Below are 144,179 nucleotides of genomic sequence, written 5' to 3'. Positions count from 1 at the left end.
TTTTTTTTTTTTTTTTTGGATTTTCGAGACAGGGTTTCTCTGTGGTTTTGGAGCCTGTCCTGAAACTCCCTTTGTAGACCAGACTGGTCTCGAATTCACAGAGATCCGCCTGCCTCTGCCTCCCGAGTGCTGGGATTAAAGGCGTGCGCCACCACCGCCCGGCTAAAGATTTTTTTTTTTTGAGGGGGTCAGGTTTTTTTCAAGACAGGGTTTCTCTGTAGCTTTGAAACCTGTCTTGGAACTGTTATTATTTTTTATGCGGGGGTGTTGTTCGGGAGGGGGAGACACGAGACGCGCGGGGTTGGGGAAGGAGAGACGAGACACGCGGGGTCCCACGTGGGTAAACTTTAATGGGGGAGGGTAACATACAAGGAGCGGGAGTGAAGAGACGGAAGGGAAAAAGGGAGGGGAGAGAGAGAGAGAGAGGAGAGAGGGGCGGGAGGGTTGGAACGCCCATTTTTAAAGGGCTCTGGGCATTTTGGGAGGAAGTGTCCTGCGCGTGCGTGGTTTTCCATTGTACCACTGGGGTTTGTAGTCCACTTGGAGACTGTATTTTCTGCGCATACATGGCCTTGTCTCCAAAAGAACAACATTCCACCCTTTTGGTTTTATTAAAAAAAAAAAATTGAGGGGGGGGGTTGAGGGTCTTAACGGGTAGGGAATAGGGGCGTAGCCCGGTCTCTCATGACTGCTTCCTGCTGACTTTGGGCGTCGAGGGGTTGTCCTAATGATGTATCGTTGTTTTGTCCACTGGCATCAAGTGGCTGATTGAAGAAATCGCATCTGTCTGGAGATTGTATCTGTCTGGCTCTTGAGTAGCTGGGTCACCGTTAGGATGCTGGAAAGCAAAAGTCGCATTAGTAGAGAGAAAAAAGTTAGAGGGGAGATTTGGGATGGAGGGGGTTGGGGTGGAGGGGGGGGCTTTTAGGAGGCCAGGGGTTAAGAATAAGAATAAAAAAGGTAAATGATACTTATTCCGTTAATTGAATGATACTTATTCCGTTTTGCTTGTGTCTGCTTTGTCCAGGTGGGTCCGGCTGGTGTCTTGGAGCTTAAAGAAAATGTCTCAAAAGAAATAGATTTTAATCATATATTCCTTAACATTTTAGGGGTCACTGCTGCAGTCAGTGACAAACCTGTTATGTCAGGAACTTGGTTAAGCATTTGCTTATCACCTGAACCTCTTGGCTCTGTGTTTGATGATGATTTCTGTAGAGACAACTGGATGGTTATTTAGGAATTTAGAAAAGGGAGGGTGTATTAGCACAGGAGGAAAAAATGAAAAATGAGACCATTGTTTTCCTTAGGCTGGAGTAGAGGGGGTTGGAACTTGAGGGAACATGGTCCCGTCTGAGTTACCATGTAAGTAGGATTGTTTTGAGCTGTGGGGATGAACGGTTTCAGGTGTGACAGGTGAATCCAGTGAGGAATTCCCTCGAGCTTGGCAGCTGTGGGAGTTAGAAGAATTACCCTGAGGGGACCCTGCCATTTAGGGGAAAGGGGTGAGGGACGTTGACCTGGAGGTGAGAATAAAACCTTATCTCCTATTTTAACCGGCGGTGGACATGTGTTAGCACATGGTTGAGGTAGTGAGTGATCCGTGAAGTCCCACAGCAGTGAACGTAGGTGGAAAAGGAGGGGAGTGAGCAGGTGATCAGGAAGGGGAGAGGTTCCCGATGGGAGGCCAGGGGTTAAAACTGGCCGCCCATACATGAGTTCAAAGGGTGAAATGAAAAGAGGGCCCTTTGGGAGAGCCCGAAGCCTGAGAAGGGCCAGAGGCAGAAGCCTTACCCAGTCGAGGTGAAGTTCTTGTGACATCTTAACGAGGGCATCCTTTAAAGAGCGGTTAGTCCGTTCTACCTTACCTGAAGACTGGGGGTGGTATGGTATATGAAAATTCCAGGGGATTCCAAGTGCCCTAGACAGATTCTGAGAAATCTGGGAAGTAAACTCAGGGCCGTTATCTGACTGAAGAGAAGTTGGGAGCCCGAACCGCGGAACAATTTCTCGGAGGAGGATATCAGAAACTGTCTGGGCTCTCTTGTTAGAGGTGGGGAAAGCTTCAACACACCCAGACATTGTATCCACCAACACCAGGAGATATTTAATTTTTTTAACTGTGGGCATATGAGTAAAATCCAGCTGCCAGTCAGTTCCCGGAAGGGAGCCCCTGGCTTGGTGAGTAGGGAAAGGAAAGCTACGATATTTGGTCCTGGGATCTGACTTTTGGCAGATCTCACAGGAGGCAGTGGTAGCCTTTAGGAACCTGATATCCTCAGGGAGTGAGTGAGGCGGCGGGCGGGAGTGGAGCCCAGAGGGGCTTTGGAAGATCGCGGCCGAGGGACGGGGCGGGAGGGGGATGGGGAAGAATCCGAAGACGTTTCCGACTGTCTGCATGTCCTGCGGTGGGGGCGGGTGGAAGCCTCCACCCGCCCCCCCCGCGACCTGCGGTGGGGGTGGGGAGAATTTTCCAGCCGCTCCCGGGATCGCTCCCGGGATTGGCGGGGGCGGGTGGAAGCCACATCGGAGGAACTGGGCGAAATCCCTGTAGATCCAGAACGGGAGCTTGTTGGGGAACTAGACAGAGAACGGTTAGGTGACCTGGAGGAGGATTTTCTGTGCCTAAAAGAAACTTTGGAGGAAAGGGGAATGGAAGAACCATCGTTAGATCTGGCAGAACGGGAAGGAGTAGCCCCGCGAGGCCGGGGAGGTGGAGGTTCGTCCGCGGGGTCCATAGCAGGAGCAGGAGGTTCCGGGTGGGGCGGCATTGCTAAGAACATGTGAGCAGGTGAGCACTGAGAGACAGTAGAAGGATCCGTTTTTAAAGCCATGTAAAAGAATGCCATAATATACATCATTTCTTTCCATTTAGCAGAACGGTGGCAAAAGTTAGCTAGTTCCCGTAGAATATCGGGGTCAAAAGACCCGTACGATGGCCATTTAAAGTTCCCCTGTAGGCCGTAGGAAGGCCACACCTTAGAGCAAAGACGGATGAGTGTAGATAATTTAACAGAAGGAATTAAGGCGTGGGGCTGTAGAGCTTCCAACAGCTGTCCCAGAGGAGAAGAAGGGGGAATTGGTTTTGAAGACTTAGCGCCCATGGCTAGAACCGTGAAAATATCCGCAGAAGGCACCCGAAGATGCTCCGAACACAGTTGCTCTGGACACAGGCGTTAGAGTACCCAGGGGACCGTGCTATAGGCTAGCTGACCCAGTCCTAGTTTTCGACGGGAGACGGGGGTCTCGGCTAGGAGGGGACAGTTACGCCCGAAGGCTGCCCGTTGCAGCCGAAGCCGTAAATGGCACGAACACCCAGGCCCTGTGAAAAGGCGTCCGATTTCACAGGGGGGGTGGTAGGACCTTGGCTGAGTCGAATTCAGCCAAGGTCAGGCCGCACCGGCGGCGGGCCGCACCGTAGCGGCGGATACGATGAAAAGAAGGAAGAAAAGGAATGAAACAGAGGACAGAGAACCAAAAGCATCGAACTCTTGGGCGCGGATAAAAACAGGTCTAGCCTAGGGCGGAAGGTCGGGGGAAGAGGGGGGGTTAGCAACCACACCCAGGACACGCCAGAGGAAGCCGGGAGCTCGGCCGGCCTCCTCCAGGTGAGAGGGGATGGTTAGCCAGCCCAGGTAAACTCACGAATTAGCCGCTGACGGTTGGAGAGGGAGGGCCGTGTCGAGATGGCTGGAACACGTGGAGTGGTCGCAGGTCGTCCGGTTCTGACCTTGTCCCGGGGGAGGCCCCAAGCTCCAGGAGGCGCCAAAACCCAGAGCCGAGGCCTCAGGTGAGGGCCCCGGGGCGAGAAGGTCCCCGAGCAGACGGCACCAAAATGTTATTATTTTTTATGCGGGGGTGTTGTTCGGGAGGGGGAGACACAAGACGCGCGGGGTTGGGGAAGGAGAGACGAGACACGCGGGGTCCCACGTGGGTAAACTTTAATGGGGGAGGGTAACATACAAGGAGCGGGAGTGAAGAGACGGAAGGGAAAAAGGGAGGGGAGAGAGAGAGAGAGAGGAGAGAGGGGCGGGCGGGTTGGAACGCCCATTTTTAAAGGGCTCTGGGCATTTTGGGAGGAAGTGTCCTGCGCGTGCGTGGTTTTCCATTGTACCACTGGGGTTTGTAGTCCACTTGGAGACTGTATTTTCTGCGCATACGTGGCCTTGTCTCCAAAAGAACAACAGGAACTAGCTCTTGTAGACCAGGCTGGCTTCAAACTCACAACAAAGATTCCTCCTGCCTCTGCCTCCCAAATGCTGGGATTAAAGGTGTGCACCACCACTGCCTGACCCCTAAAAGATTTTTTAGGGACTTTTTTTCTCAAAAAATATAAATCCGAGGAAATTAAAACTCTTTCCCAAGCAAAGGCAAGCAGAGCAGTTAGACAAAAGAAGAGAAGATAGTCATCTGAACGGACAAGAAAGAAAGTGGTCTCTGCTTGGACACGACATGATCTCATCTGTGGATGCCTTGCAGATCCTAAAACACAGCAGAAGAAATGATCAAAGACCAAATTCTGTGAACCTTCAGAATACAAAGGAGACACAAATAAATGGAAAGGCATGCTATGATTTTTAGCTAGAAGTCTTTCTAAAGATAAAATGTCTGTACTACCTTATAAAAGTCAATTGTATTTCTTTGTATTAAAACATACTTCCCCAAAGGGAAATTAAGGAATCCTGTTTTCATCAATGCCAAAAGAGAGCAAACTACCTAGAGAAGAATTTAACTAAGAAAGCAAGAGACCTGTATGCTCAAAACCGTAGAACATCAATGAGATGTTCTGAGAGCTACGTACACAAACCAGACATCCCATGCCTTTGGATCAAATACTATTAAAGAGTCCACATTACCCAAAGCAATTTATAGAGTCAATGTTGTCTTCAAAAAATCCCTGTGGCACATTCGTACAAAATTAGAAAAAAAAAATCCCTAGTTCCTATAGGATTGCATGGTGAAAATAATCTCGAGAAAGAGAAAGCTAGAAGCTTTACAAATTTCCAGTATTGAAGACAGCCTGCTACTGACACAATGATAGACTTACAGACCCAGGGAACAGAACACAGACCCTAGAAATGAGCGATAACTGCAAAGTTCAGCTAGACAAGGAGCCAAGAACACAGCTGAGAAAGAATGGTCCCCACAACAAGCAGTGCTGGGAAAATCGGGCATCCGCATGCTCAAACCAGAACGAGACACCACTTTCCCCTTTAAAAGCATCTCTTAAAGCGGACTGCAGCCTTTTCAACATGACATCGGTACTAGGAAACCCTGTGTCAGCAGGTGTCCTGGCTTGGGCAAGTGCAGGCAACAGGAGCTTCTGCGCAGCACAGGAAATGACCAATAAGATGGAAACGCTGCCTTAGGATGGGAGGGAGCATTCTCAAGTCGCGAGTCGGATAGACTAATACCCACAACACACGAGGGAGTCCTCCTGCCCACTAATGAAAATCCCCAAGAATCTAATAAAAAATCGAGTCGAGTTGGACTGGAGAGAAGGCTCAAGGGTCAACATAACAGCACAGTGACTCTCAAAGAGGACCTGGGTTTGGTTCCCAGCATCCACACAGTAGCTCCCGGCTATCTCTAACTGGAGCTCCAGGGGATTTCATACACTCTTCTGGCCTCTGTGAACATGGTGTGCATATTGTGGCGTGTGCACACATGCGCTCTCTCTCTCTCTCTCTCACTCACACACAAACACACACACACACGCACATACACACACATCAAACACTTATAAATAAAAGTAATTTTTAAAAAGTGAGCAGAGAATTAAAAAAAAATAAAGTCTCACCTTATATAGCCCTGGTTGCCTTGATAGTCACTGTGTTCCAGGATGGCTTCAAGCTCTCTAATGCTGGGATTAAAGCTATGTTCCACCATACCCAGCCTGAGCAGAGGTTCTTAACAGACATTTCCTAAACAAACAAACATACAAATGGATTAAAACTAGTATATGAAAAGAATTTCACTAATAGGGTAAATGCAAATGAAAGCAACAACGAGCCCTCACCTTGCACCTTTCAGGATGGATAAAATCTTAAAAATGACCATGACGGCTAGTGAGGCTGTGGAGACCTTGGTGGGACAGAAAGCCACATGACTGCATTGGAAAGCAAGGGAGAGGAGTCCCAAAAAAACACCAATAGAAATGGCATATGCAGCAGCCCCATTTCTAGGTATTGATGGAAAGAAATGCAATAGGAACTTCAGAAGGGCATTAGTTCTCTTGTGTTCTTTGCAGCACTATTTACAGCACCTACGATACAGAGAACATATAAATAGTCACCGGTCCCTGAACAGATGAGGAGCATGTGACAGGTTTCTGTGCGTGTGTGTGTGTGTGCGTGTGTGTGGATAGCATTCAGCCTTAAAAGGAAAGAATTTCAAAGGCTGGAGAGATTGCTCAGTGCCACAGAAGCACGGTTACTATCTCAGAGCATATGTTTTATTTAAAAAAAGACAAAAACAAAACAGGAGCAGTGGTGTACACCTGTAATCCTACTGCCACGGAGGAAAACAAGAGGAACCCTGAGCCTTATTGGTCAGGCAGTCTAGACAAACCAGTGAGCTTCAGGTTCAGTGAGAGACCTCATCAATAAGATAAAGAGTGCTTGAGGAAGACACACCACCTCTGGATACACACACACACACACACACACACACACACATACAATCTACGATACGAACAGGGATGGAACTTTACAGAATCAAAGCTAAATGAAATGGGCATAGGTACTGAAACACAAGCCAGCATAAGTGAGTATTTTCCAGAAGAAATCAAATCTACTGAAGCAGATGGCAGGACGGCTAGAACGATGGTGCCAAGTCCTCGGGGAAGAGCGGGGCCATCGCTCTTCAACCGGCATAAAGTTTCAGTTTTGCAAGGTAACTAACTGCTGGAAAGCAGCTGCACACCCTTGGGCCTGGAGTTAACAGCCCTGTGGTGCACATTTCAAAAGCGGTTCATACTGAGCAGGGCATGGTGTGCTCGAAAGACTGAGACAGGAGAATCACAGGGTTGAGGGCAGCCTAGGCCCTAGAGTAAGACTCTGTCGCAAACAAAGCAAGGCAAACAACAATAACAAAACCCTTAAGAATATAGATTTAATGTTGTTTCTATTGAAATAAAAAGATAAAAATATAGTTAAAATGAGGTGCTTTTCTGATCCCTGGAAGTTGAAGAACCCATTGCCTGTAGATGTTTGTGAAAAGAACTTCGAAATGAAATTCTTCAGGCAGAGGACAAGTGATAACAAATGTAAATTTGAATCTATAAAAAGAGTGACGACTGAAGATAGAATCTATGTGGGTAAGTGTAAAAGATGGCTTCTTTCGTCTTGGAGATTGTGTAGACTATTGACTGAAGCAAGAATTTCAATGAGGCAGGAGATCTCTAAATGTGCGACACAAGACTGTAAACACTAACAAGCAGCGAGGAGAAGCCGGTGGAGCATGCTGGGTATTTTTCATGTCATAGAAGTAATATGCCAAGTAAGGATGAAAATGAAGCAGAATTCTAAAAACCATCCAGTAGCGAAAGATGTAAAAGTTTCCAAAAGGAAAAAAGAACAGACAGGTCAGAACCACAAACTGGTGGCAAGATGGTGACATTGAGCTGAGAGGAGGTGAAACAGATGGGACATCTCAGCTCCCCAGTTAACCCAGGGGCTCTGAGAGCTCATGAAAAAGCAAAACCTGATGCATCCACATCCGGGAAATCCACTTTTACGTTTAAGACAGATAATTAAAAGTGTGAAGGCAGATAGGCCATACTTTACAAATGCTCTGACTACAGGGACACTGGAATGACTGTAACAATGATAGACAATGGGTGTTTGAGGGCCAGAAATGTTATCAAAGATACAGAGAGACATGTCACAGTGATCAACAGTGAGCTCATGAGGGAGACAAAGCAATCCTAATGGATATGGTCCTAAAAATAGAAGGTCAAATATGGGAGCCAGTGTCTTAGAGAACAGAAAGCGAGATGGGCAAATGCACAATTACAGTGGAAGATTCCGGCCTTCCTTTCTCACTCATGGGTGAAACAATTAGAAAATACTGTTAGCCTGCAGAAGACGACCAACAACTATGACCTAGTTGATATTTATAGAGCATCCCATACAGCAAGAATATAACAAATATTTTCTTCAAATCCACTCAAAGCCTTCACCAAAATGGACTATAAGCTGGGCCATAAGATTAACTGACAATAAATTTGAAGTGACTTGAGTTAAATAGAATATGTTCCTTGGTCACAACAGAAAAAAATAGCATAGATAGATTGAGAAAAATCTCCAAATAGTTGAAAATTAACCAATTTCTCAAATACCTATGGCCAAAAAGAGACTGAAAAGAATTAGAAAATACTTTGAAATAAGTGAAAGGGAACATGCAAATGTTAATTAACATTTATGAAATAACTTAAATTAGTACCTAGAAAAGCATTATTTCATTGATCATAATTTATTAAATTTTAAATTAATAATCTCATTTTCTATCTTACAAAAATACAAAAGAGAGCTGTGGTGGGTTAAATAGGTAGGGCCCCCAGAAACTCATGTGTTTGAAGGCTTGACCCTACAGGGAGTGATACTAAGAGGTGTAGCCTTGTTGAAGTAGGTGTGGCCTTGTTGAAGTAGGTGTGGCCTTGTTGAAGTAGGTGTGGCCTTGTTGAAGTAGCTGTGGAAGTGTGGACGAAGTGTGTCACTGTGGGGATTAGTGCTGAGGTCTCCTATGCTCAAGATAAGCCCAATGTGGCACACAGTTGCTTCTACTACCTACAGATCAAGATGTAGAACTCTAGGTTCCTTCTCCAGCTCCATGTCTGCCTGCATGCCACCATGAAGATAATGGACTAAACCTCTGTGGTCATGGTGTCTCTTCGTAGTGATAGAAATCCTAAGGCAAGAGCAAATTAAACTTAAACAGAAAGAAAGGAAAAGAATAAGATAAAAGCCTAAATCAAAGACACTGAAAACAGACAAGAGAAGACCCAGCAGAAGCAAGATCAGCTTTTCTACTGAGATCAAACTGAGGAGCCTCCATCCACATAGCCTGGCAGAAGATGAGACACAAATTGCCAATGTCAGGGATAAAAGGGGGCATAACTACAGATCCTATAGTCACTTAAAGGATAGCTCTGGAATATTATATAAAAAATTATGACAATGTATTTGGCAGCTTAAAGGAAACAAAAAGTTCCCTGAAAAACATAAATTAACAAAGTCCATTGTGATGGGTAGTTTTGGCTGTCAACCTGACACATCCGGGAAGAGGAAACCTCCATCGAGGAACTATCTCCACTAGATTGGCCTGTGGGCACATCTGTGGCCATTTTTCTGATTGCTAATTGCCACTGTGGGCGGCACCACCTTTGGGTAGGTGAGCTTGGGCGAAAGTAGTCGATCAAAGAGAGCAAAAACACAGTAAGCAGAGTTCCTCCATGGTCTCCTCCTTGGCATCTCTTCACTAGGACAGTAACCTGTAAGATAAGATACCACCGCCCCCCACCCGAAGTTGCTTTTCACCATGGCACCAGAAAGCAAACCAGGATGCCCATTCAAGAATCTATCATCTACATTTATAATTTCAAAGCTTTTCTACAAACTTCAAGTTGTGTAAAACATTTAAAGTAGCAACAGTAACAACACTATTCAAGCCCTTTATAAACCGAAGAGCAGGTGTGCTCCTGTCTGTCTTAGCTAGGCTTTCCAGTGCTGTGATAAACACCATGGCCAAAAGCACCTTGGGGACGGCCGCGTTTGTTTCAGCTCACGACTCTGAGTCACAGTTGTCACTGAGAGAATCAGGATAGGACTGAAGCAGGGGCCACCGCTTATTGACTTGGTCAACCCACTTTCTTATGTCACCCATGATTACCTACCCAGGGTCATGGCACCACACACAGCAGACTAATCACTTCCACATCAATCATTAATCAAGAAAATGACCCCACAGACTTGCCTATAGGCAATCTGATAGAGGTATTTCTCAACTGAGGAGGTTCCTCTTCCCAGATAACTCTAGCTTGTATGAACTTGACAAAAACCCAAAGTTATTACTAGTTATTCAGCGCTCTTACTAACATAGATGCAAACATTTTTGACAAATCACTAGTAAGTTTAATACAATAACTTAGAAAAGAGTTAGTATCAGGGATGGGGGATGGCTCAAAGGGGAAAGTCAACCAAGCATGAAGTCTTGAATTCTGATCCCATCAGCCATGTAAGATCTGTGTGGGCTGGGTACCTGTAACTCTGTGGGGGTTGATGGAAACAGGCAGATACCTCAAATTCATTGGACAGTCTAGTAGGATCCCTGAGCTACAGGCTTGTTGAAAGACTGTGCCAAAAGATTATGCAGAGAGTGAGATAGGAAGCTAGTCAAAGTCAATCTCGGGCTCCCTCATCCATCACACAAATAACCCTGAGTAGCAATAGGCTCACTTTTGTGGGGGCCAAGGTTTGCTGATTTTCTTTAAAAATTGATTTTTCTTTCTTTCTTCTTCCCTTCTTTCTTTTATATTAACATGTAAAGATATAATCTCTTCCCATTCCCCTTTCTTCCTCAAGATCCTCCCTTGCCCTTCTTCAATCCCTCTCAAAATCCTGACCTCTTTTTCTTTAATTGTTAACACACACACACACACACACACACCACCACCACCACCACCAACACCCATAAATGTGCAAATACACCCTGCTCAGTCTGCTCACAGTTGCTACCATGTACATGATTCCAGGGCTGACCATTTGGTATTGGCTAACCAGCCCCATCCCCGGGAAAGATGGCTTCTCCTGTTCTTGGCATTCACTGGCGCCTGTAGTTCTTTGTTCTTTGTCTGGAGTGGGGCCCTTGAGATTTCCCCATCTGTGTTAGCCTTTCTATTGGTGTTGGACTTGCTCAAGTCTTGTTTAGGCAGCCATATTGTTGAGGTATCAGGTGTGAAGCTCCTCTGTTATTTCTAGGAGACACAGTCTCAGGATAGATTTCCTGGTCCTCTCGTTCTTAACATCCTTCCCACCCTCTTTTCCACCATGTTCCCTAGCTTAAGTGCAGGGCTTGTATTGTGGATGTATTCACTGGGTCTGGGCACCCCATGATTGGTTGTGTATCAGTTCATTCCACAGTGTGGATGAATTCAGAGGCAGGCCAACCACACGGTGGGTGGAAATTCTTGCAGGAAAGTTTAGGCAAGGCAAAGCCCCATGACAGGAAGCAAATTTCCTGTATACGGTTGCCAAGACCCATTGGACTACGGACTTGAGATTTATGGATTTCATTGTATGCAAATTATACCTCAGTAAGTTACCTTTAAAATAACAAATGCTTTTATTTGTTTGATTTCTTTACAGCTTTTGTTCATAGAAATCAACACGGCAAATCATTTCCTCACCTCAAGTTTTGGAAATACAGTGTTCAGAACTAGGTACAGGGGCCTGCTATAGGACTGAGGAGCCTGAAACTGGAGGATGGCAAGTTTGAGGTTAACCTGGTCTATTTAGTGAGGCTCTTAAGACAAAAAAAAAAAAAAAAAAAAAGAAAGTGTGTGTGGGGGGGAGGTGGGACTTGGGTGGGTGTGGGGTGGGAGGGCAGTGTTCCAAGCAATCATATAATTTGGCTGAGATCACACAGTTGGGGAAAGAATTCAGTCTTTTACCCCTATCCATTCTTCCTCCACTGCAACTTGCTATTTAGTGTTCTTAACTGAGCCACGAAACACAGCATAGTTGGGTCTTTTATAAATAAGCAAACAGAATATTGTGCTCCATGGCCAAACCAGACCTCCTTGTTCCTGCATCCGCAGTACGCAAACAAAAACAAGAAGATAAAAATATCCCCATGGCGGTCTCTCTGTAGGCGTAGGCTCGAGGCATAAATGGCCGTCACTGCCCCACCATTTCCCCACTCTTTGTTAAATTGGAAAAGAAAGCCGCTCAGTAGCAGAGAGCAATTCACAGCTAACCAGCAGAGCTGCTGATGGCTTCTGGGCAGTGCTTGGACTTGTTAGGCTCACACAGACATGAGGCTGCTTTGGACCTGTGCCCACCCCTACTGCAGCGTCCATGCCCTCAGACAGGGCTACCTTGGTCTCACAGATGTTCCTGGGAGCCCAGGACAGAAGTGATTGACTTCCCTGCACAGAATCATCAGGCTATTAACGAAGGGCCACAACTGATATGGAAGGAACCGAGCTTCTGCAAGGTCTGGCTGCATGAAGTTGAATACTCAGGGCTCCGCCGCCAGAGGGGAACTAGAAATCGTATTTCCATTAATACATTCCCCTTTCAGGCCACTCAATATTTTTGTTACTGTTCTGGGTTTTGCCACGAGGCATGTGAGAAACACGTGCGAATCAATTTCTGGATGATGTTACTCCAGATGGCTTTAAAATATCACTTGATGTGGGCAGGTTCCTGCTTTGCTTGCTTTTCTGGGGAAAAATTTCAGAACAGATCCCTTCTTGAGTCTTCTGACCTCTAGATGGCGCTCTTTTCATTCCATTCCAGGTTTCAGTCCCCACACGCCAGAGGATGGTACAGATGGTATCACAATCTCCTGAGAAGGCTCTCACCAAAAGAACAGTCGTCCTAGCCCTCTCTCTCCTCCTTCTCCCTGCCTTCCCTCCCTTCCCTTCCCTTCCCCTTCCCTCTTTCCCTCTCTCCTTTTCCCCCTCCCCTCTTAATGTCCCATCAGAATTATCGAGCACCATTGCATGCCATTGCGTGCCAGGCCTTGAAACTGTAAGGACAACGATGATGGAATCCTGCTTCCAGTTTCATCCAACAGCAGAATTCATTGTGTGTTGAGATGAGCATGAGACAGTTTTAAAAACTCTATGATGAAGTGACATGTGACCTTGGACTATTGAGCTGGGTCTACGTGGAGAAGTAGCGTGTACACTTTCCTAGATGGCAGTGGAGACCCGCGTTCGCAACAGGGAGAAGTTGTGGCAGAGCTGAGCAATGGAAGCGTTCTGACCTCCGAGAGGATTGCATGAGAACGGTAAGTTAGAGCCTCCTCCACTGTCATGGCCTTCTCTTCTGTCTCAAGTTTTCCTTTCTTTCTCAGGATAGCAAACATCACCACGATCCACTCAGTCCGTTATCCAAGCCACTCACCATTGTAAGTCTCTTTCGTCTACAAGTCTGACCCAAATTGGTTCATTAGGTCTGGTTTGTGTTTAAAACATAACCTGACGTCATCCCCTTCTCTCGATCCCCTCTTATGTCATCCCAGGCAAAACCCCATGATTTCTCTGCACTTTGTTCTAAGTGTGCCCCCTCCCGCCGCACAACCCCATTCCTTGTTTACTGTAGGAAAGGCTGGCCGCTCTTAGTTCCCAGTTCCCATTTGTCCTCCGTAGCCACTCTGTATCTGCACCTCCACAGCTTTCAGTTATTCTCCCGCAATAGCTCATTTGCCTTCTAGAACATACCATTGTGACATTCCCCTATTGGCTTTTTCATTAGCTAGAACTTTTGTTCAAAAGCAAGTTCCATGAAAGGACAGGCATCTCATCACGGTACCTTCAGAAATTAAAAGAGACCCTGGCTTAAAACACATATCTTGGGTATGGGAACATGTTTCATGTAGGGGTTGTGAAGGTTCGGACTAAACAGTAGTGTGGGGTTGGGGACCAGAGTGTCTGTGTGTCACAGAAGACCCAGTCAGTAGATGCTGTGCCCAGGAAGTCAGAAGTGAGGAGAAGGAGTGAAAGATAAGCCTTAATGGTGTCACTTCAGGTAGAGGAGCAGAAGCAGCAAGGTTGGATCGGGCCAACAATGACTCCATCTGTAGAACACAGTAGGGTTCCAAAAACATCTTACAGAATTTGATTACAGGTATTTCCACCTGGCAGTCCATGGTTCTGTGATTTTAGCAGGATTTAAACTTATCATTTTGGGGAGCTGTTTCATTTTGTGTATTATTATTTCTTTTGTTTTTTTAAGATTATAATTACATTATTTTCCCCTTCCCTTTCTCCCTGCAAACCATCTCGCAGAACTTCTCTTGCTCTCTTTCAAGTTCATGCGTCTTTTTCATTATTTGACATACATATTACATACATATATTTGCATGCATACATTTATTACATACATAGGAATACACGTGTATTCTTGAATACAGAACTAGGGTTTTCTTAGCCTGTATAATGTTACTTGTATGTACATGTCTTCAGGCTCACCACTTGATATTTGATAATCAGTTGGTGTGTTTTCTGGGGAAGAATATTTCTCCCAATTTTAGCATTCCTTAGATTCTCTGAGCTTTTCCCCATCCATGTTAGCATGTCTGTTGGCGTCACCCTTGTTAAGTGCAAGTTTAGGCAGCCATGTTGGTGACAGTTTATGGGTGTGGCTTCTAACATTTCTGGGAGACACAATCTCACAGCAAACTTCCTGAGAACAATCGTTCTCCTTCTCCTCCAGAATGTTCCCTGAGCCTTAGGTGCAGGGATTGTGTGTAGATGGGTCATTTAGGGCTGGGTTCCACAGTTCTGTGTTTTGATCGGCTGTGGTTTTCTGTAGTGCTCTCTGTTGCAAAGGGGAATTTCTTTGATGAGGGGTGAAAGGCCTAGAGAAGGATGTGTAGTATCTGATTAGTTGGAAAGGTTATCTGTAGGTCAGGAGAGGGCAAAAGCTGGTTGTGGAGCAGTCTGGGGCAGCCAGACTAGGCTCAGACATTGGATGTGGGACCCAGCTAGATCTGGGGAAGAGCTAGGAAGGATTTGTTGGGAGAAGGGGTTGAGTAGACTCCTAAATATATTATTTTTGAGTTTAATTCATCTCTCCATTTCTGTTTTGAACTATTTGTGTCAAATATTTCCTTACAATATAATAAAAGAAAATTCAGGAACATTGTAATATATTTTAACTTACCAGGTTTCTGTATAAAATATATATTTTCACTTTTCTAACATTAAGTCCTTTTGTCTTCAGAATATTTAGAAATTTCCCCCCAATCACTTGGACTTTTTTGTTTGTTTGTTTGTTTGTTTTTATCTTTAACATGCTGAGAGCCCAGGTAGTGAGATTTACTAAATCAAGGTAGAATGCAGTTGAGGCAGGAGGCCTTCAAAGATCACATAATTCATTCAGCTGAGTGGGGGGAAGCCCCTGTTAATTATAGCTTACCCAGTGCCCGATCTCAAGAGCATTCAAGGCAGACTTGGCCAGTCAATTCCCCCAAATGGCACTGCATCTGAACCTCAGATGTCTGCGTTCTGGTAGTGGGTTTCATTTGTCCTCACTCCGACTCTGACTGCAGACCCCTGTTCCACCGCAGTTGCTGCTTGTCCCAGGCAGTGGCTAGCCTCACTTTCCACTGTTCTGTTAGCCTCCTCCCACACTCAGCTGACCCGGAAACGCAGCCCAGTGTCGCTGTCTGCAAGTCCTCTCTCTTTTTCTCCTCTGCACCTACGACAGGGCTTCAACCCGAACAAGTGCTTTGTGTCATTGCACCAGCCGGCGCTAGGAGTCTGGAGAGCCACCATGGGAAGGGAGAGCAGGTAGAGAGTCCAAAATTTTGTCAGAGTTCTTCAACTCATCTCAAAGTCTGCCTGGGTTCACCTTGTTCCCCTGTGGGGACCACTTGAGACTCTTCATTTAAAGAGTAATAAAAGTCACACAGTTTTAGGACTATGGTGCATACCTCCTGTCTTCCATCATTGTGTGGGTAACACAGACCTGTCAGTCTACCTGGTATTTGAAACCCAGGAAGAACCACGTATCTGAAGGGTCTGTGCTCTCCATGTCACAAATGGTGATCATTTCGTACACTCCAGAGAGCCCGTTCTAAGCAACCCCCCCCCCCCGGCAATTCTCAAAGAGGCCAGAACTTTTATTCAGGAGCCACACAAAGCTCTGGTCGCCCAAGGCACAAGAGGCAGAGTTTATTTTCTGTTCCTAGCCTTCCAGAGACCACCGAATGGTGCAGTTCTGGGACTGGAGGAGACCCGACGGTCATGGAGCACAGCCCCCCATATGCTTGTGGTCGTATTGGGCAGCTTCTCAGGGGTTGCAGTCAGTCAATTTAAATGGCTTTCAACTGGAGAGGTTAGCCTGCCTGTCTAGAGATAAGTTCAAAATCCCAGCTGACATTCAATGCCCTACATAACGTGACTCCAACTTGTATGTATAGACTTGTATGTATGTCTCTCAGAGGCAGATGCATATTCTGTGTTCCTCCCAAACATGCTCTGTGCTTGCTTTCCCATTTACAAAGCTCTATTCAACTCACGCGGCTTTCCTTCAGTCTCCATTTCCTTTCCTCTGGTAACTATGCCAACCAAAATTCTATCCATCCTTGAGCACCAGTTTAAAGGATACTTTCCCACCAGGGTTCCTGGACTGTTCTAGCCTGAAGGATTGTCCCCTTCCTCTAGACTCTGGTAGTTTTCTTGATACCTAGAATATCAACCATTACCCACTAATGTGGTCATTTATGTCGCCTGTCTACCTCCTGCTTTAATTAGACTGGAAGTTATGTGAGGAAACGGCCTTCGTTTTCATCCCTGTATCCCCACAGCATCTGAGCTGGAGTTTTTCACCTAATAGGAGCCCAATCAGCATCTGCTGCTGTCTTATTAGGGCTCCTTCTGCTGCGATGAAACACCATGACCAAAAGCATCTTGTGGAGGAAGGGGTTTGTCTGGCTTACGCTTCCACATCACTGCGCATCACCAAAGGAAGTCAGGACAGGAACTCAAACAGGGCAGGAACCTGGAAGCGGGGACTGAAGTAGAGGCCAGTGAGGAACTGGTTACTGGCTTGCTCCCCTGGGGTTGCTCAGCCCGCTTTCTTATACTACCCAAGACCACCAGCCTAGGGGTGGAACTGCCCAAAGTGAGTTGGGCCCTCCCACTCCAACCATCTATCAAGAAAATGCCTCCAGAGTCTTGACCACGGGTCCATTTGGTAGGGACAATTTTCCCTTGAGGTTCCCTTCTCTCAACTGACTCTAGCGTTTGTCCAGTTGACAAAGCTAGCCGGCACAGTTGTAAAATGATCAAGGATCAAGAAACGAACTGCCGAGGAACCATGAAATGGGTAGCTGAGGGATTCTGTGGCCTGAAAGACTTAGCTGCTCTGGTTCAGATGGAAAGAAAAGGGGCTGCTTAGCTCTGCTCTTGGAAGCAGCCAGCTGCAGCCCCAGAGAAATGTCTTCCTATTAGGAAAATAAGAAACCAACAAACCAAGTTGGCAGTGGAAGTGGTGATGTCATCTTCTCATTCCTTCACAGATACAGATCTGCCACCCAAGTAAAACTCAGTGGCTCAGACACCAAATGACCACATCTTTACCTCCCTTCTTCCACTGACGCCTTTGGGAATAGACATGTGTGTGTTTATGGGTGCATATACGCATGTGCGCGGGCATACACACACATACAGCCACATGCTCACACATGTGCATACACATGCACACACACTCATGTACAAGGGATCAGAAAGAAAATTGTATGTATCCACTGCAGCATCCAGGGTTCTCTTTTACCACGGTTCTTTATGATAGAGAAAGGGGACGAGTGATGTCCGAGCAATAAATACATGTTTCTAATGTTTAGCTCTGTTTTGGTTAAAAGCCAAGATTGTAGCTAAGAATTGATTTCAGTTGGATTTATACCATTCCTGGCATCAAAGAGATTTCCTTTTAATGATGCTGAAAAGGATTGGGCAAACCTGGCACATGGCCCCAGAGATTCTGGCAGGGAATTGGAAGTGTCCACGGAAATGGCAGACGGCTGGAAAGGACATGACCTGAGCAGGGCTGGCTGAGGCTTGGGCCAGAGTGGAGTGGTCAGGAAGAGAAGGAAGAATTTACCTCACAACAGATCTCCTTATCAGGGGTGGAGCTTGTCATTCCGAGTTTCCACATCTTCCAGGGATCATTCATTTTCTGCAACCATAAGGAGCTGTAGCTTGGTGTGGTTTGGGTAGGTGTTAGTCTTTCTTTTGTCTTGCAGATTTATTGAGAGATGTTTGCTATATCTTAAAATCTACCTATTGCAAGTGAGCAACTTGATGACTTCTAACACATTTGTAGAGTTGGACAATCGTGGTCACTATCCACTTTTGTAACACTCTCCTCCTAAAATCTCATTAAATGTGCTCTCTCGAGGTGAACTGACATTCCTCCCCCCTTTCCTCCCCTCCCAGCTCATCAGCAATCTGCTATTCATCACTGTAAAGTGCCTGTTCTGGACATCGAGCACACACGGAATCACGTACACTGTAGAGCCTTTGACTTTGGCTTCTTAAGCAAACCGTTTGAAGTCAGTCCGCATCACACCACAGCCTAGTGATGCATTCTTTCTACAGTGCCCAGTCACATTGCACTGAATGTCTGGATCCATTCTGTGGGTTTATCCTTTCTCCAGACGTTTGCACTATTTCCAGTCTGAGACCATTATACATAACGCTGCTGCAAACATTCACTCACAAGGTATTCTCATTCCTTCAGGACAATTTTCTCCCAGTGAAATTTCTGGACCTCCTGTAGAGTTACATTTAATTTAAAGGAAAAACAAAACAGCAACAATAACACAAATCTGAGTGAAGTGCTTTGTAAAGTTCAAACCACATTCAGTTCTGCCAAGACCATGCCAGCACCCCGCTTTCTCCATGTCTGCATGCAAGGTGATCTTATCGGTTTGTGGTCGTCATTGTACGTAAGTGTCTGTGTAGCTCCTGCGGTGAGCACTGGTATAATGCGACTTGAGCCGGTGTCTCCTGATGACTAATGCCGACTGGTGGCTGAGCTCCTCCTCCTGTGTCTGCGCATTACCCTTCTATCTTCTTTGACAGAGTGTTTGCTCGAGTCTTTCACCCAGTCTTAATCGGGCTATCTGTCACATCAAGTCGTAAAGCCTCTATTTAGAATCTCGATATAAATCACCTACCTCATGTACATTTTGTAAATATTTTATCTCAATCTATGACCTTTTTGTTTAATTTGGGTTGTTTTTGAAGCACAGAAGCTTTTACATTTAATGAAGTGCAATACATCAGGATGTGTAAGATTTTCATGGCTCTTATTTACGGACCTACAGAGATTTCGCTAAGATTCCACCCAGATTTTCCCCCTAGGCATGCCACTGCTGTAGCTCCTTTGTTCAGACGACAGCCCATTCGGAGGTAACTTTTACTGTGGAAGGCGAGAGAAAGATGCAAGTTTGTGGACATCCCTGTCTTGGCCCCTGTTGTTAGAGACTATGCTTTCTACAGTGAACTGTCAATTGTTCATGAATGTAACGTTTATATCTGGATTCTCAGTTCTGTTCTAAGAATGTGCACCCCTATATATCATGGTGTCTAGGGAATTAAAGCTTTGCAGTAGCTTATGAAGCTGGGGAGTACACGTCCTTCAACGTTGTCTCTTACAAAATTCTCTTACTTGTTCCAGATTGGTTTGTAGCTCCATAAACATTTAAAGGCCAACTCGTCACCTTCTACCACAAAGGGTGATGGGATATATGTTGCTTGCACAAGCTTAGGGAGAACTGAGTGTTTGTTCCTATTGTTGTTTTTTTGTGACAGGGTCTCTCTTGTAGCTCAGGCTGGCCCCCAATTTGATGTCTTCTGGGAGGGTGGTCTTGAACTCCTGATGCTTCTGCCTCTACCACTGAAGTGCTGAGATCATGTAGTCAAATTTGGCCTGCCAGGTCACAAGTAATGACACAGAGACTTGCTATTAATTATGAAAGCTTGGCCTTAGCTTGGGCTTCTTCCTAATTAGTTCTTATAGCTTAATTAACTCATGGTTGTTAATATATATTTTGCTGCGTGGCTCATGACCTCATCTGCTTACTGCCCGTTCTGCTTCCTCCACGTCTATCTGGCCATTCCACCTTTCTTCTTCCCAGAGTTCTCTCTCTGCCCAGAAGTCCCACCTATTCTTCCTGCCTAGCTATTGGCTGTTCAGCTCTTTATTACACCAGTCACAGCAATACACCTTCACACAGGGTACAAATATCCCACAACAAGACCACGAGCAGGCAGCCACACACTTCACTGAAAGACGATGTCTTAATCATGTGATGTCATCTTGTCTATGAACTTTGCATCTTAATTTATGAAGCTCTGACTTTGCCTTTAATTTTCCTTTCCCTTCTCTAGTTTCTTATGGTGGATACACAGACTGCTGGCTTAGGTGTTTCTTCTTCCCCAAATCACCCATGCAGTGTGGTAAATCTCCCCACCATTGATTTCTTTCACTGCATCCTTCCAATTTTGATGAAGCTGCATTTAATTTTGATTTAATTAAAATATTTGCATTTTCTTCTCTCTGTGTGTTTCTTCTTCATCTGTTTGAAATGTTTCCAGCTTTCAAATTATTGATCTCTAATTTGATGCCATTGTGGTAAGAACAAACTTTGGTATGATTTTTCATTCTTATAAATTTGCTATGGTATGTTTAATGGCCTAGAATGTATTCTGTTGTGGCGAGGGTTCCATAGGAGCTCGAAAATAATGGACATTTCACTGTTACTGGATGAAATAGTCTATAAATGTCAATTAGACTCAGTTGATTAATGGTGCTATTCAGCTCGCTATATCCTTATTGATTTTCTGCTTGCTGGATCTCAATCACTGAAGGATGGGTGCTGACATCTGCAGCCACAACAGGGAGTGTGTTTATTTCTCCTTTTAGTTCTATCAGTCTGGGCCCCACCTATTTTGACACTCTGATGTCAAGTGCACACAGCAGGGACTGAACAATCCCTTCATTTTATCACCATCATCCACTGCCCTGTTAATCTTTCATATCCCGTGGCTCACTTGGTCTGAAATCAGTATAATTACTGCACTTTTCTTTTGTTTAGTGTTATTTGGTATCTCTTTAGTCTTAAAGCTGTGCCTTTAAAGTCAGTTTTTTATAGATGTAGTCAGGTTCTCTCTCTGTCTCTCTCTGTCTGTCTCTCTCTCTGTCTCTCTCTCTCTGTGTCTCTCTCTGTCTCTCTCTGTCTCTCTGTCTCTCTCTCTCTCTCTCCTCTCCCCATTGTGATAATCTCTTGTTATTTATATATCCAGACCATTTACATTTAAAATCAGATCAATCCCAACCTCAACCTCAAGAACAGGTGTTCCTAATTTGTTCATCTGTCCGATGTCTCTTTCCTAGTCCCCTACCTTTCTGCCTTCTCTGGTTCAAACTGATGGTTTTGTGTGATCCTGTTTTTTGTCCTGTGTTAGCATATCAAGTGTTCTTTACAAAATATTTAGGGTGTGACTCTGATGGCTGGGAGACTCCACTGTCCTCACGAGTGCCTGGACAAAGGAACTGGTGCTGGCCTCGTCCACCACTGTATGCAGTCTTGTGGTAATTCTGCCCTCACATAGCCCTTACACCAAGTGTGCTGCTGTGGTCACTAGGATGTACCCTACAACCATCTCGTGCCCATGCCAAATGTGCCCACTCACCCCAAGAACTCTTAAAGTATAAGCCTGAAGAACCTGTGAATAGTCCCACTCATGAATAGAACCCCAATAAAAATGAAAGTGATGCTGGGGAGATGGCTAAGGGGTTAAGAGCACTGGCTGCTCTGCCAGAGGACCCAAGCTTGGTTCTCAGCACCCACATAGCAGCTCACAACCACCAGTAACTCCAGTTCTGTAGATCCAGTGCCCCCTTCTGGTCCCCACAGGCACTACATGCACAAGCTACACAGGCACACATGCAGACAAAGCACCCATACACATAAAATGGAAAGCAAGAAAAGATGTATTCTTACATGGTACTCGAGTTTGCTTTCTATTTCTATGACAAAGACCATGATCAAAAGTAACTTGGAGAGGAAAGGGTTTATTTTAGCTTGCATGCCTCAAATACAGTTCATCACTATGGAAGTCAGGCAGGGAGTAAAGCAGACGCCATGGAGAACATATAGGCCATGGAGAACATATAAGTTGTGGAGAACATGGCTTACTGGTTTGGTCCCTATGGCGTGCTCAGTCTGCATGCTTACACAATCCACTTGACCAGAAGTGGCACTGCTCACCAGAGTTTAAGCCCCCTCATATCAATTATTAATAGAGAAGATGCCCCATAGGCCCATCTGCAGGCCATTTTTATGTAAGTCTGTTCTCAATTGATATTCTTTCTTCCAATATAACTCCAAACTTGTATCAGTTTGACAAACAAACAAACAAAATACTAACCAGGACAGCTAGGAAATGGAAACAATCTAAATGTCCTTCAGCCGCTGAATGGATGTGAATATGTAACCTGGAGTAATCTCTGAAAGAAGGAAGTTAAAGAAGGACCATTGGGGTGGGGGCGGGGGACTCTAAGCAAGGGCTCACAGGACACAGGTGCTCTGGAGGAAATGGGCAAATGTATATATTTAAGTCTTCTGGCAAATCACCTCTTCAGTCTTTGGTCACCTGGAAAAATCTTTACTTTGTCTTCATTATGAAGGGTCATTTGGCTGGATATAAAATCTTTGTTGATCGGTATTTTTTTTTTTAACTAGTTTGAAAACAATCACCATGTTTCCACACCCTGGTTTTGGAACTGATCCATTTGTGTGGTTCCCATCTTTTTATTGAGTTCTTACTAACTGCTATATACTCTCCCTATAGTTTTAAGTAGAGTTTCTGTTAGCTCCCGGGCGCATTTACAATAGATGCTTTCCAGACGTTACCTTCTACCCCAGCGTCTAGTGACATCCAGAGATGATCCCTGTTGGGTGTGTTTTCCTCCTGAACACAGTGTATCTTCTCTCTTTGCATGACTTGCACTCCGAAACTCTGTATCGCACACTAAAGCAACCGTGGAGTTACACTTTCTCTTGAATGGCAATGGTGTTCTCTTTGGCTGAAGCCTGAGTCTTCCGCCTCAGCAATATGCCTTCGTGGCTGTGTCTATTTTGTGGAGCACTTTTCTCTGAGATAAACCCTCCATCTTGCAGTAAAGTTCATGAAGACACCGGGTGTTCTAAGTGGAGCTAAAACCTTTCATCTTATAAGGAAGCTTGTTAAACTCAAGAAGCAAACAATTTAATTCGAAGGCTTCAGCAAGTTCCTGAAACTGACTAGATTCACTAGGTTTCCTTCCCCTCCAAGCTTATAGAAGCAGAAAGGAGTGCTGAAAGCCACATTCAGATAAACTGAACTTCCAAGAGGAAGCAAAAATCAGTGGGAGGAATTCCTGCCAATAGAGCTACCTCGAAAGGCTGCTCTCCAACCTGCTGACCTTCCTGCTGGCTGGGCACGATGCGCCAGGTTTCTTGTTTCATGAGCAGCCAGCATGTTAAGGTGGGTTTTTGACGATGTGGTATCTCTGAGACATTTGAAGAGGCCCAGGCCCCCACAGATTCAACCCTCAGGCCACCTGGATCCGGTTTAGAGTCAGGGAAGGAAACACACCCTGAAAACAGGACCAGAGCCAGGGAAAGAGACACTTTGTCCCCAAACCTAGAGCCGGAGAAATGACGGCCCTCTGACCCTGAAACTAGGACCCAAAGAAAGCATTAAGTTCCTAGATTTGGGGCATACCAAAGATACTGGCCTCAAGGTTAGGTAAAAAGGTAGAAAGAACCAGAAAAAGAAACACAGATTGGCCTCAGAACCGGAGCCATTTCTGCCTCTAAATTGAAACCAGCCAATCCCTGAGCAGGGAAAAGAGGCCAATTAGAGTCTCAGGCAGTTAATTACTGTACCCTCAGCCAATCCCAAATCTGGAAGTCTGGAATTACCCCTCACACCACTAGGGGGCAGCCAATCACAAGCCCAGAGGCTGGGAATTTCCCGAGCTATGGGTCTGCTATGGGTCTCTCCTGCGCTCTTCCTGGGGCTGCTGCTGTCACTGATGCCTGAAGGGAGGGACCCTGAGTTAACTGCGAATAAAGACTGTTTTTGCATTGGAGTCAGTCTCGTGGTGGTGATTCAGGTTCCAGAATTCGGACATAACAATTTCTCATCTTCTAAGTCACCCCTCACGCATTCTTATACAAGTAACCCCAACAAAACATTGATTGGTTCATGAAGATGGTCCTCGCTTTGGCCTGTTGTAGGCTGTGTGTCTGGCTGGGAAGATCCTTGGTCACATTCCCTGGGGGAAATAGTGTCACACAACAGTCTGACGCTTGATTTGTGTGTGTGTGTGTGTTAATTTTAATTCTGAAAATCTAACGTCACCTCTTGCCTGCCTAGAAGCTTTTCAAGCAAGACTCCCAGTCCCTGCTGATGGATCTGTAACTGACTTACAGAAACCATCTAGATTGAAGACCCCTAAGGCTGCCCTTGTTCTGGTTTCCTCTGGCATTTCTAAGCTCTTGCACATGGGTGGCCATCCCCTGGCTAGGGTGCTTAGGCTGTTCCTGTCTGATAATAGATGCACACAACCTTTGGCTAGCCCATGACACCCTAGGGTTTTATCAGTCTCCCCAGGGAATACCCTGCTAAATGCCTACCTGTTACCTGGCCAGGGATTGCTGTGCAATTTCTGACTAGGGGAGCCATTACTCTCTGTACCCTTGCTTCTGAGATTGTCTCTTAAGCTAGCTTTACTCTGGATCAAGTGAGGTGTCTACTGGTGGCCCAAGGCTTTGCTTACCTGCCTTGTCCTGACGGAACTGTCAGAGCACAGAACTGGAGAGAGGAGTGGGAAGGGCTGTGATTACCACAGATTCACACCGCTTTCCCTCTAAGTACAGAAGCTCTCATGAGCAAACACATCTCAGCTTTTTGCCTGCCGAAAGTCAATTTCCAGAACGGCATGATTGCCTTTGGCAGTTCTGAACAAGCATTGTCGTTGCCTTTGAGAAAGCAGTGTATTAACCTCTCGACTCTCTGATACCAGAAGCTGCTTTCTGAGCTCAGTCTGCTGACCTAGAGAAGGGTGTGGGGGAGAGGAGGGGCACAGGACTGAGCATTTTCTAGTCTGGACTCTATTGCCTACAGCTCTCTCTGCAGTTCACTCTCCCCAGGACAGGAACTTTCTGCATTTCCTTCCATCTTGAAAATGTTAATGTCTAGTACAGCTCAGAGTCAACTAATAACTCTACACAGTGGATCCCCAAATTAACCTGGGACTGGAGAAATGACTCAGTGAACTTGCAGCTCTTTCAGAGAACCAGAATTTTCTTGGCATTCACATGACAGGCTCACAGCTGTCTGTAATTCCAGAAGAAAGTACTCCCTTCTAGTCTTTCTAGGCGACCACACACACACACACACACACACACACACACACACATCAGATATAATAAATATTTATAAAATTTATCGCTTCTACATTTTCCATGGTCCTGGGATCATTTCTACCCAAATTTTGAGCCCAAGGAAGATAATGTGGGCAGGTTTCTCCTAACATGAGGCAGTGCAGCCTATGGTTCTGGTAGAAGGAAGAGAGAACTTGCTTGTTGTTCCTTTCTTTCATTCTTTTGTTCCCCTCCCTGACCTCGCATTTTCCCTCCTCCAATGACTGTGAAGCAGACATTAGACAAGTTGTTTTTTATGTGGCGTGTCTCATTTGCTTTTCACCACAATCTTTTTTTTTTTTTTTTTCGAGACAGGGTTTCTCTGTGGCTTTGGAGCCTGTCCTGGAACTAGCTCTGTAGACCAGGCTGGTCTCGAACTCACAGAGATCTGCCTGCCTCTGCCTCCCAAGTGCTGGGATTAAAGGCGTGCGCCACAATCTTAACAGATAGTTGTAACCTGCCTTAGTGAACTTTTATGAATGAGGAAGTCGAAGAAACTTCCTGGATTAGTTAAAGCTAAATACTTATTAAATCTCTGCCTATCAGGCTAGAGAAAGAACTCCGTGGGCAGAGGTGCTTGCCCAGTAAACCCGATAACCTGAGTTTAATGCCTAGAACCCAAGCGAAAGGTAGAAGGGAAGAAGCAAGCTCACCAAACTGCTCTCTGACTTCTGCACACATGCTGTGACACATGTACACACACACATACACACACTTTAAAAAAAGATTTTAAACACCCACCATCTCTCAACCCCCTTCCATGCCACACCAACCCAGTGGACAGCTTGAAGAATGTGTAGTGGGTGTAATCATATCTTAGTCAGGACTGGGATGAGCGAAGCTCCCCTGGTGGTGAGATCCTAGGAATGTCTTCTCTCTTCCTGCAGCAGACAAGAGCAGAGCTGCATCTATCACTAGGCTTTGGGTAGATGTGGCAAGGAGGTCCCTTTAGACAGAGAAAACCGAGTTAGCGAGGCATTGGCACTGCTACTGGAAAACGATGCTGGGCTCTGTACAGCCTGGTTGGGACAGAGCAGTGAGAAGCTCACATGGGAAGGTTCGTGGGGGCTGTGAAGACAAACCTAAAGATTTTGAGTCCCATCCTGCAAGCACAGAAGCTATATCCACGGAAAGATGTTTGTTGTTATTCTGGCGAGAGGCTGAGCTTTGAGTCTCCTCATTTGGTAGCTATACTTAGGCTGGAGAGTTGGCTAGAGGAGATATCTAAAGTAGAAGGCCAAGGTCATAGTCGAAGTGAGGAGATGAAAGTCTGAGCTGTGGTTGTGCGGAGGAAAGGCAGCTGTGAGCCATGAAAATGAACGCATTGCGGAGGAAGTTCACCGGGCTCAGAAGGACTCATTTCTGCAGGCTGTAAAATTCTGTCCTGATGCTGATGTTTTCCATTTACTTAACTATTTTGCAGTGTCTCAATTGTTTGTCCTAGAAATAATATCAAGCAGATGTTGTTTTGATTATTTTTGTATTCTAATGGATCAAAAGATAGCCATAGATTTTCTAAATAGATCAATTATTTTGTATTTTATCTTTTTTTAACTCCAAGTTGTTAGTCAGGATAATTTTTGATGCCTAAAATTTATTATCGGCTGAGTGTACCAGTTTAGAAAAGTCAGTTCTTGTTTTCTTTTGTCAAAACCAAAAGCATGCTCTTAAAGCCGCTGATGTTCCCTGACTTAATAGTAGAGAAATTAAACAATTTGGGGCTGTTCCATAATGCCATTTCCAGCAGGTTTTCTTCATCTTCATGTCTTTGGGGAATTGGTTGGTCCCACCAGACTCTACGCCTGAAGACATTCTGTGACATATATCACCCTTTGCTTGCTGTTATTCTTGTTTCCCTATTTCTTGCATGAAAAGTCAGAGAATTAGGGCTGGATTTAAGAGTCTTGTACATTTTCTGGGATTCGTTTGTTTATTTAGTGTGTGACTGTGTGTGTGTGTGTGTGACTGCGTGAGTTTATGTGCATCACATGCATGCAGGTGCCCCTAGTGATCAGAAAAGAATTCTGGTTCCCCTGGAGCTGGAGGTACAGGCAGCTGTGAGCTACCTGGTGTGGACATCAAACCTGGGTCATCCGGAAGACTAAGCACTCTTAATTGCTGACCCATTTCCTCAGCCCTGGATTTGGGGTTTTATATAAATATATGTGCATGCACAAGAAAGCAAAATTAGTGGACACTGTATACACTTGCCTTCCTCAAACATTCTGTGAATAGTGCGCTGCTGGAGATGGGACCTAGCTCTCACTATAGCTCTGTCTCCACTGTCCTTTGCTCCTGTGGCACTGCATTGTGAATCTTAGGGCTATGCCTTGTTTATTAGCAGATACGGTTTCTTTAGAGGACACTATGATTTTACACACACACACACACACACACCTTTCCATCCTTCAGAAATACAGGATTCATAATGCTGTGGTAGAGAAAGAAGAATCCATGTCCAGACAGTTTCCACACAGATAGCACTGCTTGGGGGTGGAGATGGGAGAAAATTGTACTAATCAGACTCCTCATAACTGTGACAGTTACCTGTCACAGGGGAGGGGAGGTTTGTTTTGGTTATAGTTTCTGAGGTTTTAGTTCACAGACGGCCTCTGTGAATTCTAGGCTCATGAGGAGTGAGGTCATGGCGGCAGGAGCATGTGGGCATTACCTTGATGGCAGAGAGGAAGTGGAGACAGAACGACAGAAAGGAGCCAGGGATAAGCTACCCCCAGCGACCTACTTCCTACCCCTGGGCTTGTATCTCTTAAACTTTACAAAACCCAGCAAGATATCACCAGGTGGGGGAGCAAACCCCAAACATGTGAACCTTCATGGGACACACCATATCAAAACCATAACAAAAGCCATGTGTCCTGGCATGGCCACCCACAGGCTGGGGTTTATTGGTCAAGTGTCTCGGGGCTATCACCTTTTTGGTGTTGTACAGGATTGGCTCTGTGACTCCTGTTAGATTTTGTAAACTGTTGTGGTTCAAATAAAATGGCTCCCAAGGGGAGTGTCACTCTTAGGTGTGGCATTGTTGGAGTAGGTTTGACCTTGTTGGAGGAAGTGTGTTAATGTGGGAGTGGGCTTTGAGGTCTCCTGTGCTCAAGTTACTCCCAGTGTCACAGACCACTTCCTGTTGCCTTCTAATCAAGATGTAGCCAGCACCATGTGTGCCTGCATACCGCCATGCTCCCTGTCATGATGATAATGGACTGAACCTTTGAAATTGTAAGTGAGCCTCCCCAGTGAAATGTTTTCCTCGTAAGAGTTGTTGTGGTCATGGCGTCTCTTCACAGCAATAGAAACCCCTCACTAAGATATAATTCCCCGGCTCCATCTGAGTGACAGGATGCTCTGGCTGCTGGCTGCAAAGTAGAAAACCACTGACCATGTCTTGCTTGTCTGGCCTTTGGAGGAGTCCAGATTTGAGATGCCCATAAAGGCAGGCCATGCCCGAGAAAGATCTTCAAGGAGGTCTCCATTCTCATCTTATTTCTTCAGAACAGCCATGAGCATCTAGCCTGATTTCCTCTCGTAATTCCGTACTAAATGGTTTCTTCCCAACCAATCCCCCCATGTCTATGGTGGAGAAAAAATAAATAGATGTGAATACAGGTTTGTCTCCTGGAGTCTGTTCATTCTGGTAGAGCTGGCCAGCCCATAGCTTTCAGCAGCTGTTAGACATGCCCTTTACGGTTAGGCTCTGGAAGCGGGGCTGTGCCTCTGCATGGAGCCAGGAGAGTCAATATTGAAAGATCTGCTTGTTTTCTTTGGCCTCCATCTGGTGGGAAAAACAATTTTAGCCACTTGTGATAAGGGGAAGGGACCTCAGAGGAATTTTTGTTCTGGTTCAGCCCAGCTTTCTGCTCTTCCCTTGGAAGGACCAAGAAATAGGAACCAAGCCAGAGTTGCCAGAAAGAAAGTTGCTAGGAAGCTGAAAGGAGGCTTAGACAGAGATTAGCACATGTCCATAGAGGGGTCCCTATGCCTTTCAAGCCCACACACACCATCGATATTTCTCCTCCCGTAGAGTAGCCCCATTGTGGTTTGGACATGGTTCAGTTGTGTCTCTGAAGGCTCATGTGCTAGAAGGTTGATCCTGTGTAATGATGTTGAGAGACTGTGAAACCTTTACGAGCCAGCCTAGTGAAAGGGTGTTAGGTCACCCACTGGGAGAACCTCTGCTGGAGAAGTGAGACGCAGAGCACAGCTTGTTTCCTAGACAGATGCTTTATCGTCATGCCTTCTAGCATATTGCTTTGTATTCGGGGGGGGGGGGGGAGGCGGGGCTCACAGAGCTAAGCAGGTTCTTGGACCTCTAACCCTGTGATCCAATAAGCCTCTTTTCTGGACAATACACCCAGCCTTAGGTATTTTGGTATAACAACAACAAAAACAGCAGAACACAACCAGACCAAGACACACCTTCCCAAGCTCCAGAGGGGAAACAGCAAAGGTCTAAATGTCACTTATGCCGATGATCCACACAGAGCCCCTTCCTATTGCCTGGTTCCCTGTATCCCAGAGAAGACAGGAGTCGCTGTTCAGAACTTCCATCTACCTGGTTCTCTCTGCTGCTCCATCATCATTTCCACCCAGTTCCTGAGACTCTAGGGCTCCCCACCTCACCTGTGCTCTCTGGTCCTTTTTGCCTCTTCGTGAACTTGGGTCACGGACTTTTGCTCCCTCTCCACCCCTTCTTGCTGCACCAGATCCCTAACCTCGGCCTGTGAACATCTGAGATCCTCTCCATGGTTTTCGTCTTCCTGCACCGCATGGAACAAAAGTGAAGACACCACCACAAACAACAAAGCTTCTATTCTTAGCTGACCTTCAGACTTCCAGGACTTGCCATGTGCATTTACCCGTTCTGCACTCACTTAACTGTCGTGTCTCAAATGCCTGCTAGATGTCATGCATGGAGGCCAGCAGGATGCAAATCCATTCCCCAAACACCCATGTGTCCTTTGGATGAATAGCCCACTGATTTTGTCTGCCATTTGCTTTTCAGCATGGATGACTTTCTATGTCCTTTTCCTGATGTTGGCCCGGGTTGGGTAGGCAGAGACAACAAAAGGCCAACAGGAATTTGGAGGAGTCAGGAAGTCTGGGTAAGAGACACATAGAAAAAATAGAACTTCAAGAGTACAGATTTTCTGGGTATTCCTATTGTTGCCAAGACCTGGTAGTGGGCTACAAGGCTGTTGGGATTGTAGCTGATGTTTAGGGTTATAGTCTCCCTCTGTACCACAACTCAGGCTGTCCTCCTAACACAGAGGGAGTATAGGTGGCTGACTAGCAGCTGGGGAGGTTATGTAGCTGGATAGCATTGCCTGGGTAAGTCTTACATGGCTAAGTCCCTCTCCTTATTCCACACCCCCTGTCTCTCAATGGTCTCTGCCACACCACACCGCCCTGGTCAGCCCTGTGGCAGACTTCTGTGATGCCAAGTGGTACTAAGGAGAAGGCCACATCCAGACCTAGCTGTCTACTTTGCAAGGCCCAGTGTGGAATAAGAGTCAGGGTCTGTTCAAAAACAATTAAGATCATCCAAGAATGTGATGACAGAGAATTAAACCTAGCATCAAGTTCTTCTAATTACATATGCGTCTACATATGTGTCCATAGGTCACGTTCCAACAAAGCTGACCTTGCTTAGGCCTTATATCCCACCTAGGAGATGCCCAGTAAATAAAAAGGTGGAAGTTGATCATGAAGGCCATATCATCGTGGAGAATGAGGATTCAGGAATCTTTGCCTTGCTCAAGGCTGGACACACAGCCTTGTGTCTCAGTTTCCTATCCATACACAGAAGAGCCATTTTCCCTCTGTCTCTTCTTAGCTGTGGTAAGAGTCTGCTGTGCAGCAGCTGACCTTAGCTGACTCTCAGTGCATCCTCAGGTTGGTTCCGGGCAGTTCTAGGAAGGAATGGTGTCTGCAAACTATAGGCACCACCGTGAAGGCACAGTTAGTGTTTTGTCCTGTAGTGTCCATGAGCTGGGATGGACCAGCATCCCCAAGTGGCAGCCATTTTTCTGTCATTGAACAGAATGTCATTAGACAGATGAAGTGTCATTAGCCACAGGATTATGGGGACAGGAAGTAGAATGATGTTAGAGACAGGAGCATATGGGATTGGGACAAAGCAATTCCCTATTGTATGTAAAGAATGTAATCTGCTTTTAGGTGGCCACACACCTCAGGTCTCCTCCCTTAAAGGCTAATGCGATGGGACCTGTTTAGGAGACCATCCATAGGAAGTGGGTTTGCCATAAGATAATGTATTTCTCCTTCCCAGAATTCCCATCCCCCAGAGAAGTCCCTACCAGCTAAGCAGGCTTGAAGTTCATTTGGCTGGGTCAGCCTACCTTTCAAGGATCAATTATTTCTTTTTCTTCTCTTCTGTGTTTTTCCTCTGGCAGAGCCTGAGGCTGCTTTTAACTCAGTTAATGCTTTGGGTCTTTTTGCTCTTCTTCTAAAGCTTCCCCTGCCCTGCCATGGACTTTCTGCTATGGAGCTGACCACTATGGCAGCTACCTTCTCTATTTCCTTCCTCTAGGAAGCTGTGACGTTTACAGCTTGCCTGCCCTGGAGTTTTCTACTGCCCTGTGATAAACCGTCCTCAGGTTTCTGTTTATGTCACTTATAAGTTTTCTTAGCGATGAGACTTAGACCTAAGAAGGGACTCCAAATCCCCCAGCGTTGCACGGTGACTCTGCTGGGAACCCCCAGGAGTCTTTTTTTGACTGTTAGTTTTTTTTTGTTTTTGTTTTTTTTTTTTTTAATTGGTAGGGAAAGTGAACATGATCCTGGAGCCCTAGATGGCAGCGACTAGTCCCAGCCAGTCCTAGCCTGATATTCCGCCTGGGCAGTGAGGCCTGACAGTGATTAAAGTCATTGGTAAGAAAGGAGAACTGGTCATTTTCTTACACACCAGCTACCGTTCTAAACCCTCTTAAAAGGCACATTTGTGAGGATCCTAACCCCCCCCCCCGTATTTGCTTTGCTTTTATTTTTAGGATTTAGCATGTGAAGACTATATATCATCTCCGCCTCTCACGCTCCCTCCTCCAACTTCTTCTCTCATGTCCCCCAACTCCCTCTCAACTCTGACCCCTCCTCTCTGATTATTATTGTACACATGCACATGTCCATACACATGATGTACATATAAATACAGCCTGCTGAGTCATTTAGCATTGTTTACATGTTCATGTGCTTAGGGCTGACCACTTGGTGTTGGATAATCTATCAGGGAGCTTGACCTTAAAGAAGACTCAAGACTCATTTTCCTATTAATTGCCTGTAGCTCTGTACCTAGAAATAGGACCTTGTGAGATTTTTTTTTTTTACATCCATGTTAGGATGTCAACTGATGTCACTGTGCAGTCTTGTTTGGGTGACCATGCTGTTAAGGGTACAGTTCCCTGTCATGTACAGAAGATGCTATCTTGCAACACACACCCTGGTTCTCTGCTTCTCCCAATCCCCCCTTCCCTTCTGTGATGTTCCCTGAGCCTTAGGTATAAGGTTAGAGTGTCCACGATGCAGAAACAATTAGCCATCCACTGACAAGAGGCTCAACAACTTGCCAAGGCTGTAGCTGCCAAGATGGAGCTCACATCTGTGGACTTCAGACTGTGCTCTTGACTGCTGGTGTCCTAACCAATGAATATCTGGAGAAACTGTGAGAGGCGAATGACTGCCATCCTGTGGGATGGCTGTAGGCGTGGAAAGAAGCCCAAGTCTGCAAAGTCAGAGGTGATAATCACAGGATGACCATGCCCAAGACATTAGGTGCCTCTAACTTGATGTCTCTGGCCTCAGTTTTCTTCTCTATCGAATGGGAATGAGATGGCTTTGTGTTAGATGAGTTCTGCAGTCTCTTCTTGCCTTGGGTTCTGGTGAAGGAAGGGCCTCTGTTTTAGATGTAGCTGATAAAGAAGGGTGAGCTATCCATTTGGCACAACCTAGAGGCCCAGGTTTTCTACCTACCTAGCCAGCCCTCAAGCTCACATGTCATATTGTCCCATCCCAACACTGGGGGCCAACACACACAGGCGTACTCTAGAACCTGGAAGGGAAAGCCAGAGCACAGAGAAGGGAACTCCAGGGAAGGCAAAGGAAGGGGTGAGAGGACGCTGGTCGCTTCTGGAACTCCTGAAACAGGAGACGGTGAGCTAGTCGCTGCCTGGCAGCAAGAAGAAAGGATAGATTGTGGCAATTTGAGCTAATAGTGTGGGTTTCTGTCTGTTTCTGATCTGGGATTAGAGTGTGCTTATATGTATGTAGGACAGGGGTACTAATATAAACTTACCAGAGGAGAACGCCCAGAAAGGACTAGGCCTTCTGCTGAGAGGTAGCGTCTGGGGAAGGGTCCTCAGGCTGACATTTCAGGGACCCTGGATGAGTAGGGTTCCAACGGGAAGAGAAGGAAGAGGAGGCAAATTCTGAGCAAAGACAGAGGCCTCTGGTGTTTACAACAGGTTGTGTGCCTCCTGCTGAACTGAGTTTCCCCAGGTTGGAGCTGGAAGATGAATATGGCTTGGGAAAGTGCAGGGGACCTTATGGACCAGGTTGAGGGGGGCATCCTTTAGCCTGGAAGCCTTCGAAGAGTTACAGGTTACTTTGTTAAAAAGCACGTGTTGCATGGGCTTTAATAATGCATATATTCTAGCCCACTGCCCAATACATAAGAAAGGTCAGACAAGCATCAAGAGCAAAATCCTTTTTCTGTTTCTATGTGCAGACTGAGCAGCTGGAGCTGGTTTTTCAGCGGTGAATTCGCTCTCTCCCGTGGGTCCACAAAGCCCAGAGTGAAGCCTGTCTTTTATAGTGCCATGAGGGGCTCTGGAGACAGAACCGCCTAGCTCCTTGAGCAAGGGCCCAGGAAGGACCAGTGGAGGGAGGGCACAGGAAGCACCGGGCTCCACACTGTCAGCGGTGGCCCCGCCTTCGCCACCTAGGCTTCAGGCAGCGGCAGCTGCATGTTGCTTTTCTGGGCTGGGACCCCACAACACAGTGTAGATAGTGGAACTCCCGGAGGCGGGTGCTGCTGGAGCTGGACCGGACGCACAGCAGGGTGGAGGGCGGGGACAGTGGAACAGGTCGGGCTGGCCGGGCGAATTCCTGACAACTGTGAACCCAGAAGACAGGGGACAGCTCGGACAGCTGCACTGGACTTCCCGCCAGGTAACCTTAGAAAGGTCTTGGGAGGCCTCGCCCCAGCCCCTCTGTTGGGTCCGGAGGCCGAACTTCCTGCAAAACAGCGAAGCACATGGAAATCATGGGAGAGGCTGGCCTGGGCGGCATGGACCCAGGGACAGGCAACTCAGCCTTGACTTCCCCAGGACTGGTCCCGCTCCTTTAGGCCCTCTGCCCTGCACCCTAAAGGGGGACTATAGGAGCCCGGAGCACCAGGGTTTAGAAAAAAAGTCACCTCCCCCACCCTGCTTCCCCGCCCCGCGACCCTCTAGTCACACCCAGCCTCTGTTTTATAGAGGAAACTGAGGGTTATAGTGGTAAAGTGACTAGAAACTCGCACTGCTGGCTGACTGGGAAGGGGAGGGAGGTGCAGGGAGCCCTCGTGGGCTGGAACGGTGGTTGAGTCTGCTACCCTACGTGGAAGAAAATAAAACTCAGAGACAGTTTAAAAGAAAGAAAGAAAGGGAGAGAGAGAGGAGAGAGAGAGAGAGAGAGAGAGAGAGAGAGAGAGAGAGAGAGAGAGAGAGAGAGAGAGAGAGAGAGAGAGAGAGATTCCAGAACAGAAAGCCAGGTCAGCGAATGGGTGGCTCTTGTGACTTGGCTTCCTCCTGATTCCCACTTGTGACTCCTTAGTGGACCTGTGGCTGCCTCTGGCCCAGGTGTGTCAGGTGTGTATGTGTTTTTTTTTTTTTTTTTTTTTTTGTGTGTGTGTGTGTGTGTGCATGTGCACACAGGTGTACCACACCATGGTGTACCAGAATATAGTGACTTCTACCCTTGATTGTGGGTGAGTCTCTGAACCGGTATATCTAGCCACTAACCACAGAGTGCCTGGGGGAATCTGCCTTGTTTGTCTCTGTGGAGGAAATCAGGAATCTCCGCAGCATTAGCCTTTGACCTTAGCAGGCAGAAAGTGTCAATGCGTGAATGACCACAGAGGTGACAGGTAAGGAGGGAGAACCTGATTGGCACATAAGGTGATGAGTCCCTTAACTCTGGAAGAAGCCAGTACATATAAAATAGACTCTTTTCAATGGCGCGGACACAGGGGTGCACAGCTAGGACAGTTTGTCCCATGTGAAGTCAAAGTTTAGTTTGAGGGGCCAGGTTCATGGCCTCTTTTCAGGTGGAATGAACATGCATGTCTTTGTGGGTAACAGTCATCCATGAAAGCTACCCTACAGACTTTTGTTTGGGGATGCTGAAAAGGCAGTGTGACCTCCGAGACCCCTTGGCCTCTCAGTACTATAATACCGTGAATGCACAGGGAGGAGGGGGCTGCTCCTTCTGGAAGGTGTGGGACTGGCACGACCAGCTGGATGCGGTCCTTAGTCCAGATGTTGAGGAGGAGCCTGAGTCTGGATGCTTCAGCGAGAGGGCCACAAGTCTTGGAGGTTATGCTGGGGAACCAGGAGAAGTAACGGCAAGTGCATTACATTGAGGAGCATTGGCTGCGGCAGAGGGCAGAAGGACTTGAATGCTGGACCAGGGAATCTGAGCTTTGCCGTCAGTCCTGGGAGTACTGCAATAGCCTCTGTTGGGGCTAGGCTCAGAAACATGGCATCTGTGACCGTTCTAAATGGGAGCCACTGCTGCTTGAGGCCGCAAGAGGCCTGGGAAAGTGACTATGTAGACCCAGCTGGGCTGGTGGGAATGCAAAGGAAAAGGGTGCCACCAGAGATGGCGTGCAGAGAGGGGAGTGGGCGAGTGACAGTTGTGGGTGGGATTCCCAACAACAACCCACCTGAGATTGTCATTGCCTCCATTGCAGGAGAAGATTCTAGAGTCGGAAAGGTTAAGCAGTTTGTCCAAGGTCACGTGGCAAATCCGTGGAGCCAGGGATCTGAGACCAGAAGAGGATCCACTCCAGTAACCAGGTAAGTCAGTGACCACTTGTGGTGACCCAGGCACTTAAGACCAGGAGGGACGAGCTTGGAGATGGCTCCATGGATGAAAACACTTGCTGTTCAGCCTGGGGACGTGAATTCCATCTTTGGGACTCCATGACAGAAGGAGCAAACTGACTCCTGAAATTTGTCCTCTGTCCACACATATGCTTAAATGCTAAAAAAGAAGAAGAAGAAAAGGAGTAGGCAGGAAGGAGAACTGTAAAGACAGAATTGAGCCCAGGGCTTGGGTACGGGGGAGTCCAGTGCGGGATCAGGTGGATCAGTATTGAGAGACTTGTCATTTGTTAGCTCAGCCTGTAGGCCAGCCCTGCCTCGGAACAAGAACTTGGTGGGCCCTTGTGACAGTTGCTTGGGTTGCTGTTGGGAGGGAGCTTACAGGCTGCTGGGGCCCTGGCCTGGTGGCTGGGAGAAGCATGGCAGGAGGTGAGGGTGTCAGGAGAGTCCCCAGGGACTCAGCATTAGTCACTGAGTTCCCAGTACCCCTTGCTTTCTTTTCTCCCACATAGAAAGATCACAGTGCACAGGGGATCCCTTGAGGCAGAATGGCTTCTGTTTATTGTAGTTTCCCAGAGCCTGGTTCCCTCCAGCGTCTCCCTATAAAAGGGCTAAACAGACAGTTGCAGAATAGTATGAATTGTGTGTGGAGCAGAGCAGCCACAGGGCCTCTTACGGAGTCACAGCATCGGGGTGTCGGAGGGACAGATGGGGAAACGGAAAGTTTAGAAAATCAAAGTCTGTGGTCAGCGACTGACAGAAATAGTCTAGACCCTGTGAATCCAGCTCTCAGGTTTTGCCTTCTCCTCCTCCACATGGAGATGATGGTGCTAGAGAGAGGCCTGCAGGCATGCAGCATGCAGCCCTAGAGCAGTGTGTAAACAGCTCCCAGCACCAAGTGGACCATTTCCAGTGAGGGTTCTCTTTTCTTCAGCTCATAAACATCATACGCACACACAAACACACATAACACACACATACCACACATCCATACACCACACAAGCACACATAACACACACACCCCATATACATATACCACACAACCACGTACCACACACTCACACACACCACCACACACATTCATATACCACACAAACACATATCAAACACACCACACACACACACCACAACACACACATCCATATACCCCACAAACACATATCACACACACTACACACATACCACACCACACACATACATATACCACACAAACATGTATCACACATAACACACACTATATACATACATAGACTACACAAAAACACATAACACACACACAAACACACACACCCCAGTATTTCATCTCTCGAGTGTTTAAATCATTTCTTTGACTTCTCAAGTCTTGCTTCTTCTAAGAATAATTTGGCAGTTTATTGAGAGAGCTCGAACCTGGCCTGTCCGAGTGTGCACAGTCAGGAAGCCCCTAGTAAAGACAAAATACGTGTGTGGACTTACAGAGCCCCACAGCACAGACAGGGGAACCCCAAAATGAGTGACTGTGGGAACAGAGGCAGGAAAGACCAAGCGGGGAGGAAAGAAGCAAGAGTTCGCAGAGCTCATGATGTGCACAACTGCTAGCCTGTGCGGAGCTATCTTCCGGGGTATACATATTAGAAACCTGGCGTCCCTATCGCTCAGGAAGCAGACAGATAGATAGGCCGACATAATGAGTACAAGGGCAGGGAGATTTTATGAAGTATTGTCCAAACTAGGACACTTTGTGGGTGACGGGGAGAACACTGAGAATGTGACGACTCCTGCCACTCTAATGGTCCCCATGGCAACCAAGCCTGGCATGTGGCAGGCGTGTCCCAGTGACTTTCTGGCCATTCTCTTGGCAGGAGCTTCAACACACCCCATTGAGTAAAACCTCTTTTCCATTTTGCAGGAAAGTTAGCTGAGGAGGAGGGAGGGCACACTCTGTCTGTGCACGCGATCTTTCCTTATCTGCTCTCTCTGATTGGCAATGGTGGAGAAAGGATTCAAACCCAGGCAAATGGGCTGTTTTAGAGCCTGTGCCATAAGCAACTTTTGTCCTCACTGGGACTCCAGAGTCACCTTCTAGACTTTGTCTACCCTGCTCGGCTGCTCTAAAGGGCTCCTTTTGTGCCCACCTGTTTAGTGAGGTGTCCTGGCAGACTAGAGTATCAAGGGCTGAGGCAGATATACTAGACCTCTTAAATGTTAATGCGGGGAATGGATCCTGAATGCCCTTTCCTGCCCGCAAAGTCGCATGTGGGTGCCTCTTCCCGTGTGGAGAGTGTAAGATTTCTCTTGTGGCAGGTTCTTCTATCGAGAACGTGTTCCCTAGGTAGTTTATTTTGGCACCCTGCTCTGACTTCCTCAGAAGGCTGGCGGGACACTTTCTTCCCTTGCTATTTGTTGACACATCCTGGACAGGTGACCGAGGGAGGAGTCTACAGTGGCCATGAACTCAGGGTGGGTGGAGCCAGACTCCAGGTTACTCTGCCACACCCACACATTTCTAGAAGGTCCTGAGAAGTAACAACAAGCCCCAATTTCCAAGGTCTCTCTTGCCACACATCTGGGCCAATGATCACTCCAAAATGTGGTCCACCTGGGAGAGATGAAGAAGGAGGCCAGGACTGAGGGTTGTGAGGGTGGGGAGGGCATATCAGCTGCTTTTCTGTAGGTAGCAGTGTAACAGCAGACTGTGTAAATAAGTCTGAAAACATAGGTTTATCCTGGCTTGTCATTCTGGAGGTCCAAGACCAAGGTTCTGCAGCGGAACTGGTTCTGTGTTGGTTACTTGAGACTTCTCGCTGTTGTGACAAACAAAACACCAACAAATGCAATTTGAGGATGGCAGGGTTTGTTTTGGCTTCCATTTTGGGGGTGCAGGACGAGTCTTCTCTTCCTAGTTAAAACTCTTGGGAAACACCCAAAGGTATATTTCATAGCTGGTTCCAAATCCAGTCTGGTTGATGATGACCGTTTGGCCATCACAGTGGGACAGGACATCGCACATCTCTTTAGAGAAATAGAAGAGACAGAGAGATCCGAAGTGCATGTCTCTCCCTCTTCCGATAAAGCCACTAGGATTCAACCCTGTGGGATCTACACTAATGACCTTATCTAGGCATTTTCTGATGGTCCTACTTCTAACACTAGACTTGACTCAATAGCCCACCTTCTTGCTAGGTATGGTGGCACATGCCTGTCATCTTAAATACTCAGAGACTGATTCAGGGGGATCTCGAATTTGAGGTCAGCCTGGACCACATAGGAAGCTCAAGACAAACCTAAGTCACACCATGAGACCTGTCTCAAAATGAACAGACAAAACAAATAAGCAAACAACACACACACACACACACACACACACAGCTGGGACTATAGCTTACTGTGGAGTCTTTGCCTAGCATACAAAAAGGAGGCCCTGGGTTCATCCCTCCATCAACCCAGTGTGTGTGTGTGTGTGTGTGTGTGTGTGTGTGTTTGATTCCATCTTCTTTTTATCTCTCAGCGGGGATTAAATTTCAACACTTGACATCTTGGACATTTAACATCTAACAGTTCACTGTGTGTCTAAACCACAGCCTTACCCATCAATGAGACTGGGTGGACTCAGCATCCTGATTCTTGCTCTTAGTGCTCTCCTGGATCTATGATTCCTATGACCTTCCAGAGTTAGCCAGAGAAGGGACATGGGTAAGGCTTGGCACGGGAGCTGCAGGTGTACCAGGACCCACTTGGATCCAGGGGAAAACCCTTCCTCCAAGAAGCTGCATTTGTGACTCTGACCAGGCCTTCATTACCCTTTTAACTAACTCTCAGGAGCAGTTAGGAAAACAGGAGATGAGCTACAATGGCTCAATTACCAGTGCAGGCAAGAGGAAAATCTCCTATTACCTGCAAGATTGGTTTATCTTCACTTTATTTATCTTAGAGATTGCTTGGTGTGGAGCCCTGGGTCAATCTGGATCCAGCCAGTGTTCTGGTCTCTGGATGAAGCTGTGTCACAATGTCTTTCTCTAAGGAGGCTTCTCGGAGGTGGGGAGCTTTGTAGGTGCAGTGTGGGGAGGGAACCATTTTGCCTCATAGCTGGACATCGGATGCAGAGAGATGCTCCACACTTGGCTCGGAGCTGGATGGAAATTATCTGGTCCTTAGCAAGCCTGTGAGTTAGGGACTATGGTTATTGCCTCCCCACCTTACAAAAGCAGGCGCTGGGGCACAGAGAGGTGATATAGCTTTCCCAAGGTTGTACAGCTAGTAAGGAACTGAGCTGGCATTGGAACTCAATGAGGCCATTTCCTCAGTCACTGCTTTGTCCACCTCCTCTGAAGGGTTAACTTAGGACCAATTCTGAGTCTAACCAGCCATGTGTCCTCAGCACTGGCCCACTAGAACCTCCTTCCTCCTCAGTGAAATGAGGAAGGTTTCCTACTTGTCTGTCTCAAATGCTCACTCCAAGGATAGTAGCAAGTTTCCTACTTGCCTGTCTCAAATGCTCACACCAAGGATTGTAGTGGCATGGTGGCCAAGGCTCCCTGTGATGGCTTTGTCTCAAGGTTTTCTGTTGAGTTCCATTGTCTAGTGCATTCCGTCCCTTGCTGGGTCTGCTTGGTATCAGCATCGGTTGCAGGTTCTCCAGAAGGCAGGGACAAAGGTGGCTACCTCTCTAGCATTTGTGCCCACTGACTCCTCCTTGGATCCAATGGATGAGCGCGAAGGGGACACAGCTCAGGCTGTGTTTATATGCAAGTGTGTGGAGCCTGTCCCTGAAGCTTTCAGGGGAGTGGAGGTGTGCACACTGTACCTAGAAGGACAAGCAGCCTCCAGCAGAGGGGAAGTGCAGGGTGGTCAAAGCAGAACCTTGCGCAGTGCGAAACTTCATGAGAAGGGCCGGGTCAACAGGCCGGGGTTTCGGTAGGTAATTAGAGTGCCCTGGAGGGGACCATGCCCTGGACTTGCTTTGGTTGTTTTCCAGCAGAGCACCCCATTGAGCTGGGGAACATTAATTTAATGGCCTGACATTAGCGAAGGAGAATGGGAGATGCTCTGGAGCCCTGGAGACAGGGTGGCTTCTAGAGCACCAAAAGCCATGGCTGGCAGCATTCCCACCAGGGACAGCCTCTGACCCTGACCAGACCACATCAGGTTTTACCCTTCTGGGGACACAAAAGCATCAGGGAGATTTGCAGGGATGGTTAAACGTGCAGGGCTTGCTTCCTGTGATGATGCGTTAAAGTTGGTCATGGTCTGGGCAGGACTGGCCCATCAGAGGCTATCTTCCCACGGGGAGGTTTCATGGTGGCAGAGACCACAGCTATGGTTCCTGGATGAGCACAGGGCAGGAAGCCGTGAGGGGACCAGGTTCTCAGGAGTTTAATTCTGTGGGTGGGGCCATCTTGAATGGATAGCCTACCTAGAAGGGTCCACTGGTCCCTACAAGGAGCCCTGCATCTTTCTGTGGTGTTATGGCCTGGGGTGACTTTCTAGGAGAAGGCTTGATAATCTTCCTCAGTAAAGATAATCCAAGTACCAGGAGAGGGTGCAGGAGGGTCTTGAGTTTAAGGCCTGCCTGGCCTACCTATCAAGGTGTCGAGGGGAGGGGATGAGAAGGGAGAGGAGAGGGAGGGAAGACAAAGAAAAGAGGTGGCAGAGAGATCTCATGTCTGTCAGATGGCGACCGTGGTCCACAAGGCCTCCGGTGTGGTGTGTCTCCTAACTGACACCACCTTCGCCACAGATCCATAGAGAAGAGCTCACTTTACCTCTGTCTTTCAGTTATTGTTTTCATCTCTTTGGCTTACTGGGGGCTGGGATTTGGGTTTGGTTTTAGTATCTCAATGTTTTAAAATTATATATATATATACATATGTATATATATATAATATTGTTGACCATTGTAACTAAGCAGCGCCACATTCCAAACTCTTAGGGTGTGTTTAGCACTGGCTGTTGGGTGTCCCCCTCTGACATGAGTCTTACTTCCCTCTCAGCAAGATGGCCTCAGGGCCAAGACTCACTCTGGCTTCTCTAATCCCCCCCTCATTGGTCTAGACAGGGATGTTATTATATAAAACCAGCAAAACTGCCTTCCTGGGTACATTAGCATCTACCCCAAATATTCCACCATATGATGGATTGGGCTATATTTCATGTGAAGCATGTTCCACTAAGATTCGTAACTGGAGCCTGGAGCCAAAAGGATTTGCTTAAAAATAGCTTAATTATATGCCATAGACAAGCTCCTAATGGAATTTACCAAACTACTAAATTAAGCTTCTCCACTAATCACAAGTATATTATACAAGTGTGAGCTTAGCTCTGCGTCTTTTCTGGTATGCAGAGGCTGGGCACTGTCCCTCTTCCTGTTCTCACATGTGGCTGGTTGGCTTTTCTGTCATCTCTTTCTCTCTTGCTATAGCTGGAGTCAGCATTTGCTCAGGTAAAAGCTATTTATTCCCAGAGTGTGTCGTGGCCATCTCTATCGACTTCCTGTTTCTCCAGAGGGTTCTCTCTCTAGCATCTCCATCTTCTGGGATGTGTCCTTCAACTGACTTCCTGCTGCTTTCCGTGACCTCTCCATAGACCACACCACCCCTGTTGTGTCACCTAGTGCTCAGATTCTAGGGGCTCAACTTTGCTTGGGGTAAGCCCTAGGGTTCAAACTTTGTAGATGCAGCTTAAGTCTAGGAGGAAGAGCCAGATCTCCAGCAGACCTTCATAGTTCTATACCCAGGACGAGGTCATGTGCCATGTTAGCTGTGTCTCAGCCATCCCCACTTCTCCAGTGAGCACAGCAAACCTCAGGGAAGTTCAACGACAGGATCTGGATTCCTGTGTTCAATCCTAGTGGGACTGCCTACGCTGCAGGCACCTCGCCTGTGCCCTGATCCCCCTGCACCAGCCTGACTCCCTACAGGAGAAGGGAAGCCTACAAGGTCATTCTTTGGACAACAGGCTCTCTGCTGACTTCCTTCTGCTCTTCTCTGGTCACAGAGTCATGTTACAGGGCCTAAGCCCGCTGTTTATACTTTAGTCCTGGCTTAGGTCTATAAATGAGGCCAGTTAACTTTTTCTGCCCCAGCCTCTTGTGTAGGGACGCTCACTTTATGTAGTCACCCGCTGGGGCTCTGTCTGGAGCCTGTGAAACCTCTGGGGCTGGCCCGTTCCAGAGAGGCCCTGGAAAGGACATAGTGATGTCTACAGCTGACCCATCTGTCCTTGCTGAGGAAGCACACTGCCCAGTACATGGCTGACGATGCTTGGCCTATAAACTTCCGGTAGACTTTAGAAGTCCTCGACTGGGCACTTGAGGGAGAGCTCTTATTTTCTGACACAAACTGAGCTTTAAACCATGTTTCCTGCCCTCCTGTCTGGTCCTAATCTCATCCCATAAAGCAGTGTGACAGAAGTCTCCATGCTGTTGCTCCAGCACTTGGGCCCACAGAAGACTGGAGGGCAGGTGAGCAGCTAAGTCCTAGAGCCAGCAGAGGAGCTGGGCCCACCACTAGCATAAGGTGCTGGCAAGAAGAACCTACTCTAACTTGGCTTTATCCCTCACTCTCTGTGGGTCTCAGGCACCTCAGTTCTAAAACAATGGTCCTTCATGTCTCTGAGGTTGGCCTTGACAATGGAGATAGGCAGTGACAGTGTGAAAGACTTTAAAGATAAAACCTTATAATTAGTTAGTTAGTTAAGGGCATTGCTTTCCATTGGGTAGTATAGCCCAGATTGGTCTAAAATTTGAAATCCTCCTGCCTCAGGACTCCCAGTCTCCAGGTGCTAGGATTGCAGGATTGTGCTACTATGGGTCTTGCCACCCTTTAAAATAAGGTTCTTTATCTTATTCTGCAGTCTTGTAGTTCCCAGCCACTGTGTTGGGTCACAGTAATGATCTGTGTGTTAAGACAGGCCAGTCAGCGCTGGCTCAGTACTGAATGACTTTTGTCACAACAGTGACCTGCAGAGTCCAGCAAGGGCAGCGAGGCTGTCAAGTCAGGACCTCTCAGAAGGAAGAGGTCCAGGATCTCTGGCACCTAGGCTCCCTGGAACCCTGGGCTGTTTCCATCCACACCAGCTGAGACCCTGGTGAAAGAGAGTGAATTCTGTGGAGTTGAGAAACGAGGCTCTAACAATGAGCTTGGTGTGGTCCCGACAGCTAGAGTCTACCCTCCTTTTGCAAATATTTGCCGAGGGGTGTGGAGGGTGAAGGCCACAATGCAGGATATAAAAGAGGGGTTCCAGGCAGTACCTATGGATGGTCGGACACCTGTGCACCTAACCGGATGTAGATTCCAGTCAGTCCTGTTCCCTTGGTTTTCACCATATGCAAAGCCCTGCTCTATGAAGGGGAATCTGAGGCTAGAGCAGCACACGGTGACTTAGTTACTGCTCTGTGGCTGTGATACAATACTTGACAGAAAACAGCTTTAGGAAGGAAGGGTGCATTGTGGATGTGTAGATTTTTCTTATACAGTTCAAGGTATAGTCCATCCAGGCAAGGAAATCAAGCAACTGGTCACGCTGCATCCTCAGACAGGGAGCAGAAAGCAATGTTCCAGTTTGCTTTCTCTACTTCATGCCGGACTCAACATACCTACCAGGTAGGGTCTTCCTACCTTAACTAATGCATTCAAGATAATTAATTCCTCCCTTCAGGCATTGCCTAGAAGGCCATAAAGTAGGTGATTTTAGACTCTCCCAGGTTGGTAACACTAATTGTCACACACAGATAGCAAGCGGGGATCAGAATTCAAGTCTAGGCCCAACAGTGGCAGAGCCCACTCCCAACCGCAGGGTACATGATCCAAGTGATGTTCTCTATGGTGCCATCTGCTGCTCACGCTGCCATTGCTGGGCTCTGCTTTTCAAATTTTATAGCAAAAACACAGGTTTTAAATACTATGTCTGATACAGCCAACGATGCATTTAGCATTTCAAATGAAATTATGGCAGTGGAAACATGTAGTCTCCGACTTGTAAAATGCTCTACAAATAAGATCAAATTATTGTATCTAATGTATGCAAAGGAGACAATCAGAGATGCTGAAAGGTTTGCCCAAGGGCATAGGAACATCAGATGGTGCTGGCCAGAGTGCCAACCCTAGTCTTGGAACTGCAGGGTAAACAAGGGAACCAAGAAGCCTGTGTTGGGGTTGTGGTAGTTGAGTCTTCTAGCTGGAGGCAGGGCTCTAGGGCAGGTGGGTGGAGAGGAGAGGCTGGGCTGCTCTGTGAGTGGGGCAGGAAGGATTTTATAACCCTGTAAAACCCAGGCAATGAGTTATTTTAAAACTCGGAATTAAACTGGAATTCAGAGTACACTCTTCCCGTGTACACATAATACCATCACAAAACTTCTTAAGTAAAGGAAACAGAAGTATGTTTGTTTAGAAAGATCCAAGGATTGAACCTGGACCTGTGGAAGGTGTCAGCATGGGCTCCGCCACAGATGTGTGTAATATGAAGGGCTGTAAGACAGACATAGTTGGTCTTTGCAGAGAATCGCAGATCGCTTGTTTGTTCATTCATTTTCAAAGGGATTCGCTGTCCAGATCAGAAGCCGTGCAGGGACTGTTTCATGTACATCTGCTTTATTTATTCTTCACCAAGTCCTTGTGTGCTTGACCCCATTGTAGGAGTTTTTAAGATGAAGAAATATGCACTCTGAGACAGTAAGCAACTTGGCTCCAGTTCCTCGGACAGCAAAAGATGCAGCGAGATATGGATCTATCTTAAAACCGATCTGCTATTTCCTCGAGACATGCAGAAGAAAGCCTTTTCATTTTCTCTGTTCTTAATCTCAGATCTTCTATTTAGGTCTTCTCTCTTCCTCTTTGAAATACATGTCAGAAACTTTCCTCCAATGAAAGCCATGCTTGCCAGTTTTTGTTCTTGTTCCTGATTAATGCCCTTGCTTCTCTTCTGAGAGGAGGGGTTTCGCCCTCCTCCTCTGGAATGTTTGTTGCTGATGAGAAGCCAGCTACTCCGAGGTGAGCCACTGTAAAGTCCCCAAACCTCGGTGCTGCTTTTAAAACATCCCCTTGGGAGTGCAGAGGTGGCTCAGCGGGTGTAGAGCAAGGACTGAGGTCAACCCTCTGTAGCAGTACAGGCTAGTAATCTCCGGGCTAGAGGATGGGGTCAGGGACAACCAAAAGGATCTGGAGGCCTCTGCAGCCAGCCAATCAGGGAGCACCAAGGTCATTGAGAGAGATCTTGTCTCCTGCATTCTACTACTTATTTAGCTTTCTTTACTCTGAGGCAGTTTAGTACCCCCTGCCTAGAGAATGGTGCTTCCCACAATGCACCGGGTCTTCCTACATCAATTAACCTTCAAAACACAGAGATGCCCAAGCAGGCCATGTGATTCAGGCAATCCTCCTCCAGGCTCTCTTCCCATGTGACTCTAGGTTGACATTTAAAAACTACACATGACAAGGACTGGAAGGATAGCTCAGCAGTTAAGAGGAAATGCTATTCTTTCAAAGGACCTGAGCTAGGTTCCCCATAATAGCGTAGGTAGCTCAAAAACACCTGTAACTCCAGTTCCAGGAGGGTGCGGTGCTTTCGGTCTCTGTTGGCACTCGTATTCATATGCACATAGCTACATACATGCAAATAATTAACAACAACAACAATAAAAACATGGTCACAAACAGGAAGTGGGGCTGTGCTATAAAACACTCAGGGCCCACCCACAGTGATCTACTTCCACTGGCCTGGTCCTACTTCCTAAAGTTTTCATAACCCTCTTGAAAGTGTCACCCTCTGGGGACCAAGTGTTCCAACATGTGAGTCTATGGGAGGGGTAGTTCCCATTCAAACTGTAACAGACAAGTGTGATTTGGGGGGAGAGAGGTCATTCAAAATGCTCTCTGTCGGTTGTTTTGAAATGTTAAGGTAATTGCTATCAGTTCAGCTACAGTCACCATCCTGTGTTATGGAGCATTAGAAATAATAATATGGAAAGCTATGCAAGATGGCTGGAGATATGAAGAAGAGACTCATGTGTTGCTCAGCTTTCTGTGACTGTAACAATAACTTCTGGACAACCATAAAATAATCCTGTAGAGACACAGCTCATTGTGACTCATGACTTTGGAGGTTTTGGTTCCTGGTTTCTTGGTTCTTTTGCTTTTGGGTATGTGACGAGGTTGTACATATTATCGAAGTTCGCTGCTCACATTCCGAAGGATGAAGAATGACAGGAATGGTTTGAAGAAAGAGAGTGTTGGCAGTGGTTTTGTGTGCTGGACAGCTTTGAAGACATAGGAAAACCGCTGGACTATCAGTGAGAAGGTCCTGGTGACAGTTCATGAAGGGGTGTAAGCAGAAGCCAGAATTATGTGTCGGTGTATCCTCTAAATGAGAACATCTTCCATCGTGGGCTTTTTGTCTGTTGTTGGGGGTGTAACTAACAAACAGGATGCAAGTGAGTCCGTACAGGTAGCACAGAAGACAGAAGACAAGCAACAATGACAAAATAATTACAGGAGAGTGATCTCTTGGCAGGCCAAGCGTACACCCAGCATGGCTGCTCTGGTCGCCATGTTGTGTATCGAGTCCCCTTCCTAAGTGTATAAGCTTGCTCATTTCCCAAGTGCTGCACCCTTTGACAAGCATTTCCCTGTCTGTGCACGTACCCCAGGCATTGGCAACCACTCCTCTAGTTTCCTTTATGAGTTCAGCATTTTATGTTTTACCCAAAAGGCAGACCATGCAATGCTGGCTTTCTCTGTCTGACTGTCTATAAGCATACCAGTGTATGTGTGTGTGTAAATGTACATGTGCGAGTGTGTACATGAGTGTACAAGTACATAAATGTGCATGAGTGTACAGTGCATACATGTACATGTGTGTACATGTGCATATGTGTGCATGTGTGTTCATGTAAAGGCCAGAGGCCAACATTGAATGTCTTCCTCAGATGTTCTTCAGTTTAGTTTTTGAGACAAGGTCTTAATGCACCCGGAGCTCACAAGTTCAGCAGGCCCCAGAGGGGTGTGTGTGTACGCACACATGTATGTATATGTGTGTTTGCATCTCACAATTACTTTATTACCCTGTCAGTGGACATGGAGGTTGTTTCCTGTTTTGGTTGTTGATTAAAGTGCTGAAAATGCAAAAATGCATTTAAATCATTGGATTTTTTTAAAAAATTGGCTAAATAGTTTTATTCTCTATTTTGGAATAATCTTTTTGCTATCTTCAAATCTTCATTTTTGAGTCCTTAGAGTCCAAAAAAAGTAATATATTAGAGGAGGTAGAAAACAACCCATAAATAACGGAATTTGAACTTGTTGTAGCATGTGGCACTGTATAGCAAACAAAACAAATGGATCCAGTAAATGGGAAAGGACTGAGGACTGAGCAGCAAGGAAACAGAGATAAGTGATATTGAAGTCTGGGGATGTGTAATCAGGCTCGAATGTCTTTGACTCTGGAATATGATCTTAGAAGCCTCTGCATATATATCACAGGATAATCTCAGCAGTAGGTTACGCCCCCACCCCACCCCAAATCCTCAGCTAAATGAATTGAATGATGATAGTTACCACACAGACAGCAAGAAGACTAAGGAAGGTTAACAGAAGTGTCTGATCAGTGAGTCAGTGATACCATCGGGTTTGTGGTTCCTTCCGCTTTACCCTCTTGCTTCTGCCTCTTGGTCACAATGTGGCTGCAGAAGCCCTGCTTAATCTATGAGGTCACACAACATCCTTCAGAGGAAGGATGCCTGGAACTACCCCGAAAGCCTTCTGCTGTCTCATGCAGGGAGAAGAATAGGTCAGGAGCTCACCCTACCTTGTTGACAACCAAGGGCCTTTTTTTTTTTTTTCATGAACTGAGGTTCTGGGGCAGGTGATGAGGTTGCCACAGTGTCCTGAGTGTGTGAGAAGAGAGGACGGGATGGCTGATGGCTGGAATTGCTTAGGAAAGCAGAGCTGTCTCATTCAAAGCCTGCACCAGGATGAAGCTTCAGCTACTCCAAGGCCTGCTCTGCCCTGATGGTCAACAGTGAATTCCTCAAAGTCAAAGCAAGGATCTCTTCTCTCCACTCTACCCACAGGCTGCACACCGACCTCAGCTGCCTTTCGGGAGGCTGACACCGAGCCACCAGCTGCTTCTCAAGGCTGGACAGTGGGGAAGTGCCCCTTTTCCTCCGTGAGCTCAGCCTGGACCTCTGCTGGATGCTCAACTCTGCCACACCTTCCCCAGGACAGCATCTCTGAAGGACCTGGGATTCAGAAGGCGCTCCGAAAGAGTCCAGGCAAGTGTGCACGTGGGTATGAGACTGTTCCTGGGAAATGTGGGGCCTCCTGCGTGGCAGGTGTGTTAGAAGCTGAGAGATGAATATGTGTTCTGAATGATGATAAGGAGATCTCTGCACTCTCTCTCTCTTTCTCTCTCTCTCTCTGTGTGTGTGTGTGTATGTGCGTGATTGTTTGTTGCACTCTGCCACTAAGACCCCCTGTCAACTCTAAAGTGTGCTTCTCTAAAGTGTATCTTCTCCAGTCTTCTTGAGAGTCCTCTAAAGCGACAAATGGGCCATCATCCCCTCCAAGCCCTACCTCTTCCACCAGAAAGAGCGGGTAGGAAGCTAACGGGGAGACTTGGACCAAGGACAGCAGATAATGGCCATAGGCAGGGGGTTCCCATGACAACACAGAAATTGGCAGACAACCTGACATCTTAAAGTGTGTCCAGCAGACCTGGCAAATGTTCCTCTGCAGACACAGGTTTGGGGAGCAGCGAAAATAAGAGGCAGTAGGAGGTTGAACCCCGGAGGGAACAGCAGAGTGACAGGCAGCTGAGAGTGACTTTTGGGGCATCCATTGGCAGGGCAAGAATATATAAGACTCATTTGCCCCTCATGATGTGGTTGTATTTTTTTTTTTTTTTTTTTTTTGGTTTTTCGAGACAGGGTTTCTCTGTGGCTTTGGAGCCTGTCCTGGAACTAGCTCTGTAGACCAGGCTGGTCTCGAACTCACAGAGATCCACCTGCCTCTGCCTCCCAAGTGCTGGGATTAAAGGCGTGCACCACCACCGCCCGGCTATGATGTGGTTGTATTTTATGCCTTCCTAGAATCTTCCATCGGAGTGTCGATTCCTTCAGAGAAGTCATGAACTATTTTATTTCTCTTCTCTACAGTGGCAATCTTCAATTACAGTTTCTTGACGCATTCCTATAAAACAGGCAGGTCAGTCAAGATTCTTCCCAGTGTTGTCATCCATCTCTGCTGAGAACACACTCAGAAGTGACAGTATCAGACCGGAGGTCACTCTGAGGTTGACTTTCCTAGGGCTGTTGTAACAAAACCCAAGCTGGGTGATTTCTGACACAAACATCCTGTCCCTCAGAGCTGGTGGCTGGAAGTGGGAAATCCACTTCCTTATTGATGTATGGAGACTCCTCCCTGCCGCCCCCTAATTATTGGCCATCTGCAGCCATATTGCTCCTTTTTGTCTCTATTCCATACAACATTCTAGAATCCTTGTGCATCCTTACTGGGACGGCTCATTAGTGTACAGTCACATTTGCTTTGGGGCCCCTCCTACTCCAGCATGGCCTCATCTTAATTAATTGCACCCCACAACCGACTGTCTAAATGACATTGTACTCTGAGATACTGAGGTGCTCACTAGAGCTTTTTCTTTTTGAGGTCAAAATTTATTCCAATGACATTAATTTGTTCACTGTGACAAAAAGGACATACGGAGAGGCAAGGGGTCGGTGTCAACCGTGTCCCTTTGTGCTGAGGGAGAAGAAAGGGCCAGAAGGAACATGCGGCCTCTGCTCCTGGTGAGGTGTAGACATGTGTGTAACAGGTGGGGTTTAGAGGAGCATCCCACAATATCATGCTCGAGAGGAGAAACTGTACCTTCCGGTCCCTTCCCGTGTCATAGGACAAGTAGGTCAGGTACCATGACAGAAAAGAACAAGGCAGCCTTAAACGTTGGGGGACACTTGGAAACGCCACCTGCCCAGCGCTGGAGACCTCAGAAGTCCTTGCTGCCCGTCTTGAGGAGCTGAGTCATGGCAGAACTGAAGGAAATATCTCCCCTAGGCAGCTATGGAGAGGTCCATTACCCCTGTGGGGGGAGGGCTACTGGGCTCAATCAGTGCCTTGCTGGATTGAGCCCACTGCTGCTCCCAAACCTGCAGCTCAGTCTCTCTGCTGCCAACTTCTGCTCCCACCATCTGGGAAGTCCTCAGGGTGAAGGGCATGGGCCTGAGGCTACAAGGTCATCTGAAACCTGACTGTGTTCTTCTCATGTTGATTGTTTATTTGTAGGTGCAATGGCTGAAAAATCAAGTCACTACAGAAGGTGTTTAGTGAGATATTGTCACTGCTTCATTTACACATCTTGTCCTGTCCTTAGTAGTTTTAGTAGTGTCTTATGCATCCTTCCAGATTTGTTTTTTAAAAATGTAGTGTGTGTGTGTGTGAGAGAGAGAGAGAAAGAGAGACAGAGAGAGAGAGAGAGAGAGAGAGAGAGAGAGAGAGAGAGAGAGACAGTGTAGAAGTGGAACCCAGTTCTCTCCTTCAACTATAGGAGTCCTGGGGTTCAAACACAGTTCATCAGGCTTGGCAGCAGGCACCTTTGTCCCAGGCTAATGTCAAATTTATCATCCTCCTGCCTCAGCCTGTCTAATGCTGGGCTGCTGACAGGTATCACTGCTCTATCCGTTCCCTCATTGTGTAGTTACAGCGGACTGTCCACACTTCTAAACCTCACCTTTTCCTTAACTCATCCTGCTTTCTCCCCGTGGGGCTTTCTCAGTTTCTCTGATTTGCTGAGACAATGTTCCACACAGGCTGGGCTGATGTTGAGCTCACTCTCTATGTAGCCAAGAATGACATTACGTGCTGGGAATACAGATGTGTAGCTCCACAGCCCAGTCTGCTGGCAACCAAACCCAGGGCTTTGTGCAACTGCAGCAAGTCCCCTGCCAGATGAGCCACATCCCCAGCTGGGAGCTTCCTCGTTGTGTAGTACCCACTGTATAGCCGACAGGGTATTTTAAGTCATTTAGTGTTATAGGTAATACTGGCCTGAGTTTACTGCCTTGTATTGTGTCTGACTTTGTATAACATTTAAGACTTCTGAGTTACTTTCGAAGTCGTCAAAAGACCCAGAATCTGGCTAGCTTCTCTGTAAATGGGACTCTACCTTATTTGACTATCTGGGTTGTGTCTTCCTTTGTCTTAAACCTTGAACTTGGTGTGCATTGTGAAGTCCATGTCCTTGTCTCAAAGACGGGAAAGAACTGGGTTGTTTGGTTGTCCTACCATTGTCTGGGTAGTGACTTAGTAACCAGCAGTAAAAGTGGGTAGAATTATATGTGGATTACTTTTCTCTTTGCTGCAATCAAACACCCAGTGAGAAGTAGCATGTAAGCAGGAAGGTTTCTTAGGCTCCCTCTAGGGAAGGCATGATAGGAGGGTTGGCTTTAGGCGTAGCTGGTGGGAGCCTGTGGCATGACTTGCTCCCATCCCAGCACACCAGGGAGCAGAAAGCTTAGAGCCCCTTTATCAGTTGTAATCCTTAGCTCTGCCTCCCTTCACCTTTTGGTGAAGCCCCACATCTAAAAAATTCCAGAACCTTCCAAAGCAGCATCACCAGCTGGGGACAAAGCATTCAAACTCACTAGCCCATGGTTGCCAACTGGACCTCGTGGGTATGTGTGGGGGGTGATATGAGATAAAGACACGGCCCCAGGGAAGAAGTTTCACCACTATCCATAGCTCCTTTGGACCCCAAACATGAATATTGGGCAACCTCTGCATGCCCGGCCCCTGATGGGTTTGAGAGATAAAACGAAAGAGTTACATCCTGATATGTTTCTCTTAGGATGGGGCAGCAGAGGGCTACAGTGCTACCAGGTGTAGCATAGGGAGGATGCAGGTGTGTCAGCTGGTTCATGAAAGAAACAAACAGAAAGGATTCACCCTGGAGTCAGGAGGCGGCCAGTTCCCGACTGTCTTGAAACGTTATCATTTTTTTTTTTTAAACAATGCTTGATGCAGGAAGGAAGTGGGGGCCCGGAAGTGGAGGCTGTGAGCTAAGGTGTTGAGCCATCCTGCCCACAGCTCCAATGACTGGCCATGACAAGGTAACAACGGCCAGATGGGCTGAGCCTGCTTTCAGTTTTTCTCATTCACGATCGATTCCTTCTCCAGCCCGTTAGCCGGGTGGCCTTCTCGTTGGACACTCACCTCTTCCCAATGAAGGTAATGAAGCCCAGACAGTCACTGGACAGAGGAGAGGAGGGTCAGGACCAGGAAGGCATGATTGATGGGTCACAGCATTCTGCCACATCCCCAGAGATGGGATCTTCAGACTTGCAGGCCTGGGCGGCTTGCTGCTTTCATGGCTTTGTACTGATGCTCCCCCCTCCCCCACCCCCTCCTCCTCCCCCATGTGCCTCCCATGGCCCCCAGTTTGCAGACAGCAGCATCTAGTATCTGTGGTTATCTTTGGGTTTTGTTTTGTGTGTATTCTTTCTCCGAGTGTGGCAGTAACCAACCACAGCAACCTGCAGGCAGAACTGGTGGGGAGGGAGCCTGCCGTTTCTCAGACAATGCTCGGTCCGCAGCAGCAGCTGGTGCCGGCAGGGACATGGTAGAAAATGAAGGCGCTGAAACAGCCTCTGAGTGGTCACTGAGGTCTCTGCCTTGTGCTACAGATGAAGGAGAAATTAGGAAGTACTTGTTCCAGGTTGAAAAGGACAAAAGACTCCTGGTAGGGTTCAGACAACAGGCATATCTAGTGCGTGTCTTTGTGTTGATCTCCGCGTGGTGACTCGAGATGTCCTGTACCCTTCCTGTCCTTAAGGAGCTAGTGATGGGCAGGGGATCAAATTGGACAGCTTATCCAACCTTTCTAGCTTTGCTCCTCAGAGAAATTAACTGGAGTCCTAATGAGGTCGGCGCTGCCCCCTAGAGGACAGAGTCATAAATTGTCAGAGAAATTATGCCAGAAGCCCAGGAAAACTAGTTGGGGAAGAAAAGTATAAATAACATAAGGATAAATCTTGAGGTGGTGGGATCCTTTCCCCTTGTTGATCTGTCTAGCTTAGAGCATTTCCAAACACTCTTTGAACTGAAAGGCCCCAGTGTAGCGTGCCGTTTCTGTGAGAGCTGGAAGCCACCCACTGTTTATAGCATCAGAGTGGAGGTCAGAGGTCAGGCTCCAGCAGTGCCACAGCTTGTCCACATGTCCCTCTGTATGGCAACAAAAGAGACAAATGGGGAGAAAGCTCGGTGGGCAAAGCGCTTGAGAGCCCGAGTTCAATCCCCAGTATTCATATAAAAGACTGGTGTGTTAGCAGCTGCTTGTAATCCTAATCCTGGGGAGACAAAGACTGGCAGATCCTGGGGGAGGGGAGCTCACTGGGCAGCCAGCCTAGCCTAATCAGTGAGTCCCAGGTCCTCTGAGAGATCTCTGTTCTTCAATATTTACCTCAAGGGGCTGGAGAGACAGCTTGGTTGGGAGAATTGCCTGTCCTGCTTGAGGTCCTGGATTCCATCCCTAACAATGCATGAAATCCCACATTGAGGCTGCTTGTTCGTTTCCCGGCCACCCAGACCAGAAATAATCACACAGAAAGTATATTAATATAATATAACAATACTGTTTGACCTATACCTTAAGCGTATTTCTAGCTAGCTCTTACATCTTAAATTAACCCATTTCTATTATTTTGTATTTTACCATGAGGCTTGTGGTTTACCGGTACTGGTGCATGGGCATCTTTCTCCTCCAGCGGCTACATGGTATCTCTCTGATCTCACCTTCTTTCCTCTTCTATCTGCTTGGAATTCCCGCCTTACTCAATTCTGTCCTGCTGTAGGCCAAAGCAGCTTTATTCATTAATCAATGGTATTCACAGCATACAGAGGGGAATCCCACATCAAATCTCAGCACTTGGAAGGCAGAGGAGGGGGGAGGCTCAGAAGTTGAAGGTTATCCTTGGCTACATGGTATCTTCAAGGACAGCCTGAAATTCATAAGATACTGTCTCAAAAAAAATTATTCTGAGACCCTAATAAACACCTCCTAGCGCTCTCTCTCTCTCTCTCTCTCTCTCTCTCTCTCTCTCTCTCTCTCTCTCTCCGTTTTTTGTTTGTTTGTTTGTTGTTTGTTTTTTGTTTGGGTTTTTCTCTTGGTTTTTCAAGACAGGGTTTCTCTGAAGCTTTTGGAGCCTATCCTGGAACTAGCTCTTGTAGATCTGCCTGCCTCTGCCTCCCGAGTCCTGGGACTAAAGGTGTTTGCCACCACTTCCTGGCATTTTTTTCTCAATATGTTAACTATTGAATTATGTCTCAATCATGTGGATTGGGGATGTGTTTGCCATGACCTGTGCCACATCACAGCACAGTGCCCCTGCACTTGGATATGAGGCTGAGCCCGTGTGCATGGATAACCCATTCCTTCACTTTCTCTGCGTTTACATCTGTGGTTGGTTTCCGTCATCTGTGCTTCCACTGAAGGCATTTTCTTCTTCCTCTCCTCACACACAGGCTGGAAAGGGATTTGTCATTCCTTAGCCTTACACTGATAAAAACAGTTCCTGTTGCCTCCTACGTGGATCTGTTACTTACCTGCATTTTTTTTTTTAAAGATTTATTTATTTATTGTGTACACAGTGTTCAGCCTCCTTGTATGCCTGCAGGCCAGAAGAGGGCACAAGATCTCATTACAGATGGTTGTGAGCCACCAAGTGGTTGCTGGGAATTGAACTCAGGACCTCTGGAAGATCAGCCAGTGCTCTTAACCTCTGAGCCATCTCTCCAGCCCCACTTACCTGCATTTTTATGGGAAGTGGATCCCATTGTTCTTCCATTCAATCCAAATGTGCCCATGTCAGGCTGTGTATGCATTGACTGTCTGGTCACATGTCTCAGGGTAGTCATTATGATCATCTTCATATTGACATACATGCCATTAAAAATTGTGAATTTGGGGGCTGGAGACATGGCTCAGCAGTTAAGTACACTGGCTGTTCTTCCAGAGAACCTGGGTTCAATCCCAATATCCACACGGGGTCTTACAACCATGTGTGAATCCAGTCTCGGGGGATCTGACACCCTCTTCTGGCCCTATGGGCCTGTTGTGCACAGACAGACATTTGTGCAGGCAAAACACCTATACACATAAAAATAAGCAAAACTTTAAAAGAATTTTAAAAGTTGTGGGGATTTTCCCCCTTTAAGACTTCAATTAATGTTAAATGATGCAGATAACAGAACTACTTTATCTAGAAATTTTATTCCAGGAGGTAAAATGTGACTGTCTCTAAATATTTGCCATGGAGATGGAGCACTTGGGATACCATAGCATTAAAGAATCTCGAAGGTTGGGAACATTCCGTGCTGTGTTTATGGGACAGTGGCTCATTGCCTGAGGTTGCACGTCTGACTTTCTGTTGCTCAGTCAGATCATTAAACAGCGCATGTAGTCAGCTCACACTGGTATGCCCCACTGTCCCGCTATGGTGGTTTCATGAATGCGGGCAAAACATTTATATGCTACCCCTGAAGGTCTGTTGATACTTGCAGCATCATTGTGGAGGGGTGGTCTGCTATTGAAGTAAATCCTGTACCCCTTCCTGCAGAATTCTCCAACGGGATCATAGCGTCCTGTCCTCAGGCTACCAGCTTGGACTGAGAACAGTGGACATGGGAGTGCCCCTGTTTAATGATCAGCCAGTTATCTCATGTGTGGAGGCATCTCCAGGATGCAGGAGTGCAGCTCCATGCCCTGCTTCCTGCCGACTTACACAATGAACCTTTCATTAACTATGCCCAAGAAGCAGAGTTTTCCCTGACTCCAAGGCTGGCTCAGCAGGAGAGAAGCTGAGAGACTTGCAGACTGCTGTATAGGAATTCACAAACTGCATTAGTGGGTCTTGTATGTGTACTCCCAGACCTGATTTGGAAGTGTGAGTTCAGAAAGGGCCAGTAGTGTGGGAGCAGAGAGATGTGACCTGAAGATGACATTGTCTTCTAAATGTACCTGGAAAGAAACACCTAGGGACAGCAATGTCTTGACTAGGGGCAAGGGGCAGGGCTTAGTTAAAGAACAGGGGGTGGGGAAAGGAGAGCAAAGATTCATTATTCTTAGTCTCTAGTTGTGAGCTTTGTTGACATTTGATGGACCATTGTCCTAGAAATGAACAAAGGGCATAGGAATACCTTTGTTTCACTTTGTAAGAATAATGTTTTCACAAAAGGAGAGCTCTTCCACGGATGGATGAGGTCATCTAGTACTGCCAGGCAGATCGCTTCTGCTTCCCTTTTTTCCTTACTGTCTGATTCTCCTTCAGTTTCCATGCCCTGTGCGCACATACGTGCTGTTGCTAGCCCTTCCTGGGGTATTTCCCCTGTGCCTCTAGGGCAGAGGTACAGCTGAGCAATAGCGATGCCTCCTCCTGCTTGGCAAAACCAGGGTCTTCCTTGAGTGGCTAGAAGGGTGGATAAAGGCATACTAACAGATACCCTGAGCCATGGAAAGAGAAATGACCCCACCAAGGACAGGACATGGCAAGCACCAGACACTGACTGCTCCCTTAGGCTCACTCTACTGTAGTAGGAAGCTGCTTGTTCATTTCTTGGCTGCCTAGACTCCCAAAATAACGACACAGAAGCTACATATTTAAATCACTGATTAGCCAACTACTTAAGCATATTGCTAGCTAGCTCTTACATCTAGAATTAACCCATCTCTATTAATCTGTGTATCACCATGTGGCTGTGGCTTACAAGCAAGAGTCCAGCTTGTCTGTTCCTGGCGGTGGCTACATGTCATCTCCTGGCTCTGCCTTCTTTCTCCCAGCATTCAGTTTAGTTTTCCCTACCTAGCTCTGTTCTGCCCTGCTATAGGCTCAAGACAGCTTCTTTATTCGTTAACCAATAAAAGCAACACATATAGAGAAGGACTTCCCACATCACCCTACTGTGAGCAGTACAGACAGATCCTTGCCTCAATGGGCTCAGAGTCTTGCAGCAGTATTGGTGCTACCTGGTTACACCAGGGATCACTTAATTAGCATGAGCATAGAAATACTGAGAAGGGCGCATGGTTTGTTCCCCTTGTACACGAAGATGCAACCAAAGGCCTGGAGGATTTCAAGTCATAGATAGGTGAAATTCAAGGCTCAGAGCAAGGAGGAAAATTAGCAAAGGTGGCCTGCTCTGGTTTATGAGTGATATGGAAACAGAAGCCACTTCTGCCCTATGTCACCCCATCCCACTCCTGCTTTCATCAGAGCTGGGGATGGGTTGACATGTGTAAGGGCCAGCTGTATCAGCATCTTCGTGAACTTGTTTAGACCAAGGGGCTTTTAATGAGGAATATAATGGGTAGGAGAATAGGTAAATACTGGTGAGTATATTTCATATAGGCTCCTGCCTATATTCCTATAATATAATATTATATAATATAATATACAGGCAGGAGATAATATAATATAATATATTATATTATATTATATTATATTATATTATATAGGCAGGGGCTATTCTAAGTAAAAGGTTAGTCCCCATGGGTACTGTGTGCCTCTGTGTTGGCATCAGAGATAGTAAGCACATATGATGCGGTTGCTAAGAAACAGGTCAGCTCTCAGACACAGCAGTGCACTACACCCCCCAGCCCCTTTTCTTACTTCCATTCTCGGAGCGTCTGTGCTAGTCTGCATTAGGGCTTCTTAAATGGTTATCCTCGCGAGCCTTTTTCACCTGAGAAATTTTTATGTGATCTGGGCTTATAGATATATATAAGAATACAAATCAAATATTTACTACTAGTAAACCATAACAAAATTTATTTTAAAACAATTATTTGAGACACATAATCTTTCTGTTTGTTAAAGAGGAGAGAGACATTGCATACCAATGAGGCAGCTGTGTGTATTTATTTTTACATAAAAATTAAATATTGACTGAATATTTTACGCTGCACCTTTAATCAATATTTTGATTTTACAGTCATCAATACTAAGACTACTGCCTCCATAAATACACAGTATGAAATGCCATAAATAGGTTTAGGATGATTTCAGAAATCACTGGAAATTCTGCCCTAAATCCAGGCCAAAATTTATTTGACAATTTTTAAAACAAATTCAAGTCAGTAATTCAAACACCAATTAAAAATTGATTGCTTTCTAGTTATTATGTTATTATTATTTGTGTATGCACGCGTGCGTACATGCCCGCCTGCACATATCACAGCACCTGTATGGAGGTCAGAGGACAAGTTTCAGGAATCCTTTCTTCTACTGTGTGGTCTAGAGCACTGAGCTAAGGTAGTCGGGCTTGGTGGCAGGCACCTTGAGCTGCCGAGACATTTCACCAGCCCTAAACACCAATTTTTAAAACCAAGCATCTACTACGATACAATTTAAAGCTATGATAATTTAACATATGAAGGGATGTGAAGGAAAAGCCTTCATTTTCCTTGGCTCCCATTGTGTCTCTATGATAAGACAAAGCATGCATGTGCAGTGAAAGCATGTCATTTGTACATGCCATAGTCTCACATCTGAGCTGAGGTTTTGGGATGCATCTTTAGGGCTGCCTGGTGTGATGGCGTGTGTAATAAAGTGCACATGTTCTGTGTTCAGAACCAGGGCTGCTCTAAAGTCTTGCCCCGTAGCATGGACAAGCACTGACACATACTCTTTGGGGCCATTGTGTGTTTGATTTTGAATTAATTGTTGGTCTTTGCACATTCAGAAACCTCTTTACTGTTATCAAATTTCTCATGACCCCCACACTCAGTTACCCAATCCCATGCAGCCCACAGTTGACAAGGTAAAGTCTAGTGCCTAGATGGGGGCCCTATGCTGGTCTGGTCTTTGCTTTCCACTCCTTAACTCCAGTTTCCAGACTGTCTCCAGTCTGATATTTGCTCTTTAATGGCTGTGTGACGCTGGGCATGGTACCTAGCCGTTCAGATCGTAGTGTGAGAATGAGGATGGGCAGCATCCAGCAGAATCTGGTTACGATCCCTCAAGGCAGCTGAGGGGTCTAGCTCAGTGCCGGCCTCATGCATGTTCCCATATGAACTTCCACGCTGAGATCCATTCCACAAGTAAAGGAATAGCCCTGTTAGAATTCAAAGAGTTCAGGAGCTTGCTGAGGTCTGTATATGCTCCTCACCATGCTGGGAACTGTGGCTCTAAAAATGAATGAGCCTCGAATGTAAACAACCAAGTATAACACAGTGGAAGCAATGACGCTAACAAGAAGCACGGAGACCACAAGAAGAAATGGCTGGGCCACTTGGCGCAGGCCTGAGTCTGACTCTCTGGACCCTTTCGCTCTGCCCTGACTGGTGCTAACTGTTCACTTCTGTTTTCCTGATTGCATCCTTTGCTTCTCCCCTCCTCCTGCCTATCCTCACTGCTCCTGACCTGGTCTTCCCTTCCTAATCTTCTAGACGCCCAGCAGGTACCACCCCTACTCCCCAGCTGAACCCATTACCCTCCTCTTTGTCCTTTATTATCTTTCCTAATTTCTTTTGAAAAACATCTTATTGTAATAAATGTGTATATAAAACAGTATAAAAGAAAGTACCCCCCATAAGCCCAATAAGCAGATAACTACCGTTCGTGTTGATTTTCTTCGGTTCTTTTTCTTCAGTCTCTCTCTCCCTCCCTCCCCTCTCTTGCTAGTTTCAGTTTCTCGTGTACTTTTATTTTAATTGGACTGTAAGTTATTGAGAACAGAAAGGGGCCATGTGTCAGAGACTTCATACCGCCATTATCTAGCACAACGTCTTGAACCAGGAGTCCCTTCATAGTGACCAATGGGAAGCCTCCAGGTGAGATTGCTTGGATTTGGAGCCTCCTTAATTCCTGCTGGGAGGACAGCCTCTGAATCTGAAACCCAGGAAGGCTTGGTCAGCCAACCCTTCTGCAGAGTGGCTAAGGAGAGGGACCAAATCCTGAGCCGGATCAAGCAACTGCCTGGGCCCTGCCTGGCCTGGGGTGAAGATGGTTCTACACCCTGCTTCTGATTCTCCTAACTTCAGTCGCAACCCCTGTCTTGCTTCTGGTCTTGCTTCAGGGTGACACAGCTGATCTTGGCCACTTTAATCCCCTATAATATAAAGCACGTCTGAGTCCTGCCCGGAGGGACACAGTGAGGTTTTGACACTCTCAAACTCTTGCTTAGACAACAACTCAAGAGGCTCTGGGGCTAGGCTCGGAAGAGAAATGATGGCTGTTTTCCTAAACATTCTGTGTGAGGAGGCTAGACGAGGGCCAGCAGGGGAACTCACACTTAGGGGCACAGGGGAAAGGGGAGCAGAGTGCAGAAGGATAAAGAGCAGGAGATGCTCCCAGCACCAGCACCTTCAGGACACAGGTGGAGATGGGGGGCAGGTGGGGATGTGCGGGGGGTCTTCTGTCTTTAGAAACAGAACTTACGAAGTTCCTTGGTAAGGCTGGCATGGTGTGGGAAGAGGACACATGTGATAAGCCAGTTTGCTCTCTGAGTTTTTTATTTGGGCATGACAGGTGTTTGTAATTCATGTTTTTTTTTTCTTTTTTGTTTGTTTGTTTTTTCTTGAAAAGGAGTGTGACCTTATGTAGGTCATTTCTAGAATTCATTATCTCTTAGGAAAGTTTATTGTGAGATCCAGAAAAAAATAGTGAGGTTTTGACTTTCGATAAAACGTGTAGAAAATCAATTCAAGGTAAAGAGTACCTGTAAATGAACAAAGTACTGATTTGACTTGGGGCAGTGAAGGGAAAAGAGGGGAGAAGAGGCAGAATCAGGGAGGGGAGGAAGAGTAGAGGACAGTGTATCAGCCGACACACACTGTTGACAAGAAGTGAACAGTGGAATCTGGCGACTCCCTGGACACCAGTGAGGACAGGAGGAGCTGGAGGCCAAGTGACTTGCCCGAGGTCAGGACTGGATTCAGCAGCCACGTGGCAGCTAACACCTGCCAATCATTACAGTTCCTGGGGATTTGGTGGCCTTTTCTAGCTCCATGCCCCGGTACCACCTACATGTGGTGCATAGATCTTCATGCAGGCCAAACATCCACACATATAAAATAAAAACAAATCTCAAAAATATTGAAAACAATAATAACACAGTGAGCACCCAGTGAACACCAAGCATGTACCAGGCCCCTTGCTGAGGACTCCATATGGGGTGTGGCTCACTGTCTTCACCATGGCTTTACTATAGTGTTACTGTTTTTATACATGTTCAGAGACTAAAGCAATCTAACGATAACTGTTGTAGGCCACACACACGCTGAGTGCTGTCCTAGCACTTAAACCCAAGGCTGTTTAAATCCACAGCCCTGTGTTTTCTGAACAAAGAAAACATAGCGATTCCCATCAGGGGTCACATGGGAGCTGAGCACAGGCTCTCAAGCCTCCATGTAAGCCTCACCCATTTGAAGGTCACTCTGCCAAGCCGGAAGGGTTTGAAGACAAAGGTGTCACCTAAAAGGGTCCAGCTGAGACATTTGCATGCCCAGGCCCAGCCTTCCACCAGCTGTCAGCCAGGAGCTGTAGCTGCAGGCATGTTTTTATTACAAATGAGATAGTGCAATCTTTGAATGTTTGTGTATTGCAGATAAGATCGTAACTCATAAATGATGGGCATAGATGGAAGACATCTTTGTGGACCCTAAAACGCCATATAAGGTTTTCTCGTTATCAGTGTTGACATTATTCAACTGATGGTGTGTACAGGGAAGTCACCATACTCTGAATTACAGGGACACTCCCTGGAAAGTCTAATGGCAACTGAGGACATACTGTGAGCCAAATTATGTGTCCCTACTGGACCAGAGCACCAGTGCTTGTGGAGGTACTGCAGGAAAAGCTCAGTGTGCAGGGACCCGCCTAGCCAGGTGTTTTCAGCACTGGCCACCCTGTCCAGTGCGGACACCAGGCCTCATGTTCAGCCTTGAGTTCCCTAGCTGTTCAGAGCACAGTAGGGAGATACTTAGCAACTTGACAGCAAGCCCAGGACAGGTCAGAGGCCAGAAATCTAGCCACCAACATCTGGAAAAGAAAGGGCTCACTCCTGAGGTGAGCTCCACAACCATGTTCATACCCTTTCTAAATAGAATCACTCCAAGGAATATCCAAATCTGGGACTGGAGAGATTGCTCAGCGGGTAAAGTGCTTGCTGTGTGAATATGGGGTTCTGAGTTCTCATCCCCAGTGGTACATACTTATAGCCCCAGTACTGGGGTGCAGAGACAGGAAGATCCCTGGGGTTTGTGAGCCAGCCAGTCTACCCAAATTTGTGAGCTCCAGGCTCAGTGAAAAGCCTTGTGTTGCAAAAACAAAAAGTCTGAGAAGCATTTAAGGAAGATGCCTGATATCATCCTCTGACCCTCTTGCACATACATGTACATCCACGTGCCACACCCCCACCCACACAAGACAGACCGCAAACAGGACAGAACACCTAAATCCATCCCTTTCCAAGGTGGGCTTTGAGCCCTGCCTCCTCCTCCAAAGATGGTCCTGACATTTCAGCCACTAGCTGCCATTCCCCCGCACCCTTGGTGTCCTGTAGAACTGCTGAGTCATCCCTTCCTCCACTGAAGCTCCTCCACTGTGTTTTTGTTAGCTGTCATCACTGGTTGTGCCCTCCCCTCCCCCAATTCCTAACCTTCGATGACCTCTCTAGGAGATAACCATGTACAGACTTGGGGCATCTCTCATCGGCTGGGTGATAGCCCTCGTTGTTCCAAAGAGGGGGAACGGGGGCCATTTCATTATTGGAGATGCACACCCTGTTTTTAATTAACTTTTCATTTTGCTGTGCCCGCCATCTCTTCATCTAGAACATGCATCTTTTGAGAATCAGGCTGGTCTCTGGCAATCTCAGTCTCCACTTCTGAACATCTGTCTAACTTCTCTTGGCGGTAATCAGGGACAGCGCCTGGCTGGATCCCGAGTGAAGGGCTACTGTTCCAACCCAGTTCTGTCCCCTCTGATGCTGGCTGCTTGCATACTGCCCTGTCCTTTTCTTTTACTTCAGCGACTCTAAGCCACTGCAGTGACTGGGAATCGACAGATTTTGGGGAAAATTAATTCAATAAATGAAAGTGTGATCAAATCTGAGGCAGGAGTACAGAGGAGGGGGCAAGGCCCTGGGGTAGCCTGTTGGCTGCTTCTGCATAGCTGTGCCCAGCATACCTGGCTGGCATAGACAGTGCAGGGGAGGGAGGCCTTATTTTGGTTTTGTTGAAATGGGAGCGGCGGGGCTGCTTCGTTTTACGTGGAGTTCATTAGCACGTTGGGCGCCACTCTGTTGAAATGGGAGCGGCGGGGCTGCTTCCCACCGCCACCCGGTTAGCTTTACCCGAAATAATTACACGGAAACCGTATTCTTTTAAACACTGCCTGGCCCATTAGTTATAACCTCTTATTGGCTAGCTCTTACATATTGATCTAACCCATTTCTAATATTCTGTGTAGCACCACAAGCTGGCTTACCAGGAAAGATCTTAACCTGCGTCTGTCTGGAATGGGAGAATCATGGCGACTGCCTGACTCGGCTTCTTTCTCCCAGCATTCTGTTCTGTTTACTCCACCCACCTAAGGGCTGGCCTATAAATGGGCCAAGGCAGTTTCTTTATTAAATGAAAGTAACTCCTCCATCATGGTTTACTCTTTCAGAGGATTTGGTCCACAGCTGCTTGGCCTCATACTCTGCAGAGCTCATCATGGCAACAGAAGCATGTAGTGATAAGGACCTCATGGTGGACAACAAACAGGGGGCGGGGCAGAGGAGGTCAGGGTCAAGATATCACCAAGGACACACCCAAGTGAGTGACTTGCCCTCTGTAGACCCCACCTCCTAAAGTTTTCAGAATTTCAAAATAGAGCCACCAAATGAGGACCTGGGCTTTAACACCCGAGTATATGAGGGGCATTCCATAGTCAAACCATAACAGGTACTCAGTAGCTTCCAGAAGACTTCAGCTCCAAATAGAAGCAAGGTCAGCTACAGACAGCCTGTAGAATAATAGAACATGCACTGGCCTGGTGTGGGAGGTCCTTCTGTCTCTGTGTTGCTTTTATTGGTTAATGAATAAAGAAACTGTCTTGTCCTGTGATAGGGCAAAAGAACAGAGCTAGGCCGGGAAAACTAAAGTGAATGCTGGGAGAAAGGAAGCAGGGTCAGAGAGAGAAGCCATGGAGCCGCCAGAGACAGACACTGGGAACTTTAGCCGGTAAGCTACAGTCATGTGGCAATACACAGATTAATAGGAATGAGTTAAATTAATATGTAAGAATTAGCCATAAGAAGCTAGAGCTAATGGGTCAAGCGGTGGTTTAATTAATACAGTTTCTGTGTGATTATTTTGGGTCTAAGTTAGCCAGGAGGCCAGAAAAAAATAAGTGGCCTTTTTGCAACACTGGCCTAGAAGAGAGGGACTCGAGAATCCCTTTCATACACTAAGACTGTTTCTTATGTAGCCTTGAGAAAGTCTTGTAAGTCTCGAAGAACATACCTTTGTGAAATTGCTTTGTAAGCCTGGGAATGGCATCACAGTCTGGCCTCTGCCTACTTGGTTGAAGTGTGCTTCTTATTCACTTATGTTTGAGAGGCCAGTCTTTTTATTTACAAAGTTGTTTTTCTCCCCTTATTGTAAATATAGTAATAGATTGTAATACAAAAAGATAAAATATAGAACAGTGGTTTACAGCCTTCCTAGTACAGTTCCTCATGTTGTGGTGACCCCCTCAACTATAAAATTATTTTCGTTGCTATTTTATAACTGTAATTTTGCTACTGTTATGAATTGTAATGCAAATATCTGATATGCAGAATATCTGATACATGACTCCCAAAGGGGTCGCAACCCCCAGGTTCTGAATCGCTGATATAGAAGAAAATCAGAACAATTCCATTAAGATTTTCAGCTAGACAGAACACTGTTGTTGTGAAATGTCTCCACAGGCTCATGGTTGAAGGCTTGGCCCCCAGCTGTTGGCGTTGTTTTAGAAAGAGTTGAAAACTAGGAGTTGATGCTCCCTAGTGGTATAGGTCACTGGGGCCTGTACTGGGGTTGTGTTTGCTCTGCAGGGTTCTCTGTCTCCTCCCTCAGCCCACCTTGTTCTCCCTCCTCCCTGTCATCAATACTGCCTCACCAGAGCCCAGAAACAACAGATCTGGCTAACCACAGATTGAAAGTTTGGAAACCAAACAAATCTTTTCTCCCACAGGAACAAAATATCCAAGCAACACGACTGTTAACATCTCATGTCTGGCCCTTGCCATGGTTTTCCAAAGAAGCGTGAAGCTGGGTGCCTGCAGCTGGGACCAGGGCAGGGCAGCATTGTTCTTCTCTCCTCCCATTCCCCTGGCTGTTGCTAGTGGGCAACCAGTGTAAGGGGAAGCCTCCCCACTGAGGTTGCTGCTAGAATCCTGATAGCAAGGCCCATGAGTTATGCACTCCGTGAGCACCAGTAGGTGTCTTAGAGGAGGGAACGTGTCTCTCCCCTCCCCCATCGCTTTTCACTTTTTGAATGTGCTTATTTGGTGTGTATATTTATTGCTTGTCATTCCCCATGGTGTGCGCTAACGTCACCTGCTGCTGACTCCTGGCACATAGGAGAGTGACTGCTCGTAGTAAATGATCCCAGAGTGAATGGATGAGGACAGTGGCCTCATACAGAACTGGAAGCACCCGATGAGTATTGGCCTCACTTGGACTGAGTATCCGAGCTCCGGAAAGGCCAGATTCTCCAGTACTACCTGGATCTAGCTACAGCTTGAGCTTCGGCCTCTCAGTCCATACTGCTCAGCACAATGGCCAGCATATTCTGCAATGCTCTTTCCTGGCTCAGTCTGAACACTCAAACTCACTGCAGACAGAGGGCCCATGACTTCCCTGTTCCAAAGCCTGTTCTCTTTGGCACTGTTTTAATCTATTTTCTGTTATTTACTGTAACAAAATACCCTTGGCTGGGCACTCTGTGAAGAAAAGATGCAGACGTCCCATTACCTGCAGCTGGATTATATCACAGTGATAGCATCGTGGAGGGATCGCCCATGAGAGTAAGGGACCCCACAGCAAGGAGGAAGCAAGAAGCAGTTCAGGGGTCAGGCTCTGGCCTCTGCAGTGATTGCTTTTGTGAGCGCTAACACCAGTCAAGGGTCTTGCTCCCAGTCAGCTCCCATTAGTAGGTTAAGGTCTTCCTACCTCAATATTGGCACACTTCGGACCAAGTTTCCAAAGTATGAACACCCTTGGGGATCAATCGCAACCAAACCACAGGAAATCCTTTTTAGCAGGTCGCCATTATGAACTTTCTTGTAAACCCCAGTGCGTCCCTAGGTCAGTCAGGGTCAGGAGTCTGGCCACTGTCTGCATCTCTGTCTTCAAGGTGAGCTTTGGTGCTGGGGGGAGCATCAGCAGACTGAAGGCAGTAATTTCAGGAAGGCTTACTGGAGCTGGGTCCAGCATGCCATCAACCCACCAGGCCAGGTTAGGGCTGCTAAGCAGGCTTCTCAGTGCAGCTCCCTCACCTTCCCCCTTCTTCTCCTCAGCTTGGAAGAGGGGCACTAGGCCCATTTCCTGTGGGATTTTGTATCCTGCTAGGAGGACCATTTTCTATCACCCTTTCCCTAGTTGTTAAAAAGCCCCTCCCACTGTATCGCTAATGACAAACAAGGTGTGTGTCAGTTCTTCTGCAGGGTTTAAGGGGGGGATTCAAGTACCCAGCAGCAAAAGCCTCCTGCCCGTGTCACCAGCTGCCAGTCACCAGTCACCAGAGCTGAGAGCTCCAGGTGAGCAAGGGACAAAAGGCCCACAGGCTTCATCTGTCCTTAAGACTCTCAGCTCCAGGCCATGTGCATGCCAGTGCCATTGCTGTTCAGTAGTCACGCAGGGGAGCAGTTCTAAGAGGCCCACGGATGCTACACTCTGTGGATGCCCAAGCCCATGACAGAACACGCGGTAATACTTCTGTGTTACCTCCACGCTGTCTCCCAAATGCTTCAACGCATGCCTAGAAGACTGATAATGCAGGTGAAAGCGGCACACATGGTCGTTAGGCTGTATTGTTTGAAGAATAATAACAAAGCCACCTCTCCATGCTCAGGACAGACGCCATTATTTAATATTGTTTCTCACTGGCCGGTTGAATCTGCGGAGGGGCAGCCTGGTGATCTGGAGGGCTGATTCAATTCCTCACGATTCAGTAGTGAACACATCAGGCTGGGTTGATGCTGGGATGAACTAAGACCTTTGAAGCTACTGAGATGGAGAGAGATACTTTGCATATAGGAGGATGAACTGTTTTCATGTGGGAAGATATGAAGGACCAGGGACAGAATGCAATGGCCTGAATTACAACCGTGTCTTCCAAAATTCCTGAGATAACCTGACTCCCTATGTAGATCACAATAAAAAAAAGGGAACCATTGAGAGACATCAAGCTCAGAAGGGCAACCCTCAGAGAAAACTCCCTAGCCCCCTCTACTGTGTGAGTGCATTGTAAGAAGTCAGCATCTGCCACTGGAGGAGGGATACTGTAGTGCCATGCCTGCTCGAGTCGGGCAAGGGGCTGGAGACTGAACACACACACACACACACACACACACACACACACACACACACACAGAGCCAAGAATGCTCCAAGAATGCCCTTTTAATTGTGTTCCAGGGCTGCTTATGTAGGGTCTCCTTCCACGCCCTAACTAACTCTCAGCTGCAAGCCTACCAGAAACCACTCCCCTGCCATCAGGAACACCTGAGGATCTCGTGCTCAGAGCAGCTGCAAAACAAGTTACTTGCTCAGAGCCGCTGCAAGCATAGGAAAACAAGTTGTTTACTCCCGCAGGCAGGGGGTCACAGGGTCTGGGGGTCCACAGTTCCCAACAGGATACCACCAGAACGCAGCCATGGTGGTACCTAACCTTGGATTCCCCAATTTAAGGAACAAATAGGGAATGAGTTTGTAAGTCCCTTGACCACTATATCCATGACATTCTTATTATAGTTGGGGATCAAGACAAAGGGGAAGAAGAGAGAGAGAGAGAGAGAGAGAGAGAGAGAGAGAGAGAGAGAGAGAGAGAGAGAGAGAGAGAGAGAGAGAGAGAGAGAGAGTTTGAAGACACCAGGGCACAAGCAATCTGAGAGAACAGGAAATAAAGTAGGGGGATGAGAGTGTGGGACAGAGAATGGGAGGTGATACGAAGAGATATTAATGGTCTGGTATGTTTAAACTTTAGCCTGAAAGCGGTCTTTGTGTTAGATACATCTCCCAGACAAAGATGTCATAATTCATATAAGGCAGAGTTGTGGTTTAATAAAGATATTTTAATATGGGCTTAGGCACGTGGGTTACGACCAAAAGAGGTGCTTAGAAGACATTAAGACTGGATTGATTCATTATAAAAGAAAGAGGCTTCTTCACCCCACAATTCTGGATTTCCAAGGAGACTTTACCAACATCAGCTTCTGGAGAGGGCCTCATGGTAGATAGCACCATATGGCAGGGACACATGGGTGCGAGGGGGTGGGCACAGACTGAAGAGGGAGCTGGAGACCATGCACGGTGCAGCTCACTCTTTCCCAGTGGCTACTCTGAGGAAATGGACCCATTCCTACTAGAGCCAACTCACTCCAAGGGATGAGCACCAACCTCTTCACCAGGCCTGCCCCTACAAATTCCATCACTTTTCAGTAGAATTTCAGCATGTGAACCTTTGGGGAAGAAACCACATCCAAACCGTATGGATGCTCTTGGGTTCAGTTTTACATCTGGGCATAAAATTAGCAATTGCAAGGCTGAAGGGATGCTAATCTGTTAAAAGCATTTGCTGTCCTTTCTGAAGACCAGAGCTCAGTTCCCAGCACCCACATCTGGCAGCTCATGACTCCCTGTAATTCCACCTGCAGAGTTTCAGGTACCTTTTTCTGGCCTAAGTAGTAGGCACCTGCTCTCTCTCTCTCTCTCTCTCTCTCTCTCTCTCTCTCTCTCTCTCTCTCACACACACACACACACACACACACACACACAAATAAAATAAAGTTTTAAAAAAGTAGTAATTACCTACTCTGCTATGCTGATTATATACCAAGTATTGTAATGGTCAATACACATAATTCTTTGCAGCAGCTCTGTTTCATAGCCCCATTTTACAGAGAGAGAGAAACTGAGATGTTAAAGAGGACCTAAGTTTGAATCCATAGTCTGCCACTAAAATGACTACTTAAGCTCCCAGAAGCAGGATTTTGAGACGCCGCTCTGAACCTGGTTCTGACAGGGCAAACCAAATTAAATGGAAGCTCCTCTGACGGTGTTATTTGCCCGTTTTGATGATCTCCATGACAACCGGCTTTTCTTAAGCATTTGTTAATACCTTCTGATTCAAAAGTTGGATAAATGAGGTGGTTAATCATTGTGTCGTAGATGGTGGAACCGGCCCTGTGCAAGTTGCCCTATGACTGCCAGATGTGAGTCATGGCACATACCCACTGTCTCCTACCTCACCCATAAATAAATAGATAAATGTAACAAAAAATAGGCAAATGACCCGAACCAGAGTTAAATTTCATGGTGAATTATTGAGGAACAATAATAATTGTTCATTTTGGGATAGCACCTTGAGAGGTTTCATCATACACACACATGGTTCTCCTCTGTCCCCTTATTTGTGACTCATTCCCTTGCCATACTGTAAACTCACCAAGGAAACAGCAACTCTTAAATTCCTCTAGCCATCTTCCATGGCACCTCCTGCCTACTTTGATGATGTCTGCATTGGGAGAGAAGCATAAAGACTTCCTCAAGAAATAGTTGGGGCATCACGATACAAAAGAAAACCTTTGAGAACTCAGACCAGGGATTTGAAAGCATAGGAGAATCTAGAACTAGGAGAATCTAGGAGCATACGTTCTGTAGAAAATATGCAAAATGCACCTAAGTGCTGAGGCAGGAGAGTGGCCCTGGCATGGGGTTGCAGAAGCCTAGCCCATAGGAATTTTTACATGTGGGTGCTTTACACAGGGTATATACATGCCCAGGAGAGAGAGGGGGCAGTAAGAGGGAGGGGCAGTAAGAGGGAGGGGCAGTAAGAGGGAGGGGGCAGGCTGCAAAGGGGAAGAAGCCAAAGCATGAACTGGGGCAAAGATCCAGGCTCTGGTCCTGCCAAGTGCTTGGGAGTACAGCCCACAACTCAACCTTTGCCCTCTCTGAGACAAGGGTACTGACCCTTCACCCTCACACACAGCTCGGTCACTGGTTGAAAGCTATTAAGAAGCGTTGAGGAAACTTATGGGCATTTTTGGCCTCACCTCTGTGGACCAGTAGCCTGAGTCGGCTCTATAAGAAGCACAGGTGCAGGCAATGAGAAGCGAGAGCATCTGGGAGCCCGGCAATGGTGTACAAATGTTTCAGTGTCTGAGTGCCATCAATCACGACACATACATTCCCATTGCCAGGGTCAGCTCCACCACACTGATGTAAATCGCTGCAAAACCATGACCGTATGCAGGGTGCTCATCTAAGAAGCAGAGACCGTGTGCCTTTTCTTGTTTACATCTCAGCATGTTTGCAAAATCAAAAGACAGGGCATGTAGAATCCTGTTGACAAGATGTTGTGCAAAGCCAGGAGCTGAGAGCGCCTTTCCCTCACCGACCTGGAGTCTGTATTAGCACTCTCTGAGCTCCTGTCTCCCAGGCATCAGAACTGACAGCCTTTGAACAGATCTTGTTCACATTAGGAAGAAAGCGGCCACTCTTCTCATGTTGATACATTTTGCAGCAGTTTTTCTCGTATATACCAGCCGCCTTGAAACACATCTAATTAAGCAGCAGTTAGTTACTGGGACTGTGCTTGGCTTTGATGTGCTCATCAGCGTTGGGGAGGAAGTGTCGGGAAGCTAATCATAATAGGACTTCGCTCTTATAAAATGCCTTTTATCTTCAAAGTGGTTTACAACCACTAATTATTAGAGGAATTAGCATGAATAGCAACCATCTTGGTGAGACCTGAAGCCATTAGCCAGGGCTTTTAATGTATCTTCTAATAGATCGTGGCAGTGTGGCGGGGGGTGTTTAATAACAGCTGTCCGAACCTGGAAAGACTTATTTCATAGAGGTAATGCAGCTGTTCCCTGTCTCCCTGGAGGCCAGAACATGGAAATTGGACCTAATTTGAGGAGAAAGGATGCTCACTGGAGGATTGCATAAGCTACAGCAGGTTGCCAGAGGGAAGATAGATAGTCTTTATCTATGGTGTCTGCACACACCTGACCCTTTTGGAGGCTTGTCCCCTTCCTGGTGGTCTGGTGTGGGTGAGGTTACTTCACTATGTTCCATCCAGCTGACAGTCCATGTTAGATTAGTGAACCTGTTTTTTTTTTTTTTCTTCATGTGCTTGCTCACTTTCCCCCTTCCTCTCACTCCTGAAAGAGAGGGGAAGAAAGAAATGAAAGCTCATGAAGATATATGTGACTGGATGAGAAACTGAAACATGGGAATCATTCCTCCCAGAGTCTTGGGCGTATGAACACGTGCTCCCAGGTGGTGGCGTTGTTTGTGAGGTTTAGGAAGCGCAGCCTTGCAGGAGGAGATTAAGAAGCCTTCTCTCTCTCTCTCTCTCTCTCTCTCTCTCTCTCTCTCTCTCTCTCTCCCTGCCTTGTGCTTGTGGTTCAAGATCTGAGCTCTCAGCATCTCAGCTACCACCCCTGCCTCTTGCTACCTTGTCTTCCCACCATGGTGGGTTCCTATCCCTCTGAAACCATAAGTAAAACTAAACTCCCTGTTCTGTAAGTTGCCTTGGCCATGGCATTTTATCCCAGCAACAGAAAAAAGTTACTAATTGAATATATATATATATATATATATATATATATATATATATATATATAATTTCTTTGGTTTGGCTTGCTAAAATATACCAAGGTGAGGAAGCTAGCTGGATTTCCAAAACCACAATAGTTGTAATAGTGGTAATGATAATACCCCAAACAATAGTGGTAATGATAAAAGGTAGTTTGCCCAAGGACAGCTGAGGAAGATGCTGTTTTCTTATGGGAAAGAGATCAGCTTGTCAAATCCCCCAAACAAATGCTACCCGGCATGTAGCAAATCTCTTCTCTCTTGATGATAATGTTTATTCCCAGCTCTGCTTGCCCTGTCTCCTGCATTTTACAGATGGGAAAAGGAATTGTGAAGATGTCACCTAACTCTTTTAGTGTTACACAGCTAGGCAGTGACGGAGGCAGGATTTGAACCTGGGGCAACTTGGTTTTTCCCATTCTGCTGTGCCACCTCCCAGAAGCTCAAGTGTGATGCTCCTTTCACCCTTTGTTCTCTCCCCAGCAAAAGAGCAGGGTGGCCGTATGCTCAGTCTGTTGTTTGGCAAGAACTGTCTACTTTCAGCCCCGCCGACTCTGAGCGAGTCATTGTGAACTTGGGGTCCCACTACACAGGGGTTCTCTTCCCACTGAAACCTGGATAGTTGAAGAGATTTGAATGGCTCCCAGGGACACTTTGGGACTTTGATCTCCTAACTGCCTGCTGCAGAAGGGATTCAAGGGGAATCTGTGTGACTTAGTGGCCGCCTTCAAGTTGGCAGCAGGTAAAGTGGGGGAGAAGTAGCAGCTGAAGTCCAGATTAAGGGCGAAATTCCCTTGAAACCCTCAGGAGGGATCTAGGTTTGATCTACAAACTTTCTGATTGCACACTCAAGCTGCCGGAATTACTCTGGATAACTGGGAAGTCGCCCTAGGAATATTTGAAGACTGGATAATTTGCATCTGCATGTAAAGTGTTTTATGGAATTATCCCAGAGGAAAAGAGTGGTTTAGAAACTCAGCCACAGGCAGAAACAAAGTGTGTTCAGTTGAGAGATACACCTCAGTGATAGGGTATGCTTAGCATGGCATGGTCCTGGGTTTGGTCAGGAGAAAAGAGGGAGGGAGGGAGGGAGGGAGGGAGGGAGGGAGGGAGGGAGGGAGGGAGGGAGGAGGGTGGAACTTAGCCTGCCTTTTTTGTGACTGTAATGTCTTTTGAGCTAGTTAAAAATAAAAGTAAAAAATGAAAATATATTACTATTGTGTACGCACGTGTGTGTACAAGTGCCAGTATATGAGTGTAAAGGTCAGAGGGCAGGTTTATGGAATCATTTCTCCCCTTCTACCTTTACCTGGGTCCTGGGGATTGAACTGGGCTCACCAGACTTGCATGGAAAGTACATTTACCCACTGGGCCATCTCACCAGCCTCTCTAACAGCAAATCTTGAAGACAGGAACCCTGTCTATCCCCAAGGCTAAGGCTTCCTTGGGCATTCTCAGGTGGGAGATAGCTGAGCCCAGGACAGGGATTCCACTTTACTTGGAGATGGAAGCAGTTTTATCCCTCACTGCCCTTGGAAAACCCACACAAGCTGTGCAAAGATTTCAAGGCAATCCAGGGGACTCAAGGGTAAGGAAAGAAGCCTGGATGTCAATATATAAGTGGCTTTCCCCAGGAGCTCTGCCCTTCTTCTATGTGTTTAGGGTAGCAATCTCAACCTTGGGATTGAATATTAAATATCTTGCATGTCAGAGACTCATTACAATTCATAACAGTAGCAAAATTGCAGTTAGGAAGTAGCAATGAAATAATTTCATGACTAGGGTCACCCCAACATGAGGAACGTATAATGACACAGAATTAGCTAGATTGAGAGCCACTGGTGTAGGGTTTGCTTAGCTCCCTGCGCAGTCTGTAAGTTTCCACAGGGAAATTGCTTAATTTTACCCATTTTTCTCCTTGACAGAATTGAATATCCAAGGAAAATCAGGGTTTGGGGTTAAATACAATATACTGGTGGCTAGTGGTCCAGAGAACCAGCTACTCTACCCAAGGACCCAGGTTCCATTCCCCAGCACCCACATGCCAGCTCACAACCATCTGTAACTTCAGGTCTAGGGGAATCTAATGCCCTCTTCTGGCCTCTATGAGCACTGCACACATATGATGTACAGGACACAATGCAGACAAAACAGCCTTAAACATAAAATTATATATTCATATACATATGCAATAGACTAGGCTATAATGTTTAGGTTTGGGTAGACAGAAAGTGGTCGTGGCCCAAACACAACAATAATTGCTTATCTTCCTCCTTCTCCTCAATACACTCATTGGGTTATTGACATACAGTAAGCTGCATGACTTTGAAGTCTATAGCCTGATAAATTTTGACATAGATTTGTGTGTGCATACATACATACGTACATACATACATGTATATGGTGTGTGTGTGTGCATGAATGCAGTCAGTCTTCCCTTTGTGGAGGCTCTACATCCAGCTAACCATGGGTGTGCACTGAGCAGGTGTAAGCTGTTTTCTCTAGTCTATATAGCATAAGAACTGTGTGCACAGTGCTTACACTTTCTCTAGATGGCATGTGGTAGGAGGCAGGTGCAGTGATGCATATCTGTGACCCCAGCGCATGGGAGACGGAGGCAGGAGGATCACAAATATGGGGTCAGCTTGGGTTATACCGTGAGGGCCTGTTTCTAAATAAACAAATAAAATATACAGCAGGCTATGCATAAGTTATGTGTAAATACAATCCATTTTGTGTAAGGAGCTTGGACACTTGCAGATTTTTGAGCAGAGTGAGGAATCTGAAGCAGTTCCTCAGGGATACTGAGAGGCCGGTATGGATTAATGAATAAATTAGTAGATCTGTGAGCCTACCGTGGCTTCACATGCCACACTCGGGAAATGACGACAGGGATCATATCCATCCGTATCCCAGATCACCTCGTACTCATCCCTCCTCACTCTGTATCGCCTGTCATGGTTGTTTCCATTTTCCATAAATGTCATCAAATGCAATAGTAAACTTGGACAACTGTAAACGAACTTATGTAAACAGGACCACGTGGCACATATCAGTCCTTGGCTTCTTGCGTTTGTGTGATCAGTTTGAAATGTATCCATTTTGTTACTCACTCCCTGTTTGTGCAAGGTAGCTACTGTTGTGTTCACATACACACTACAGTTTGTGTTTCCATTCATCTCCTTCTGTGTTGTGTGACTATTTAAATTTGGAGCATAGAGGGCGCCCTATAGCCCGTCTCCTCTCAGTCTTCATGTATTCCTTCCCTTCTCTCGTTTGACAGACTGGATGATCTATCAGCCATCCCTGCAAACCACACTGGTCCTGAGCCCGGTAATTAAGAGCTGGTTGCTAAGAGATGCCAGCACACGCCAGTGACCAGCTCTGGACACAGTTTCTCTCCCTTCCTGCTCTTCTTCTGTCTTGTTCCACCCTAGTCACACCCTTCTTTTCCCCATCTCTGCTGCTCAGGTTCTGAAAATCCACAAGGAAATCCACAGGTCTGATGGCCACCCCCAAGGGGAGGGCAGACTCCAGCTCCCAGATGTCAGGCCATGGGTGGCAGGAACGTGGAGCCTGCCTGGAGCAGATGGACCACCCAGAGAGGTTGGAGGTGGAGGAGCAGATGCCAGTCCAGAGTGTCATGCGGAGGAAGGCACAGGAATTCTTCCAGACATGTGACGCCGAGGGCAAGGGCTTCATCGCCAGGACGGACATGCAGGTGAGAGGGGTTTCCACCTCGAGCTTCACATGAGATCCCTGCCAGAGTTCTTTCCAGAAAAGGTCTTAGCTCTGGAGCCGCTGCCAGTGTGTACTGTGTGGGGAAACCTGGTCTCTGTTCAGTCAACAGCCCTTACCTGCTGTTGGGTTGTTTTCCTTCCCTGACTCCACCCCGAGGCTATTGGACCTGGTGTTAGTCACATGATGGATTTACTATACCACAGGAGTCCCAGGATGTGGCTCAGCTGGTAGAGTGCTTGTCTAGCTGCCGTTGATGAAGCCCAAGTTTAATCTCCAGCACCACATAAACTTACGTAGATGGGGTGTGGTGGCACACTCCTGTACACCCAGCTACTTAGGAGATGGAGGTAAGACTGTTGGTTCAAAACCAGTGGGTGACTCTGTGAAATCCTTTCTCAAAAATAAAATTAAAAAAATATGGAATGTAGTTAAATATTAGAGCACTTACCTAGTACCTCAAAGGTCGTGGGTTCAAGGCCCAGTACTGAAAATAAAAAGGTCATTTTTGAAACGACCTTTAAGTTTTATATAATTCCTTTTGTGTCACTAGGACTTCCTTTTTTTTCCCCTCTAGCCACTTAAAAGTGTAAACGCCATTCTTACTTCACTGACCATACAAAACTAAGCCATTGCAGGTTTAGCGTAAGGAGTATAGTGCATGGGATGCTCCTTCCTTGTTCCCTGTCCCCTTGTCCCTTCAACAGCTCCTGAGAATGAAATGGCCCACTGCAAGCCTGTATGGTACAAACCAACCTACTATAGTAAAGCCAAGCACATCACAGTCTGTCATGGGGCAGAGGCTGATACAGCCTCAGCTCTCCCGATGGTGCTCAGAATAGCTGAGCTATGCATGCCACAGGCAGGAAACAGCTCTGCTCAGACTGCTGGGGCCACCCAAAGGAAGAGGGTGCATGCACTTCTGGCCTTAAAGATGGCTCTCCTCCAGCTTCCTCTCCAATGTGTCACTTGAACAGAGGTAAAACGGTGTAGCCACGTGCTTGAGGAAGGTGGCTGAGCCTGAGTCTGAAGACCCCTCCCTAGTTCACACTATCTGCAAATTCGGTATGGCACCTGTGAGTTCACATGCCCACAGACAGGTTCAAAGGGTAAAAGGCCACTTGAGGGTCCTGCTAACCTTGGATGTCCTTCCTGATCCTTTCCAGCTAAAGTATAATGGAAGCTATCAATTTTCTGCCAGGTCCAGGAACCAGAAGCTCACTAGGTAGGGAGGAAATCGAATCCCAAAGAAAGTGTTGGGATCCAGCTGTGATGGAAGTTGGGGAAGTTTCAGCCTACCTCCAGGGGGAATGTCTTTCATTTCCGAAGGAGCCAATAAGCTTCCTACTTGCAAATCTAACACTCTCCTACCCTGAATTCTTCCCTGAGGTTCCTCCACAGCTGGTTTATGAACTGCTGATGTCTGCTGTGCTGTTGAGTTTCTAGAGCCCTTGCATTCACTTTCCCTCTCCTTCCTTTCTTGAAAAACCCCATTCATATTTAATTCAGTTCTTCGAAATGGCTTTCCCGTTAGCCTCTCTTCCCACTTGGTAATGTGTACCAAACGCCACCGTTAATGCACAGACCAGCCAAATGATGCTTTATGGCTCAGCAGCTAAAAGACTGTGAGCCAAGCACCCCCTCCAGGTGTGTCATGGGCTGTCACATCTGCTGACTCCAACTGTCCACGTGTGCGTCCGCTTTCCCTCCTCCAAAGCCCTGTGTATGCCGGCTAAGGCTGTCAGTCACTTGCACAGGAGGCATTTGTGCAGCTGGTCCTTGGGTTCCTGAGGAGAAGGAGGGCCAGCTGAGAGGTAACGAAGTCCCTTGGGAGTCCTCACTTGGAGATGGGTCATTAGGTACAGGAGGACTCTTGCTTTGGCTTGGGGCCATTTCACACCAGACAGACAGACGCCAGAGGGAAGTGTCAACAGCTCAGTTGCCTCATTCCCTGGGCTGTCAGTGGGTGCAGGCTCTGAACCTCCAAGGCCCTCCCCATTGACCTACCTCCACCAGCTGGATCCACAGCCTCCTGGAATACCATCGGCGGAGGGAGGGACTAAGCATTCAATTCCACGAACTTGTGGGGGACATTTCACATTCAAATCAGAGTGGGACACTGTGTGTGTGTTGGGGGGGGTTCACTTGAAGTTAGGAGGGGGCTTATCCAGCATTCTCAGAGCCAAAGAACCAAATAAGTCCACAACTACTTAGAAGAGTAGCGCTGAGGTCCTGGGGCAGGAAGACCCATACAATGTGGGAGGTAGCATGACTCAGGAAAGGGGGTACCTGTTAGGAATTTTCCTAATGCGAGCTCTCTGCTGACGCAAAAATCCCAATCAAGCCAAATCACAACAAGCCAAGTTAAAAAATATCCAGGTTTAAAGAGATTCTTGTGCTCTCAGGTGGCTTGGAGGGGAAACCCAGAAGCTACTAACTCAACCACAGGGGTGGGGGGCAGCCACAAGAAAACTTTCCTGGGAAGCAGTTTAAACACACTGAAGGAGTGGTTAATGAGGGAGTGGTCAAGATTTTGGCAGGCTCGCCTTGGCGGGCACAGGGATGGGGCCTCCAAAGATGGAGGCCAGAGACCGGGTCTTACAGTACCCAGAGGAAAAGACCAGGATGCACACAGTGGCTTCATGGGCCTCTGTCTCCCCCCTCCCTGTCCTTTCCATTTATTTATTTGTTTGTTTGTTTATTTATTGATGTATGTATTTATTTATTTATTTAGTTATGTGCTGAGGGTCAAACTTAGGGCCTTGTGCAGGCCTACATCCTCAGCCAGTTTCTTACTTTTGATTTTGAAACACAGTCTCACCAAGTTATCCAGGCTGTCCTTGAACTTGGCATCCTCCTGTCTCAATCTCCAGAGTAGCTAGGATTACAATCCTGTGCCTCTAGCCCTCCCCCCCCCCCCGGCTTGGATCGAGTGGTTTCCAGATGCTGGGTGTTGTGTCTCTGGCTGCCAATCTGTGGTCTCACTTTCCTTCAGAACACCACATCCTCTAGGAATCTACCTGGAGCTATCTATCCAGTCCTGTACAGCATTGGTCCTCGGCAGTGCTCGGAGTGCCGGCTTTGAAGGCAGACCTGGATTTGATTTCTTGGCTGTATGACCCTAGGGCTAGCAATTCGCCTTTAAACTTCATCTTTAAAATGGGAATAATGATATCTACCCCAAAGGCGTATCATGAGAATTAAATGCAAATAGATGCATAGATTTCTTTATAAATCATATAGAAAATTGTCTGATGTGTTGGTTGGCACCCAACAGAGGGTCTCTTCATTAATATGGAAGGGAGGACAATGTTTGAGACTTTTGCAGGCTTGAGCCATGCTCAGGGCCCCCATGGCCATCAGCATGCTGACTAGTGTGGTCTGAATTGCTTTCAGAGGCTACATCAGGAGCTACCCCTAAGTCTGGAAGAGCTGGAGCACGTGTTTGATGCCCTGGATGCTGACGGCAATGGCTTTCTAACCCCAGAGGAGTTCACCACTGGATTCAGTAAGTTCTGCTGGCTGATGGGCACCCAGGGCTGGCAGTTTCCCTGTAGCTGTGTGACATATATTTCTGCTTCCTCCACCTCTTTTAGACTCTGCCTCTGGAGCTTTCCAGCTCTTTCTTTGGGGTGCAGAGCCAGAGGTTGAGGGGAGTAGATTATGGGGTTCTTTGTACATGCACACCTTGGCTGTTCATACCATGGCAACCTCTGTGCCCATCGACAGTCATTGCCAGGGTCCCCATATGGGAGCTCAGGCAGGTATGGCATCAGCAGGAAGCTGTGCCAGAATTTCTCCCACATCTTTCCTGCCTTGATAGGCAAAATAAGCAGCAAAAGTGTGCGACAACAGGATAGCTCAGCCTAAGTCCAGCTGAGAGGTGGTGGCTCTCAGAAGTTTCTAGGTTTGAATAGCACAGTCATTCTCAAGGTCACCAGTAGGAAAGAGAACTAAGGTCTGGGAGCATGATAAAGAATTCAGATCCTGCCTCCAGATGAGATGAACCAGTAGGCCAGTTTCTCCATTTCTCTGCCTCCTGCAAAGGGCCATGTAATTTCCCTAAACACATCAGGTGCTTTGAAAGGATGGGACACACTGCTGTCATGCCAGCCATCGTGACTATAAAGAGAGCTGCCTGTATGTGTGCGGAGGTGCTGATGGTGGGGATGGCAAGGCAGGCCTCTGGGGAGTGATGGGGAACAAACTTACTGCTTAACGCAGCAAAGGAAAAGACATGCTTTTCTTCCTCTTTGGTGGTAGTACTTGGGATTGAACCCGGGACCTAGGCAAATGTTCTACCACTGAGCTACATCCTTCAGAGACACATGCTCTCCATCTGACTTTTAGAGATCCATGGAGGAGCCAGCCTACTTCCCAGGCACTGTCTCCAGGCTCTGGCATCTTTGTCAGAATGCAAATGGAAGATCAGAGGGAACAATCTCTAGATGCGGTGCCCCATGGATCTTTGCTATTGAGGGACCCCCTTCTGCTCTTCAGGGCAATCCTTGTATGGTTCCCGAAAAAAAGAGGAAGCCAAGTCCTCCCTGAGTTGAGGATATCAGATTCAAGTCTTGCTCTCTACTCTTCTAGGTCACTTCTTCTTCAGTCAAAATACCCAAAGTGAGGAGGAAGCTGACAAGCAGATGGAGAAGGTGTATCAATCTAGAGGTGAGGATGTGGAAGGCATGGACCATGATGAGGAAGCACAGTTTCAGATGCTGATGGATAGACTTGGAGCCCAGAAGGTTTTGGAAGAGTAAGTCTAGGCTGGGCCCTGTCCATTCCTGCTTACCTCTTTCCCACGTTCTCCACTGTCCTCACTTCCTGCTGTCTACTGCCATCATTGCAGGCCTTGGGTCTGCTCCCCTTGCAAAGGGTGCCCTGCATCAGAGATGGCGCGGGTGTGTGTTCATGGAGGGTGGGGATGCTTTAATGATTGGAGCGTCATGCCCTCAGGAAGAGAAGGGCCCAGGGGGGAAAGCAATCCAGCAAGGTCAGTGGAGAAGTGTCCTGCTCATAATAGACCAGTCTAGTGTCACAGGTGAGAAAGGCTGGCAAAGGTGTGTGCCAGGCAGGAAGGATCCAGGAAGAGGCCCAGGATAGAGTGTGACCGGTGGAGGAGGATGGGTAGGAAGTGAAACTGGCCAGCAGCAGCAGAGCAGGAAGGCAGGGTGTGAATAACCCAGGATGATGCTCAGGATACAGAAGGTGGGGACGTAGGCTGTGAATAACCCAGGATGATGCTCAGGATACAGAAGGTGGGGACGTAGGCTGTGAATAACCCAGGATGATGCTCAGGATACAGAAGGTGGGGACATAGGCAGGCATTTGGGGAGCTCATCAATCAGACTCCCAACTCAGCTTAACGTCGGACAAGAGGCCAGAGCCCAGCTACCACTGCCAGGGACTCCATAAAATACTCCTGCTGCAAGAAGAGGAGAGAGATGGTACTGCCAAGAGCAGGCCACCATCCCGAAGGGCAGGGACTGTCAGCCGCCTTCCTGAAGGACTTTCCAGACAGTGCTCACTAGATGTCACAATGAGGACCATGTCAGATGCCTGTGTTGAACTAAGATAAATGATACATCTGAAAGACTGTTTCTAGATTGGCCTCTAATGGCCAACAGAGAAGACAGTGGCAGTCCCCATCCCCACTGCCATAGGCTCATCCGGTAGCCCAAGGGGGCCTGTTCAGGATGGCATAACCACATCACACAGCAGCTTGGCTTCAGAGCTGTCCGTTGCTCACTAGAGAGCTTGTGAGTTGTTCTAGAAGTAGAGGGGTGAACTGGTGAGCCTCCTTGGACCAGCCTAACCTGCACTGCCTGGTTGTCCCACAAGAGGTAGCGCCCAGAAGTGGGCATCCGGACACACAGCTGTTCTTGAAGGTCTGGTGGAATGATTTTGCCCATTGGTGAGCTATGACTTTTTATCCCAAGTTGAGAGTTTTAGCCTCTGTTCTTTTCTTTCTTGTTTCTGTGGCCTGATGGTAATAGCATAAGGGAAGGAAGATTCATTTCCTGACAACTTCAGGGGGGGTCAGTTCAACATGGCAGGGAAGGCACAGATGGAGGACTGATGGGTAGAAAGGTAAATGGGTGACTGAATGGTCTCAATGAATGGACAGACGTTTGAATGTGCTAAAAGTAAGAAAGGGCCGGGCGGTGGTGGCGCACGCCTTTAATCCCAGCACTTGGGAGGCAGAGGCAGGTGGATCTCTGTGAGTTCGAGACCAGCCTGGTCTACAAGAGCTAGTTCCAGGACAGGTTCCAAAACCACAGAGAAACCCTGTCTCGAAAAAAAAAACAAAACAAAACAAAAAAAAACAAAAACAAACAAACAAACAAAAAAAAAGAAGTAAGAAAGGATGGAAATGAAGGACAAAGTGGAGGAAGAAGAGAAGGAAGGGGGTGACAGGTGATGACCATTCCCTAACCGGAAGTGGATTCAGTCAGCAGTAATTGTTTCTGTTGGATACAGAGGGTCATATCTGTGCCTTGAGAACACGACTGTCATGGCCCGACCCAGCATCACTTCCGAGCAAGGCTTCTGAATACAGTGTTTACAGTGGTCTGAAGGATTTTCTCCTTTATCTTGGGAGTGCCTGGCCCTGTTCTCTGATCATATTGGCTTTAGGATTTAATGGGGGATGAGTCAGATTTGTGCTGCGTGTACTACAATCACAGCTGTAGGTACTAGGTGCAGAGAGGGAGAGTGAGGCCCACACCTGCAGCTCTCCACATCTGTCGCCATGGCCTGCCTCTCTGCTGCTCTTCTAGGTGAGTACTCACTGCACATGCCTGATTGCGGGTGATTCTCGTGACCCGTGACTCCACACCTCTTCCCTGCACACCGCATAGTCTGACTTCCCACTTGTCTGTCTGTGTCTCCGCCTCCTTCAGACTGGCTCTTCCCCATCCTTTCCCCTGCCAGTCACTCCCAGTGCCACCAGACCCCACTGGGGTGTTGTGTATTCGCCTCCTTCCCTAACAGGGACAATTACACTCTACCACCCTTAAGACAGCATGTCTGCCTCTCAGCAGTGAGGACATCCTTCCCGGGGTGACAGCCCTTCTCCAGCTCCCTGTGCTGACTCTACCCAACTGCTTCCAGTCTCCCCTCACTCTTGCGATGCTGGCTAGCACATTGCCATGCATGCTCAATGTGGTCAGTCCATCATGACCCTCACAGGGGAAGGAAGTGGTGCAGTGAGAGAGCAGCACAGGAGGAGTCAGGCTGCTGGGCATGAGCCTGGATCTATCATTGCACCGGGGGATGGTCCTAGCATGCCACTCCTGTCTCCCAGGTCATAGTGAGGCTGGAGGGAGGCGGTGTGCAGCCAACACTGTGCCATTAACTTTCGCTGTTGCTGTTTTTAAGGCGATGTGGCTGTGTTTCCAGATGTTCACTCCCCTATCGGGGGCCCCCATATTTCCCAGAGATCCTCACTTACCCACTCCCTGTTGTGGTGTCTCCTTCCCTCACAGTGAAAGTGATGTCAGGCAACTGTGGCTGCAGCTGAAGAAGGATGAACCTCACCTGCTGGCCAACTTCGAAGACCTCCTCACCACGATCTTTGCTCAGCTCCAGGAAGCCCACGAGCAGAAGACTGAACTGGAGTATACCCTCAGAAAGTAGGTGCCCATCTTGGCCTGGGTGGGGTGTGCCCTTCTTCCTTTTCCATGGGCTCGTTATAAAGTGTGTATCTGTCACTGTCCTCCCAAGGAGGGCCAGAGTGCTACAGCCAGCACTGTCTATCTGCTTTCCAGTCCCAGCTCACCCGTAGTAAGCACCTTCCGTTTGCTAGAAGCCTTTCTAAATATTTTACGTGCATTATCCCATTTGATAGGGACTATCCACTGTTATTGTTTTTGCTGAAGCATGCATAGGCAGCCCACATGTGGCAATTCTGTTGAACTTGTCCATATTGTTTTATGGTCTGAGTCTGATGAGGATGACTGACCAGGTCTTCCTTTCCTGTAAGACAGACATGGTAGCAGTCTCCATCTACAGAGCTGGATGTGCCAATGGGATCACACTTGTATTTGAACACTGAATGTCAAAGGAATAATAACTGTTGTTCGCTGTATCTTGGTCAGTTTGGGAATTTGTCTGGCTGAAAGAGAGAGTTTGAGCTTTGACATAATCCTAGGTGAAGCATATTCCCAATGTGCCATCGCTAGGCCATACATTGACGTGATGTCCGCGAGCTGTGTGCGTATACCTGAGAGGAAGGGGCTGGCAGCCAGGACATCTGAAGCAATTCTTGCAGGGCTTGGCAACTAGCTGGCTCTTGTCCTCTTTGAACCTCTGTTTGCACATCTGGAAAGCCAGGGGCACGGATTAGTTTCCTTCCTGACCCCAGCAGCACTGATGGCTTGGTTGAGTGGAGCCATAGAGAAGACGGGAGGCCTCTCTCAGAAAGGGAGGTGGTCATTTTGTTCTCTAAGGAGAGCAATTGCTTCCTGAATTGAGGGCAGGTGGCCTGCCTGGCCCCTGCTCTCACAGAGAGGCCTTCTCTGCTGCTCCCACTCCTGAGCTGCCAAGGTTATGAATCACAAGGTACTTTACAAACCATGGGGCCCACTGCCAAGATGTGACCAAAATTTTTAATAGAATAAATGAGACTTTTATAAGTCTCTAATAGAAAATCTCATTGTCTCATGAAACACAAGCAGGAGCTATCTTACGAAACTTAGCCTTCAGTCGTACATACAAAATAAAGACTGAAGACAAACTGCATTTCTTCTTTCTGGCTGGTCACAACCACAAAAGGTCTGAAAAACTCTCAATCCATTCACACATGTTGCCAACAAAATAGCCCATGCACGGAGAGGCCGTGCTGCAGAGCCTCTTAGAGTGGCCGCAGGAAGTACTCAGGCCCTAATTTAGTAATTGCTTTTAACATTCTTGAGATGAAAGTCAAGGGCACTCTTGGCCATGTGTTCAAATCCGTCTCATACCCTTCATAGCCATCCTCTGTCTAATAATCCTGCTGGATGAGGCTGATCATGGCCAGTTCCCAGGTTTGGGGTTGAGGGTGATGGCAGGAGGGGCTCTGTGCTGTCTGCCGGTTTCACCCTGGGGGACTCTCTGGCTGCAGAACCAGAGAGTCTCAGGTAGTAGGGAGTAGAAGACCCATGCAGGACAGAGGAAGAGCTGGAGTTCTTGCCCAGGTCTGGACACTTACAAGCTGTGTGACTAGGAGTTACTTGCTTTACCTCTCCGTGCATGGGCTATTTTGTTGGCAACATGTGTGAATGGATTGAGAGTTTTTCAGACCTTTTGTGGTTGTGACCAGCCAGAAAGAAGAAATGCAGTTTGTCTTCAGTCTTTATTTTGTATGTACGACTGAAGGCTAAGTTTCGTAAGATAGCTCCTGCTTGTGTTTCATGAGACAATGAGATTTTCTATTAGAGACTTATAAAAGTCTCATTTATTCTATTAAAAATTTTGGTCACATCTTGGCAGTGGGCCCCATGGTTTGTAAAGTACCTTGTGATTCATAACCTTGGCAGCTCAGAAAAGAAACAAGAAACCGGAAATAGGGTGTGGACTTAAATGGTCTCTGAAAGGGACACTAGGTGAGGCTTTCAATCTCTGAGCCTGTTAGGGGAGGATGTGTCCAGGCTTTGGAGAACGAAGTAGGCTCAGAGAAGAGAAGGGCTTCCTGAGGCAAGATGGAACCAGAGCCTCCTGGGAACCCTGTGTCCTGCTGAGCTGCCAGAGTCCAGCTCTGCCCAACTCCAACTCGGGACAGGTGTGACATTTCAATTCCATCTGAAATGATCGCCTGTCACAGAGGCTGGAAGTGACAGAAGCAAGTCATGGCTGCTGTGCCCCCTCCCCCGTCCCAATGCCAGACCGACTGACACTTATGTTACCAGTGGGCAGCATTTAATTATCACATCTTCTATGTCAGGCTCTGAGTTAGTCACCATCCCTGAGGAGCAAATGGTCACTCTGAGCAGGCAGATTTGGGAAAAGTCTGCCCAGTGTTGACCAGGAAACCCCGACTGGAACTTGGGGCAGCATGAGCAGAGGTGCAGAAGGTTCCTGCTTCTCTTCGCAGGGCTCACAGCTTGCTTCTTCCTCCTATGGGGCCCGGAGAAAATGGGACTGACTCCTGGGGCAGTCTGGGTCTGGCCTCCCTCTGCTTGATTGGGGCATGCGTTCCCTGTTCTCAGCTCTGTCCTCAGCTCCGCAGGTTGGACTGGAAACCTTGGGGTGCAGATTTGCTACAGTGAATGGAAAGTGTCTTTTCCTCCTCACATCCAGTTTGTAGGAGGAAGAGGATGCTGCCCCTAAAAGAGGGGAGGCTCATGAAAGCATTGATATCAGAGACCAACCACAGAGTGTGCCAGGGTGTTGTCAGAAAGAATCAGGGCCTGCCTACCCTTGTTGCCATGGATATGGTTGAAATAGGAGGAGACCTCTCTGGAAGCAAACATCTCCTATCCTGTTTGCGTGTCCATTGGGAAGGAACACCAGCCCCAGGAGACTGGGTGAAATGCAAGAGCCTGGGTGAGAGCCCACAGCCTCTGTCCAGTGTTCAGTAAGAACTGCTCCCTCCAGGCCTTGCTTTCCCCTGAGGATGTGAGTGTGCCATGATACCTCAGCTGCCATCTTTCGCATTCCCAGAAACTGGGGAAACTGCATTCTAGCATAAGGGGTGCACTAGTTACCTGGCAAGAAGCAGGTGGTGTGGGAGGGAAGGCTGATCTGGACTCATGGCTGGAGGACACAGTCGGTCATTGGGAAGGAATGGCTGAGAATGGCTTTGTAAGTGTCCAGTGGCTTATTCTCATCTCAGGAGACCAGGAAACACACAGACACACAGAGGCGGGGGCACTCACGTGTGGGGGGCAGGGAGGAAGAGAAAGAGGCAACTCCGTAGCAAGTAAGGCTGCACCCCTAAGGCTTACCTCCTAGCCATCTACTTCTACCAAGGTCTCGCTTCCTAAAGGGCCTACAATGCTACCAAGGGACCAAGGTTTCATGAGCCAGTGGGGACATTTCACACCCACATCATAGCAAGAGCTATAGGTTGTTAAACGTGTGGAAGAATTTCTGGCTGCCAGAATTAGGAAGTTCTTGGCCATGGAAAGAGTTCTCAGCACTCCCCCTTTTCTGGAAACCAAAAGAAGCTAGCAGCCTCTAAAGGGGATGAACAGTGAAGCTGTGTGGAGCTTCATGGACCCTAAGCCCTCTGTCCTTGACCACAGTTCCTCATCTACCCAGGCTCACCTTGTCCATCTAAAGCCCTGGTGGCCCCCTCAAACTTCAGGAAGGGACTTACGCAGTGGGACAGGCACCCCACCGGAGCAGCCAGCACCCATCCTGGCATCACTGTTTTCCCTGGTGCGGAGCTCCAGAAGCAGGAGAGCTTTAGCAGGGGAGGGAAGCCATCATGCTCCCGGCCTTGACTGCTAGTAGAATGACAATGTGTTTTGTACATGGCAGGTGGCCCTTCCATGCCACCGGCGCTCACTGCCTTCTGGAAGGCCTTGGTGGTGGCTCCCACATGTTCATGTGTGTTGGAATCAGCAGAGGACATGCCACAGAGCCCTACACCCCTCTCCCAGGGGGACTAAACACGTAGGTCTCAGCAGTGGGCCTGGGAATAGGCATGGCCATGCATCCAGGTGGCCATGGAACAGGTAGGATGCAGACCACACACTGAGAAAAGTTACTCCAGTTCGTTCTTCCAGAAGGCGTCCACAAACCAAAATCCACCAACAAAACAAAATGCAAAAAAACCAAAAACAAAAAACAAAAAAAGCAAAAAAACCCAAAAGACACAGACATCAGAAAAAGATCGGTCTGAATCCATGCGGCTCCAGGTAGCCTCGCCATTTCATGCCCCTCAGAGACTGCTAGTTGCTTTTTGTTTCCATGCCACAAGTGCTGTGATCTAAGTTTGGCCATGTGCATTGGTTGAGGTAGAGGATGCTTGGTGATGCCTGGCTTAATCAAATGCGGGAGTTTTACAGGTATAACGCGATCTGAGGGCGCCACATATTGTTGACGCTGCCCGGGGAGCAAGTTGAAAGGTGAGGACCGATTGTGCTCTGTGCATATCACAGTCACAATTTGCAGACCTGACCCATGAAAAGTGGTTTGCTTCTGGAGGTGAAGCCATGCTGTGACGGTGGTTTACACAGGTGGCAGCATCAATTAGGAAGAGGCCATCTATGTTGAAATCCATTGTCAATCTCATCCTTTTGCAGTTCCCTCTATACTTTCACCTTTCCTTCCACCCATCTGTACTCTAATGCACAGAGACCAACCTCAAAGAACAGTGAAAACCTTAGCCAGGTTTTTTTGTTTGTTTGCTGTTCAGAGCCTGCAGTTACCTAACAAAACGGTAGGGGGCAGTGGTGAGTCTTCAGATTCACAGCTGGCTGCAGCAGGTCCTGCTTTTTTTCCCTCCTCAGGAGTTCTCCAGAAGAAGGTTCCCACCCTGTGGTGGTTGGTGCATTGCGCGGGGTGGGGGGGGGTGGAGGGGGTGGGAGGGTGGAGGGGGGTAGGGAGTGTATGGGGAAGTTCTTCAAGGCTCTCCCACCTTCTGTCCGTCGAGTGCCCGGCAATATAATTGATCCCCACCCCTCCCCGTTTCCTTCACTTTCCCTGGCTCAGATTCCAGGGGGATCTGGGGATGTTGACAATCCTAGTTGCAAATGTACATTGTCAGTTTCACGCAGGAGTCTGTTTGGCGGAAGCATCACTAGGTGGTGGGCTGTGGGGGAATCGTGTCCCTTCCGTGCCCTCCCCCAAGTCAAAGCCTGTGTCTTTTCACTCTGACCCTTACCTGTGCACCTACCTGCTCATTCCCCTGATCTGAGTAATTTTCTTCACATACAAAGGAAAACAGTTTGGGTTGGAAATACATGAGCTTCCTTAAGAAAATGTTTTAAATTATTTTTAATTTTAGAGAGAAAGTGCAGCTGTGTGCCACAGTGTGTGTGTGTGTGTGTGTGTGTGTGTGTACGTGCATGTGCGTCTGCATGTGCATGTGTTTAAGTCAGAAGACAACTTCTAGGAACTGTTTTTCTGTTGCCACTGTGGGTTCACAGGATTGAACCCAGTCACCAGGCTTGTGAGTTAATGTTTTACCTGCTGAGCCATCTTGCTGGCTGTCTGCACTCCTCATATATTGTCCCATCTGCAATGGTGAGGGGTTCACTGTCTGAGATTGCCTGGAGTTTAAGTTCATGATGATGCGTGACCAAAATATAGAGCATCACCATATCTTCTCTCCAAGGTCACGGCCATGCCTTACCTTAGAAAAGGAGGAGTGCTTTAGTCTCTGGATGGTGTTAGCACATCCTTGCCTAGAAGAAACTCAACTGGCAGACTAAAAGGCTTCAAAGACCTCTCCTAATCCCCAGCACCTTGAAGAAAAGGCTGAGGAGAGAGGGAGCAGGAACACAGGATTTGGACCTGGTTTTGCAACATCTGTGGCAGGGAGCTAGGCCTGCACACTGCTAGCTGGAGCCCCACACTGCTAATTGGTGCCCCATACTGCTAACTGGAGCCCCACACTGCTGGATGGAGCCCCACACTGCTGGCTGGAGCCCCACACTGCTAGCTGGAGCCCCACGCTGCTACCTGGAGCCCCACTCTGCTGCCTGGAGCTCCCACACTGCTAGCTGGAGCCCACACTGCTGGCTGGAGCCCCGCACTGCTGGCTGGAGCCCCACACTGCTAACTGGAGCCCTACACTGTTGGCTGGAGCCCCCACACTGCTGGCTGGAGCCCCCACACTGCTGGCTGGAGCCCCCACACTGCTGGCTGGAGCCCCGCACTGCTAACTGGAGCCCCGCACTGCTGGCTGGAGCCCCACACTGCTAACTGGAGCCCCGCACTGCTGGCTGGAGCCCCACACTGCTAACTGGAGCCCCACAGCACTGAGTGCTAATGCTTTCCTTCCGGTAGCACCTTCATCTTGGAGGTGCAAAGCACTTTGTGAAGGTTAATTAACTCTCCCAGTCCCAGGAGGCTGGCACGGTGAGTTATTGCTAACCACACCTCACCTTTGAGTTTTTACGAATGCTCTTAGAAAGGCTTGTCAGCCCTAAGCCTAGAACTTACCCGAAAGTCTGGGTTCTCCACTTCTTCTATTCCACGTGTCCCACCTTTAACACGCATTTGCCTACTATCACACAGAGGCAAATATACACACAAATACACATGCATACACACAGAGATACAGACACACATGCACAAAGAAACACATGGACATAACCCACACTCTCTCACACATACAGATACACACACATGCACACAGATACACACAGACATACACACAGACATGCTCATTCACACACACAGATATACACACTCATCCACAGAGAAACACACATGCACATACCCACACTCTCTCTCACACACACAGATATTGACAGACATATACACATACACACTCATATTCACACACACACACACATGGCCGCCACCAGCAGCAGCAGCAGCAGCAGCAGCAGCAACGCTAATCCTACAGGAGGGAATATTTGTCGAGTCAGACATCTCAGGTGATGCTCCTCTGACTTAAAACTGGGGTTCCAGCCTGTCTTCCATGGGACTTACTCTTTCAGAGTCACCACCGCCCTTGTAGCAGTGACTACCCTTACCTGTCTGTCTTTCCTAGGCTCAGCCAGGAAATTCTACCACCTTCCCTGCCAGCAGAACAGGCAGCCCCCTCCACGTCTCCTAGTCAGGACCCTATGGTCACAGAGTGACTGCCGGCCAGAGCCCATGAAGAGACTGTGGGATTTCTTTGATGGTACATGGTCACTTCTTTCTGGTCCATCCTTTCTTGTACCACAGTGACTTTGGACTTGGTGTTCTAAGAGTCTAAACCCCTCGGATGCAGAGGAGAGCTGAAGTCTAAACCATTCTACCCATAGCAGTACGTTAAGAAGGGCTTCGTCAGCGCTGTAACGTTGGAGGTTATGTGAACTCCGAATATTGACTCTTTAGCCGAGCCTCCAAGCCTCCATAGCTCTCACCCACCTCTCAGCTGCCTACCCCTCCCATGTGCGTCCTTTTCCAGCCCACATGTGCTGATGTGCGGTTTTCTCCCATTCCTACTTACCCCTGGTTGATGCCTAAAGCATCTATGGAGGAGTGAATCTCAAAATGGGGGTCCCAGGGACTTCCTTTAACTAGAATTTTATTAGCCACATTCTGTCTACAACCTGTTCTAGGTATTTTCGCTGGCAATGTCTTCAACCTCAGCATAACCTCATTAGCTGTCACACCTTCATCCTGACTTTTCAGATGTAGAAACTCGGGGATTACTGATCTGATGCGACTTGGCTGAGGTCAGAAAACTTGTAAATGTCAGAACCAGGCCTCCTAAGTGTTGGTCTAATGAGCAGCCAAGTGAGCAGAGCTGTCTCAGCAATTGGGTTCTCGCCTGAGCTATCTCGGCACCTTCCACAGCACTACCCAGCCATCGCAGGGGGATTTAAGATGGAAGATACATGTTAGTGCTCATGGCTGCTGCTGACACTGGATGGCTGCCTTGCCACACATTACTTCCTCTGCCTCATTGAGAACTAACTACTTCCCCCCCCCCGCTGCCTCCCCCTCTCCCCTCGCCCAACCCCCGGCTTTCCCGTCCTCTCCTTCTCTGTCTCATCCTCCTCCTGTAGCTTAAGTGACCAGCAGCAGATATCAGAGAACTGGATAACTAGACATCATTGGGGGTTAGGTGGAGAAGGGAGTGTCTTAGGAATGGCTAGGAGAAGGGCTCTTGGCTAGTTATGACTACATATTACGGGTAGCTCAGAGGTCTTTAAATAAAAGAAGGTAAGAAGGTCTACTTTATAGCAATATAAAACTCTACCCAGAAAGAGGAGTCAGCACCTAAGAGGCCAAAGTAGGATTGCCACGAATGTGAGGCCAGCCTGGGCTACAGAGCAAGACGCTGCCTCAAAACAAACAAACAAACAGCAACACACACACACACACCTGTATGCACAAGTGCACCACCTCCCAAAATTCTAAATATATAAACCTTTATTCACCAAGTAACACAGCAGTAATGTATACAGGAAGAAACATTCAGAAAAAAAAACAAAGAAAATTAAATTGAAAAAGAAATAGGCTTTTCAAAGCTGACAGACACCTCAGATTTGACACATTAGTCGGGCAAAGGCGCACTAAAGGCAAGCAGTAAAAGGCAGGAAGCGTTCAAACCGTCCAACAGCAAGAGAAGAAGTGAGTGTAGAGTCACGTCCCTTAAAAAGTGAGTATGTGTTCTTCTCACGGAAGTTATAAAAAATTAATAATGTTTTTGGCTACAGACAAAAGGTTAATAGATTCCAGACCATAAACACTTTCCCAATATATTCTAGATTCTTTTGCTATAACACCGTAAGACAAGAAATAAAAAGTTGACATATCTTAAAAAGCTTTCTTCTAGGGTTAGGGTATAGCAAGGTAGTAAGGAGTTTTGGGCAAGATTAGGCAGGATATGCTAAGACCTGGCCTTAATCCCCATGGCCACATGGAGAGAGCTAACAGGGAGGAGGTGAAAGTAATTAATGCATTACATACATACATGACATCATCAAAGAAACAAATTTAATTATTAAAAACAACCCTAAGATAAGCTAAGTCATTAAAACAAGTATCATGGATAATTTAGCTTCCTTTCTGAACAGAAGCTAAAAGTGTAATGTCAATAAGACATAGAAGGTCACTGAGTACACTGGATGGCCAAGTGGGATCCATTAACATAATGCCAGTAAACACAGCAGCTAACAGAATGACACTTGTGGTATTCTCCAGTGTCCCAAACACAGAGGCAGAGGCTGGAGAGCCAGGATTTGACAGCACTGTCTTTAAGGGGAAAACATCACATCGAGTGTGGAAGTTTTAACTGACAAAATCCATTAATTGTAATGGGGCTGCCAAGCAAATCTAACGCAGATTTTCTGCTACATGAATAGATACGTGTTTTTTAGAACAAGAGAGGCAGTGGTCAGCTCCACTCTGCACACATCACACTCACGCACTGGGCATTTGTTTCGGGGCTCCAGTGGTAGAAGGGTATCCAGTCTGTTGAAAGAAACCCGAGCGTGGAAGGCTTACCAAAGAGATTCTGTGTGATGCAAGGTGGGAGGGAGAGAAAGGTGTGGCCTGAACCAAGGCACCCCCTTGAACTTGAAGCTGTTCTCAAGTTCATGGGGGGCTTTTATGTAGAAAGGCATGGTCATGGGAACCCAGATTTCCATGACCCAGAATATTCCAAAGAGGACAGAACTGCTCAGAGAGATGGCCAGTCTCCAGTCATAGGAAGTATTCTGACATACTCAGTGTAAATAGCAAAATGGGTTATCATTTAATGGTTTATTATTTTTATTTATTTATTTATGTGTGTGTGTGTGTGTGTGTAACATGAGGGCTGGGTTTGTTGGGGTTTCTGTCCTGCTCAATTCCCACAGATGGCAAGTCCCAAAGAAAATCACACAGAGAGTCTACATTAGATATAAACGGATTGGCCCATTAGCTCAGGCTTTGTATTAACTCTTATAAATTATATTAACCCATTATTCTTATCTATGTTAGCCACATGACTCAGTACCTTTTTCAGAAGGGCAGGTCACATCCTGCTTTTTCCATTGTCTGGGCAGGACTGGGAGGAATGGACTTCCTCCTACCTAGAATTCACCTGTTCTCATTGCCCTGCCTCTACTTCCTGTCTGGTTGACCAGCCTATACTTCCTGCCTGGCCAATCAGCGTTTATTTAAAACATGATTGACAGAATACAGACAATTCTCCCACACCATGTGTGCCCACACAACATCACATTCACATAGGTACTCTAGAAGGTAGGAACTGGATCCCCTGGAACTGGAGTTACAGGCTTTTGTGAACCATATGATACTGGTGGCTGCTCTTAACTGCTAGGCCATCTCTGTAACTTCATGGAAAAGATTTTAATACCAGTAAGAAGTGGTTGGATGAGACAAAGCTCCCGACCCTAGAATTCCTCAATTAGAGTCTAGTATTCCTTCACTGTGGTCTGTTAGCATCTGAGTTTGATATCCAAAGTGTAAGGTGGGTTGTTATAGGTTTTCAGTATTAATCTCTTGACCCCAAGAGGTTTTTATATTATTGTATTATTGTTAATATAAAGGTGTGGGTATTCACAACTTAGCAGAGGCTGTCTGAGCCCCCAGTGAGACCTACATAGGTCGGGACTACTTACAATCCCATGTGGAATGGTCAAATGAAAGTACAGGCATCCTAGGAGTTCCAACAAGCTGTCCATCAGTGAGGGTGGGAAAGATGGGTGGTTCCTCTCAGAGAACACTTCAGAGTCTGTTTGTGTGTTCTGCAGTGAGAGTGGAAATCCCAGCAACAAAGGCGCAGACACCACGGGTCATCTCTTTGATTGCAGAACACGGTAGGCCTAGCTGGGCTGCTGCTCCACGCATGTGCAGATCTTTTGCAGGGTGTCTCTGGCTATCACAGCGCTGTGGAGCTCCCACAGATATGCACACTCCAGCTCTGCAGCTCCCTCTACACCCAGCCAGAGCCTCTGATGGACTTTACTGATGGGAGCTTTTAGCCACTAAACCTTTTCTTCACCTCCCAATGCCTCTGAGCTCTTCCAAACCTAGCCCTTTCATCCATGAACATAAGCACTCCCTCCTCTGCTTGTCCCATGGTTCCTAATCCTAATTACAAATATAAGTAATTCCATATGTTTATTAGACCATTGTGGTCCTGGATGCTTTTCACATTCACTTTCTCCTTGGTCCATCCTGACAATGCAAGAAAGAATGTTTAGGACAGGAGCTTCTTGAACACCAGAGCACTTGTTCAAGGTCACACTGAGGAGACAAGCCTGTTCTGGAATAAGGGTCCTCTGACCCTTGAACAGGCTTAATAATAGCCTGTTAAAAATAGCATCCTCATGTTCCCATCCCCTAGGGCTTGGTGTCTTCTGACCCAGGAAGATCATACTGTTATTTAGGCCTGCAGAAGTCTCCAGGAGACTGAAGTCCACAGGGTAGTCCAGATGGGTTCAGCATCACTGGTCCCCCTTGAGGTCCCAGGGCTTCTTGGCAGTAGAGCAAGAAGGGCTAGCATCGGGTACTAGTTAGAGACTGTCTGCTTTCACTTCATTTATCTTATAATGGTTGTAAAATAAGTTAATTCACGACAAGCAAACTGTCATGTGAGCATAAAAAAATCAAGAATATTAATTTAATCAAGCAAAGCTTAGAGCAAAATTAATATAATGCATTTAATGGTATCATAGAATTAATGCCCGGCATGGCTGTTAGGCATAGATGGTAAACAGCTTATAAGGACGACTCTAATTAGAATTGCTTTAGCAGAGCCAAACCAATTTTGAAGTTGCTCTCGCCCCACTTTGTTGGTCCTCTGGTATTTATATAGTTGCATTTTGCTGCCTGAAGTTTTTCTTGATGCTATTTGCCATCTAGTGCCTGGACTGTTTCAAGAGGGTAAAGATAGTTCAGGCAGGGCTGGAGAATAAAAAAATGTGTTTCTTTTGAACTGTGTCTATTCCTGACCTTGAGGTGTCCCTGTTTCACTATACGGTACTTTCCCACCGTGGTTTTCTTTCTGTTGTGACGGGTTAGCTGTGAGAACAAGTAACAAGCTCTTATACCTGTCATTTCTGAGAAGAAATGCTTTACTCTGCCCAGAGGAAACGTGACATTCCCGGATGCTGAGCAGATTCATAGACAGCCCTGGACTGTGAAACCTGGAGGGACTGGCGTCTTCTGCCAAACGTGCCCTGACACCACTGTGCAGTCGCTTCAAGTTTCTGGCTCTCAGGGGAGAGCTGTGAACTGGAATTCAGAGTCTGAGGGGATGACCCTGCCGTGGCTCTCATTCCAGTTCTCTGGTCTTTATCCAATGTGTGGTTTCTGAGGAGCAGGAATGACCCTGCTCAAAATGGCTCGTCCTCTCTGCTTAGTATGTCCATGTGGTGAAGCCCTCTCCCCCGGAAGAGGAAAGGGCAGCGACTGGACCATGGCAAAGCCTGGGGCAGTAGAGAAAGGCTGGCACTAGATCAGAGTCCCAAGTGGAAGTGGGATGTGAGGGTAAACTGATGGAGGAGGGCTCAAGGGAATAATTGTGGTCCCAACCTTTAAATTTTCCTTAGATGTCTCCTCAGTATTTTCTTAGAACTGGCAATGAGGGCTGTTTCCTCCATTAATAATACGCCCACCCATGAAGGTCAAAGTGGGCTTGCCGTCCTAGAGTTTAGAGTGGCAAGTGATGATTTATGTGTGTGCATTATATATTCAAAATGGTTCTTGAACACCAAACTGGAGTTCCTTTTACAAGAGGGGGAAAGCATGGGAGGTGGGAGCCAGAGAGAGAGAGTCTCACCGTATGGCCAGAGAAAAACTATGAAAATATGGTTACCATGGGCTGAAGGGTAGCTCTGTTGGTGAAGTGTTTGCCTTGAGAACATCAGGACCTACATTCCATCCCCAGAAACTGCATTTAAAAATAAAAAAGCCGGGCAGAGGGACATGTTCTTATCCCACTACCCATGTCCCGGGGGCTCTTAGAACGGGGAGAGGATGCTCAGAGGCAGAGCAGGAAAAGGTCACCTCATTGTCATCACCAGGCATTAATCAGAGCCATCTGTCTCCTACTGTGTATCTGTGGCCCCGTGCCTGTGATGGCAAGAGGCCACTGTCAAGGTGAAATCTTTGTGAGCGGCATGGACTTAAGCTCACAATTGCATGAGGGTCCTCTGTTGGTACAGTACCAGGGCTGATGTAGAGAAGCAGAGAATGCATCCACCGAGCAGTAAGGGAATCCCTCCAGGGTGTGATTTCAGACTGTCTAGCTGCAGAGGCATCAGGGGGAGTAGGGATGGGGAGTGCAGGAGGCCAGGCTCAGTTCTGGAGTAAAGCAGATTCCAGAAAGGGATCTGGGACAGCTTCCCTGTGGAGCGCATGGGTGGTCCTGCAGTGGTCTGGAAGACAGGAGAGGGCTCATGATGTCTTCTAGCATCTGCAGTTGGTGTGGCTGGTCTCTGTGCACTCAGCCTTGTCTGGTTAGTTAGCCTTAAAGGAACGATCCTGAAGCCTGGTCTGGCCTGACAGAGGCGGTCCTTCAGCCATCCGCAGCTCCAGGAACTCATTTCTAGGAACCATGACTGTAGGGTAGGTGGATCTTGGGAAGGACCCAGTCAGCTTCTCTTCTGTCACCTCTAGGAAAATTGCAGCTTATGATGAAGAAATCCAGCATCTCTATGAGGAGATGGAGCAGCAGATCAAAAGCGAACGGGAGCAGTTCCTTCTAAAAGTGAGTGTTGCCCTCTTGGCTCTGGTACTTGGGCATGGCTGCTTGGCCTGTAGACTCTGAACACCTTTCCCCACTAAGATCCCAGCACACTACCATGACCATCTTCTTCTGCCTTGATGTTCAAGCCACTTATCACCTTCAAGCAAAATATATAGTGAACTTGTTTATCTTCATCTCACAGTGTCTATTTCCTCCTACTAAGGTGTGAGTTTATTTGCTTGCTAACCTAGCCTCAGTTTCTAGAGCATTCCTGGACTGTAGGAGTTGCCCCATATTTGCTCAACCAATACATGAGCGAGCAGGTGACACATGGAGGTGTGGGTGGATGAACTGACAGAAAAGGAGAGAATGGAGGGAGGAACCGGGATGAGGATGGATGGATGGATGGATGGATGGATGGATGGATGGATGCGTGGGTGGGTGGATGGATGGATGGATGGACGGACGGACGGACGGACGGGCGGGCGGGCGGATGGGTGGATGGATGGATGGATGGATAGGTGTGTGGGTGGGTGGGTGGATGGATGGATGGACGGACGGACGGATGGGTGAATGGATGGACAGACAGATGAAGGAAGATAAGTGGATGGATTGTCGGTGCATGGATTGGAAAGAAAGAGAAGAAAGGGAGAGCAAGAAGGAAACAGGAAAGGAAGAGGAAGGAAGAAGTAAATGTGCAATGGATGGATTGCAGACCATACTTTTGCAGCCAAAGCAAACTGGACATTGGGTGTCACTCAGTTGAGCCCTGCACCTATATAGCAGGGTCATCAAAACACACCTGCTCATTTTGTTCTCTAAGCAACAGCCCCAAAGAAAACAGTCATTAGAGACCAGGTTGCCCACCATTTCTCTTTAGATAACTAGAAAATACAGTCACCAAGAAGAAACAGGCTACCATCCTCAGCACCGGGAGAGATAATGTAGAGATTGCACCCCCTGTTCCTACTGGACCCTGATCCTGGTACATCCCTGTTCCCAGTGTACCCTGGTTCTGTTACAGCCATGCTCCTGCCGTACCCCTGCTCCTAGGGCACCCTGGTTCCTAGGGCACTCCCTTTTCCTGACGTACCCCGTTCCTAATGTACCCCTGTTCTCCATGTGCTCCTATTCCCAGAGCATCCTACGCCTAGTGCACCCATGTTCCCAATGTACCCCTGTTCTGGTGCACCCCCGTTTCTGGTGAACTCCTGTTCCTAATGCACCCCTGTTACTAGACCGTTTTAGCCCTTGCTGTCATATTTGGAGGTGAGGACAGACAAAGTGAGGGCCCTCTCCTCTACTATGTCCAAGCTAAGCAAGATCAGTTTTGGTGTGTCCTATTTGAAAAAAAATGACAAAAATCCAGGAAACTCTATTCTCCGTCCTCCGTGAGTTCTCAGCGAAAGGCTGCTGGTTTTGGACGGCAGCCTCTGCTGCCTCTCAGCGCTAAGCCCAGGCTATTGTCTCGGGCTCTTCACTTGATCCAGATTTCAATTTTCCGCTGCTTTGGATTATCCACACTGCTGCTCCACTTGTAATCACAGATGCCATTCACACGGCAGGGAAATCAGAATGCCTTCCAGAAATATCTGGCCGGAGCCCATGGAGGCTTGCCAGTATTTCCAGACCACCCCTATTGTCCTTGGGTGCTTTAAACCCTTCGGACCATTCCAGTGTTCCGGGAAACTGGATGGGTATGTGGTCAACAGAATCCACACACGTTCATCAGCAGACCTAAAATAGCTTCCCACAGCAGCAAGTTCCCCATCTCTGCAATAGAACAGCCACCCTCTCCATCCCTGTGACAGGCTGCACAGAGGAGACAAGCGCTGAGGACATTTTGCCACCTTTGCCTGGGTCATAGCTGTAGCTAAGGTACACTTCCAGTGACAAAGGATGGACTCAGACAGGCATGGGGCCTGGGAGTGAGAAGAGGTTGCAGGAAAGAAATGAAGAAGTAGCATCATTTTAGATGATCTGGCTCTGGTCCTATGTCCCCTTCCAGCCTCTCCTTTCTCAGTTCTAAATATCCAGTCCAGAGAGCTCAGTGCTTGCATGTGAGCTTTTGCTGTGAACACGCAAACTTCAAGGGTGGCTTTGGCAGTGCCATTAAGCCATTAGGTACAGACCTTCACTGGTCCTGGAGTTAGGAGTAGGATACTGCCGTCTGTGACGTCATATATAAGGCCAGAGCCTCTGACCAGAGTTTGGATGCTGGTCATAGCCATATCAGTATATTTGACCATTAAAAACTACCCACTCATTTGCATCCTCCAGCTCCAGACTGGGAGATGCCTCTCAAAGGTGTCCCAGTAGGGTCAATGGCACACTCCCTGGGCCCTGTGGGAATGGGCGCATCAGCTTGGGATTTAGAAGCTGCTTTCTGTTCCAGCTGATTTCGTGAGTTGCTTGCTCTGTGAAAAGTAGCTGAGTGAACTAAGTTGATCCCTCACAGCTGATTTTCTTCAAACAAAGGTGAGGGCAGAAACTGAGTGGGCACCATGCACACTGTTACACGTGGTTCAGATGAGGATGGGCATAGGTCTTCCTGTATCTTCTCTGCTCATTGATCTGTTTGGATGTGAGCAGAGGAGCTAGCAGCATCACCAGAAGAGGCCCGAGCCCTTGAACAAAGGTGGCCAAAGGCTCGTGAGCTAGGAAGAACGTTTCCTGCCAGACATGGTAGCCAGGACCCCTGTAGTCACCCAACGTAGCACCTCATAGCTGGCTCCTCTGCCATGGGCTATCCTGGTGCCTTCAGTAGCTCCTGATGTGTTTTGTTTTTTCAGTTTATTCGACAGCTTGTCCCTACCTTGCCATAGACGGGGTGTGTCAGGAAGCAAAGGGCTGCTGGCATCTCTTCTGTTGAAATCCAGAAAAATGAAGCAAGTTAGATGAACAGTGCAGGGACTCAACCCCAAGTTTCCCAACTCAGAGCCTCAAAGCCTTCCGCCTGATCTGGCTCTGCCGGGAATGGCCTGCCTCTGAAACCCCATATTATCCATGACACTACGGCCAGACAGCATCACATCTGTACCCTCTGAACTTACTCTGTTTGTGTGGAGAAGCCCAGTCTAGGGCGGGATGGTAAGAGGATGTGGAATTCAGGATAGAGACATCATGAGGAATATGGCCCAGGAACCTTGAGTCTTGGTGGATGAGCAGTGAGCACTCAGATCCTCCAGGAGACAGGAGTAATGTGCTGTGCCCAGAGCTAGTATGGTTTAAGGAACCAATGACAATGTCCATTGTGAATTAGCATCTCCAAGTTGGAGGCCGCCTTAGACATTTATGGATGGGAGGTTGGCCAAGTAGTCAAACTCAGGCTCCTCCTCTCCTGTCCTGCTCCACCAATGGCTGTCCTCAGGTCATTGTTTAGGTGCAAAAGCTTGGTAAGGTACTGCTACCGGATGTGGCCACACTCACATTTTCCGGCCTATCTCTAAGCACTAACTTGGTCTCATGGGCCATCAGTGGTGGGGTAAGTGGGCCTCGGGTTTCAGGAGAAGGGCCTCAGACTGAAAAGATGGCCCAGATAATGAGGGTGTTCACGTGCATGCGTCCAAGGCTGTAAGCCAGATGTGCCGGTGTAGGACCCCCTGTCTTCTTTGTTGACTCGGCAGGACACAGAGAGGTTCCAAGCCCGCAGTCGGGAGCTGGAAAAGAAGCTGAGCGCCAAGGAGCAGGAGCTGGAGCGTCTCACCCAGAAGCAGAGCAGGGTAGGTTACTGCGCAGACTCCGTGGCCCCTAAGCGCGTCTAACTCACCTCCGCTTCTGCCCCACCCCCTCTTGTAGGTTTTTTAACTTGCCCCAAGAAGACTTGTGCATCTGTATGTGTCTTCCTTTAAAGTCTCCATACAGTGGATGTATCGACATATGTATGCAATCACACCACTGGGGAGACTGAGGCAGAAGGATTGTTGAGTTCCAGGACAGCCTTGTGGACAGCGTTCAAAGTACAGCCTGGGCTTTGTAGTGAGACCCTCTCTCAAAATGCTAAAAGTACTTTAAGCATTTTAAAATTTAAATTTAAAACAAAGTCACAGATGATCCCAGATAACGCCAGTTGTGTGTTTAACCTAGAAAAGTCCCCACGAGTCCCCCAACCCCCGTGGATCTGAGGACAGTTTCACATAAATATACCCAAAGGTAATTAAGGATGCTCAACCTTGAAGCTGGATTAGGTCTCCTGCAGAAGAAAGGAGGGATCCAAGGGAGTACAGAGTCACTTGTGAGACACTGATACTTAGGGGAAGTGCAGGCTTAGTTGTCCTCTTCGGCAAAGTTGTGTACAACCCCAGCTGGTAAAGTCTCTTCAAAAACTGCCCATGTGCCTGGACAGGGTCCATCCTCTGGAACACAGCCAGATGGAAACATCGGTCACTCCCTTCTCAATGCCTGAGCAGAGAAACAGACTGTGTGGCACACTCTGCAAGATGGCAGCTATGCCTGGAACTGAGGACACCAGGCTCATGGTACCAGGCTGCCAGGCCAAGTATCTTGCTCAGCAGCCTCCTCAGGAAAGCAAGAACTTGTGGAGGGAACAGAGGCCATGGTAGCACTGATTTCTAGTCTCAGTTTGCCTGGTCCTTGGAGAAACCCAGGCCTGACTAGACCCGGATACATGGTTTTCCTAGGAACAGAGACTATTTTTAGCAACAGGCAAACATAAGCTTGAAGATCCCCCTACTGAGGCTGGGGCTGCTGCCCTTGCTGATCGCTAAGCTTTAGGTCTAAGCCTCTTTCCTCTTTGTAGCAAGAGGCTGCAAACCCTGGGACCTGCCTGCTGCCTTTCCATCTCCGTCCACAGTCGTACCTTGTCTCGCTCCTCCTTTGCCTCCTCTCCGTTATGCATTAAATTCATAGCAATTACATTTATCCCTCAAATGAATGATTGCCACTCCATTTAATTACTGCATGCCTGCTGATAACACAGGAGTCTCATGAGAGGCTTACGACATTCCTTGTTGCTGCTCTTCTCCCCTCACCGGCTACATTCAGGAAACTAAATTTATTACGATCTATTTGCCTTGGTGTGTTGCTTCGTCTGGAGAGGGTTGGAAGCCCCACAAAACCTTTTCAGCAGCAGAGAAGAGCTGAAGTTATCAAAATGGACATTTTTAAGTTGCTTTAGGCATGCAAGGAAAGGCATGGGGTCTGTTTGACCTGGTTTGGTTGCTTCTTCAGAATCCCCAAGGTCCGTGGCACTCAAGCAAGTCTGTCTCTTAGATGAAGGAAACTGGGGTCCTGAAGTGGAGAGGAGAAAGGATATGGGCAAATTTCCTACTACCTGTGTTCACCACAGGGAAGGTGGGTTTATAATGAATAGTCACTTAATGTTCTCAGTTCCCATCAGGGACCAAGGCAAAGATACTGGCTTAGAGGGCAAAAGGGATTTAGATGAGGTCTCCTGCCCATGGTGCCTTCAGGAAGGAAGACACAGGTCATCTGTGAAATTTTCACTGCTAGCCATCCTATAGAACGAGGCCGCCCCAGGCCTATCCAGTAGTCGAGACCGGAAGGACAGAATGTGTTGTGAAGTTTGCTCCTGCCTGCAGAGTTGTCTCCTTGGGAGTGATGGGGAAGAAGAGTGCTAACTTGGGTTTGAGGGCAGTATGGAGCTGAGCCATCCCTGGCCTTGGTCATCCTTCCTCTCTGTCCCCTCTTTGTAGCTGGAAGGCCAGTGCACAGCTCTCCACAATGACAAACATGAAACCAAGGCTGAGAACACCAAGCTGAGACTCACTAACCAGGAGCTGGCCCGTGAGTTGGAGCGCACCTCGCGAGAACTCCAGGAGGCACAACAGCAGCTGGAGAGCCTGCAGAGAGAGGCCTGTGAGCTGCAGCAGGAGAAAGAGATGTGAGGCCAGCCCCCCTCCCCCCACCCCGCACTGCCAGCTGCTCTGTTCTGGGCTGGGGACCAGTATCTTTCTTTCCAAAAACCTGTTCCCTGGCCTGTGTGTGAAGTGGAGATTTAGGATCCTTATTCCCGGAGGTTCCATCCTCTCCCTCCTCTTCTCTCCTTCCTTTCTTCAACAGAGTCTCACTATGGTGTACAGATTGGCTTTGACCTTATCATTCTCCTGCCTCAGCTTCTTGAGTGTGTTCCTAGGTATGTCAAGGTGACAAACAGGGTTTGTCTTCAAGGCCCTGGTCTCCAGAAATGTGTTATCAGATAGAAAGACCAGCTACCCAAACATAAGGAGGCAGCCTGAGCAAAGACTGAAAGAGCAGAGGGCCCTTGATGCCCATGGAAGGCTAGAGACCAGGAGTGTAGATGGAGCTGCGGGTCTCTTCCTGCCACCCAGCTCCTGGCTGCCTGGCTAGCTTATGCCCTGAAATAACAACACACAAATTGTATTCATTTAAACACTGCTTGGCCCATTAGCTCTAGTCTCTTACTGGCTAACTCTCATATCTTGCTTTAACCCATATCTAATAATCTGTGTAGCACCACGAGGTGGTGTCTTACCAGGAAGATTCTAGTGTACATCCATCTTGGGCTGGAGCTTCATCGCGTCTGCCCTGGAGAGGAGAGGCATGGCGTCTAGCTCACTTCCCCTTCTTCTCAGCATTCTGTTCTGTCTACTCCACCTACCTAATTTTCTGACCTATCAGACCAAGCACTTTTCTTTATTGATTAACCAATGAAACAACAGATTGACAAATGACCTTCCCACATCACAGGAGCCTCAGGTGAATGGGAGTGGGGAGGCTCGTGAGGTCAGCTGACAATGTGAGCAGTATGTGAATCATGACTGGAACTCTGACTGAATCCCTAGCCACTTTTTTTTCTTGCAGTATTTCTCTGGGAAGACTGGGAACCCCATAGCTCTCAAAGTTTGGCTTCCTGTTCACTGTCTTTAGCACCCCACCATTGTGAAGCTAGACAGAGGCAGAGCCATGGCCGAGAGCAAATAGAGGGGCTCTTCATCTACAGCTGGAGAGGCTGATGCCAAAGCATCCCTTCACCTTTGAGGACATCAGACTTTTGAGAGCAAAGGACTCAGAGACCAGGCGAAGGGACTCTCTTATCTATTTGGCCACTTGTTTATCTACATACTCATTGATAGCTTCCCCTGACAAGTGACCATGGCAAATTATTCCATGCCAGGTATGGAATTTTGCCTTCGACGTGTCTCACCAAAGTCAGGAATTGGACCTCCTCTCTTTCAATCACACCGTGTCCTTACAGGGCTGGTGGACTGTCATTCTGATTGAAGGGACAAGCAAGGTGAAGCCCCAGATGTTAACTGTGACACATACCCCAGAGGATAATAAGCCTTCTGGACACACCCATTCCCAGCTCAGAGCAGGATCCACCTCACTCACTCCTCACATCTTCACCCATCGACACATCCATTCTGCCAGGGGTCACTGTGTGCTTGAAAGGCATCAAAGGTTCTGATTTCAGGGCATGGGATGATAGGCTGACCAGCATCAAGGCTCTGCACATCCTAAGTGCCTTTGTTCAGAATGAAAGCCTTCACTTTATCTGAGTGCCGGCAAGATTCTGGGACGTGAAGTGCATCCAAAATGCCCCCACGGTTTTGCTTCCGTGTAGAATCAGAGCCATTTGTGATGGACTGTCTGAATGAGAGGGACAAAATGTGTGTGGCCTGGGAATGTCATCCTAGTATCTCAAATTGTAAGATAAAAAAACGACTCCCAAGAAGCTGTCTTAGAACAAAACCCAGTCTCCCATGTCAGGGCTTTGGATTGCTAGTCAGGGGCACCATGCACTCCATCAAACAGGCCGAGTCAGTTCTTCCTGTCAGGAGCCAGGAGTACAGTATGGATACGGTGGACCCAGGAGAGCCTTCCCGCCAGAGAAGCCCGGGAGAGTGCAAGAGCTTGGACTGATTTTCTGAAGAACAGAGACTCAGACCAACACTAGCGACAGCACCATAAAGCTCCCAGTCAGAAAGATCACAGGCTCAGAGAAGCCACGCAGTCAGCTAAGATTAAGACAGGGTCTAAACTTCCTTCTCCCAGTGTTCCTGGGTGTGTTGTGGTGCCGTATTGCTTCAGAACTGCTGGGAGGGGAGAAGGAGGAGACAGGGAGTAAGTAGACTCAGCCATTTATCAGCAAGCATTGCAAATGGACAAAATTAATTTTCCCATGCTCTGAAAACATTGAAGGTAGGAAAACTAGATTTGGGGATGAGATAGAGAAAAAAAAAACCCTCAAGCTGTGAGATAACACAAAAATGAAGGCCAGCGGAAAAATTGTACCTCTGAGCTGATTTTTAATTAACTTTTATCTTGAAGATACAGTTTAAGACAAGATACAAAAGAATGACTCCCCAAGAGAAGTTTGTCTCCTCCCATGACCCCTTTCTCCTGTGGATCCTGGAGTCTGTTATGCGTGTGCAAATACATTCTCATACACACGGACACACACAAGCACACAATACATATAAATGCACATGCGTATGTACATGCACACACTCAAGCACACACTTATACACATGTACACACATAATGCATGCATACACATAAGTGCACATCCACAAGCACACACACACACACTCATACACACACACAAACGCTTTCCTTTAGAGACTGGCAGCCATCCAGACATACAGGTCTGTTTTGCCTTTTTTACTTAACAACATATTTTGTAGAATGTTCCATGGCTCATCTCTTTCCTAAAAGCAAAACCAACATCAGCTCTCTGTGGGAAATTATCAACTTCCCTCCAAGGACTGTAACAAAAGGCAGCTGGTCCTCTCTGTCCCAGTCTATCACCCAGGGAGAGGTGACCTCTAGCTCGGAGGGATTAAAAGATCAGCCAATCAAATATCTGAGAGCCACTGTTTAATGGTGCCCCTTGGTTAACACACAAAAGCTGTATAGCTGGATATATCTCTATGTGTGCATTTATGTGTATACCAATCACCATAGATACGTGTTCACTTGACAGACAGATGAGCATGTATTTGCATAGGCATGTTCTCTCTCTCTCTCTCTCTCTCTCTCTCTCTCTCTCTCTCTCTCTCTCTCTCTCTCTGTGTGTGTGTGTGTGTCTGTTGGGGCTGTACACAGAGGCAAAGAAGACCTAAATAGCATGAGACTTGTCAACTGCTTTTTCAGTCAAACATTGACGCCACAGACCTCAGCTCTGCAGTGAGTTCTTGCCCTCAGCAGGGGACAACTTCTCTGCTGTCCCTGCTAGGCAGGGGTAGGAACTGGGGAGGAGTGCCTGAGCTGGGCATAGGCCTCTTCAGCAGCTGGGACCCAGACAGGAGCAGGCAGGGATATATGTGTTGTGCTAACCAGAGCAGAGTCCCAGACAGGGGCTCAGGGACCCGGTTTGTATAATGGGAAATAGACTGTTTTCCCTTAAGTTGAAATTAAATATAATTGGTAATAAAATGCGAGGAATTCACATCTCTGCAGGAGCCGGCAGATTGGTGTTGCTCAATTAGGATTGTCTGAGGTGAACTTAGAATTTGATTCGGTCTGTTATGGTTGTCAAGTGACTTTGTAATTGTTCTGTAAAGAAGAAGAAAGGAAAGACGCAGATGACGCTTAGGGCTGAAGTTATCAGGCACTTGGTGGGAGTGTCCCCAGGCGGACATTAGAGAGGTGGCCGGGGGGGTGACTGTCCTTACAGCCCAGTGAGCACAGTCAGATGGGAAGTGACAAGTTTATCAGGCTGCTGGGTGCTTTCTGACAGAGAACCATACTGCTGTGGAAACAGGAACCCTGGGGCCTTGGTGGTGAGATGGCAGAGACACTTGGATATCGTGCAGAGGTTCAGAGCCCAGGAGCAAAGATGAGGCACAACCGCCCACTTCCGTCATCTTTCTCCCTCCCTCCCCATCTCCCTTCCTCACCTCCCTTCTCTCTCTGAAATGCTGCTGTTTGCGTGTACGATAGTAGCTGATCCCCCTCCTCCCTTCCCCGCGGCCTCCACTCACCTGGTGGTATCTCCCTCTTCCTCAGGGAAGTGTACCGAGTGACAGAGAGTCTGCAGCGGGAGAAGTCAGGCCTCCTGAAGCAGCTGGATTTCCTAAGGTGGGTCTCTCAGGGCCTTCTTCCCTGCCTGTACTCTGGAACAACACTGGTACCAAATGGAGTAGTACTTTCTCATCGGGACCACCAGCCCAAAAATAATGACACAGAGACTTATTATTAGTTATATAAGCTCAGCCTTAGCTTCGGCTTGTTTTGAACTGGTTTTTAGAACTTAAATTAATCCATATTTTTGAATCTACATGCTTCCACAAGGCCCATTACCTCATCTCTGTACTGCTCATTCTGCTTCCTCTGTCTGCCTACTGACCCCTCTTTCTTCTTTCCAGAGTTCTCTCTTTGATCAGAAGTCCCACCTATATGCTTCTGCCAAACCATCGGTCTTTCGACTTTTTATTACACCAATCACAGCAATACATTTTCACACAGTGTACGAACATCCCACAACAACCAAGAGTGCCCACCTTTCCCCCAGTCACCAGCATATGGGTTGGACTGCTGAGTGCTGCCTACTGGGGATATGTCCTTATCTCCTCGCATGCCCACCTTCCTCTATGGTCCATTTCTCTTTGTGTCAGGCTCTGCCTTATCCTTGGTGTCCCTGTGGGGCAGTGCATGATCCTTGGTTGAGAAGGAATAGGTCTGGATGTGCAGTTACTCTATGGCAAGTATACAGTCTCACTTCCAACAGAAGCATTGAGTCTGCCAGGACGTGGTGAATTCTGGAACCAACCAAGAGCATCTTGGTGTTAGAGAAATGAAATCCATGTCTGGCTGACTCTTCTCTCAGCCATGGAATGAGTAAATGAATCACACATAGGGCCACGAAAGGAGTTTCCCCAGCTTGGTATGGAAGGTAAGCCTGGACAATGGCAAAGTAAGCTGCTCATACCTGAAGAAGGCTCATGTTGGCTAAGTGGTGAGCTGGCGACCTGAATGAGTGTTTAGAAGGCCTTCAAGCTCAACCTTTCCTGGCTGTCATTGAAAACAATAAGACACACTGTGAGTGTTTCCTTTGAGAAAGATGGCATTGCAGGTCTCTTATCTCGGTTGTCATTCCTTGGGACAGCCTGAAATCTGATCCTGCAGGGCACAGCGCACTGAGCAAAGTGCTAGGCTCACAGTCACAGCCAGCAGATCTCTGCATTATGATCGCTAGTGCCTGACTCCTCCTGAGCCTGCTCGTCCCCTCCAGAAGTGAGGACTGGTTCGCGGCCGCCAGCACAAGCAGGTGCAGAATCACAGGCCTGATATGAGGGAGGGGGCCCTCCTTCTTGCATCACCGGAAGAGCCTTGCAGTTATTTGTGTCTAGTTTGCCTCACAAACAGCCCACATCCTGAGTGTGTTCACTCACTCACTCTGAACTTCCAGTAAACCTTCAGGAGCTCTCCACTTTCTACCCTCCCACTTGGTCTCCTGCTTCAGAAATAGCCTGGAGGAGTTCACTGAGCTTGCTCCCCGTTGCCAGCACCCATGTCTCTGACTCTGTGGATGTGCTGTGAGCTCCCAGTGCTCCTAGCTAAGGTTATCCCCACATCATCCTTGTTCCCAACTAGAGTTCTCAAATGGATCCATCCTCTCCTGGTCTGTTGGCTTTCACACTGACTGCCCATCTGGCTGGGTAATGGGATGCGAATGTCAACCGCAGACTCCATATTGAATAGTTTTCCCTTACTATCCACAGGGAAAGGAACAAGCATCTCCGGGACGAACGGGACATAAGTTTTCAGGTAATTGGTTTACCCACACTGTCTTGGGTATGGGGCAGAGTTAGACAAGGCCCAGAGACAACCTGGCCCATCATGCCACAACTGATCAAGAATGCCCTGATCCTTACGGCATGTTGGGTCCTTTCTATATGGGCAGGATGGAAGTATAAGATAATATGCAAGCAATAAAAAGGTAACCACACACGAATTTTCTATGAAGGGAAATGCCTTCCTCTTGGCACAATCAGACTCAAGTGTTTGGAAGAGCCACGCGTTTCTTGGATGCAAAAGTGACGGTTCCATCCGTGAGAATGCACAGTTGAAATGTCATTATCACCTGAAGTGAAAGGCTCAGTTTGTTCTTTCATTTAAATTTTTATCTCCTGATGAAAATCTCAGACTTCGCACTGTCGGAGAGCAAATTTACAGTGCACACATAGCTGTTTATACAGTTGATCTCACGTACATTTCCTTCTCTCTGTACCTGAGCACAGTGTTCCTTCCTCTCGGGAATGGTGTGACACCCACAGGGCTTCACCGGGCACGAGGAAGAGACTTTAGAATACTGCACCTCCTTCTCCACCTCCCTTTTAAGACAGGAGACACTGGCTTCCCTGAAGGGGCAGGGCGGCTCGAGAGGAATTCCTCATTGTGAGATTCTCATGCCATGAACTTGTGTGTCCTTGGAGAAGGAATTGGTTACCTTTGTCCATGATCCCAACTGTCACTGAAGGAAGGAGAGTTCCTGCCCTCATTCTCCCAGGTTGTAAGGATATTTGAGAGGGTGGTGTGTGCTGAGGCCTTGGCTGAGCCCATAAGGTCAGCAGCCTCTGAGGGCTGGTGTGCCTTGCCTCAGGCCCTGCCTGGCTTACGCTGCTGTCCTGTGAGGGTCCTTGTCATTCCACTTCCTCTTTGACATCACAGGCCAGTGGGCAACCGTCTCAGCTGCCCACGCGTGTGTACTGTCAGAGCAAGACTTAAGCCTACACTTGTTGGTCTGATAATGATTATAATTGTTTTGAAAGAAATACTAATTTTTTAAAACTCCCAACCAAATGCCTTCCTAAACCCTTCACCTCATTTCCCTTCACCTGCCCAACTCATTTTGTTTTGAAAGAGATGGGGTGGAGGGAAGAGCACCAGGAGGAAGTCAGAGAAAAGGGGTAGAGTCCAATTGATGCAGGATAGCCATTAAAGATTTGCCTGGAATCATTAAAGTCATGCCCTCAGGAGTGCTGGGGGCTCAGCACTTCCTCCTCTCATTATGAGTCGACAAAAGGAAGCCTGGGACAGCTGATTAAGGCAGAACTTGCCCTGTGATCTGACTCCAAGTGTCTCCTGGAGGAAGTCTGTCCCAGGTTCTGAGCCCGCCTCCACAAATGACTGCAGAGGTCTTGGGCTAGCGAGGGTGTGGTGGACAGAGTCCTGAGCTAGCTGCCCCTTTGGGTGGCTCCCTATCTCAATACCTCATGGGCTTTGGTGGGAAAGGGAGATTAGAGCCACAAGGAAGAATGTGGCTTAAAATATCAGGAGCTTTTGAACTGTACATATTTTCCTATGTAGTAAATGTCTTTGTCTTCTTTTTTGATCTCTTGCAAATTACCAGTGTCCCTGTGAAGAATAACCCCAAAGGCCCCAGGCACTCCACTCTGTATTCCCTCTTCTAAGTGGATTTCTGGAAAGGAGATGGGGAATCCTAGTTGTGGTGTGTGTGTGTTGGGGAGGAATACAGGGCAGTGGGTTACTGAACTGGATGCGGGGGAGTGGTGGTCAGGAAGCCTGCCCCGCCTCTCCCATTTAGAGTCCTGTCTAGAGCTTTCCCTCATTTCTGCTCAAGCATCAAGATGAATCCACAGGCATGGATCTCAGGGCATTTTGTGTTTCTGCAGAAAGATAAGGTGGCCAAAGCAAACACAGCTGTTTCCAAGGCAAGCAGGAAGCAGAGATCTGGCTCTGTGATCGGCAAATATGTGGACGGCAGGGAAATTCTCGGGAGGTAAGTCATCACCCACCATTCCTCCTTCCTCAGGTCAGTCATTTCACACCTTTTGGGAGCTGCCTCTGGGACTGCATCTACTGGTCTTTGAACTGTGGCCCTACTAGGGAGGCCTAGAATCCTGGAGGACATGGTCCTCTCTGTTGTGACATCCAAACTGGAGGGAGACTATTCAGAGCAAACCTGTAGGATGGACGCCATCTCAGCGGCTATCCTGCCCTGCTGACAGCCATTGATGGGAACTGCAGACCAACTGAGAAAGGAAGGAAGGAAGGAAGGAAGGAAGGAAGGAAGGAAGGAAGGAAGGAAGGAAGGAAGGAAGGAGAGGAAAAGGAGGAGGAAGAGAAGGTGATCAAGGAAGGAGTGACTAGACAGCGCTCCATTTCCTGGATTCACTTGTTTTCTCTGGAATATAATTATACTGACTGAGTTGAATTAAAATGTCATATAGAATCACCATTAGCTGAAACCCTTTAGAGAAAAAATTAAGGCTTGTGATTGACAGATCATTCCAACGATTCATGTTTAACTAACTCAAAGACAACATGCTATGTAGCTGTTGGAGGGCACGTGAATTGCGAAAAGGGTCACCCTACTGCTCATTCATACAGTTCCCTCCTCCTCTTTCAAGCAGGTACTCCATTCACACGAATGGGCACAGAGAGGTCAGGGCAGCCTTTCCCTCCATATCAGATTGAGGGAGAAGATGTGTAAAATCGCTTACAGAGACATACAAGCATGAACTGAAAAGATGCATAAAGTAAAAGTGACTTTGGGATGGAGATGGGCTGAGCAGGGAAACCCCTGGGTCAGATAATCATGAATTGTCCTGCAATAGCTCAATAATGAGGTACAATCTGGAGGCCAAATTTCTACTCTTGTGTTTGCCAGCCTGCTGGTTTCTCTGAACTGAATGGATTTCTAGATTGATTGATTTGACAGTCATTTGTAGATTACCTACTTTGCATCTGACATTCCTTCAGGCCTTGCGACTTTCCCACTCTTTCTCTCCACTAGCAAATGCTCATTTGATAGAGAGGTGTTGAGGAGTGGCCGCTATTTGTGAGGTCCAGTGCCAGTCACTGCAGCAGAGGTTTGCAAAATAGACCCTTTCCTCTTTCATGAGCTCACAGCCAAGCGGCAGAAATAGAGAATAATCCGCGAAACATCAAAGTGTGTGCTCTGAATTCCAATATCGATTTTGGCAAAAGCAGCTACTCTCTCTACTGCTGGCAGGAAGTGTTTGGTGGCAAAACAAAAATGAGCTTAGACATGCTAAGCTGAAGCCATTATGGAATGTCAACAGCACTTGAGATGTTACCAAATAAAACACTTTTTCCAAGAAGAGCTTCATTTTAGAGCATGCTTAAATAGTTGTTTCTTTTTCTGGTAGAAGACTTTCAGGAAAATGTGTGTGTGTGTGTGTGTATGTGTGCTTACGTGTGTATGTACATGTTCATGTTGCATATCCAAGCAGCTAAGAATGGACAGGGATACAGTGCTGAGAACGAGATAATCAGATCACGGTCTCAATGGTATACAGATACAGAGGTGTGCTGAAGAGAAGCCAGTTGGCTTTTATTTAACCTGTTTCATAAGTAGAGAAAAGTGTTCAAATTTCTGTAAATCTTTTACTCTCTATCCAAACCAATTTACCCCCATTGAAAGTAAAGACTGTCTTAATTTGTCCTTCAGAATCATAGCTAGCTTCAGAAAGTGATGGGTTCACATTGGTTTTCTTTTTTCTTCCTATTATTGACCTTAGGAAGAACAAACACCAGAAGCCAGGGGCAAGGTCAATGACGCTTCTCTTTGTTCAGCACTGTTTCGGTGTCCCTTAATTCAGTTCCTTTCTCCATTTCTCCTTTGACCTTGTCACCTTGCTGGTTCATTTGCAATCCTTTTCACGCATTCGTGTGTGTGTGTGTGTGTGTGTGTGTGTGTGTGTGTGTGTGTGCCTGTGTATGTGTTCATAGACCATGCCTGTTTCCTTTGAAATACTCTCACCTTGAACTGTTCACCAAGACAGAGAAGGATCTCAGTGTTCTGGATACCTGTGCTGATTTTGCTCTCTAAACCCTTATAAAACACAGTCTGTGCCATATGCCCCAAATACAAGGGTTCCTTCCTCCTCCTCTTGTCCTCTGGGCTCGTAGCACCTAAATGCTTCCAGAAGCAAGTATATACTAAAGTAAAGGCCACCTGCTCCTCCCTCTATTTTAGGAAGTCAGAAAGGAAGAGGGGGATGCATGACCCAAGCCCATTTATAATGATCTGTCTCTGAGTCAGGGGACATCTGTCATGGGTAGGAGGAGGTCCCCCACAGCGACAGGACTCTGAGGGATGCTCCGTGCACAGGTGCTCTATGAGGGTGCCCTACGTGGGTGCGTCCTGTATGAGTGTGTGGTGTGTGGGTGCGCCCTGCATGGGTGTGTCCTGTATGAGTGTGTGCTGTGTAGGTGTGCCCTGTGTGAGAGTGCCCTGCGTGGGTGCATCCTGTATGAGTGTGCACTGTGTGGGTGTGCCCTGTGTGGGTGTGTGCTACTTGACTATTCCTCTCATGCATTCTCTTACATATGAACAGGCTAGGTGGGTGGACCCCGTTTTGTGATGAGGAAACAGAGGCATGAGGGGTCGATGTCCTTCCATAAGTCATGTAGTTGAAGAGGGCGTGTGGCGGGAACAGAGCCCGGCCACATTATTGTTCTCCTAGGGCACCCATCTCCAACCCTGTGCATCCCTTTCTTCATTCCCTTCTCCTTCATTGAACAAACCAGGCCATAAGAATATATGTGTGCTGTTTGCTGCATCAATCCTCTCTTAGTCCAGCACCACACGAGGACAGGGCCTTTAGTTTTAATTGATATTTGGTAATGATCTTCACCAGCATCTTCATCACTGGCATTGGTGGCGGCAGCACAGCAGCAGCAGCAGCAGGTGGCAGCCCTCATGAGGCTGTCAAATCCATGAGCTGAGTGATGGGTCTGTTGTCTCCTCTCCTTCCCCAGAGCTATTTCCAGTGCTGCCAGCAAGCAAGTATCTCTCCGCTTCCATATTGATATTTTATCATTTTCTCCTATGCATCTTCTTCCCGTCCCCGTTTTGATAGCCAGTCAGTGGAGGATGATGAAGCCTTCGGCATCCTGAGAAGGAGGAGCTCTGTGGGCCTGAGCGCCTATCTCCTGGCAGAGGAGGAGTCTGGAACTGGGGAACCAGGGACTGGGGTTCCACGTCGTCATGCACTCCGCAGAATCATCTCCATTGAGGAAGACCCCCTGCCTCAGCTCCTGGAAGGTGGCTTTGAGAAGCCACTGAACAAATGCCCAGAAGAAGAGGAGGTCTTTGACCAGGGGGCAGAAGGGCAAAGCGTGACAGCCCCCGCCTTGGAACTCATCCCTACGTCTCCCAGAGGGCAGCCTGTCGGAAAAGAAGCCCTCTACAAGGTGAGTTCCAGGCAACGCTACTGAGATCTGCCCCCTTACCTTTGAGCCCAGGAGCCCCAAAGGATACTTAGGGGCTGCAGTAGGCTTTGGGATTCATCATATTCTGTGTCCCAAAAGTCTTCTTCCCTTCCTTACACCTTTTCAGCTGAGCAGCAGAGAGACTCATTGGTTTCCATAACTTCCCTTGTTAACTTCTGTTCCCCCATATTTCACACGCTGTCTTTTATGGTCTTTTATCGCTGAAGCATTTATCGAACACGCCCCCTGGAGTCAGTGTGTGCTAAGACCCGTTATAAGTACTCATTTTGTACAGCTCTGTCGAGTGTGACGGCCATCCTCTTTCTGTTGATCTCAGCCGGCTGAGTCTCTTCCATTCCCCAGTGGTCCATGGACTCCTCCCTCAAGGTGTTTTTGCACTCCCCCCTCTCCTCATTGAGGTTTCCCTCTGAATTTTATAAGGAGAACAGTTCAAAGGTCATGACACTTGTTTTCTATTACCGAATGCTCTCCAGAACAGTGATCCCTCTTTGTCTTGTGGGACCTATGACCCTCTGTTGGTTTGTAATGTACACTTTGAAATAGGCCATGCAGTCCTTGGTCTTCACCCTGATCCTACAAAACATCTCTAGAAATTCCTTGGCAGTATGCAAGGGGCACCTCCCTTGGGCAGCCACCAGACAATGGGTTTCTATCTCTCCCTGCACTGTTTTCCAAATAAATCCTTTTAATATGGGGACCTGCGCTCACTTTCAGTGGGCACGGGTGGATCAATATCAAAGTCATCCAAATGTCACCTAGTAACACGACATGTGACCAAGAGGTCTGTAAGAGACAGGCCTAGAGGAGAAGGCTATGCTCCTGTGTGTTGAAGCCTGTCTTCGCCATGGTCTGATGGATGGGCTTGACAAGTGTTTCCCCCCACTGCCAGAAGGAAAGGTAGGAACCCAGAGGCGAGAAGCTGGGGCAGCCTGCTTCTCTGCTGGGCTCTTAGCCTTTGGAGCTGTGTGTTCTATAGCTGTCTGTCTGTCACAGAACACCCCAATGCCCCCAAGGTGCCTCAAAAGGCCATACTGCCATTTTGCTGCAACAACAGAGAGAACCTTGTGTGGAAGGCTGCCCCAAGGCAGACCTCCATGAGGCATAGGTGATGCCACTCTTCTGGAGAGAACCTGGTAATAGGAATCAAGGGTCATGACCTTTCAACCGGTACTTCTACTAGTGAAAAGTCAAGACTGTTAGTGCTGCCTAGAATAGAAGAACATAAAAAAAAGGCTACTAAAGGGATATAAATTATATTGCAATAATTTAGTAGAATGTTAATATCTGCTAAAAGAAATCACAATTCCAAAAAGGTCTTTAGTGATTCGGAGGGATTTGTATTGTTATTGATAACTAGGATGAACTAATATATATTTGTTTCTCAATTCTGTTTAAATAAAACAAATTCTCATATCTATAAAGGCTGAAAATGCATATAATGTGAATAGTGGCTGTCTCAGATCATAAAGAATTTTTACTTTTCTTCCTATAACTGTATATCTCCCGGACTTAACAATTAGAATATATCACTTTAAATTTTTAAATACCTATTTTATTTGCAATTGTATGTAGGCACATGTATGCCACAACACACGTGTAGATGTCAAAGGACAGTTTGTGGGAGTCTCTTCCCCTCTTCCACTCTGTGAGTCCCAGGGATAGAACTCGGGTTGTCAGCCCTGGTGGCAGGCGCTTTTATCGCTGAGCCATCCTGTCAGCCCAGAGTATACCATTGTCTGACTTGAGTTCTGGGTGTTATTGTTGCTCGTTTGTCTGTCATCTGTTTTGTGGTGTTGGGTACAGAAACTCGGGGCCCTGTAATGGGGACAAACCCTTTATGTCTTGAATACACCCTAACCCTTGCTTTTTAAGCATGTAGGAGGGAAAGAAAGATGACATCATATGTCCTGATGTGATAATCAGGCTTCCTGTACCTTGCCTGTCCCTCCAACTCATCTGTCTGTCCCCAAGAAAAGAGAGCAGGCTGAAGGACCTCCCTGCTCTTGTGGGTTAAGTTGCAATATGACCATTCATGGTCTCCTGTGTGAGTTCTTCCCAGGGAAGGGCAAGGTAGCCGTGGGGCTTAAGGCCAGGCAACCCTGAAATCACAGCCACAACCACTCTCTACCATTCCCTCCTTGGATGCCACATTCCCACCCCTTACCTGTTTCTGCTCGGCCACATTTTGTGTGAACAAATGACAGTTGGAAACACCTGGACAAAAGACAGGCAGACGGCCGTGCCCTGTGTCTTCGATGGATGAAGAAAATGGGGTGCAGGACATTGTTTTATTTTTATCTTACATTCTTGTAGTTGACTTCAAATTCTCCCCTGAAGTCCACTGTGGCTTTGTTCCGAAATTCAAGTGCTGCTCACATCAGCTGTGCTTTGTTATAGTGTTTGCTCACCAGATAAGCTAATTCCCTCAAATCCACTTTTAAATCCACCCAAAAGAGCCTCCCCCTCTGACCAGCCGCTTTGAGCGAAGCTTGAAGGTGAGGTAGTATTCTGGAAGGAATGGCTGCCTGTGGAGGCTGTCCCTAACTACCTCCTGCTCACTGTCTGTCCCAGAGAAAGTTCAGCCATCCCGGGTCACAGTTCAAGGCAGATGGTAGTTCAGTCCTGCTCTGTTCTCTGGGGCTCGATGAACAGAACAATGTGTGGTTACCTGTGGAGAATCCCCACTTCCTAACTGGAAGGGTGTCCTAGACTGGCTTCTGTTGCTATGATAAAATCACTGACCAAAACCAACTGAAAGGGAAGAAAGGGCTTATTTTATCTTATCACTTCCAGGTCACAGTCCGTCGCTGAAGGAAATCAGGACAAGAACTCAAGGCAGGAACTAAAACAAATACTATGAAGGAATTGCCGCTTTCTGGCTTTCTCTCCAGGGCTTACTTAGTTTGTTTTTGTATATGACCTAGGACTATCTGTTTAGGGGTGGTCCTATCCACAGTGGACTGGGCCCTCCCGTATCAGTCATCAGTTAAGAACATGCCCCTCAGTCTTGCTTATGCGCCAGTCTGATGGAGGCAGTTCTTCAGTGGTTCCTTTCTCAGATGATTCTAGACAAGAACTAGCAAGCACAAGAGTGGAAAATCACCATCTGGCTATCCGTGGCTGATGACCACATGATAATTGATATTGAAAAGATGATGCAAGGGTCATGTGCAGAGACTCAAGGGGTCTCCATTCCACCCAGAGACTATGCAGTGACTTCTCTTGGGGACACATGAACATTAACAACTTAGACAGGATACCTATGGCAGAGTAAATAAAGGATTCCAGTCAGTGAGAGAACTTGTGGGCTAGTTGGGGTTACTTACCAGAGCATGTGTGAAAAACTCAAAGGCAGCATTACCACCAACTAGCCTACCCCAACAAAGATGGTGACTCCAGAATGCTGTATCACTGGATCCGCCTGCACAACTTGCCGGCAATTCCTCCAGAGAGAACTCCAGAGAGTCTCCTCCCCAAGACTAGTTGTCTCTGTTTATGTAACCTTAAGGAGTCTGTGAATCTTGGAACTTTCAGAGCTTTTGAAGCCTCCTAAGTTTCTTGAGTCTTAGGAAGCTCCCTCCTCCCTCCTGGAGGGATGGTTCAAGTTAAAGGAAGAAGCTAAGCAATGGTACCCAACCCTGTGAAGGTTTTCTCTCTCTGTTCTCTACCTTCTAAAGACTACCTTGTGCTTCTCTGCTGCTGTGATTAATACCACGACCAAAAGTAACTTGCTTAGCCTGCTCTCCTGTAGCACCCAAGACCACCTGTTCAGGGAGGGGGCATCATTCACAAAGAACTGAGCCCTCTCAGTAGATGCTGAGAAAGCTTTCAACAAAATACATCATCCCTTCATGATAAAGGTCTTGGAGAGAGCAGAGGTACAAGAAACATACCTAAGCAGAATAAAGGCAATATACAACAAGCCAACAGCCAACATCAAACTAAATGGAGAAAAACTCAAAGTAATCTAACTGAAATCAGGAACAAGACAAAGTTGTCCACTCTCTCCATATCAATTCAATATAGTTCTTGAGGTCCTAGCTAGAGCAAGAACAAAAGGAGGTCAAGGGGATAGAAATCAGAAAAGAAGAAGTCAAACTCTCACTCTTTGCTGATGATATGATGGTTTATATAAGCAACCCCAAAAATTCTACCAAGGAACTTCTACAACTCATAAACACTTTCAGTAATGTAGCAGGATACTGGCACGAAATTTACCAACCCTTAGAGAGGCATGGCTTAGTCAAACTTTCGTTCATTGCTTAATTTTTATCACTGCTGGGTCCCGTGGGGGCGTGGCTAGGCAAGGCGTCTTTAGCTATTGTATGTACTTGATGCCCTCTCCTAAGAGTTATAACAAACTCTGTGGGATTCGACACTGGTTTATGGATATTTGCATGTGTAATTCTGCCTCCAACTAATTATAAGGCCAGGACCAAACCTTTTGATGTTTATGGAATGCTTGCATCCATCTAAGCATTTTCAGTGCTTTGCTTTAAATAAGCTACATTAACAGTAAAAAAAAATCAGTACTGGAATTGTACTTAAAAATTTTGGGGTGTTGGGGTTGTTTTTTGGTATTAATTTTTTTTTGATACTAAATTTTAAGTTATATTTGTGTGATTACTCGAATGTGCGAGAGCCTGGGTTTGAGTCCCTTGTTTTGGGGGTTTGGCAAGGATAGGATATCTCAGGTGAGGGGTATGGGGGGGTTGGCTGATGAAGCCTTGTGGAGTTGAATCTATGTCTATCAAACATGAAAAGTATGCCTTTGGGGCTTGGCAAGAGGCACAAAGCATTTGCACAGTCAGTACGGTTTATATATATGTCCCGGATCCATTGATTAATATGTTGTGGGGGTAATTATGAGGATAAATGACACTTGAATAGGAAGTCCAGCTACAAGGTAAGCTGACCTTCATGCCTTGATGGCTATGGTGAGTCACAGCATCCCGAAAATAAAAGATACCAACTGCCTGAGACCACAGTTATGTTGGGCATGGGCTGATTAGACCCGTACCATCGAGATGTCTTATTTAAGGGGAATGTATGGACGATAAAACATTTTATGGCCCTGAAGTAAGAACCAGATGCCTGGTAAAGTTCACATTAGTCACCCCCAAGTTAAAATGGGCCCGGAGCGAGAAGAGGGGCATAGGTGGGTGGGTTGTTGGTTTCACGGAGGATGGTAGATTAATAGACCAAATGGGGTAGGGGATAGTCGTATGGATGAGAAGAGTTTATGACTTAATGGTGTATGTAAGATGACGCAGGTGTGTCCTTGTACATTAATTTAGTAGTTGATAGTAATAGTCATGGTTGGTTGGAGTTATGTTGATTAAGAGTTGAATGTCTTATAGAATTGATGTATAGTACATGCTTATATGCTAGGGGAAAATAATTTAATGTACGATATACATAAATGTATTGTGTACTAAATAAATTTATGTACAGGAAGTAGTTTAAGCAGAATGTCAGCTTTGGGTATTGATGGTGGAGGGACAGTCCTTCCTTCCTGATATCCCGAGAAAAAGATTTTTTTCATTACTGGTTTACAAGACCAGGGTAATATTTATACTATCGGGACATTTAATCTAGATCTAGGATGTTGTTTTCGATTATGCCTGCGATTGGTATGAAGATTACAATAATAGCGAAGTAGGCGATTGAAGCTGTTTGTCCGATTGTGATGAATGGGTATTCGACTGGTTGACCCCCGATTCATGTGAGGATGAGGAGGTCAGCTACTAGGATTCAGTATATTGTTTGTGTGATTGGGCGGAAGGTGAGTGCTCGTTGTTTTGAGGTGTGGAGGAATGGTATGAGTGCTAAGATTAGGATAGAGAGGATTAGGGCTAGTACACCACCTAGTTTGTTAGGGATGGATCGTAGGATGGCGTAGGCAAAAAGGAAATACCGTTCTGGTTTAATGTGTGGTGGAGTGTTGAGTGGATTTGCAGGAGTGTAATTATCAGGGTCTCCGAGAATATCTGGGAAAAATAAAACCAAAATTATGAAAGCTATTAATAGAATGAGGACTCCTAAAAAGTCTTTGATTGTGTAGTATGGGTGGAATGGAATTTTATCTGCATCTGAGTTTAGTCCGGTTGGGTTATTGGATCCTGTATCATGTAGGAATAACAGATTAACTAATACAGGGGCGGTGATAATGAAAGGTAAAATGAAGTGGAAAGCAAAGAATCATGTAAGAGTGGCTTTGTCTACTGAGAATCCCCCTCAGATTCATTCTACCAGGGTTGCGCCGATGTAGGGGATGGCTGATAGAAGGTTTGTAATCATTGTGGCACCTCAGAAGGATATTTGCCCTTATGGTAGGACGTAGCCTATGAATGCTGTTGCTATTACAGCGAATAGTAAAATAATGCCTATGTTTCATGTTTCGATTATGTTGTATGAGCCGTAGTAAATCCCTCGTCCTACATGTAGGAACAGGCAAGTGAAAAATATGGAAGCTCAGTTGGCGTGTATGTAGCGGATTAGTCAACCGTAGTTTACATGTCGACAGATGTGGGCTACTGATGAAAATGCTGCTGATGTGTCTGATGTGTAGTGTATAGTTAGGAATAGTCCTGTAAGAATTTGAATAATTAGGCATAGACCAAGTAGAGAGCCGAAGTTTCATCATGATGAGATGTTTGATGGAGCTGGGAGGTCAATGAATGAGTGGTTAACGATTTTAATTAATGGGTGTTTTTTTCGGATGATTGTCATTAGGTGTTTCTATAGTTGAATAACAACGATGATTTTTCATGTCATTGGTCATAGTTAAAGTCTATGTAGAAATTATGACAGATTAACTTGAAAAGATCAGTAGCCCTTCTTTACATAGATAATAAATGGGCTGAGAAAGAAATCAGAGAAACATCATTCTTCACAATAACCACAAAAAGCATAAAATATTTTGGAGTAACTCTAACCAAATGAGTGGAAGACCTGTATGACAAGAACTTTAGATCTCTGAAGAACGAAACTGAAGAAGACACCAGAAAATAGAAATATCTCCCGTGCTCTTGGGTAGGTAGAATTAACATAGTAAAAATGGCAATCTTACCAAAAGCAATCTACAGATTCAATACAATGCCCATCAAAATCCCAGCAAAATTCTTCACAGACCTCAAAATAACAATACTCAACTTCATATGGAAAAGCAAAAAACCCAGAATAGCCAAAACAATCCTGTACAATAAAGGAACTTCTGGAGGCATTACAGTCCCTGACTTCAAACTCTACTACAGAGCTACAATTCTGAAAACAGCCTGATAATACCATAAAAACAAACAGGAGGACCAATGGAACCGAATAGAAGACCCAGATACTCATCCACATACTTACGGACACCTGATTTTTGACAAAGAAGCAAAAAATATAAAATGGAAAAAAGAAAGCATATTTAACAAATGGTGCTGGCATAACTGGATATCAACATATAGAAGAATGCAAATAGATCCATATCTATCACCATGCACAAAACTCAAGTCCAAATGAATCAAAGACCTCAACATAAAACCAACCACACTGAACCTCATAGAAGATAAAATGGGAAGTAGCTTTGTATACATTGGCACAGGAAACAACTTCTTAAATATAACCCCAGTAGCACAGACACTGAGAGAAATGATTAATAAATGGGACCTCCTGAAACTGAGAAGCTTCTGTAAAGCAAAGGACATTGTCAGCAATAAAAAATGGCAGCCACAAGAATGGGAAAAGATCTTCACCAACCCCACATCAGACAGAGGGCTGATATCCAAAATATACAAAGAACTCAAGAAATTGGTCACAAAAAATAATAAATCAATAAAAATAATGGAGTACAGACCTAAACAGAGAACTCTCAACAGAGAAATATAAATGGCTGAAAGGCACTTAAGAAAATGCTCAAGTCATCAGAGAAATGCAAATCAAAACAACTCTGAAATTCCATCTTACACCTGTATGAATGGCCAAGATCAAAAACACTGATGACAACTTATGCTGGAGAGGATGTGGGATAAGGAAACACTCTTCCATTGTTGGTAGGAATGCGAACTGGTACAGCCACTTTGGATATCAGTATGGTGATTTCTCAGAAAATTAGGAAACAACCTACCTCAAGACCCAGCAATACCACTTTTGGGTATATACTCAAAGGATGCTCAATCATACCACAAGGACATGTGCTCAACTACGTTCATAGCAGATTTATTTGCCATAGCCAGAACCTGGAAACAACCTAAATGCTTCCAACCGAAGAATGGATAAAGAAAATGTGGTACATTTACACAAGGGAGTTCTACACAACAGAAAAAAATACTGATATCTTGAAATTTGGGGACAAATGGATGGATCTAGAAAACATCATATTGAGTGAGGTAACCCAGACCCAGAAAGGCAAATATCACATGCACTCACCATAAGTGGTTTTTTGACATAAAGCAAAGAAAAGCAGCTTACAATTCACAATCCCAGAGATCATAGACAACAGTGAAGACCCTAAGAGAAACATACATGGATAATCCACATGGGAAGTAGAAAAAAAGACAAGATCTCCTGAGTAAATTGGGAGCATGAGAATCATGGGAGAGGGTAGAAGGGGAGGGGAGAGGAAGGAAGAGAGGGAAAAAAAATATAGCTCAATAAAAGCAATAAAAAATTTAAATAAATAAGAAAATGCCCTACAGATTTCCCCACTGGCCAGTTGAAGTTCCCTCTTCCCAGATGACTGTATCTTATATCAAGCAGACGAAAATAAACAACAACCCCAGCACACTTGCCTTCCCCTGCCCCTGTAGAGAATTCTGCCTTCTCCCCGAGCCCCATCCTTCTGGCCCTTGGTCCCTTGTAATTCACACCCCAGAGCTCTGGGCACACCACTCTCAGTAACTGTTCACATTTCTGGGTTTTCACTCCATCAGCCAGGGCCTGTCTGCTTGTCCCAGAGTCCCATTGGCATGAACATGTGGGAAAGGCTGTTATTTTCCCTAACAATCTCTTGCTCGTGCTGGAAGGAGCCCCATGCTCCAAGACCAGTGTTAGCTGCATTCTGGGGCAGAAGTGGCCTCCCTGGTGCTGGGGTCTCCGTGGACCACCGCAGTGACAATAAAAGGCAGCCTAGCAGCAGCAGGGGCTAGTGGCAGTGCCCAACAGAGTGTCTTCTGTCCACAGGAGGAAAACACTCCCTCTACTCCAGACCGGCTCTTCAAGATCGTGTTTGTGGGAGACTCCGCTGTGGGGAAGACATCCTTCCTGAGGAGGATCTGTGAGGCCCGCTTCTCCCCAGGCATGGCGGCCACCGTGGGTAAGTTCTCTCCTCGAGGAGGGGATAAAGGGCTAACGGGAGGAATAGTGGCACTGGCTGCTCAGTAGTGGGCTAGGAGGAGCAAGGAGAAGCCCATCTCAACCTGCTGGGCTGCTGGGCTCATGGTGTGTGGGTGCGGTGAGGGGGGGTGAGTGCTTCATAGTCCCAACCTTGTGTTTGGGGAGTTGTGATTGACAACAGTGGGTGTGAGGTCCTTGTTCCCCTCTATGAGCCCCCACCTACCTTTGCTACTTCTGCCCCACTTTAAGAAAATAATCTTAATTATGTATGTATGTATGTATACATGCATGCATGCATACAGGTATATGTTACTCTGTGAGTGTGTGTGTGTGTGTGAGGGGGGGCAGAGAATACAAGTATGAAGGTCAAAAGACAGTCAATGGGAGTTGGTTCTCTCCTTTCACTGCGTGGGTTCTGGGGATCAAACTCAGGTCATCAGGTTTGACAACATATACCTTTACCCACTGAACCATCTCACTAGCTCTCTGTCCCGGTTTCAATCAGTGGGGCCCCAAACCTTCATACTTCCCCAGCTCTGATGGGAACTCCCACAGAGCCAAGCCCTGCTACCGCCAACCTTTCATATGGGTCTACTCCTGCCTGCCTTGCCCTTAGGCCTGTGGACACATGTACACCCAGCACCCTGAAAGGCTTCTTTTCCACGTTGACTTGCCTTGTTCTATATCCCGAATTTGCTGGGAGTTATGGGAAATTAACTGTAGGAGTGTATTAGGCTCAGCCACCATTAAATAATCATGGCTGAATGTGTTCCCACTTATGGATAATCCTTTATTCAAAGAGAGGCTTTTGTTTCACCCAAAGCTGCACATGGCGTTGGAGTGTGTGGCGGGATCAAGGGCAGGTTAACCTTTTAGCTTCCACCACGTTGAGTCACTCGACAAAAGAAGAGAGTCTGAGAGCTCGCTGTGCCTCTTTAACTGAATGGATCAGCCAGCTGTACTTGACAATGTAGTCAGTGTAGACTTAGAATCTGAACACTGGCCATGACGTTTCAACCTGTGATCACTGTGATCAGCCTGATTGATTGAGAAACAGGTCCAGAGAGATTAGGAGCCCTATGCACATTCCCACAATTAGGGCTGACCCTCCCCTGCCTCACACACAGGACATGATCTAGCCCTTTCCATAGTACCCTAACAGTGTTGCATCATATGCCCAGAGCACCCTGTGAGTGGGAGGGTCCCTTTTCTGCCTTTAGAAGTGGGCAGAAGTTGGGAGCAGAAAAGGCTGGGAGTTTCAGTGGACCATTGAAAACCCTAGGTCCTCATCCTAACTCTGCTACTGACTTGTCTGGCTCTGTGACACAGTCCCCCTTTGGGCTTGATTTTTCTTATATGAAAAAGAAAGGATTGCCTGCTTTCAAGCCCAAGTCTCTGGCCATACTACCTTTTCCACTGGCTTCTGACAAACTAGCTCTACAGGTCAAGCTTTCCAGGACCCTTCCTGGGGGAGATGCAACCCCATGTGTCTTCCCACATGCTTCTGTGCCCTCTGCTTCCTGGTGGCCTTTTCTTATGCAGTTGCATTTTGTGCCTCCCTCCTGCGTTACTCTACATAAAGATGAAGGACATCCCAATACAAAGCATCAGACATGAAAGGAAGCAGGACAAGCACTGGATGAGAATCCAGGACAGTCTGACCTAGCTATTCCAGGAGGGGAAATCGTGTGCTAACGGTGCTGCAGTGACTGGAGGCAGACATGCTGGCTGGCTTTCTTGGAGGGTGCTCCAGTATGGGACTTATAAGTCAGGGGTCTATGATGGGCTCATGGTGACCGAGAAGATGTGTTGTGAGACCCCAGGCTCGTCTCTCCTGACAGTGGAGTCAAGTCCGCTTGTACTTCCTACCTCAGGCCTGAGATAGAAGGCTCTGAAGAAAAACAACCTATTTGTACTTCCCTGGAGCCCACCACACATTTCAGGAAACTTCCACAATTTAGAAAAAGGACAAACTACAGGTCCTTTATCACAAGACACAAACACACCAGAGTACTAGCAGGTTCTCTAGGGCAAGTTGTCTAGCCCAGGGTGCTTGACCTTGTCCTTTGTGTGTAAACTGATTAGCAGCTGCCACATCAGCCACCATTACATGGTCCTTTAAGGAGGATGTAGCACAGCAGAGTCAGTTTCCCAAGGCCACAGCCAACCCCTTGTCCAGAGAAGCAGATAAGACTCCACTATGTAGTTGGTAACATTTAACTCTTTGCTCTTTGGGAGGCCCATCACCCAGCTCCCAAAAAAAATACATGGAGACTTATTCTGTCTTATGATTGCCCGGCCTTAGCTTGACTTGTTTCTAGCTAGCTTTTCTTAAATTATCCCAGCTACCTTTTGGCCCTGGGCTTTTATCTTTTTCTATTCTATATACATTTCTGTACTTCTTACTCTGTGACTGTAGTAGACCTCTCGTTCATTTCCCAGGTGCCCAGGCCTGAATAATCACACAGAAACTTTATTAATACAACACCATTTGGCCAATAGCTTAGGCATATTTCTAGCTAACTCTTACATCTTGAACTAACCCATTTCTATTAATCTGTGTATCACCACGAGGCTGTGGCTTACCAGGTAAGGTTCTGTTTTGGCATCTTTCTCCTTCAGCAGCTACATGGCATCTCCTTGACTCCTCCTACTCTCTCTACTCTCTCTATATCTCTTTCAGCCTGGCTATATTCTGCCCTGTTATAGGCCAAAGCAGCTTCTTTATTAACCAATGGTAATAAAACATATTCATAGTATACAGAGGGGAATCCCACATCATGTGTCTTGCTGTGTAGCTGGGTGGGTGGTCCCTGGTGTCCTTCTCTCCTCCCATTTCTTACTCTTTGGTCTTCTCTTTATCTCCTTGTATTTATTCTGTCTGCCTGGCAGCCCCATCTATCCTTTCTCCTGCCTTGCTATTGGCTGTTCAGCTTATCAGGTGTTTTACAGTCAGAGTAACACATCTTCACAGAGTTTAACAAATGTAGCATAAAAGAGTGCAACATGTCTTTGCATCATTTAACAAATGTCTCACAGCATAAATGAATGTAACACATCTTCAACTAATATCCCACAACACCACTCAGCAACACACACTGGGCCTTTCTTTCTTCAGACTCACCTCTGTCACTTGAACTGACTTCCTGGTCTCCTACACTCTAGGAGAAAAATGGTATGTAGAACCCTTGCCTCTGTGTACAATAAGGTAAACCTTGCGGGGTCCTGCCTACTCCACCTCAGGACCCTGCCTGCTCCTTCATGAACAGCTGTTTGAACCTGTAGACATCAATTGATGGTTTTTGTGGAGCCCTGGAGCTGGAAAGACCCTTGGGAATGGTTTATTCACATCCAGTCAGATTGTGAGGGGAGAGAGGCCCTCAGTGAGAGTGACCACAAGAGAACAAATCTGGCAGGCTGGTCCCCAGGGCTCAGGGGCACTACTCCACATGGTTTCTTACCCTCCTGTTTTGATCATGTCCTGTTAGAATGCGCTCTGTTCTCTCTTGACAACCAATAAGGTCCCCACCCCATGTGCTGTAGGAATTCCTGAAGCACCCTTGGGCCCTCCTGTAAGGTAACTTGTGGACATATCCCCTCCCCTCCTTGCATGGTGGAAGCCTGGACTGCCTTCACCAGAAAGGCTGGTGTCACCTTCTGGGTACCCTTCAGCTCAACCCTAACCCACACCACTCTGCACCTCGCTTCTAGTGACTGGTGATTTTTTTTTTCTTTTTTCTTTTTTTTTTTTTATATTTATTATGTATACACTATTCTTGGTATTCTGTCTGCATGTATGCCTGCAGGCCAGAAGAGGGCACTAGATCTCATTACAGATGGTTGTGAGCCACCATGCAGTTGCTGGGAATTGAACTCAGGACCTCTGAAAGAGCAGGCAGTGCTCTTAACCACTGAGCCATATCTCCAGCCCCGACTGGTGATTTCTTTACTGTAGCTGTCAATCTAATCAGGTGGCAAGTTGAAGGACATCTCGATGTCATCATGGAATGTTCCGGCAGAATTTAGAGATTATGAAACACCAATCTAGTTCCTTCAAACCTCCATTTTCCTTATTATACAAAGAACATAATCTCTAAAACTGAGGTTGGGTGACATCATCAAGGTCATACTGCCTGTCATTGGCAGGGCCCAGGTCTTCTGGTGCTTGGACCTTTAGAGTGACAGATTTGGCCCCACAGTACTCTACTGCCTCTTCTGTTAAGCTCTTGTTCCCCTGCCATCGTGTCTGGGTGTGCTCATTGTCATTCCATGCTCACCTAACGTTGTGTTCTGTGGACTTGCTTACATGCTTCTCTGGCTGCCTGTCTGATGCTGGATGAGGAAACACCTTTCGCATCCAGCGGGGACTCATATCAAGCTCACCACTGCACAGAACACATTTGTCCAGCCCTCCGTCTACCTCACTCCCTGCAAAATAAAGACACTATCCATCCTCTAGCAACCAATCGAAAAGGTAGAGGTGGCTTTCTGGAGGCAGCCATCACCAGCTGCCTCCAGCAATATCCACTCATCCTTTCCCAGTTTCCCATGCCAAGGACAGAAAGCTCATTCATGGGGCTTCAGGCCCTACGAGTGGTTTCAGATCTGACCCTGTCGGTGGTTACTCTCTCAAAAGTACTGAGAAAGAAGGGAAGAGTGCACTTCTCCAAAGCATAAAGAGTTGGGGTACCCCTCTCTCTCATGCTTTTAACCAAGAGGAAAATTCACCCCCAGTTTAGAAGCTAGCAGTTGTCAACTGTTTTGATGGGTACACATGACCATGGGTCACCTGGGGAGAAGAAGATTCAGGTAGCCTGTGCTCCAAGTAAGGATGCTGGAATGGCGTGCAGAGCCCTGACTGCAATTTCTCATCTCTCCGTGTGTGTGTGTGTGTGTGTGTGTGTGTATCTGCATACCCTCATGGGTGTCTTGAGGACACTGAAGGCTGGAGGCCTACATGAAAACAGTGGAAATACAGTGAAAACATTCTATATTTTCTCACCCAGATGAATCCATTCCTGTCTCTGACCCTGTCTGTGAAGCAAAGGGCCTGGGGTGACATTTACCACTTCCTGCTTCTCCCATAACTGCTGAATTTCTCCTGCTACTCTCTGTGAAGACTTGTTCCTTGTTCTGCTCTCTCTCCCTGCAGGGTAAGGACTCTTGGGCCTCTGGGAAAGTGGAAAAAGATGCCTTCAAGTTCTGCAACCAGGAGAAATAAATAATAAGGCTTAAAAAACATCTTTGAACATTCTTAGGCTCCCAGGAGAGAAAAAGGCCTATGGAAGGGGTGTTCACCCTGTGAGCAGAGGGCCATATGTGTCTTATGCTAGTTGTGAATGTGACCTAACACCAAAGTGTAAACTTACCTGAAACATTACCTGATTTTCTTGTGTGTGTGACTCAATTGTGTAGTCCTCACACAATATACATACATACATACATACATACATACATACATACATACATACATACATACAGTAAGCTATGCCACACAAAATAAAGCACAGGTATGCTTGCAAACCACAGTCATACCCCATTGTGTTTAATGTGTGGCCTGAGACAATTATTCATCTTTCAATGTAGCTCAGAGAATCCAGAAGGCTGGAGAATCCTAGAAGACCTTGTGCTGAGATTTTCAGTTCTGAGGACTGCACAGACTACCTGCTCCTGACCCTCTGGGTACTCCAGCCCAGGGAGGGTCAAGTGTCACACAACTGAAGAGACGATCATAAGTCACCTCATGATGATTGAGAGTCCTAGACCCCTCTCAGGAGAGAATGCTGCCTTTGTCCCTTTCTTCTACCTCCTCTTTGTTCTTCTGCTCCCTGCCAACCCCTCCCCTCCTCCTCCTGCTTTTCCTTCACTCATCTTTCTCCTCTCCAAGCTCCCCCTTTATACACCTTTGGGTTATCTGATAGGAATATTAAAGTATGCTTCATCCCCTCAGGATGTTTGGATTTACTAGGAACATTTTGAAAGTGGTTTCACCAAAAGAAGAGAATGAGAGGGTCAAGCTTCAGAGGAAGGAACTAATGTGGTGACGGTCCTTATCTCATTAGCAAATCTCATTGCATGTTGCTTTTGTACGTAGGCCCTGACATGACTTTAGTATCTGTAGTTGGAGGCTGCTTGTTTGTTCCCAGCTGTTCAGCTCTAAAATAACCACAGAGAAACTATATTAATTCAATCACTGCTTGGCCTGTTAGCTCTAGCTTCTTACTGGCTAACTCTTACATCTTAATTTAACCCATTTCTATTCATCTGTGTATCACCACGTGACTGTGGCTTACCAGCAAGATTCTGGATCATCTGTCCCTGGCGATGGCTACTTGGCGTCTCCTGATTCTGCTGTCTTTCTCCCAGAATTCAGTTTAGTTTTCTCCACCTACCTCTATTCTGCCGTGCCAGGCCCAAGGCATATTCTTTACTCATTAACCAATAAAAACAACACAGACACATAAGGACCTCCCACACCAAGCATCCTAGAGTAGGTACATGGTGGTATAGTAAGAAGCCCACAACTAAGATGGTTTCATTGATGCCATCAAGTCCTTCAGTCTGAAACAGGACCAGAAATCAAGTCTCATGGCTCCCTGTGCAGTGCTCAGTCAATCTTCCCACACTGTTCTGTAGCCACTATTCAGGGAAGGTGGGCTGCCCTGGTTCCAGACAGAGAGGCATTGTCTCTGAACTTGGAACCTAGGATTCCCATGACCAAGGCGGCTCTCACGGGCCTGTTTCACCTTGCAGGCATCGACTACCGAGTGAAGACGGTCACTGTGGACAATGCACAGGTGGCGCTACAGCTGTGGGATACTGCTGGGCAGGAGAGGTGAGGCGCTGCACACCCAGGTCCCAGGCCAGGGCTCCCAAGGAAGGTGTGTACCTGACGCTGGCTCTCCCGTGGCAGGTATCGCTGTGTCACTCAGCAGTTCTTCAGAAAGGCCGACGGCGTGGTTGTTATGTACGACCTCACAGCCAAGCAATCCTTCCTGTCCATCCGGCAGTGGCTGAGCAGCGTGGAGGTGAGCAGTCCCCTTCCGGGAAGGTCTTGGGCTTACCAGACTTCTCTCTGCTCCCTGACTCTCCCTTGTGGCCCTCAGCATACTCACAACTTTATCCCAGCCCCACCTGCCCATCCTGGACTCTTTTTCCCATTTGGATCTGACGTCTGACTTCTCCCACCCTAATCTGCCCCTCCTTTGGCATTGCTCAGCTGAACCATGCCCTTTGTCAGCTGCCGATCTGCATGGGTCCCATTACCAAGAAATTAGGGGATAAAATATAAGCAGATTTAAAAGTTTCTGAGAGAATGGCTAATACAAATCATTTCTCAAAATTCCTGTCCCTAAAACACTTACGGGTGTGAAGAACTAAAATTTGAAATGCCACGGGTTGTCTTTTCGCTTGACTAACGAAAGTGGCAATGGTATGGGTGGAGCCTATTTGAACTTTAAACTCCCATCCTCTCATCCTTGTCAGCATCATTCTCTTCCTCCCTCCTCCTGTCCTCATCATCCTCCTTTTCTTCTCTTTTTCCTGTCCTCCCTTCCACTCCCCTTCTTCCTGATCTACTTTCTTTGTTGTTGGCAGTACCAGGAACAACAATACTGATGATCTGGGGTGTATTGTTGTTGTTGTTGCTGTTTTACACTTTGTGTCCTTGAAGTCCTAGAATCAGGCTGACATTTCCTGGAAGGTGGGACAAAGCAGGGAAAGGTTTAGTGACTGTGGGATTCCTCTCTGTATGCTGTGAATATGCTTTATTACCATTGGTTAATAAAGAAGCTGCTTCAGCCTATAGCAGGACAGAATATAGCCAGGCTGGAAGAGATAAATATGGAGAGTAGGTGGAGCCAACGAGATGCCATGTAGCTGCTGAAGGAGAAAGATGCCAGAATAGAATCTTACCCAGTAACCATAGCCTCGTGGTGATACACAGATGAATAGAAATGGGTTAATTTAAAATGTAGTTAGTTAATAAGAAGTCTGAGATAATAGTCCAAACAGTGTTGTAATTAATATAATTTCTGTGCACTGATTTGGGTCTGGGCAGCCGGGAAACGCAGAACATACGTTCTCCTTTCTCTGTACTATCTGCTCAGCTTTTTTCCAGTTTTGCACATTGGAGGTCTACATAAAATGCTATCAGACAACAGGGTTTTCATTTGAAAACAGTCAGTCTAGTACAATTCAGTATAATCTATCGCATCTCAAAGTGAAGAAGCTGAGCCTGTAACTTCTACAGATCTAGTCATTCTTCCCCTAGCCTCAGACATACATACACACACACACACACACACACACACACACACACACACACACACACAAGTTTGCATTTGAGCTGGGCAGTCCTAATGTCTGGCATTGATGGCAGTGATGGAGGCAAACACAGGACTGTGTTCTCTTCTGTCACAAGGGTGTCACTAGTCTCCAGGGCTCCCAGAGAATCTGGGATCTCACTAGAGAGGAAGAGATCAGGCTGAATCTGGTGAACAGGAGGAAATTTTGGGAGATATGAGCTTGGCCCTTCACACAATCGTGTGCTGAGCGAGTGCTGTGTGCCTCTCCCTGGTGGAATGGGTCATCAACACTGTGAGCAGGTGCTTAGGCAGGTACTTACCTCACAGGAGCCTTGAGTCACTCATGGGCTTAGATACCAGGCTGAGGTGGTAAATTGTACATTACTAACTTGGGATCTTCTACGTGTGGGTAATTTGTAGTTTGAATCTTGTCTTTTAAAACAAGTTTGACAGAAGGTGCTGATGAACTCTGAAGGAACTCTGAAGAGGCAGCGCCTGGCAGTGGGCTCAACACTGAAGGCCAGGCCCTCCCTAGAGATGGACCAGCCCCAGGCCTGGAAATTAAAAAACAGAAACAAGCAAAAAACAAAACAAATAACCAAACAAAAACCAGCTGTCCCTGTGGTTTTGTTTTTCAGCCTCCATAGTTCCTATCACGAATAAGTGCTTCCCAATCTCCTCCATGCCTGGGAGTCTCCCGAGGGTCTTGTTAAAAGGCAGAGCCACTCAGGTGCAGGCATATGAGATTTCAAATCTCTAACAACTTCACAGGGAGGCCAATGCTGCTTTCCCTCTCTCAGAATAACAAGGCTCTGGGTCTTTTTAAAGCACCTCTGCCTCTGACCAGGACTTTTCTAAACACTGGCCATGTGCCCAGCACTCGCTGAACCTGAGAGGCTAGACCAGGGAAGCCGCCACCCCCACCCCCAAGTTCCAGGGCTCAGGGTTCAGGAGCAAGAGGGGGAGGCTGTGTCAAATGGTTGACTGCGTGTTGAAGGTGCGGAAAAGAAGCATCATGGATGTAATTATTCCCCCATTCTTGAAAAGCTAAGTCATTCTGCCTTGGCAACCGGCAATCAGAGGTGTCAGGTGATAGATTAAAACTTGACACCTAATTTGATCTGAGGGGAACTGAAAGTAATAAGTGCTTTATATTTGTGGAGAACCTTATTTTTTCAAAGAGCTCAGAGCACTTTGCCAACTCCCTCTCCTGGAAAAGGAGGGCGGGGGAGCTTTAATAACAGTCTTCAGGGCCTGAAGCTGTGTTATTAACGGAATGGTGGCCAGCTATTCCCAGTCCCCCCCCCAACCTCTCTTCCACCTGAAGGCTGTGAAACCAAGCCTTAAACTGTTGTGTTTGCCATGAATGGGGAAGATGTGGTCTTCGAGGAGGCTGTTTGGAGAGGCGACGGGTGCACAGGGAAGGAGGTGAAGGCAGTTCTTACCCTGTCAGCTCGGCCACTTCCTGGCCCTGAATCTTGGAATTCTGTGTATGGTGCATAGCATTGAGCTGGGGTCAGGAGGATGGCAGAACAAGAATGGACGCATGAGAGAACCTGAGGGTCCTTCCAGCTTGAAGGGTATTAGAGACCGTCATGTAAGAACATCTGGAGAGTTACTCTGACTCTTATTTCACAGGAAAAATATCTAGAGAAATTGTATATGAAGAAAGCTCGCTTGGCCCACAGTTTGGGAGAACCAAGGGCATGGTACTTGAACTGGCTTCACTTTGCCAGTACCCTCTTAGCTATATTTCATCATGGTGGAAGGTGGTGGGGAGACAAGGAGAAGTGGAGGGGCCAGGCTTACTCTCTTTATGACGACTCTCTTATAAGAAGTAACCAGGGCTGGGTGGGTGATGGTGGCGCACGCCTTTAATCCCAGCACTGAGGAGGCAGAGACAGGCGGATCTCTGTGAGTTCAAGGCCAGCCTGGTCTACAGAGTGAATTCCAGAATGGTTAAGGTTACATATAGAAAAACCCAGTCTTGAAAAATAAATCCAAAAGAACTAACCAGGGACTCATGAGAATTATCACTGCCTTCCAAGAATGCATGCCTCATGACCTAATACCACCTACTAGGCCCCATTTCTCCCGCCGTCGTCACACAGGGTGCAGAGATGGTATGGGCGTCAGTCTCACTGAACAGGTGTCCTGCATGATGAGGTGGCTCTGCCGTCACATCTCTCCTGCATCCCCTCCTAGCTCTCCCCACATTGCCTACAAGCCATGTTCAGAAGAGGCTTAAGTCATGGTCCTTAATGACTCAACTGTGAGCCACAAGTCCTTCCTGCCAGCTCTGCATCCCCAGCCCCTCACCTTCTCATCACCTCTAGAAGAATGAATCTGACCATTCTGGTTTTAAGAAGGAAGCATTTCGGCCCAAAGCACGCCATATTAAGACCATGGACAAGCTAGATATCTGAAGATCCCAGTGGACCTGTATCTGGCAGAGGTCACAGACCTGGGTACAGCAATGTGGGCTGGTGTGTACCCCAAGTCCAGGCTGCAAATCTCCAAAGCCTATTCTGCTTATTGAAGTTCACGTTCAGATTTTCTTTTTTAATTATTCAGGTAGCATATTGCAATGCCTATCCATTAAGGAAGTAGGAAATGATGGGAAGGTGAATCCATATAGCATCTCTGAGCTAAACAAACAACACACGCATGGGTTCACATGTGTGTATGTGTGCGCAAGCTCTCTCTCTCTCTCTCTCTCTCTCTCTCTCTCTCTCTCTCTCTCTCTCTCACACACACACACACACACACACACACACCTCACCTTGGAGAACAAAGAGAGGAAGTGACTTGTCCGAAGGCACCCACAGCTTGTAAGGTGCAGCTAGAACCTGGCTCTTGGTTCTGCCCCTGCATTCTTTCTTCATATGGTCATGCTAAAATCTCCTAAAATGTATGGGTATTGGTCTCTTCTTCGGGCCTTGTTTCTCCAGTCTCATCTCTAGAGGTTCTGGCCCACTTCCCTCTCCCTTCCTGGTTGCAAGCGAAATCTCAGCCTGTGATCTTTGTCCTTGGTGACAATGCACAGCAGGGAGCAAAAATAGCAGTTTGATTCCCCCCCCACATTCCAAGTTGAACTTGAAGTGCTGGCAGTTTAAAACGAACTGTACAAATAAATCTTGTTTTGACTCATAGTCCAGGGGGTGGATAAATATGGAAACCCTCAAGATATAATTTTCCAGTCATTTTTTTTCTTAGTATAACGGCGTGCTTTAATGTGCTGAGAAAAATTTTTTTTCTGGCTCCAGAGAAATAGCAACATTCTCCCAGCTAAGTGCGTTTTCATGCCTCCAGCAAACAGATATTCACACATGCACATTTGGACATGCGCGCGCGCACACACACACACACACACACACACCAGCTCAGCCCAGCAGCTGCACACTCAGGGCTAAGTGACAGTCCTCTGCTCCTAGTTGACAGCTCTTGTTCTGTAAAGCTAGAGATGGATGATCTTAAATTTCGACAAATCTATCTTCCATCACACTCAAATATGGAGAAAGGCAGCTATGGCAAATCAAAGTTCTAGAGAGATTTCTCTGTTAGAACATTCTAGAACAGGGACGTTTTCTAGAAGCCTGTTTTAAGGATGAGAGACTAGTGGCTTAGCGAGCAGGACCTGCTAGAGGAATCATGCAGAGAGACGGTGGCAGCTCCCAGTGTCCTGAGGACAGAGTGTGTGCCTGGCCAATGAGCTAAGAGCTTTCAAACCGGCCCATGGTGCATATTCTGGAATTCTTTCGAAAGGAGATGTTTGACTGGAGGCAGAGCTCGGTGGGAGAGTGCCAGCCTTGCCTTCCGTTCCCGTCACCAAAATAACGATAATGAGAAACAACAATAAATTAAAATAATTATAAATTTAAAAGGAAAGTGTTGCAGCCTCTAATAGGTAATTATGTCTCTTTGTACCAAGTAGTACCAGATAGGCTGAAAACCTTGTTAGAAATAAGGAAGGCATCAACTTCAGGTAGATACTTCAGGAGTCAGGGAGAATCTGAAGACAGACACACAAGCCAACCTCCTTATCACTCTATGGGTGATGGGGTCAGGGTCACGAGAACTGCTACTTGTCACAGCTAGCACACACCCTCTGGCCTTGTGTGATCTCATTTATCTTGGAGCTGTGCCGTGTTCTCTGTTCTCAGGGCAGCCCACAGAGGGGAAGTGAGCTGTCCAGAGTGCTTGTGCAAATGGTCAAGTAAGCAAAAGACGGGAATGGGATGCAGCTGGGAGTGTGGCCTGCTTTTCTGCTCTTTCTAAACTCTCCCCTTCTTCTGTCTAGGAATAGTTCCCAAAGAAGTGTGTCCTTCTTCCTGAGAGTGACATTGGTGTTTGCTCTGAAGAAGGTCCATATCAGGCATGAGATGCAGGCTCTACCCCATCTTACTCAGACATTCGGTGCCCATCATCCCTTTGCAAGGAAGCTGCAGCCATGACCCATTCTACCTACTAATAAAACCTGGGTTAAATTTCTATGCCAAGATTTTAGGTCTGATGCTCATATTCGCAGAATTTTCATGTCAAGAAATCCCACCAACCTTAGTCATTCTCACACATACGTCTACAAATATATCTTTCTCATGTGCTCTAAACAGCAAGTCTTTTGGCCCAGTTCCCCAAATCCTCCTCTTTTCTTCCTTTTATGTGAAAAAATCCTCTTTGCATAAGTATTCTGTTGTCTGCACACTCACAGGACGGATTGGGGCATTCCCGTTAAGTAACTCTTGGCTAACAAGGAGCCACATATAGCAGTCCATATATGCTGTTAGCTGGCTTTCTCACTGTAGAGACGAACAATTTACTGTCAACTACCCATGCGATTTGATTTATTTTAGTGGGTCAGAAGACGGGAGACATCATTGTGAACATACATTTCTCTCTTCCCAGTGGGTGCCATTTTTAGAGCGTTCTATTTAGTAACGTACCAGGCAGCAGAGTGCTCCCTAGAAATATGAATCTAGACAGCAATTTCAGAGAAGGATGGACCCGTGAACTCAGCGGCCTTCATCTCTTGTTCTGTGGCTGAATTGTGCCTTTTTGGTCCTCTGAGCCTGAGGTCCCTGTTAGCAAATGAGGATTACTTTCTCCCACTGAACTGCAGTTAAAAAAAAAAAAAATGAACGTGCAGATTAAGTAAACATGGAGGGTTTTATTTCAGAGGTAATTGTATTTAAACTTTAGATCAGGCGTTCTGATCAGATATACTTTAGCCGTTTGCATGAGATGCCGAGGTAAAGCAGTGAGACTTTTGGCAAAGTCAGAACTTAGGCTTCTAAGCGTCTATTATCCAATAACTCCTCTATTTAGCAAAACATTTAGCTACAGTGAATAACTATTTGTTACCAAATTATGATTAAAAGCCCCTAATTAAGTATTTCAAAAAGTAAAACAACAACCTTCTTAAATGTAAACATTACTGTATTTACCCACTATATAACTGTGTGTCCCAGGCCCATTGTTCCTCCTCTGGGGACACACATGTAGCATCCCCTTTTTGCCCATAGGGCAGAGCCTCCAGGATATGGCTGAGATGTCACAGCCACTACAATAACAAACACGATTGTCACCTTGTATGAAGTTATCTCTTCTGAACAGAGAAGTGTGGCTTCCATGGCACAAAGCTCTTCCCTAAGCCGGGCCTTCTTAGGAGTCAGAGCTCCCAAAAGTGTGAGTCCTTAGTGCCTTCCCCCAGCTAAACTAACAGCAGCCACTTATGGAGAGAGCTTTTTGGTTCAGTACAATGATTCAGATTTGAGTGTCTCCTCAGGGAGCTCATGTGTCAAGAGGTTCAAAACGCCACCTCTCCTCAAAGCAACCACAGACCAGCTCCAATCTACAGTAACTAATTTCCTAGATTTGTTCTGTTTTGTTAGCCTGGGTCTGATGACTTAGCAAAGCTCTGTAGTTTTCGGAGTCAGAATTCACCATCCCTTGGTGTCCATGCTCTCTCTCTCATCCTGCTATTTCCTCTTCAGTACAAGTGGAAAGTTGGTGTGTTTCATACAAGAGCCAGAGGTTGGTGAAAAGAGAGGGATCATTGCATGGATGGGGAGTGGGGAGGAGAGGAAAGACAGGTCCTAGCACTTTGCAGAAGCATTGGCAAATGGACTCGAATCTCACTCTTCATTGCTGTGCTCTCCTATGAGTCTGGATTCTTCCAGGCAGCCCTATGAACCTGCTGTCTGGCATCAACCAGGGAGATTTCTCTCAGCAAAGGGATGATTTGTTCTGCAGGAAGCTGTGGGAGACCGGATTCCTGTTCTGCTGCTGGGCAATAAACTTGACAATGAGAAGGAGCGGGAAGTCCCGCGAGGCCTGGGAGAGCAACTTGCCAAGGTAAAAAGCCATATTTTCCTCTTTCTGGATAGGGCAGAGACCCTCCCAGTATTCAGGAATAAGCTCAGGAGCCCTGGTAGGAACTTCTGGAAGCCCTGTTGAAGGGAAGCAATTGAACATCTTGGGAATGACTCGGGTCCTATACGTGTACAGCTGTAAAGAGAGGTGAGGTTCGTAAGATGGAGCTGCATAAGGGACACTGGGTAGGAGAGTTGCCTTAAACCCTTTTATGTGGAACATGGAATTACAAGTTCTAAGAAAGCGGGAGACTGTCCCCTCTAATCTTGGTCGGGTGCTGAAATACCACCATCTGCATCTCCACTTGATCGCCCGAGACAATAGAAACCTCACCATCCCCCGAGCAGCAGTGTGGACCACTTTGCTGTGGAATATTTTTGATATAAGATCTCAAAAGTGAGATCTGAAAAACTCAAGGGAGAGGCTAGAAAAGTCTGAAAAGTATCAAAATAAGTCGCGGCCTTTGAGACCAGCAGAGCCCAGTGGAAATTGGGGGAGCAGAAAGGCTCCCCCTCTGTTCCTTTCTTGCCTCTGGTTTCATGGAACTGTGTACCCAGAAGGCACAGTGCCCAGTGATTTTAAGTTCTTGAATTGTTTACTCAAAACAGGACTTAAGCTCAGAGCCCGAAATAAGCACAGATGTTAAGGACCAAAGGAGAGGATGCTGACGGGTCTGACTGGTGTCTGAGCAGGGTCACTGGGCACGGCCACGGTCCTGACATTCGAAGGATTTGACAATAGTCAGGCTTTTGGTTTTTGTTCCTTTGTCTGTTTGTTTTGTTTTTCATTCCATCTAGCAGGATATCTAACTGGAACTGGCATGAGACTCTTTATAAACCTTATCTCATTTATGGTGAATATCCAAATGTCTCATTAGAGAAATATTAATATATTTGATTACAATGATCTGTCCCAGATCTACTGAGGGTATTATGTAATATGTAGTATATATTTGTTACCTTTCTGAAATAAGAGACTTTGGAATTCCAAATACATCTAGATAAAAATACTTCAGCTGAAGAATACAAACCTGAATTATTATTATTATTATTATTATCATCCCATTTTCTTTTATGTTTTCTTTTTTCATTTTTGATTCTATTTTTGTATTGAGTCAAGATTTACTATATCCCAGGATGACCTTGACCTCCGATTTTTCTGCTTTTGCCTTCAAGTGCCGGGATTACAGATGTGTGCCAGCATGTTCTTTTTATGCAGTGCTGGGGAACACACACACACACACACACACACTTAATTTTCAACTGGTAAAAAATAAATAAACATGCAGACAGGAGCTGAATGATTCATTCCAAGTGTAGTAGTGTAGGGTAACAGTTGAAGCTGAAAGGCAAGCCATGTGTTCCAGGTCTAGGTTCTGGACCTTTCTGTTTGCACCTCCATCCTTGATGTGGCTCCTCTTATAGCCTTCTCCAGAGTCTGTGTTGGGCAGAAAGTAGACAGGCAGATACAGAACATGTGGGGAACAAAGCTGAGACTGGAACAGGGTCTCTGAGTGTGGACGAAAAGATCTGAATTGGAAGCCACTGTTTTCAAAGCCTCCTGAGCTAGTCTTCTGGGGATCTCAGCCACCACCCACACCACCCTCCAAAGGCAGAGCATCCAAACCAGAGCTCGGTTCCTTTAGCACTGTTGTTATGAAGTAAGTAACCTACTACCTATTAATGGAAGTGACCAATGGACATGGGGTCTTTGGCCGAGAGCCCCCAGGTACACAGCACCACCTCTGCCTAACAAGTGGTGGACAGTTGCCCCATATACTGATGCTCACAGTCTGGGCAGCCAGAGTACAAGCTTGCTGCAGCCCCATGACCTCTGCCCAAGTCTACAGAAGAGCAATGTCCTATAGCAGCAGTTTTAGGGGAGCCCTTCTGCTCATTAAATGCCTGACTTGAGCAGACCTGCCACACTGCCTCTCTAGACTTGGTTTCCCTGCCTGAAAAATGGCCTTTCTACCTGCTTCGAAGGTTGATGTGAGCCTGAAACAAGCAAGTCCAGTCTTGACCGAGCTTCAAAAAAGTGTAAAGCACAGGCCGGCACTAGTTTGTTATCGCAGGATTGCTATATTGTTACTGCTTGCCAATAGCTCCATACAGGACCAGCATTCATCAGGGGCCTGAGGAGAAAGAAACCAACGGGGACAGAGGAGGAGGCAAGGGTGTAGTCACAGGGCTTGCTCTTCGGCTTCCTTTGGTCCCCACACTCTTCCAGTTCCTTCCACATGCCCCTTCTCCTCTGTGATTCCAGGATAACAGTTTGATCTTCTATGAATGCAGCGCCTGTTCTGGTCACAACACCAAAGAGTCCCTGCTCCACCTGGCCAGGTAGGAAAAGCACCCAGCGAGTGAAACACTGCTGGGCCCAGCTGCAGTTGGGCTGGATGGTGCCTGCTGCCTTCCCTAGTTCCCATTCAGGCCGGATCTGAGCCTCTTTTCCTGTCTTCTGAGCCCCCGAGTGCAGGCACAACTAGGATTTTAATGGGGGAACTTTGGGGGTCAAAATCAGCCTTCTGAAATAATAGTGGAGGGAAGAAAAGCACCCCTGCCTGTCACCTCTACTGCAGTCCCCTTCAGTCGCAGAGGCTGCCCTTTGCCCAGAAAATGCATCTTCAAAGCGTCCCATCAGAAGTCTGCCTTAGCAGTTGACTTTGCAATGGGATTAGTTAAGAGCCTGCTTAGACTCTTGGGTTGGATAGTGGGGAACCAGAGAGAGGTGGGCTGTGTAAAAGTGAAGCAAGCAGGGCACCCTCCTGAAGGCAGGAACAGTTCTGGCCATGTAGAAAGACTTCAAGAGCAAACAAAAACGAGGCAAACCAAACCACCCAGGAGCCTTTTCAGCACCCAAGCTTCGGTCCATCCTTCTAGCCAACAAGCACTGAGCACGGCCCATGTTACACTCAGCACTCCTGCTGGGGCATCTGAAAACACCTGACTTTGAGTAATTAAGACTCAAGAACATGTCTTCTATGTGTTAGAGAGGCTATGGATTGTGACATACACGGAGGGGAAAGTTCTCGACCTTTCTCTGCCATCACTCACTGACTACATTGGGAATGTAAGACAATAAGTCACCCTCCCTGCCTACTAAAAGGTTGTGAAAATCAAAGGAGACAAAGGAGGTGCGAGTGCCTGGGGTGCACAGAGGAAGACCCTTCCTGCCATTGTCACCTCTCGCCTCCCATGTTTAACCTGGAGCCCTGGGCACAGGCACCATCCTGCAGAGTTGACGACCAGTCGTGAACATCTGCTGAGCTTCAGATAAGCAAACGCATGTGACCCTGAGCAATGGAGTCACACAGAGAGGGATTAGCGTGCTGTCAGGGACAGAGGTTCAGCAAGATGATCAGGGGTGGCTTCCCGGTGGAGGTGTCGTGAGGAGTCCATGGTGCCTGAGCTCTCTGTCCTCACAATTATAGCCATGCTTCCGTGTAGACTTTAAACACTGGTACTCAGGTGAGGGCTGCTGGTCCATGGTGCCAGCCCCCTCTGCGGTTGACACTCTCTCTTCTTCTCCCCCATCCCCACACTGCCCAGGTTACTCAAGGAACAAGAGGACACAGTGAGGAAGGACACCATTCAGATTGGCCCCCCAGCCAAGAAGAAATCCTGTTGTGGCTGACAGGAGGCCTCCGCAGCCATCCTCACCGTGCCCAGGGTGACCTTCAGCCAGCAATCCTCCAAAGGCCAAGGTCACATGGCTACTTGAACCAGCGCTTGGTCTCCTATGTAGCAATACCTGGCAAGGCCCGCCCTACCTTGTCCTTGTTGGTGACTTGCCTCCCCTAATGGGAGGAAGCGCCTGCAGCCAAAAGGCTGTTTTTTCTCTATCTTAAAGATCTCTTCTACACCCCAATACCTACTCCTTCCCCACCCCCAAGGTGCTTTAGTGAAGGAATGGAGCAGATGGGATTTTCCAGAAAAGTCACCATGTGCCTTTGACACCTCCCTTCTCTCTCGCTGCATGCCCTTAGGAGGCGTTGCACTGCGGTTTCCATGGCAACTGTGCAGGGGCAATGTGATGTTTCTTGAAGGCCAAAGAGGTGCCATTTGGGTGATCCTGAGGTAGACTGCCTTTGCTTTGGCCCCTGTTCTCCAGAAACCAGAGAGCTGCTCTGGACAAGCACGTCTTAGACCTTGGGACACTCGAGGGTCTGCTCCAGTTCCCGGGGCTCTCTGCTTTTTCCTGAGTTCCCAAACCACAGGCTTCACAGCCTTTCCCAGCAGCCTCTGCACCCTCTGGATCTGTGCTGTGGTCTCTGCAATGTGCTTCCTGAAGAGCCTTAGTTCTGACCCCAGGGTGAATGAATGGCAGTGACAACTCCACACCCGGAGTCACACAGCAGGCATATTCCTATGCCTTCCTTGACAAAGAAACCAAAAGAGGAAGCCATCTATAACTAAAGACGGTGGCTGTTCTGGAGGGTCTGAATAAGATATGTGTCGCTGTGTACAAGGCATTTCCTCCAAATACCTCTTTGGAAAATCATGTTTGATTATTGACAGTGTAGATTGACAGGCAGATGTGGTGGGGGTTGGGGCCCAACACTAGGTCCATAAAAATCGGCTTCGTTTTATTTCATTTTCCTTTATTCTAGGAGGTTATATTCTTTTTTAAAATGTAGCTGTGATGTTGACATTTTGCTAGTGCTTAAGAAGTGAGCTGCTTGTAGCTGCTGGCTTCAGCAGAGGGTGCCTGACTTCAGGGTCTGTTCCCTGCTGGTGGTCAGTGCTGTCTGTCTGTCTGTCTGGCCTGTTGCTGCTCAGCGCTGACTATCTGGATGGTAGAAGGT

General features: G+C 47.1%; 1 protein-coding gene across 1 annotated transcript; it reads left to right on the top strand.

Moving 5' to 3' along the window:
• The first annotated feature begins 76,639 nt into the window (after positions 1-76,639).
• Cracr2a (calcium release activated channel regulator 2A) lies at positions 76,640-143,095 on the top strand. Its single transcript, XM_057775197.1, has 17 exons — positions 76,640-76,886; positions 80,300-80,411; positions 81,497-81,662; positions 84,394-84,540; positions 98,135-98,225; positions 101,831-101,926; positions 103,880-104,067; positions 108,159-108,230; positions 109,874-109,919; positions 111,788-111,894; positions 115,004-115,337; positions 124,542-124,674; positions 131,448-131,529; positions 131,608-131,722; positions 139,253-139,354; positions 141,638-141,714; positions 142,924-143,095. Exons 1-17 carry the CDS (start codon positions 76,671-76,673, stop codon positions 143,006-143,008), a joined length of 2,169 nt encoding a protein of 722 aa, XP_057631180.1. The 5' UTR covers positions 76,640-76,670; the 3' UTR covers positions 143,009-143,095.
• Positions 143,096-144,179: the final 1,084 nt, after the last annotated feature.

The sequence above is a fragment of the Chionomys nivalis genome, chromosome 1 (genome assembly GCF_950005125.1).
Source record: "Chionomys nivalis chromosome 1, mChiNiv1.1, whole genome shotgun sequence".
NCBI classification, from domain to species: domain Eukaryota; kingdom Metazoa; phylum Chordata; class Mammalia; order Rodentia; family Cricetidae; genus Chionomys; species Chionomys nivalis.
This window is presented reverse-complemented; position numbering and strand designations above follow the sequence as displayed.

Coding starts and splice junctions, on each gene's coding strand:
- Cracr2a (XM_057775197.1), top strand. CDS start 76,671: ATGGCCACCCCCAAGGGGAGGGCAGACTCCAGCTCCCAGATGTCAGGC. Junction 76,887..80,299: donor TCGCCAGGACGGACATGCAG/GTGAGAGGGGTT, acceptor AATTGCTTTCAG/AGGCTACATCAGGAGCTACC. Junction 131,530..131,607: donor GATACTGCTGGGCAGGAGAG/GTGAGGCGCTGC, acceptor CTCCCGTGGCAG/GTATCGCTGTGTCACTCAGC.